General features: G+C 47.5%; 3 protein-coding genes across 7 annotated transcripts; 1 reads left to right on the top strand and 2 right to left on the bottom strand.

Annotated features, from left to right (window-relative positions):
• The first annotated feature begins 15,406 nt into the window (after positions 1–15,406).
• On the top strand, positions 15,407–37,969 carry Stat5a (signal transducer and activator of transcription 5A). The gene is made up of 19 exons (XM_036195997.1): positions 15,407–15,808; positions 16,582–16,719; positions 17,009–17,165; positions 18,316–18,405; positions 20,302–20,476; positions 27,220–27,350; positions 27,571–27,722; positions 28,148–28,303; positions 28,685–28,864; positions 30,024–30,111; positions 30,205–30,327; positions 31,702–31,794; positions 32,256–32,462; positions 32,969–33,063; positions 33,159–33,289; positions 33,966–34,121; positions 34,704–34,755; positions 35,156–35,260; positions 37,062–37,969. The coding sequence occupies exons 2-19, from the start codon at positions 16,592–16,594 to the stop codon at positions 37,222–37,224; spliced, it is 2,382 nt and encodes a 793-aa protein (XP_036051890.1). The 5' UTR covers positions 15,407–15,808; positions 16,582–16,591; the 3' UTR covers positions 37,225–37,969.
• A 1,810-nt stretch (positions 37,970–39,779) lies between these two features.
• On the bottom strand, positions 39,780–92,825 carry Stat3 (signal transducer and activator of transcription 3). 4 transcript variants are annotated; one of them, XM_036196049.1, is made up of 24 exons: positions 92,530–92,825; positions 65,882–66,032; positions 63,737–63,881; positions 63,058–63,156; positions 60,832–60,927; positions 60,606–60,687; positions 60,207–60,301; positions 59,889–60,040; positions 57,720–57,878; positions 57,536–57,628; positions 56,802–56,861; positions 50,549–50,578; positions 50,366–50,459; positions 50,147–50,194; positions 48,300–48,383; positions 47,526–47,624; positions 47,294–47,429; positions 46,615–46,667; positions 46,282–46,376; positions 46,029–46,168; positions 45,469–45,678; positions 42,780–42,822; positions 42,374–42,436; positions 39,780–41,803 (listed from the first exon to the last, which is right to left on the bottom strand). In XM_036196049.1, exons 2-23 carry the CDS (start codon positions 66,007–66,009, stop codon positions 42,412–42,414), a joined length of 2,166 nt encoding a protein of 721 aa, XP_036051942.1. In that variant the 5' UTR covers positions 66,010–66,032; positions 92,530–92,825; the 3' UTR covers positions 39,780–41,803; positions 42,374–42,411. The 4 variants fall into 4 exon arrangements, with proteins under 4 accessions (XP_036051942.1, XP_036051940.1, XP_036051941.1 ...); XM_036196047.1 differs by having other exon boundaries at positions 42,374–42,486; positions 92,530–92,824; XM_036196048.1 differs by having other exon boundaries at positions 45,466–45,678; positions 92,530–92,824.
• A 21,365-nt stretch (positions 92,826–114,190) lies between these two features.
• Cavin1 (caveolae associated protein 1) lies at positions 114,191–125,729 on the bottom strand. 2 transcript variants are annotated; one of them, XM_036195975.1, is made up of 2 exons: positions 125,086–125,729; positions 114,191–115,241 (listed from the first exon to the last, which is right to left on the bottom strand). In XM_036195975.1, exons 1-2 carry the CDS (start codon positions 125,560–125,562, stop codon positions 114,543–114,545), a joined length of 1,176 nt encoding a protein of 391 aa, XP_036051868.1. In that variant the 5' UTR covers positions 125,563–125,729; the 3' UTR covers positions 114,191–114,542. The 2 variants fall into 2 exon arrangements, with proteins under 2 accessions (XP_036051868.1, XP_036051870.1); XM_036195977.1 differs by lacking the exon at positions 114,191–115,241 and adding an exon at positions 119,348–119,641.
• Positions 125,730–142,732: the final 17,003 nt, after the last annotated feature.

Below are 142,732 nucleotides of genomic sequence, written 5' to 3' on the forward strand. Positions count from 1 at the left end.
ATTTCTTTTGGAACTGTGATCCAAAAGAAAATATAGAAGAGAGAAACTGCCTCGAAACCACAGACACACCAGCAGCCGAGTCAGTTCCAGTCTATTTAGTCATTACGCTATTTAGAAGAAAGTTTGTCAAGAGACAGGGAGACAGAAACAACGCCCTGAGTCCTCCCCACCGCTCCACATAACTCTCCAGCATTGAGATTCACACTTACCCCCGACTACGGGGGGGGGGGGGGGGGGGGGGAAGGGGGGGAGGGGGGAGGGGAGGGGTGAGGGGGGGTGTTCCGGGGATGCAGCTTAATGGGTAGGGTGTTTACTTAGCATTCTTCAAGCCCTCCAGCACTGGGTCAAACCAGGTCTGAGGGTGCAAGCTTGTTATCCTAGCACTTGGGAGGTGAATAGGAGGATCAGAAGTTCAAGGCCATCCTGGGCTACTTACAGAGTTCAAGGCCAGGCTGGTACATAAGACCCTAGAGCAGTGATACTCAACCTTCCTAAAGGAGACCCTTCAACACAGTTCTTCATGTTGTGCTGTCCCCTGTCCCCAACCATAAAATCATTTCATGCTATTTCGCAACTGTAGCTTTGCTGCTGTTATGAACGGTAGTGTAAATATCTGATATACAGGATATCTGATAAGTAACCCCTGTGAAAGGATCAAGAGCCTTCATGGGGGTCTCGACCCACGGGTTGAGAACCACTGACCTAGAGGGAGGGGCAGGGGGACAGCTGTCCCAGAGGATCAACCAAGATCTTTAAAGCTGAGGGTGATTCCTCCAGAGATCTACTGGACCTGCTTTTCCCTTAGTCCTTACTTAGTTCATCCTCCATGAAGCTGTGTGTCAGGAAAGTCTCTAGAGCTGTTGCACAAGGGTCTCCAGCTTCCACACTGGGGCAGTCACTCCTTGGGGCACCTGCATTCCACTCTAACTCATGCTGGGCCTTCCAGGCACGGGAGAGAAGAGCTGGCCACCCCCCACTTCTCCACTAACTGTGCCTCTGTTGTGGTGGCTGCTTTAAGGCTCCTTCCAAAAGTGCTCCGCCTTGAAGAGAGATGGGAAAAGATTCAAGAATGCCTTGTGTTCCCAACTGGGTCTTGGACTGAGCTCAGTGATGCTGTTCCATGAAACAGGGCACCGAGTCAAAGACAAAGCACATGACATCTGATGCTTGTCTTTGCATGTTTACAGTAAATCATGACCCCACAAGAAGTTAACATGTGGACCTAATTTTGAAAATATAAACAGGAAGCACCCCCACCCCCAATATTACCATTTAAAAGAGGGGGAAAAAAAAAGAGGAAAGCAAACCTCAAAAAATACCTTCCAAGGAAGTCATGGGTATTGACAAACTAACCAAAGTAATATAATGTCATGTAAGACACGCAGTCACCAAAGTGAGGGTCAACTAAAGATCTCACACCTGCAGTGTTCCTTTCTCTGGATGAGTAAAAAGAGCATAGATTTTGATACACCAAGTAAGTCATCTCCAACACGCCTTGGTTTTTGTTGTTTGTTTGTCTGAAGTAGTCAAGAGTTATCCTTAATAACATATCCATTGTCAATATTTTACTTCAAATAAAGCCACTATAATTGGGGACAAATTAAATTTTTAAAAAATTTCACCATGATGTTTACAATTTAAATGTACAAAAGAAGAAAAAAGAAAAGAAGAAAGAAAAAAAGAAAAAGACCTGGCTAAGCAATGGAAAGTAGATTGTTAAATCTGACTTTTTTATTCCCAGAAATAAGCACAGAACTGCTGAGTTCACACCACTCTGGAGGAAGAAGCCTCATCTGCTTTTAGAACAGTTTCATTCACAAAAATTAAAAAAAAAAAAAAAAAAGATGGAGGTAGACCTGTTGACGGGAGGCTGAGGACGGAAGAATGTCACGAATTCAAACCCAGATTAGACTACATAGTAAGACCTTGTCTCAAAAAACAAAACAAAACAAAAAACATATTTAAGAACCTGTTCCTGGGGAGGGAGGGGGGACTGGGGTTGGTATGTAAAATGAAAAAAATTTTAATAAATAAATATATTTTTTTAAAAAAGAACCTATTCCTGCTGGGTGGTGGTGGCGCATGCCTTTAATCCCAGCATTTGGGAGGCAGAGCCAGGTGGATCTCTGTGAGTTCAAGGCCAGCCTGGGCTACAGAGCAAGATCCAGGAAAGGCGCAAACCCTGTCTCGAAAAACAAAAAACAAACAAAAAACAAAAACAAAACCCTATTCCTTTAAATAGGACAGGTGTGGGAACAGTGACACTTTGAGACTGTTGGCACTGGGGATTGGATACAGAGCCACATATATATATATACTGAGCCACACACCCCTGCCCAATTCTTTTTTCTTATGTTGAGACAGGTTCTGGATTATTAGCCTAGGCTAGCCTCAAATTCTGAACCCTCCTGCCTCAGCTTCCCTAGCAACCAGAATTATAAGCATGCACCCCCCCATGCCCTGCTTTAGGGCAAACACCAAAACCAAAAACCAGAGAGGGCAAGAGGAGAAGAAGGGGAGGAAAAGAGAGGAAGACGAAGTTCCTGAGTCAAAGGACTCTGAAATGTTACTACAAAAGAACTCAGTAATTGCAAGTAACTTGGAATTATCCTCAGGTGGTTTAAAAAAAATTCTCCAATGCTCAAACGACAACATAATAACTGGGGGTTTTGTTTTGTCTTCAGTATACATGCTTTCTTTGTAGGAATTCTATGGTCATCTACACTCGGAAAGAAAGGCAAGACGTCAACAACCGAGTCCACACATCCGAGCATGGTTCTGCAGACACACGCCTTGTAGGACTCGAGAACACTGAGGCTTCCATTGAGCCCACTTCCAACTAACAGCAGATCTAAACATGTTATTAACCTCTTCTTCTTCACCTTCCTTTTGCTGTAAGGCCACATGTACCAACTGCCAACATCATCATAAGCCAAAGGAATTGCAGCAAGCAGATTGTCTGTATGAGCCTGACACAAACACAAACTAACTCTAAGATCATTGGGAGGGGACAATTAAACACGGACCAAAAAGCAATAAGTGATATTTTTAATCTTGATGAGGTCTTTGTGTATGAGAAGGAGGAGGAGGAAGAAGAGAAATCATAAGAAAATGGAGGTGAAATGAGAAGTCAGAGCCAATAGGAAGTGTTGGCCAAAATATTTATGTTGTAATACTTCGAGCATTGATAGTACCTTTTCCTCCTCCTCTATATATTGTGAAGTACACATTTAAGAGACATACCCCTCTTCAACTCAACATAACATATTCTAATAGCTTCTTGGCAGAAACAAGAAAACAGGGAAGGTAAGAATGAGGGAGAAGGAGAGACCACTGGGTCCAGCCAAGATTTCTGGAGGAATTTAGCTCTGAGCTCTGCAACCTCCAAACTGCTAAGTGACAGAAATCAACTCTTGTTTTTGTATTCTTTCTGATGTGAGGGGGAAGAAGGGAATGGGAAGGGGCAAGGGGAAGAAGAGACGTGAGAGAACTTTCCATGCCTTCACTGTATTTCAACTTGGTGCTTGAACTTACCACCCTCCACACCTACAGAAAACAGGCCAGCTTCCAGGGACACTTAGCCAGAGGTACAGTGATGTTTCAACTGGACGGACATATATCACTAAGGGCTGTGTGGTTAATTTTTTTTTCTTAAAACCACCAGCCCCTTTCCCATTTAGCACCATCAATTTTAACAAATGCATTCTTTCACAAGGATGAAAATTTTGCTGCCAAACAAACACATAAACATAGCCAGGGCCAATCAGCAGAATTCCCCCAACTAAAAAGGTTCAAAACCAATTCAGTGTTCACAAATGAAATTAGAGAAACAGGAAATAAATAATACATAAAGGAAATACATCCTATAGACAGTGAACATCAAACAACACTGAGCTAAGAGGCTAAGCCCTGGTGGGGCGGTGGTGGCACACGCTTTTAATTCCAGCACTTGGGAGGCAGAGCCAATCGGATCTCTGTGAGTTCGAGGCCAGCCTGGTCTACAGAGCGAGATCCAGGACAGGCACCAAAACTACACAGAGAAACCCTGTCTCGAAAAGCAAAACAAAACAAAAAACAAAAACAAACAAACAAACAAAAAAAGGCAAAGTCTTATATCCTAATTGAATGGTAACGAAACTATGTGAGATAATGTAGACTGAACAGCTGAAAGCTTATTGTGGCCGAGGTAGCTATCCAACCGATTTGGAAACCCAAGATACAAGCAGATGATAAATGCCACTAACTACAAGGCTGCACAAAGCTATCAGCCCAGTGACACACTAGCCTTCTCTGAGGATTGAGGATACACCAATGGTCAGCCTATAGATCCCACTTAGGCAAAGAGCTGCTTCACTGCAGGGGATGGGTCCTTGAGAGTCCCTAAACTACTAGACCTGAGCTGGCAACTAATCACACCTATCTGGGCCTCAGTTTCCTCATTGTTTTACAATAAAAGAGGGTAGTATAATCGGGCAGGGGGGGGGAGGTGGAAGCTTCCCCCAAATCTAAGATTCCATAACCCAGTTTGCTACTATTTATTTAATGCAAATTACGACCCCCAGCAAGACCAGCACAAAATGTGGGCCTAGGTCCTTGAGAAAGAGAACCGGTAACTCCTGCCTTTAAAACCCTTGTGGCTTTCATGAATCCCAGCTTCCTAAGCTCTCCCGCTTGTTTTTCTTTGCCTTTCCCATCACTGCTGGCTACAAGTGTCTGCAAACGCCTCCTGCTCCGGACAAGTTGTGTTTTTTTGTTTGTTTGTTTGTTTGTTTTTTCTGTCTTGATCACTCTGACCATCTTGCCAGATTCCTTTAGCCTCAGACCGGCTTTTGTGATAAGACAGCTCTCCTTCCGACCCCCCATATCTACCCCCCCACACACCAGGAGCACTTTTTTCCACTCCTCAACCCCTGGCCCGGGGAGGGGGGGGAGGGAGGGAGGGAGAGAGGGAGAGGGAGAGAGAGAGAGAGAGAGAGAGAGAGAGAGAGAGAGAGAGAGAGAGAGAGGAGAAACAGCCCGCATCCCACTACCACATGTACAAGCCCAGGCCTGGCAGGTCCTGACGTGGGATCCCGCAGCCCAGAGCCTTATCAAAATGTTCGTATTTGTTGTCTTGACTCCTTATAAGGCGCTATTTCTCGAAGCTTTGCTAATACCCCCCACTCCACTGGGCACCTTCGGCTCATCTCTCTTCCCAGACTCTCTGGCACCCCACTTTGTGGGTGGGTGGGTGGGAGGGATAATAATAAGAGGAAAAAACTGGGAGAGAGCCGAGACTTCAGAATTGCAACAGGAAGGTGTGAGGCGGCCGACAGCAGTCCCCCTCGCTCCCAGGGGGATCGGCTCTTGGTGGTGGTGGTGGTGGGGTGTCCCTCACACACCCACCATGACACGCACGCGCCAAACACTTTCCACGGCACCTACGGCGCCCCCCGCCGCGGCCTCCGCGCGCCCCCCTCGCGCCCCCCGCCAGCGCCCTGGGCCCCTCCGCCGCCGCCCGGCGCACGGCCCCCGCGGCCTCCCCACGGCCCCGGAGCGATGGCGGCGACGCGGCCCTGGCCAGCTTCAAGGCAGTAAGAGCACCGGGAGCCCCGCCCGGGCTCCCCGGCCCCCCCGGCCCCAAGCCGGGCGCAGCTCCTACCTCGTTCTGCCCCCCACGGGAGCCAGCGGTTCCTCCGGCCCCGCACGCTCTCTCGCGTCCACTCGCTCCCTCCCTCCCCGTGCAGGACCTCGGCGCGTCGTCGCCAGCGCTCGGTCCCCGCCCGGGGTGACGGCTTGGGCCGCCGACTCTCCTCCCGCCGGGGCCCTCGGGGGCGCGCGCGCCGCTCTCGCGCCCGGGCTCCGGGGACGCGCGCCCGCCCGTAGCCCCGAGCGCGCCCTGCTTCCTGGTTCCTCCCAGCGCGCGCTCCCCAGCCCCGAGGTCCCTTTGCGCCCCCTGCGCGGCCGCCCTGTGGGGCCCCGGAACCCTCTGCGCTCAGCGGGGCGGGGTGGCGCGCTCGGGCCGGGCCTGCGCCGCGCGCTCCCGCTGCTGGCCGAGCCCGTGCCTGGCCGCCCGGCGCACGCTGCTTTTTTTGGGTGGGGGCGACCACCGCTCCAGGGCGCGGGCGGCTGAGGTCGTGGCGATTGGACCCCCGCCTCCCCACCTCCACGGCCCGCCCACCTCCCTCCTGCCGGGAACCAGGCCCGCGTTCCCGGCCCTCTAGCTCTCAGGCCGAGGGCAGAAGTCCATAGTAACCCCGATCAATAATTATCCCAGGCTTGTTCCGCAGAGGGCGGCTTAAACCAGGGCCCTATCGCACCACTGGGACGGACACAGGCAGGACCGGGCTGACTGGATCAGTGGGCTGCCCCTGGGTGTATCTATGGGGCACAGGGGAGACGCTTTTCCTCCCTGGGAATTTTTGCCAGCTACCACTAGTCAAGGTTACGGGAGTGACAGGTTTATCCAGGGCCGTCTATGTTCACTCCAGGGGTAGAGGGTCTCCATGATCCTTTCTCCGATGGTGGGGAGGGGTTGTTGTGTGTGAGAGAAGGCAACCTGAGTCACCCACTCTCAGGCGCTCCATCTCCGGAGCTGGCCAGTGGTTTCCCTGGCAACCCTCCAAGGGCCAGCAGGGCCAGCCCGGAAGCAAGGCACATTGGAGGTACAAAAACCCCTTTCCAGCCCCACACAAACACACAGAACCCCGGTTCTCTACCATTTGTTCAGCTCAAATTTCTTCTAGCCAGGCATGATCAAGAGGCAAGCTCTCCCATGTATCCTTTCCCAGTAGTCTTCCCTTCACGTTAAGAATAATGCCAGCCACAAAGATTTGGGGGACTACAACCGATCACAAAGTCCTTCTGCTCCTGTCCCATAGGCTGAGCAACACCCGACACAGTGCTCGGCACAAAACATAGGCAGGGAGCTTGGAGCTGGAGCAAGAAGCTGGATGGAAGCAGCGGCCCAGGGTCCGGGGTCGTTGCCACCCCTCATCCCCCACCCCGCAGCCGGCTTATGATGTTTTAAAACTTCAGGCACATTCCTCCTTTCAAGCTTCCATACCTGTGTGCATGCGTGCTGTCCCCTCTTCCAGGAACACACTCCTGGCCTCTCAATGCCTACCCTTCTATGTGATGCTTGCTCTATGCCAGTGGTTCTAGACTTCCTAACGCTGCGACGCTTTAATACAGTTCCTCATGTTGTGGAGACCCCCTCCAACCATAAAATTATTTTTGTTACTACTTCATAACTGTAGTTTTCCTACTGTTATGAATCGTAATGTAAATATCTGTATTTTCTGATGGTCTTAGGCAGCCCCGTGAAAGGGTCTTTCATTCCCCAAAGGGGTCATGGCCCACAGATTGCTACTCTAAGGCATATGACTGTTATTCTCCTGTTTCTCACCACACGCTTCATGCCATGCCTTATCACCATACCTCTTGTATTGAAGAACAATTTCTGGTTAGCGTGTTTCTCCCTCAAGGGCAGACACAATATCCTGTTCACCTTTAAATCCCCCCACCCACACCCAGCCCTGTGTAGACACCCTGTAAATATGCTATACCTTGGAAAAGGAAACTACAAGGACTATGTACATATCAAGAGCACAAGGTCCAAAACCAGTTCCTACTGCTGTGAACATCTCTTTCTGACTTGATCTCTATTTTCACTACATAGTAATATCAATCCCGTCTATTTCATGGCATCCTGAGACTCAAGTAAGCTAAGAGACATGAGATACTTCAAACACTGTCAAGCACTGTATTTCTGTTAACTATTATTGTTATTAATAAGAGCTAAGATTTAAAGCACTTCCCCTAAGACTGAATAAGGTCTAGGACTCAACTCAGCTACTACTCTATTCAGGAAAACCATGACCCACCCATCTCTGTCTGCTCACTGGGTAGCCAGTTAGTCCTGCGTTTGGAGACACAAAGGATGGACTGTTTTGTGGCTACCTCAGCAAAACAGAAGGCTGTCATTCTGAGACAGGAAGAAAAGTCCAACAGCTCCCTCCCTGCTTGACAACTCAGATGAGCCAGAACATCTCTTCTTTGGATCATAGGAGTATATACTTCTTTAAGTTGTAAAGACATCAATCTTAGGACACAGAAAGTGCTAGAAGAGAATTGAATGAGAAAGTGAGACCCTGGAAGAGTCCAGAAAGATACCTGGAGGTGCAGAGATGACCACTGGGGGCAGCTCCCAGTCCACTCCAGCCTGACCAAGAGACAAAGAGACTGCCAAGAAGAGCTTCAAGGCCTGTGGCTATACATCCTTCTGGTTCTCAGGCAGGACTAACTGGAACCTCTTTTCTTCATGCTTGGGGATAACCCATGTGGCTGCCACAGAGAACAGCTCCTCCATTTCACATCCTTCCTTCATAGCCACAGGGAGATCATGAGACCATTCTCTTGAAACGTAATTGAAACCACAACCATGATCCCCTTCAGCCAGATACCCGTGTTTATGTGGCTTCCCTCTAAAGACTTCTCTGGATCCCAGGAATCAGTCTGGCCCCAGGGAACCACCTGCCACATATTAGCCAGGGAAGGGTACTCCTGGGAATTTCCCTTCTTTGATATGGAAAGAAGTCAGAGCAGGCCTGTAGAGCCAGAGAGGAGGCCAGACACTTAACAGACAGGACAACAGAGACCCCAGTGTCCTTGGGCCTGTGGAAGCTGTCATAGCCAATGCTTTGGGAGGGGCTCTGGTGGGATTCAGGGTTGCTTCAGTTCAAGGTCCTCATCTAGCTTTGCCAACGTATCAACCATGTGTCCTTGCTCCAACGGCTTAACGTCTCTGAGAGCCTCAGTATCCCCTCATTTGTAAGTCATAGTTGAGGGAGCAAAGTCAATACAATCTTTCAGGGTATATGCAAGACCCTAATAACAGTGGGTGTCCCTCCCAGATGGGACATGAAGGGCAGGAAAAGAGAATAGTTATTCTCTGTCTGTCCTTTTGGACCTTGTGCCTCTTATTCCATGAAAAAAAAAATGTCAGTTATATGGATGTTTTTGTTTTTAAAGGAAAAGGTAGGGAATGTGCCTGGGTGTGCTGAGGCAGCCCTGCAATCCCCTGAGAAACAGGGGCTGGAGGATCACTGCAAGTTTAAACCCAGCAAAAACAAAGTTGGAAAGATGGAGAGACAGACAGACAGACAGACAGACCGATGGACATGCATATGAAACCAACTAAGCATGTTGCTTGGTTTAAGGAAGGCATGCAATAAAAGCATGCTTTTTTTTATTCTCTCAGCTTAGTCCCATCCGGCTTGCTGGGTCAGGAGGGAGCAGATTTTTGCTGAGGGGAGGGGAGGAGGAGTAGGGAGGGGAGGGGAGTGATGGAGGTGCAGATCCAGGCAGGACTCACCACCTCACCACCTGGAGATTCTCACGCACTCCTATCTGGCACCTGTGTACTTCGCCAATCTGGGCACCTTTCCAGGAATAGTTAAGGGGTGGCTCTCTGGAAAGCTCTGGGGCCCCCGTGTCTCCTGGGACAGGGTCACCATGCCCTCTACACCCAGAGTCCTGGGGCGATGGTGCATTAACCAAGGGAGGGTGTGGCCGATGCAGAGGGAAGAATGGTGCCAGCCCAGCCAGTGGCTTGCCGGCTTGCAGGGCAGGTTAGGAACTCCAAAGTCAGGCCAGCACCAGGCAAAGAAGCTGCTGCTGCTGCTGCTGCTGCTGCTGCCACCATGTGCTGGAAAGCAGGTCAGTAAGATGTGAGCAGGCACAGGCCAGGACTGTGAAAGGCAGAGCCGTTGGGGGGCCTCTGGGGTGGAGAGAGTGATCCAGGAAATGCCCTGAACTTGGAGCTTCAGGAAGCCCTGAGCTGTTTTAGGAGCCTTCTTATCCAATAAATATGTATAAAGCCCCTGTTATGAATAAGCAGTAGGACACAATCCTAAAACAAAACAAAACAAAACAAATCAAAACAAAACAAAACAAAAACAAAAACCTGATTAGGGCTGGAAGAGGGAGCACACAACACACAGTGCCAGGCACTACAACTGAATGTCGACTGGCTGGTTTGCTGGGTTTTGAGACAGGATCAGCCCAGGTGGTCCTTGAATTCACTGTGCAGCCCAAGCGATTCTGTCTCAGTCTCCCCATGCTACCATTCTGGCCTTGTGGCTGAGTCTTTACAGAATTCTTGACAGATGGGTCTTGCTGTCCTCCTTTTTCAGAAGAGGCTGCTCAGCTCCGAGAGGTAGACTCGGTTGCACAAGATCACGTGGCAGAGCCAAGGATTGTATCAGGCCCGTATGACTCTAAAGACTTTGTGTTTTCTTCTAGATGACAAAGACTCTGTGAACCAATAGGGTTTCAGCAATGGACCAAAGGAACACTGGTGTTCCAGGTGGGTGGATGGGGGAGGCGGGGGTGGGGGGGAGGGGAGTAAAGGCTTAGGGTTGAAAAAGGATGTGAAGGGTCTAGGGTGGCTGAAGCCAAGGGTGAAGGGAAAGGCCGCGCTTGGGGCTGAGCTCAACAGTACATGGAGGCCAGGCCCAAAGCCAAAGCAGATGGCTGGGGCATGGGCTCAGCCTTCTTTTGATGTCATGGTCTCCATTTGCTCCTGGGACAGTGGAGCCCTAGTTTGAAGCTTGGAGCACAGGGAGCAGGCAAGGACGATGTGGGTGGGATGGAGATTTAGGACACCAGGGACAATGAGAAACAGACAGTAAGGAAGAAACCCCCTTGGAGTTCTAACAAAGGAAAGTGCCAGAACCCTGGGGGGTGGCAGGGAAGGAGCCCTCTCCCACATACCCCCAGAAGACTTGAGGTTGGGTATAGGCTGGTCAAGGCACAAAAGAGTTCTTGTTGGGCTGGAAGGAGGCTAAACTAGCTCAGCGGGAAGAGGGACCGATAGTCATCAGGCTGAGGACACAAAGCCAGGCCGGTCTGGGCTGCTCAGAACCTTGGCCGAGCCCACTCTTGCCCATTCCACTCCCCCACCATGTGTCTGGCCTATGCCTACTGTGAGCAGGGTATGCAAAGCACAGGTGTCTTCCTGCCCACCTGGCCAGAGAGGAGATGGGCACCCAGCATAGTATCTACACCCTCTTCTCTGTGTCCAGAGTACCCGGCCTGTCATCCTCTCCTCTGGGTAGGTGGGCATGGCAGCAGGGCAAAGCAAGCAAGATTCCCACCCTCTACCGCACCACCCGGGGCTAGTCCCACACCCTCCCTTCCCTCTATTCCCAGAAACAAAGTACAGTCACCATGCCTCAGGCAGGGCAGCCTTGTGTTCTCTTGTTGAGTTCTCTGTAAATTGACTTCTCTGAAGAGGGTTAGAGACCAGGGGACAGAGGTAGAAAGGGGCTTCACCCCAATCCTGAGGCCCCATTCCCTTCTCAGCATTAACAGAGAAAACACACACACACACACACACACACACACACACACACACACACACACACGGAGAGACTCCCCAACTCCTGCTGTGGCTTCATGGCCATTAACAGAACGGAGATGTGGGGTAGGTGCCGACTGCTGGTCTGTGGCCAAGGCTGGGAGCTGAAACGGTTGCAGATGGTCCAAGCAGAACTCAGATGGTGCGAAGGAGGATGTTTAAGAGCCTTAAGGGTGTCTGGTCACCCCTTCCAGCTATAGGACACAAACACTTCCTGGGACACCCTAATTTTCTTGGGAACACCCCTCTGGCTCCCAAGCAACAGAAACTCGCCTTGAAGAGGAGCCTGAGCAGAAAAAACAGTGGTGATTCTGTTCCACCTGCTTACCCCAGGCACAGTGAGGCTGAGGGAGACCTCTCCCTCTGTTCACCCCAGCAGGCATTTTGCAGGCCTTTCGGACTACCCTGGGCTCTGAGGGCAAGGCAAAATGGTCCCTTAGTATTATGTTTCCCTTCTTCGCTGTAAAGTCAAAGCCACCTTCATACAACACATGGTCACACGGCTCATTCTGTGCAACAGTGCCCTGCTCAGAGCAGTGCAGGAGTTAGTTAATACCACAGAACCATCAGGGCTAGGACAGCCAGAGGAGACCTCTTCACTCTACAAGTGTGGCCCAGGATTGGGGGTGGCACACCTAGGGATGGTCACTGAGACTCTACCCACAGGCTGTTGGTGGTGCCGACTACATACAATACCAGACACAGAGCTTCATATAGCTGTCCTTTCATGGATGAATCACTGGACTGATTCCAGTCCTGCCTTCCTTCCAAGGTTTTTGACAAGATTAGTTGAGCTACCTAACATGTTAGCACAAATGTGACATGACTCAGGTCAAGATGGAGTGGTGGCGGGGGATTTGTTTCTGTGTGATTTGAGGGTGTGTGTACATGTGTATGGTTACATATGCGTGTATGGGTGCCCATGTGTGTATGGGTACATGTGTGCGTACACACATGTGGAGGCCAGAGGTCAGCCTCAGGTGTTATCCTCAGGAGCTGTGCACCTTGTTTGTTGGAGACAGGGTCTCTCACTGAGACTTGGGATAGTTGACAATGTTAGGATATCTAGACAGTGAACCCCAGGGGTTCCCCTGTCTCCTCATCCCTCATGCTGGGATTACAAGTACACACCACCACCATATCAAGCTTTCTTTTGTGTGTGTGTGTGTGTGTGTGTATGTGTGTGTGTATGTATGTGTATGTGTGTGTGTGTGTGTGTGTGTGTGTGTGTGTATGAATTTGTTAATCCCTCCTTTCTCCATCTAATACTGCAAGCCAGAATTGGGGATGAAGCACCATCAGAGGCAAGAGGCCAGCCTTTACCTCAGGTTCCATCTGGATCCCAGGCAGTTTCTGATCTTCCAAACCCCTTCCCCCCAGGCCTCAGTTTTCTCCCCTAGAGCTTGGTCCCCTAAAACCACCAGGGTGCTTTGTGGTGGGAAATAGCAGAGACCAAACCAAGGGACCGAAAGCAAATAATAATAATAATAATAATAATAATAATAATAATAATAAAACAAAAACCCAAATTTGACACTTCAGGTAGTTGTGTTATCTGGAGTCATAACCACAGTCACCTCTGTCCCCAACCCAACTCCACACTCTTCCCTCCTCGGCTCCCATCTTGGGAAGGTTGTAGAGTTGCCCCACATCCCACTGCCCACTGTGTCTCACTGACATAACAATGCATAGAAAAAGGCAGAATTACACAGTAAAAGGCACAAGCTGAACTGGCAAAATGTCTCACTGGGTAAAATCTCCTGCTAAGCAAGCTTGGCAACCAATGTAAAGTTGACAGAGAGGCATTATTCATGATTGTTGTCCCGTCCTCAACGCAAATGCCACAGTATGCACACATAATAATGATAAAAAAGAAGAAAAGAGCTGGGCAGTGGTGGCGCATGCCTTTAGTCCCAGCACTCAGGAAGCAGAGGCAGGTGGATCTCTGTGAGTTTGAAGCCAGCCTGGTCTACAGAGTGAGTTCCCCTGTCTGGAAAAGCCAAGAAGAAGGAGAAGGAAGAGGAAGAGAAGGAGAGGGGAAGAGAAGGAGGCGGGAGAAGAAAGGAGAGAGAGACAGAGAGAAAAGAAAAGAAAGGATTACTAGGCTCAGAATGATCCAATGAGGAGATGGGCAGAGGCCAACCAGGGAGTGACCTGTGGGCCCTGGTGGGATCTGGAGACATGAGTGGTTCTGAAGACCCTTCTACTCCATTCCAGTTTTGCTCACTGGCACCCCATCCTGGCTTTTTAGGACTCAGGCCTAGTCACCTTCCCAGCAAGCCAAGCCCAACCCAGCCAGGTGTTTGGTGGGAACAGCAGGTTTCTGTGGGTCCTGGGAGAGGGATCTGGAGAAACCTGGAAGTGGGTGGACAGCTTCATACTACCGGCTCCCAGGTGTCCAGAAGGAGGGCATGACCAGCGGGGTTTTCTGCCTATAGAGTTAGCTCAGAGACCTTGGGAAACCTAATGAGTCTGAAGAATCTGCTGTCACTCACTTCCACACTTGCCTGCAGTGAAGGACTGGTGGGCACAGGTGCCAAGTGGGGTCCACCTATCATGAGACAATGGGCTTGGATCTGCCACTGACAGGCTTCAGGACTCTGGTCAAGTCACTTCCCCTCTCTGGCCTTTTATTCCCATGGGTCAAATCACCTTCATGGGCACCGCCGGCATTTGCTCCTTCATGTTCGTCTGGAGCTGCAGGGCTGACTGGCTCCTATCAAACCCATTGTACAGAGGAGAGGGGGAAGAAGGGAGGAAGGATTATGTTTCTTCCTCCAGAGACCCTTGGCCTATCTGGTCCCTGCAGAGCATCTGAAAAGCAAGGTCCCCCCCATCCTCCTCAACTCCCCCCCCCCCAGGTTTTCAATTCCTTTCCTCGTGATCCTGCCAAGTAAAGTCACTGTGACCACACACAGAGGGTGGGGAGAACCCAGACATTTCAACTTCTGCAGAAAAACTTCAGGTTTTTCCCCCTCTAAAGTAAAAAGAATAAAACTGGGGAGGTCTCAAGGGCCGGAAAGAGGGATCAGGAACTAGGAACGGAGAGAAAAGATACAAGAAGGAATTAGTGAGAAAAGAAGTCAATGAGAAAGATCCCCCAGGCGACTGGGTCTTGGCCCAGATGGGCTGTGAGTAGGCAGCCAGGCTGGCCCCTCCTTTGGCATTACCCATGCCAGCTGCCGGGCAGAGAGGAGGCCCAGAGGAGAGGGAAGCTGGGCAAAGGGGATGGCAGACTTCCAGCCTGGCCTTGTCCAACCCTTGGGCCTTGAGGGGGAACTCTTAGGAATCGGGACTCTGATCCAGGCAAAGCTCCAGGGGGCAGGTCTGCTGCCAAGGCAGATGTGAAGCTGAAAAATACCTCATCTTGGGCCTTTTGTGAAGGTAGAATCAACCTCAGATGAGCACCTTCTAGGTGAACAGAAGGAATGGAGAGTTTATGGGTCACAGTCTGCTGATGAGGCCATGATGTGACCACAGTGTGGCTCCTGGGCAGGCCCCTTCTTTGGATTGACATTTCTTACCTGCAAAGGTCGGGAAGGGGGTGGAAAGTTGAAGCATATGGTTGCCAAGGTCTTTCTTGGTCCTCCTTTAAGGGGGAGGGTCACATGATGGGAGTCATTCAAGGAGAGGTGGGGAGACCTTAGTGGTGGGCTTGGCTTCTTTGGAATCCCCACTCTTTCTAAAGTTTTGACTCTGCAGGGTCATAGAAGCCACACACACACCCCACCTGCACGCACACACGCGCGCGCGCACACACACACACGCACACACACATGCACACGCACACCATACTCTGTAAATCTACAGACAGAGGTAGGTGGCATCCACAGGTAACCTTTTTCCTTCCACCCCGTTCTCTCTCTCTCTCTCTCTCTCTCTCTCTCTCTCTCTCTCTCTCTCTCTCTCTCTCTCTCTCTCTCTCTCGTTAACAGATGATAAAACTGAGGTTCTAGTTTGGGATTTCCAGAGTTCGGGACTTCCCGGCACCCTCGGCTGCTCCAGCTCAGCTGTCCCAGGACGCTCCCCTCCTCACCCCCACCCTCGGAGCCGCAGGGGAGCACAGGCTGGGACTCCTAGGGGACCCCCGCTGTCGGGGCGGTCCCTCTGCAAGGCGCCGCCCAGCCGGGTGGTCCGTCGGGTCCCCCGGTAGCTGCAGCGCACTCTCCGGGGAGCCGGCGATCGAGGGCGGAGGCAAGGAGGGAGCGACCGCCGCTGGGAGGGGTGCTGGCGCGAGCTCGCGCGCTGTGTATGGTCTATCGGAGGCAGCTGACCTTTGAGGAGGAAATCGCTGCTCTCTGCTCCTTCCTGTAGTAACAGCCGCCGCCGCCGCCGCCGTCAAGAGCGGTCAGGAACCGTCAGGAGCCCGAGCCGGGAGCGACAGCCGCAGGCGCTCCGCTGCACCAGGTGGGTGGGTCGGCGTGGCGTCGCCCTTGGCGCGTGGATAGGGAATGTAGGCTGCAGTCTCGTCCCTGGGACCCAGCACCTTAGAGTCCCCCCCGCCCCGGCCTGACACGGGACAAGCATCCGTCTGGGCTTCGAATGGGAGCTTCAGAGGGATCAGGGACAAGGAACCCGTGCAGGTGTTAGCCAGGGGTGGACACACTCAGTGGACACTGACACTATCAGACTCCACCTAGAGCGGACAGACACTGGAGTGCAGCCCAGGGCTGCTCCAAAGACTGTCGACCTCTTAGTCCTCTCCCTGACAGTTCCAGACACGTGCCCGAAGAGACTTGGACCTCAAGTGGCCGCGCCGTCGCCTTGACCTAACTTTTGGGTTGGAACAGCTTCCCTTCCCAGAAATTGAGAGTGTGGGTCCGAGGCTGGGTGGGAAGAAATTTTGCAGTCGTTTCTAGTCGGGGGACTGTGGGCCTCTGTCTCTTAAGTTTCTCTTTCGGTTTGTAGACCCCCCCCCCCTTTCTTTTAGTCTGGGGATGTCTCGATGGGGCGAGGGGACAGGAAGAGAGGAGGGCATCTGCCTGTCCAGATCTCCACCCCCAGCTTCGAGGGTTCATTGTTGGAAGGAAAGGGTGGCCATCTCTTCCCGCACAGGAAAGCGTGCCTGGGGGGAGGGGAGGAGCCTGACCTCACCGCAGCCCTTAGGTTCTTTGGTGGCACTGGAGGGCACAGGCAGGCCAGAAACCTCTGCAGAACAAACGACTTACCTTCTCCCCTAGGTGAACAGCCATGGCGGGCTGGATTCAGGCCCAGCAGCTGCAGGGAGATGCGCTTCGCCAGATGCAAGTACTGTATGGGCAGCACTTCCCCATCGAGGTCCGGCACTACCTGGCCCAGTGGATTGAGAGCCAGCCATGGTAGGTGTCCCATGCCCGGAACCCTTCACCTTCAGGGTGGGTCCCTGCTATCCAGGCCAAGGGTCTCCCCTTTGTGGTTTGGTATGACTCTGATTCTCTCTGTCCTTGTGCGGAAGGGGTGGTGTCCCTGGGAAAGGGGAAGAGGGAAATGGGAGCTACCGAAGGGAGACTTTTCTAGACGTTGATGCACAGCCGCCAGGAGCAAGTCTTGTGGGACTGGAACACCCTGAATCACTCTTGGTGCTTCCCCTCTTTCGGTACAGTTTTTCTCTCCTTGTTCTGTCCCAAGGGATGCCATTGACTTGGACAATCCCCAGGATCGAGGCCAGGCCACCCAGCTCCTGGAGGGCCTGGTGCAGGAGCTTCAGAAGAAGGCAGAGCACCAGGTGGGGGAAGATGGGTTTTTGCTGAAGATCAAGCTGGGGCACTATGCCACGCAGCTCCAGGTGGGTGTGAGTGCCTGCCTTCTGCCCCCTTAAGCTTTCTCTTCCAGCATCAGAACCCCTGGGATTTTTACTGGCTTGGCCACTGAGTCACCATGTGACCAAAGCTTACTGTAACTTCTCTTCAATTTCCCCCACCCCCTCTTTCTAAGTCAGACCTGTCAGATTCCTTTAAAAAGCAAGAGGTGGGAGTGTGGGGGGAGGGAGAAGGGAGGTGTTTCCAGCAGGGTAGGGGGTGGAAGGGGTGAAGAAGCATTGTGGACAGATCAAGCCGTAGAGCTGGAAACAAACTGAGTCAGGTGGAGTCCTTCTCAGGAGAAAGGAAGCCTGGCAGAGTCCAGAAAGGAGGGGATAAGGCAAGCAGACATTCCCCTTGGGGCTCATTAAGAGGCAAGAGGGCTGCTGAAGAGAAGGAGCATTGCCCTGGACAAGAGTGGGATAAAAGACTTTGAATTAAAGGCTCGAAAGAAAAAGTAACCCCCCTTTCAATGGGGGGGGCAGGGATTTTATGGCAGCAGGAAAGGGGTGTGGGTGGTAGTCACTGTCAAGCATTTATTGGAACTCACTTGTATTTCTTAGAGAACCCCTCTTGCATCCAAACAGCGGGGTGCAGGGGAAATAAAAGCTCATCCTAGAAAAAGGAAGAAATAGCAGAAGCCTGAAGGGAAGCAAAATAGGAACCCAGGGCCAGGTGCCTAGTGGAAAGTACCTTGATGTTGGCATCAGATACCCCAAACCAAGTCTCTCTCTCTCTCTCTCTCTCTCTCTCTCTCTCTCTCTCTCTCTCTCACACACACACACACACACACACACACACACACACACACACACACTTGCCTCAGGACACATGCCTATCTGAACATCAATTTTCCCATCCATGACATGAGAACAGTTCTGAGTTTCTGTCGTAGGATTTCCATGCTTCGGAGAGTCCAAGTTGGTGGGAGGTTGGGTATGCTTTGTGTTTAGAATATGAGTTTCTAAGTCACTATAAACCTAGTAAGAAGTTCCGGGAGGGGAAGAAAGGCAAAGGAGAGTTGGAGGTGTCTGATAATCCTGGGACTTCCTGGGAAAAGCTGAGGCTGAGGGAGAGGGAAGGATGGGAATGGTCAGAACCAGGTGGCCATTGGTGGTTCCTGTTGTCTCCTTTCAGAACACCTATGACCGCTGCCCCATGGAGCTGGTCCGCTGCATCCGGCACATTCTGTACAATGAACAGAGGCTGGTCCGGGAGGCCAACAACGTGAGTGTCTGTAGGCATGGGAGAGATGTTGGAGAACCATCCATATGACTTCCTCTCTAGACCCTACCATGTTTATGTAACGTGGCTATGAGGAGCACACAAAGATCAAACACAGTGGCAGGTGTGAGAGACAGAATATTTCAAGCTGTGGCCAGAGTGACCCCCTGGGGCCAGTTTCCTGGCTCTCTAAGCCTCTATTTCTTCTTCTCTTTCATTCCCTTCCCTTTCTCCTCCTTTCTTAAAAATAAGACTTACCTTACTTTTAACTGTGTGTGTGCAAGTGTGCTGGTGTCCTTGGAAACCAGAGGCATCAGATGCCCTGGAGCTATAGGCAGTTGTGAATGTCTGGTGTGGGTGCTGGGATTCAAATTCAGGTTCTCTGCAAGAACAGTAGTCATGCTCAGTATACTGAGCCATCTTCAGCCTCTCTTCCTTTCATTTTCCCTTTCTTTCCTGGCTTCTAATGATGAAACCCAGGGCGCTGAACATGCTAAGCAAGGGCTCTCAAGATGCATCCCCAGCTGCCACTGTTGTAAAATGGGTATAGTAATAGAACTTGCATTATAAGATCATCATGAAAATTAAATGAAATTGTGTGCAGGCTAAGGATGGACAAGAAGAGGGAACTTTTAAACACAAACACACATAAATATTTAAAATAAAGTAAAAGTTTTGCCGGGAGTATCTTGTACCTTTACTCCCAGCTCTTGGGAGGCAGAGGCAGGTGGATCTGTGAGTTTGAGGCCAGCCTGGGCTACAGAGTTCCAGGACAGCCAGGGCTACACAGAGAAACCCTGACTTGAAGAGAAGACAGGAGGCCCCCTGGCAGGGGTGTGTCCTCAGGGGGCAGAGGGGGAAAGACGAGGGAGGACTTTTGTATCCCAAAGTAACACCAGCATAAGTTGGGATGGGAAGGGGTCGGCGATGCTTTCTAGCTGGAGCGCGGCTGGAGAGCAGAGAACCAAATGGGGAGTCCCAATAGACAAGCGCTGCATCTTCCAGCCCCATTCTGCATTCCTGAATGGTTGGAACTGCCCACACAAAAGAACTGAGCTGGGTTAAGGAACACTCATTCACAACGTGGGGTTGAAGCACTTATCTCCGGAGGATCTGCTGCTGCCAGGAATGCTCTAGGCTGACGGAAGCTTGAGCGCAAAGGCCCTGAGGCAGGCACATGCTGGGTAGAAGGAAACAGCAGACGCAGAAAGTGAGCATACCTGCTGTGCTTGGGCCACAGGGAAGCTGGGAGAATGCAGGCAGAGGCCCCGTGCCAGGCTGACTAAAGGAGTCTGGATTTTATTTTAAGAACACTTACTTGGAAAGTCCCTGACCACATGGTCCCCTCTCAACCAGATGTTCTAGGAATGGCAAGATTCAAAGAGGCATTCTTGATATCTCTCCTGTCACTTTATTTTGGGCATCTCCAGGATGCCCCTCCCACCTCCCCTGTGAGAAGTTTGCCTCCCCCCACTCCCTCCAGGTGTGAGTGAAGACACAAAGGCTACCTAAGTCCCCAGTACTTAGTACAGTCGGCGGCGTGGGTCCGTAGATGACTATGGAATGAGGAGGAGACGCCTCATCCTCAGGAGGAAGATCATCCACGTGACACCTGGCACGTGTGCAGTTCGAGTTTCTCTAAAGGAAATGTGATGGGCTCTTCCAACATTCTCAAGTGTAAAACCAGATGGGAAACAGAAATGTCTGCCTCAGAGTCCCCATTATTTGCCACATCACGTATTTCCCATCTCTCTTCCCTTTCTACCTCTCCTCTGACTCTTCTGAGCCTGGATTTGGAGTTTGGGGTGTTGGTGCTCCCCAGAAACCCAGGCTTTCTCCCCTCTTTTCTGTCTGGCGTCCTGCTCCTGTCACTTCCACTCAATCCTTTCTGGTCCCCAGTGCAGCTCCCCTGCTGGTGTCCTGGTTGACGCCATGTCCCAGAAGCACCTTCAGATCAACCAGACGTTTGAGGAGCTGCGCCTGATCACGCAGGACACGGAGAACGAGCTGAAGAAGCTGCAGCAGACCCAGGAGTACTTCATCATCCAGTATCAGGAGAGCCTGCGCATCCAAGGTGAGGCCGCATCACCGTCCAGGATGCCATGAGCAGAGGGGAGAAGCATTCTATGATCTCCAGCAGGAGAGGAAGCTCACCCTCCCCTAGGCATTTCGCCCAAACCTTCGTAAGAATCATCATGGCTTCTCGGGGCTTTGAGCCTCTGCTATGGTCTAGGTTCTAAGCTAAGCCCTTTGCAAGCATAATACAAGGCAACCTCACAAGAAACCTGCAGAGGGCATAGCTTGGTGTCCCTGCTTTTGTTTGTTTGTTTGTTTGTTTTCTCATTTTTTGAGACAGGGTTTCTCTGTGTAGTTTCGGTGCCTGTTCTGGATCTCACTCTGTAGACCAGGCTGGCCTCGAACTCACAGAGATCTGCCTGCCTCTGCCTCTGCCTCCTGAGTGCTGGGACTAAAGGCGTGCTGCTCCGCCGCCGCCGCCGCCGCCGCCGCCGCCACCACCACCACAAAAGGCGGTGTCCCTGTTTTACAAGAGAAGTTTAAAGAGAACAAATAACTTGACCAAGTTTGCCTGTAAATTGCAAAGTCAGAGCTTAACTAGAGATAGGTCATAAAGGCCCTGCATCTTCCTAAGCAAGAAACTCCCCCTAGTCTTAGGCAGTCAGTGAAATGTGAGTGAATAAAAGGACATGGACCAAGTGTACCCCAACCAGAAAGAGCACTTGGCATGGAGTCCACTCGTTGAGCGGGCTGAGGAGAGCTAGAATATCAGTTTTGCCCCTAGTTGAGGTTCTGGGGACCTGGTTCTGGGGGTGACTGTAGAATGTCTGCTATATCCTAGCTCTGTAGTTTGTCAATGGCTGCCACAATAAGGGTGTGGGGAAAGAAAAATGATCTCAGAAGGAATTAGCTCCAGGTACAATTTGAGTTGTCTGGAGATTGACTCTAGGGATAAGCTGACTCTGAGTTCCAGCGAGAACAGGCAGGGCTGTGCTGCCTTTTCCTGTGCCTTTATCCTTGTTTCTTACAGACCTAAATATCAATTTTAGTCCCTTTGTATGCATTGAGTTATATAAATGTACAATCAAAACCCAACTATATATATATACATATAAATACTTATCTACATAAAATATTATATCTGTCCCAGAAACTGAAAGAGTGATTTTTATTTTGTTGAGATAAGGTCTTGCTATGTAGCCCTGGCTGACCTAGAACTCACTCTGTAGACCAGGCTAGACTCGAACTCACAGAGATCCACCTGCCTCTGCTCCTGAGTGCTGGCATTAAAGACATGGGAAGAATAAATTTTATGCTCTCTCTATGTATATTTTTCAAAGATATAAATCTTCCTCTACAAACTGCTTTATGATACCCTGTGCTTTTGAAGACGGTGTATATTCATACTGTTCACTTTGAAATATCTCTAATCTCTCATGATTAATCCCATTACCTGTGTTTTGTTTAGAGATGCATTGTTTGATTTCCATCTGTCTACTGCATGTAGATATTGCACTTGTTTCCTGGCTTTGATGTTATCTTTTCATTGGACTCTACCGTGACTAGAGAACATGTTCTGTATGTTCCCGGAGCTTTCAAATTTATTGAGACTTCGTTATAGCCCAGTAGATGTATGCTCTGTCTTGGGGAATACATCTTGTGTGCTTGAAAAGAATGTGTCTTTTATGGCTATCTCCTTAAACAGACATAACAAATTCGATAATGTTAACATAAAAGGAAAATAAAGAAAAAATATCCTATACTATATTTTAAAGTCACGTTAGTGAGTAGAAGCAGCTTTCAGATAGTCGTGTGCTGTTCAACAGTGGAACACGGTTATGATGTTAGACACCACATAGCCTGAGTATGTGGCGAGCCAGGACATCTGCTTGTGAAGTGTTCTGATAGCCACACAATGATAAATCCCCCACTGATGCATTTTTCAGAATGTATCCACATCCTTAAGCTACTCATGACTGTATTTGCAAATATCTTTCACGTTAGCCTTGATAAAAGATAGCTGTGTGTTGCTTTCAATCTTGCGGTGATGCCGTGTAGCCTCTGGAAAATTCCACCGTACACTTGTTAGCTATCAAGAGTGAAGACTCGAGACTGGGGATGTGGCTCAGTTGGTAGAGTGCTTGCCCAGTATGATGAGGTCCTGGGTTCAATTTGTATAAATTGAACATGGTGGCCCATACCTATAAGTCCAGTAATTGGGTGATGGAGGATCAGAAGTTCAAGGTCGTCCTCATAGGAAGCTCTGGGCCAGCCTGGGCTAAATCACATCCTGTTTAAAAAACAAAAGGATAGAAGATTCAAACTTGGTGGTTCATACCCATAATCTCAGCACGGGGGGTCGGAGAAGGGCTTGAGGCAAGAGGATAAGGAGTTTAAAGTCAGCCGGGCCACATAGTGAAACCACATGCGCCACTCAAAAAACAGGACAGGGTAAATATGGCCAAAATACATTACATACATGTGTAAAATTACCAAAGAGAAAACCAAAATTATTTTAAAACAAGAAAATTAAAAGGTCATTATTACTCCCAATCACAAAGTTACCAATTAAAATCCAAGACTTATTTGCAATGATGTCCCTTAGGACATAGAACATTGATAATGTACAGTAAGGAAACTCAAAAATTTTGTGAACAAATTTTTGTTATTGTGTTGTTATATTTTCAATATGCAATTTGACAAGTTAAGAAATTTCAAACAGCCAAGTGGCCAAGTGGTGGTGGCAGCAGCGGCGGCAGCGGCAGTGGCAGTGGTGGCAGCGCATATCTTTGATCCCAGCACTTGGGAGGCAGAGGCAGGCGGATCTCTGTGAGTTTGAGGACAGCCTGGGCTACAGAGTGAGTTCCAGGAAAGGCACCAAAGCTACACAGAGAAACCCTGTATATATATATATATATATATATATATATATATATATATATATATATATATATATATAGAGAGAGAGAGAGAGAGAGAGAGAGAGAGAGAGAAATTTCATACAAAAGACAAAACAAAAACTATGGCAAGGCAAAAGTCTTATGACTTTATGAAAAATGTTTTCCCTTTGTGGGTCTTTTCTGAGAGTCTCAGGTACTCACTGGGGGTTCCTTAGATGACTCTTGGAGAACCATTGATCTCAGTTTTATTTATTACGTGTGTCCATGCATGCATATGTACACGTTTGTGGGCACATGCATATCATTGCGGTCAGAGAACTGTTTGTTGGAGCTGGCTCTCTTCTCTTATGTGGGTCCTTGGGATTGAACTCAGGTCACGGTGCTTATCAGAAAGCACTTTTACCCACGGACCACCTCACCAGGTTGATCCTTTTTTTTTTTAATCCTTTTATTTAAAAAGAAAAAAAAAATTATAGCTGATTGTTCAGTAGCTCCTAAAAGAGAGGCATCAAAATACCCTGCCATGATTATGCAATTGGCTACCTCTATAATGCTTTTTGTAGCATTTCCTTTATGAAATTGTTAGGAGGTGTAGGTAGACACATTTGTGATTAGTATGTTTTCTGGTCAATTGTCACTCATTCTGATGCTTCTGAAATGTTTTTCTTTTTTCTTTCTTTAGGCTTTTGAGACAGAATTGTGCTATGTAGCCCAGACTGGCTTTGAACTCATGATCCTTTTGCTTTAGCCTTCCAAGCACCTGGATTACAAATGTGTGTTGTCATGCCCGTTTCTTTCTTGCTTTCTTTAATATTTATTTTATTTTTATTCATGTATATGTATGTCTGTGTGAGCTGAAAGTACAGGCAGTTGTGAGCAAGGACATGGATTCTGGAAACCAAGTTGGGGTCCTCTGGAAGAACAGTAAGAGCTCTTAATTGCTGAGTATCTATCACACCTTAAAACAAACAAACAAACAAACAAACAACAAAACAGTATCTCATTATGTAGTCTTGGTTGTCCTGGAACTCGCTCTGTAGACCAGGCTGGCCTTGAACTCAGAGATCCGCCTGCCTCTGACTCCCAAGTGCTGAGATTAAAGGCCTGGGACGCCACTTCCAGTTTATCAAGCTCTTTCTTAAATCTTTTTTTTACTTCCTTCCTTCTTTTCTTCTCTGTGTGTGAGCATGTGAGCACCGGTGCCCTTGTGTTTCTCCTGTGTGTGTGAGCATGTGAGCACGGGTGCCCATGTGTGTTTCTCCTGTGTGTGTGAGCATGTGAGCACGGGTGCCCATGTGTGTTTTTCCTGTGTGTGTGAGCATGTGAGCACGGGTGCCCATGTGTGTTTCTCCTGTGTGTGTGAGCATGTGAGCATGGGTGCCCATGTGTGTTTCTCCTGTGTGTGTGAGCATGTGAGCACGGGTGCCCATGTGTGTTTCTCTATGTGGAGACCAGAGGTTGATAGCTAATGTCGTTCTTCATTTTTCTCTACTGTAATTTTGGAGCTCTGAGCTTCAGAGATCCTCCTTCTCTGCCTCCTGCATCCACCTCCCACTCAATGCAACTGGGGTTTCAGACGAGCACCCTCATTCTGGGCTTTTATTATGTCGGTGCTGGGGATGCAAACTCAAGCCCTTATGTTTGCAAGTAAACACCTGACTCACCGAGCTATTTCACTGGTCCCTTAGCCATGCTTTTAAAAAATTTATGATATATCAAGAACAGTTGTAACACAAAAAGGTTTTATAATGTAGACAGCATGGTATTGAGTGTTGCTTTGTATTTTTTCTATTTTATTTTTAAACTCAGGCAGGTCTCAGCCTCACTGACAGTGACCTTGAACTCCTAGTTCTCCTTCTTCAACCTCCCAAGTGCTAGGATTCCAGGCATGTACCATCCAGCAACTACCGACAATCCATTTTTAATTGAGCTGTTTCCATTGGCTGTGTACAGGTCTAGCTTTGGATTCTGGGTGATGTTTACATCCATGTGTATGTGGTGTCAATTTGTCCTTTTTATCCTGCTTGATTCTGTACACACAGAAGGTTGGGAATGTAGTTCAGTGAAAAAACATTTGGCTGGCTTGCATAGAGTCCCGGATTTGATCTCCAGCACTACACAAAACACAAAGTACTGATCTGTTTGCAGAAGGGGAGACCCAGTTCCTCCAGGGGAGCCAATAGTTGTCATGGATCTTTTGGCCTCTGTCCCAGAAACCTGTGCAAATGGCCAGAAGAGACCTAAATGGAACCTTGAAGGGGAAATCTGGGCCAGGTTATTGGCCCTCCTGTGTTCCGCAGTATGATCAGAATCTGGACAGTCCTCCTTCTGCCCACCACACTGCAAGAAGATGGGAACCATATCCCTAAATTATAGTTGTAGGCTTGTACTGGCTGGCTCATGTTGCTTTTGTCTGTCCCAGCTTGTGTGTCCCCGGGGCAAGGACCAGGTCAGTGTGACATGGTTCTCAGTGGCCAGCCAGGAACTTGAATAAGATGTGCCAGTTCGTACAGTTTCTTGACTAGACCCGAGGAAGGAAGGATTCAGGATGGCTCGAGGGCCACTGAAGATAGTGATAAATGCCAGCATTCAGGGTCGTTCTAATGTGGGACAAGGGAGGGTTGCTGGCAGTGGGAATAGACAGGCAGCTTCAACCCTGAATGTGTTTGCCGCTGAGCTGAGCTGAGCTGAGCTGAGCTTGTTCCCTGCATGACTCTGACCCACCCGGGATTTCTTCTCGAATGTTAAAAAGGTACTAAGCTGAGGGATGAGGATGTGGCTCGGCTGGGGGAGCACTTGCCTAACGTTCAGAAAGTCACTCAGTTCCCAGTACCACATACGATTGGATATGGTGGCCTACATCTGTGCTCCCAGCACTTTCAAAGGTAGAGTCAGAGGAATAAATGTTCAAGATTATCCCCAGCCACACAGCAACTTTGAGGCCATCCTTAGCGTTATGATCTGTGTCAACACCCACACCCTGACACAACACAACACACACACACACACACACACACACACACACTCACACACACGGGCACACGGGCACACGGGCACACACACGGGTAAGGGTATGGTGGCCTAACTCACCACCTGTTCCTGCCACTCATGGGCTTCCCAACAGCTGGTGGTGAGACACTGTCACCTCTCACCTTGTTCCTTATGAGAATCTTGCTGATGGTATCCCAGGAGACCCTGGAAATACTTGTGTCTGTCTGTCCATCTGTCTCTTCTTCCATCTTAGTTGAGTGCGCAGCTGAGCTCATGGTGACCCACCCTGGTCAGGCATCCTGGGCACCGCGCAGTCCCAGATTCATTGCTCCTGAGCAAACTGCTGAACTGAAGGGACCAATGGGTGAGATGAAAGAGCCAGGGCCTCTGATGGGGCTGAGGAGGGCTTGCCTCTGTGGCTGTCACTTCTGTCACCTAGCCACCAGTTAGGACCACACTGTATGGATCTTACATGCAACAATCACTTCTCATCATTTCTTCAGTCTCCATTATAGCCTGCTCTGTTAATGTCAGGATTCTCTCCCTTTTACAAATGGGGAAACCGAGGCACAGGAAAGCAAGGTATTTTCCTAGCTTCATCCAGCTTTTAAACATCAGGGCCACTTGTACCCATCTCCAAGCCCTGTGACAGCCGTGTGAGGCAGGCAAGGGCCACCACACCAGACCATCTTCTGCTTCATCCTGGACACCCATTCCCACTGCTCAGGAGGCTTGTGAGCAATTCTGAGGGAACATCACTGGGCACTCATGCCTGGTAGGAACCCTGACTTATCATCGATGGAATGTCTGACTCTGGAAAAGATCACTCCAGAGTATGTGAGTGCAGATCTTCTGGGGTCCCACTGGACACAAGAGATGATGGTGGTGGGTGTCCTGTCCCCTCCTCCAGCTCAGTTTGCCCAGCTGGCCCAGCTGAACCCCCAGGAGCGCATGAGCCGGGAGACAGCCCTCCAGCAGAAGCAAGTGTCCCTGGAGGCCTGGCTGCAGCGAGAGGCACAGACACTGCAGCAGTACCGTGTGGTTAGTGGGTCCTGTGTCCCTCTGCCCCTGGGAGGGAGCTCTGTCACCTGAGATTCGGGGCACCAGCTAGTGGACGGAGCCAAGATGAGAACAGACCCCCTCTTTCCTGGGGTGCATGTGAGGTGGAGCAGGTGGGGAGGGGAGGGCCAAGCCCTGGGTCCTAGGCCAGGGCCTGCGGGCTGCTCCCCAGGACCCAGAAGGCCGCTATGCCCTCCCGCAGGAGCTGGCTGAAAAGCACCAGAAGACCCTGCAGCTGCTTCGGAAACAGCAGACCATCATCCTGGACGATGAGCTGATCCAGTGGAAGCGGCGGCAGCAGCTGGCCGGGAACGGGGGTCCCCCCGAGGGCAGCCTGGACGTCCTGCAGACCTGGTGAGGGTGAGAGGTGGGCAGGGTGGGCAGGGGCGTGGGCAATGGCGCCGGCTGCCTCTTCTGCCCCTGTGTTGGCCTGAGCAGCAGATTCCTAGTCTGTGACAGTTCTCACTTTATCAGTGTCTTGGCTCCTGATGGGACTTGGCTCCTCAGTCCCGTGCCACCTCCCCTAAGGGATAGTGGTGCCTTGGAATGGACAGGGCTACTCGTGAGCTGGTTGGTTCCAAGTTGGGGCCACCCTGTCTGTCCTCCGCTTTTGGAAAATGGGACTCTGCTCTGTGTCTGTGCAGGGTAGTGGTGGCCAATGCCAGCACCTTGGCTCGGGGTGTGGCTTTGCTGGGAGGAACAGTGTCATGTGGCCTCTTCCCCTGGCCTGTGCTGGAACAGTAGCCACTGTCCCTCTGAGGGCCCTGGGCTCCTTGCAGGTGTGAGAAGCTGGCCGAGCTCATCTGGCAGAACCGGCAGCAGATCCGCAGGGCCGAGCACCTCTGCCAGCAACTGCCCATCCCAGGCCCCGTGGAGGAGATGCTAGCCGAGGTCAATGCCACCATCACAGACATCATCTCAGCCCTGGTCACCAGGTGACTGCTGCCTCCCAGCCATGCTCAGAGAGTCAGTTCCTGGGGTGGGCATGCTGAGGCCCAGGAGCTGTCCAGACCCAGAGCTGTGCCCCAGCCCTCCTCCCCCCCCCCCCCCTGCGGCTCCAGTAGCTCTGCTGCTGTGGCTGTCCTGGCCCAGTGTGTGCTGGGGACACTGCAGGAAGCACCATGGTGTCCAGCCTCCCTCGCACCTGTCTCCAACCCCCACACCCTCCCCAGGAACAGAGGCCAGGCCCCTCCTCCTCTGCCTGTCTGCCTTCTCCTAGTAGGCCCCACAGGCAGGCCCTCCCCTCCCAGCTGGCCTCCCAGCTCTCTCCCCTGAGTCAGCACCTGGTCAATGTCTGGTCACTTGTGCCCCTGCAGCACATTCATCATCGAGAAGCAACCTCCTCAGGTCCTCAAGACCCAGACCAAGTTCGCAGCCACCGTGCGCCTGCTGGTGGGTGGGAAGCTGAATGTGCACATGAACCCGCCACAGGTGAAGGCGACCATCATCAGTGAGCAGCAGGCCAAGTCCCTGCTCAAGAACGAGAACACCCGCAAGTGAGTGTGACTGTCCCTCCCTCCTGGGTTTGGGTCCTGTTTCTTCTGCGTGGGTGGGGCCTGTGTGGCGGTTTAGCCCAACCCTCACCCCTTCCAGGCATTCTTGTGACCCTGGTTCTCCGTAATCCACTCTGCCCTCTGAGTGCTTTCCCGGCCTTGCCTGTGTCTGACATCTAGTAGGGCAGCCAACACTGAACTGCATGTGGTCCAATCATTTGTGCTGAGCAGTGGGTACACCACTGTGATCCAAAGAGAACTTGCCTCTCCCCTAACCAGAGCACTGACCTGCAGAGCATACCACGCTCAATGAGCTGTGATTGCTGGTACAGCTGTGTGCCACACAGGCACACACATACAGCGGCTCATGTTGCTGGTGGTAAGAGCTGATATTTAGAGCCTGGAGTGGGTGGGTTAGCACATCCTTGTATTTCCAGTTCTTGGGAGGCGGAGGCAGGAGGATCAAGAGTTCAAAGCCATCCTCAGCTCCATAGTCAGTTTGAGGCCTGCTTGGACAAAAAGAGACTCTGTCCCCAAAAATAAATAGATAGATAGATAGATAGATAGATAGATAGATAGATAGATAGATGATAGATAGATAGACAAAAATAAATATAAACAAACAAACAAACAAATAAATAAAGACAAAAACCTATGACAGAGTCAGCCAGGCATGTTGGTGTCCACTTTGATCCCAGTCTTGGGAGGCAGAGTCAGGTAGATCTCTGTGAGTTTAAAGCCAGCCTGATCTACATAGTTTCAGGCTAGCTAGGGCTACTCTGTCTTAAAATAAAATAAAAATAAACAAACAAAAATCACCAAAGTGTCCTATCAGGGCCACAGTTGGATAGGGAGATTGCTGGCACTGGGGTTGGAGAGAAAGGTTTGTTTGTTTGTTTGTCTCTCAGGAAGAACCCACATGTTGAGCTGTAAGAGTGTACAGAGGCACATGAGGTCCTGAAAAAGCTATTCATGTAATGCTTGAATGTGTGAATAGAGTGATGTAGGAGGCTTGTCCCATCTTTGATGGTCCCATTAGAAACATGTCTCCCAGACCCAGAGATGTCAGCTTTTGACACATGCCTACCTAGTGTGCGTGCACAAAGCCCTGGGTTTAGACCATGGCACCACACTGTAGAGCTGGGCTCCCCTCTCTTTGCAGTGAGTGCAGCGGCGAGATCCTGAACAACTGCTGTGTCATGGAGTATCACCAGGCCACAGGCACCCTCAGCGCCCACTTCAGAAACATGGTAAGGCCAAGTCTGCCTTGGAGGAGAGGTCTGCCCAAGGCAGGGGCTTGGTGGCCATTTATCTCTGTCTCATACTGGTCTCCTGCTTCATAGTCACTGAAAAGAATCAAGCGTGCTGACAGGCGTGGTGCAGAGTCTGTGACGGAGGAGAAGTTCACAGTCCTGTTTGAGTCACAGTTCAGTGTTGGGAGCAATGAGCTGGTGTTCCAGGTGAAGGTGAGCCTCTGGCTACTCCATCCCTGAGGGCCAACCAGCTTCGTGAAGGGATCTGCCCAAGCTTACCTGGCTCCTGTGGGAAAGCTGCAGACTGAGCTGGGTAGAATGATATACTCCTGTAAGCCCAGGAGTTAGGAGCTAACCAGAAGAATCACAAATTCAGGGCCAGCCTGAGCTACCAAGGAAAATCATGTCCTAAAAAGCAAAAGAGCAGGGACTGGAAGGCTGGAGTAATGGCTCAGTGGTTAAGAGTGCAGGTCCAGAGGACCCAAGTTTAGTTTCCAACACCCACAGGGCATCTCACCACCATCTGTGACTCCAATTCCAGGGAATCCAGTGCCCTCTTCTGACCTCTATGGGCAGTGCATGAATGTGGAGCACATACATGCATGTAGACAAAACACCTGTACACATAAAATAATTATTTTTGAAAGGGAGCTGGATGTTTCAGCAGCACTTAGGAGCATTTGCTCTTCTTGCAGAGGACCCAGCTTCCGTCCTCAGTACCTACAGGAGACGGCTTGCAACCATCTTTTCAAAAGAAGCAAAATGTAGAGCTTCCAAGATGGTCTAGCTGGTGCAAACTCTTGCTGTACAAGCCTGACATCCTGAACTTGAGCCCTGGAACCCAGTAGATGGGGAACATAGCCTCCTGAGATAGCTGCCCTTTGATTTCCCCATACACACTCACACTTATAATCATAACAAATAATTTAGGAAGCAGACTAGAAATCTACCTCAGTTGATAAAATGTCTGCCTAGCATGCAGAAAGCCCTAGGTTTGATTCCCAGCACCATATAAAACCAGGAATAGTGGTGCACACCTGTAACTCAGAGGTATAGGCAAGAGAATCAGAAGTTCAAAGTCATCCTCAGTTACATAGGGAGTTCAAGGCCAGCCTGGGATACATGAGACCCTGTTTACAAAAGAGCACCACAACAAAAAGCATATGTAATATAATGCAGCACAAAATACCACAGGGCTCGGAGTCCTCGAGGCCTCTTGCAATGCCCTGAGAACCCACGTTGATTCTGCAGGCACCCGTTTGCTGTATTCATCACCATATTACTTGGGCAATAGGCTAAGAAGAAATTTATCCTCCGGGTTCTCTGTTTTTGTTTTAGAGCAAAGTCTTGTTCTGTAGCCTAGATTAGCCTTGACTTCTCAGTCAAGACGCCTCCATCTTCCAAGCACTGGGATTCAGGCGTGAGCCAGCAAGCCTAGCTCATGTAGCTGGGGTTTTGCTTACACTTAGGACTGTTGGGAAGGGCTTGTGGCTGAATGGTGGGTGTATGAGAAGGGTTCGGAGTCTTGCTTGTGCAGAGGGCATACTGTGTTGAAACCCTCCAGCTCTTCCTCTGTGACTTCTACAGACCCTCTCCCTCCCTGTGGTTGTCATTGTTCATGGCAGCCAGGACCACAATGCCACTGCCACTGTGCTGTGGGACAACGCCTTTGCTGAGCCGGTGAGTTCTCCCCCTTGGCCCTCAGGCCCTACAACTGTCCTTAGGTTAGTCCAACTCCATAGGCCCCAGAGCTGAGCTGACGGTGAGGTGTCTGCTGGTCTGGACTAAGGCCCTGGCTAGTTTCAGGACTTGGCATTGACTTTTCTCCAAGGAATGGTGCTGGGTGCTGGGCCTGGTCTTTGCTTTCCTTTTGCCCTGTGGATGGGGTTACACAGTCTGGACCTTTACTTCTGCTGGACCCCACTACCTACCCCTTCCTTCTGCCTTTCTTTCCCTTTTGTGTTTGTTTATTCTTTCTGGATGATTCTCAGCCCTTTCTGTCTTAGTCTCTGCATATCTCATGCAAGTGTGTGAGTGTGTGTGTGTGTGTGTGTGTGTGTGTGTGTGTGTGTGTGTGTGTGTTTATATGTGGACATTTTCTGGCCTCCTCAGCCTGCCTTTTCTTCTTCTCTCCCTCTCAGGGCAGGGTGCCATTTGCCGTGCCTGACAAGGTGCTGTGGCCGCAGCTGTGCGAAGCGCTCAACATGAAATTCAAGGCCGAAGTGCAGAGCAACCGCGGCCTGACCAAGGAGAACCTGGTGTTCCTGGCCCAGAAACTGTTCAACAGCAGCAGCAGCCACCTGGAGGACTACAACAGCATGTCGGTGTCCTGGTCCCAGTTCAACCGGGTGAGCCGCTGGCTGCCAGCTACCTGCCGGAGACCATCAGGGTCCTGTGGCACTTTCTTTTATCTTGAAGTCAGGCTACCACCCTCTGAGGCTAGCATCTACCCCGACCGCACTCACTCTAATCAGGAGAGGTTGGCTCTCAGACCACAAGAATGCAAGCAGGGGCCACAAGGCATCATGTCCAGTCATGGGAGCCCAGGAAGGACAAGAGGACCCCCGAGCGGGGACCCACTCGTGGGCTGTCACTTATTTTTAGGCCTTGTCTGTTCTTTGTACTTCAGTCTCTTCATCTAGCCGTCAAAAGACAGGGCAAGGATGACCTTGACAGGTCTTTCCAGTTTAGACAAGTCTTGGTATCCTCTGTCCCCAATCACAGGATTGCCTTGTGTGTTATGAGACTTGAGTAGGGGGGTGTCAGTGCACAGCCTGCTGAGGAACAGGCATGGTGGGAGCTGAGGGCACCGACTCCTGTGCTACTGTGACTTGGGGTGTCCTGGGGCTCACAGGAGAACTTGCCAGGCTGGAACTACACTTTCTGGCAGTGGTTTGACGGTGTGATGGAGGTCCTGAAGAAACACCATAAGCCCCACTGGAATGATGGGTGAGGAGCAGGGCCCTGGGGCCAGCAGGCGGTGGAGGGCTCTGGGAATGGTGTCATCTTACCCAGCAATGCCACCAAATGTACCACACACCCAGGGCCATCTTGGGTTTCGTGAACAAGCAACAGGCCCATGATCTACTCATCAACAAGCCAGATGGGACCTTCCTGCTGAGATTCAGCGATTCCGAAATTGGAGGCATCACCATTGCCTGGAAGTTTGACTCTCGTGAGTTCCCATCTCCTCACCCCACACCCAACCTCATGAGCTCTGTCTTGCATTTCCTCACTCCCATATCCATGAGGCCCCTGTCCTTATCAGTCACCCACTTTCAGGAGAGGCAAGACCTGAGCTCAAGGTATGGGGGTCATGGGAAGGGAAATAGCACCTCTTCCCATAACTTTGGTCTCCAAGAACCTAAAACCACTGACTCCACAGACATCAGACACCTGGTAAGTTCCTGCAGCTTCTCGTCACTCACACCTCTTCCACGTGCAGTTTGCTGAGTAGAATGTTCCAGATGAGCTGCCCTGCACGGAGGAGCAGGAAGGCTAAGGTTGCAGTGCATGCTGGGAAAGGCTCTGCTCCTTCACAGCAATCCTTCCTTTTATTATTATTATTATTATTATTATTATTATTTATTTGTTTATTTATTTATTATGGATACCAATGCTCTGTATGCATGTGTCCCTGCGTGCCAGAAGAGGGCACCAGATCTCATTACAGATGGTTGTGAGCCACCATGTGGTTGCTGGGAATTGAACTCAGGACCTCTGGAAGAGCAGTCGGTGCTCTTAACCACTGAGCCATCTCTCCAGCCCCCTCACAGCAATCCTTCCTTAAAACCCCACAACCACGATCCTCTTGTGAGGGCAGCTTGTGGAATGACTTGTCCCTTTCACAGCGGACAGAAACCTCTGGAATCTGAAGCCATTCACCACCAGAGATTTCTCCATACGGTCCCTGGCTGACCGGCTGGGGGACCTGAGCTACCTCATCTATGTGTTCCCAGACCGACCCAAGGATGAGGTCTTTGCCAAGTACTACACTCCTGTACTTGGTGAGTCCTGCTGCCAGGAGGGCCGGGCAGGGGCATCTCCTGTGTGGGCTTTGGGCCTTGGCATGGAGGATTTCAAGGCTCACACCTGAGGAGAGAAAGTGAAATCTGCCCCCAGCTTGTTACTCTGCTGAGTAGGAAGTTAAGTTCTCAGTTCTACATCGGCAGAAAAGAGCCAGAATTGTTGAGGGAGAAGCGGTGGGTCATTCCTCTCTAGTCAGCAGCAGCTCCCACCACTTCCCACCCCCCCCCCCCCGCCCCCGCCCCGCCCCGCCCCCCCACAACCCACCCGAGTTAAATAGAGGAGCAAGATGGAGGGTTCTCCTTTCCTATCTGTCCGGTCCGTTGGTGGGGCTTGCATCTTGCTTGTGCCTTTTCCTTGGCAGGCATGCAAATGGCCAGGAAAGAAACCAGGAGAGGGTGGGGATAGGATGGAAGGCAAGGGTCTCAGTGGCCCTGGCTGGATCCATCAGTGGGAGTTTATCAGAAGTCCTCAGGAACTCTCATCCCTGGGAAAGCTCCAGGGCAGTGTGGGCAGGGCCTGATGGCATGTTGTTCTCTGTTCCCCTGGCCCCACCCCTGCAGCAAAAGCAGTTGACGGGTATGTGAAGCCGCAGATCAAGCAAGTGGTCCCTGAGTAAGTGCTGGGGTCCAGCTCTGGGTCTCCTATTGCCTTTTTTTTTGAGACAGGGTTTCTCTGTGTAGTTTAGTTCCTGTCCTGGAACTCACTCTGTAGACCAGGCTGGCCTCGAACTCACAGAGATCCGCCTGGCTCTGCCTCCCGAGTGCTGGGATTAAAGGCGTGAGCCACCGCCTGACCTCCTATAGCCTCTTTATCCTCCGTGTGCTCTTCCTCTGGTACTAGGAAATGTGGCTTAGCCCCTGAGAAGGAAAGACTCACTGTACTGGAATGGTACCCAGGACTCCATAGACAGCCTGAGTCCCAGAGACCAGTGGGGACACTTTGACCAGAAGCGCTTCTCTTGGTGTCCTCGGTCTCTCTGGCCACTGAGGCTGTGTTCTGCTTCCTTTCACAGGTTTATCAATGCATCTGCAGATGCTGGAGCCAGCGCCACCTACATGGACCAGGCCCCTTCCCCAGTAGTGTGCCCCCCGGCTCATTACAACATGTACCCACAGAAGTAGGTTCTGTTTTCACGGGGGTCCATGGGGAGGAATTGGGGCTTGGCCTCAGGCTGGACCCCTGGAGGACGGAGGGACAAAGGAATCCGGAGGTCCCCTGGATTTGACTCCATCTAGCCTAGGTCCAGGGTCTAGCCCGGCCCAAGTAAAAGGAAAGTCAGCCAGGAAAACACACAGAGCATTTTGAAGCTAAACAACCAGGGTCCTGTCCTCATTCTGGTGCAGTCTATGTGATCCTGAGAAATTTTTCATGGATGCACGGTTCTCTGGTGTGTAAACTAGAGGTGACAAGTGTTCCTGCCCCACGGAATTGAGAGGAGATGAGATGGCACCATAAAATTTTTCCGTATACAGTTGTCAGAGGGCTTGAGGCAGTGTCACTACTCTTGGGGTGGTTGTAAGGTGAAGCAGAATGCAGTGTTGAGTCCTCTCTAAGCTGCAGCAGCCGAGGCTGGATGGCTGGAATTAGGGAGGCAGCATGCTACAGTTGGACCACCACACATGTGGAAATCACAGATTCTTTGAGTTTTAAAGTGGTGTGTGTGTGTGTGTGTGTGTGTGTGTGTGTGTGTGTGTGTGTGTGTCTGTAGGGGCATCAGACTTCCTGCAGCTGGAATGAGAGGCAATTGTGAACTGCCTGTATTTTTAAGTTTTAAAGATATATATGGGGGTGGGGTGGGTGGTAACTTGTGTGAATCAGTTCTCTCCTTCCACCATGTGGGTTCCGGGATTGAACTCAAATCACCTGGATTGATTTGGTGACAAGTGCCACTGAGCTGTATCACCAGCTTCTGGGTTTTGTTTTGTTGTTGTTGTTATTATTTATGTATAGGGTATAGATCTATGTGTTTATGTGGCTCTATACATATGTCCTTGTGTGAGCGCACGTATGTGGAGGCCAGAGGTCCACATCCAATAGGTTTCTCAATTACTTTCCACCTTCTTTTCTCGTTCTGTCTTTCTGTGAGCCTGAAGCTTGCTGGCCCAGGGGTTCCAAAGACCCTCCTGTCTCTGTCTGCCCCCCCCCACCCCCCCACCCCCCACCCCCGGGCTGGGGTTACAGACACGCACTGCCACACCCAGCTTTTTATGTGGGCGCTGCAGATCTTAACTCGGGTCCTCATGCTTGCAAAGCAGTCTGCTAACTAAGCCAGCCTCCTTTTGAAAGTTCTTCCTAGCAACGTGCAGGGTGTGAAATGCTGTTACACGATGGCATTGGCTCTGACGCCTTTTTCTTTTATCTTAAAGACAGGGTCTATGTAGCCCTGGCTGGTCTGGAACTCACTATGTAGTCCAGGCTGGAACTCACAGAGATCCACCTGCCTCTGCCTTACAAGTGAATGCCTGCACCTCTACACCCAGCCAAGACCTAGATTCTGATTCTAGCTTCAGATGGCCCAGAACAAGCTTCCTTATTCCTAATGCTCACCTTAAGGTGGGCTGAGGATTACTAATAAGTAGCCAAACACTACCACAGTGGGTTGGTGGACGGTGTGGTAGTATATGTAAGTGAAGGATGTCACAGGTGAATGGTAGAACCCGCTGGCCAATCACCTTGTCTTACAGAAGAGTACAGGTGAGGGAAAAAGAACTCCTTGAGATCATAGAGATACTAGTGGTGGTAGGCTATCTTCCCAGGAGCCAGTGACTACTGTCCAGCCTGGTGGGAGTTCCCGGCAGAGTGCTGCGGGTCCTGTCCTTATGAGACTCCGGTCTGTGTGAGGAGCAGACTGAGGACTCTCTTTGGGGGTTTAGAGCCATGAGACCTACCAGTTTCCCCAACACCCCTCTTTTTGCTAGCCCCGACCCTGGCCTCGACCAAGATGGAGAATTTGACCTGGATGAGTCCATGGATGTTGCCAGACACGTGGAGGAACTTTTACGCCGGCCCATCGACAGTCTCGACCCCCGCCTCTCTCCACCTGCTGGCCTCTTCACATCTGCCAGAGGCTCCCTGTCCTGAACGCTGGGACGCCACGCTTCTCTTGGAAAACTACCTTCAATGTGAAGAGCCTGTGGCAGTGTGACTGTAGTATCTTTGTATATACCGACAGCTTTGCACGTGTGCGTGTGTTGGTGTCATGAGCAGTGGCAATGCTACCTTGCCCACACAGTTTTGGGTCTGTAGCTAACACAGCGGTGGCCTTTTTGTTCAGGCCTCACGACCCCCCTGGGTCTATCACGAAAGAGCTGGACCTATCATTCCAGACAAACTTATTTCTCCTGTGTCCTTTATCAGTTCAATGGCTATTTAAGTCAAATAATTCTAGAAAAGGAAGGGAGGCCGGTTTAGGCAACTAAGTTGGAGTTTTACTCCTGAGCTAGAGACTTCATCTATGTTGGTGTGTACCTGTTCATGCATGTGGGAGCCTACTTGGTAATCTCCATCCAGAGGGAGATTGGGGTTCACTTCTAGTGACACATTATACTTGAGTGACTATGGGCTACAGACTTTGTGAATCTTCAGTGTGCCTAGGCTGCAGCCATGAACACAGCAGCCCTGGGTTAATTTGAGTCAGGGCTACAGAGCTGAGTATGTTGGTTCTTGGGCTCTTATCTTTGAGCCAGGGTGGACATGGGCTTCAAGTCTCATGGCCTTGTCCACATTCCCAACATCCCTTTTTCCCATCTAATATCCTCATCCTTCCATGTGGACTCAGCTTGCTTGCTTTTGGTTTTTGTTGTATTTGTTTTGTGAGACAGGGTCTCCCCATGTAGCCCAGGCTGCCAATGAATGATCCTCCTGCCTCAGCTTCTGGAATGCTAGGATTACAGGCATGCACGACCACACCTGGCTTCAGCCTTTTTGTTTTTCCTGTTTGCAACCTTGCTTATTATCAGAAAGGAGAGGAATACTAAATGTTGGGGAATAGGAGACCTGGGGAGAAAAACCTGCGGCCTATGAAAAGCAACAGTCACTTAGTCAGGCAACATAGTCTGCAGGGTCAGGCAGAAGTGCCCAGTCTGGTCCTTTCTGCTGGGAGGTGGAACCTGGAACAGGCTTTGCACTGTTGCATCATGGGTTGTGGTCTAGGAAGGCCTCTCACCAGCTCCTCTCTCTGAGGCTCACACAAGGCAGCCAGAGCTGGCTGAGTCCCTGGTTTTAGCCTCTCTGAAGGAAGCGGAGGATGAGCAGAGGGATTCTTTTTATACTTTGTACATACATCTCACATTTATGTAAACAGTGTTTTTGAATAAAGTTTTTGTTTTGTTCTGTTTTTTTGGTAAGTTTACCAGTCTGCCTCCTGTGTTCCTGGGTTAGCTTGGAGTTCTCACTACTCTATTCGCTGTGATCTCAAGAGTGCTGCTGCCCTGGAATAGTGTCAGAAAGCTAAAGATGTGTGTGTGTGTGTGTGTGTGTGTGTGTGTGGTGTGTGCTCGGGGATGCATGCCAAGGAGAGCAGGGGCTCAAGGGCTTAAGGAAAGAAGCTTCGAGAATCACCGGGGGAGGGACCCATGGGAAGAGCAAAGCTATATATAGCCCAGGCTGCACTAAAGCATCACTGAGGACAGTGTCAAAGCCACTGCCAACTTGCCTGTGGCCAGGGGCAGCAGAGAGCCTGGACAAAAGCCCATCCTCCCTTGGCCTCTTCCCAGAGCCCAGCAGGTGGCACCATCCAACTGCTGTGGTGACCAGGACAGAAAGGCCTAGCTAGCCCTAACTGGATCTCTGGGCTCAGAGGCACACTCTCTTGGGTTGAGAGTTGAGGCACAAGGAACTGTAAGACAGGTTACCTCAGAGCTCAAAGCAAAGTTGGGGGCAGGAGTTCAGTTCACAGCCTGCCCCAGTAAGGCCCCAGGGCTCAGGGTGGCTGGGGGTGGGAAGCAGGGTCTGCCCCGCCTCAGCCAGCCGCACTAAACACTAATCTCTGCTTCCATCTCTGCAGGGGGAGTGCCTGGTATCTCTCACAGAGGCACTATGGGCTGGGCTCCAAGGTACTGAGTGGTGAGGGGTGTAGGTGGGGAGATGCTGTGAGCAGGCACCTCGCCTCTGGCCTTTCCCTGAATTATCACTGCTGACTGCCCAGGGGCCCTGCAGCCACAGCCAGGGAAGTGTCTGCAAGTTGTCCCCACTGATGGAACTGAATAGAAGGTGATAATGGCCCAACTGTGGAAGGAGAGGCCTGGGTCTACACCCCAGCCCGCCCTCCATTAGGCAGCTTATCTGACTGCAGAACAAACACAGCAGCTTTGGGAGGGCAGAGGGAGGAGGCCACTCTGACATGCTCTTGCCACTGGACTATGACCCTTGGCTCCTGGGTTGCCTCCTCTGGAAGATGGCAGCTGATCTAAGATGGGGGTGGGGGCGCTGCATAGCTTCAGCAGAACTTCAGCCCCAGAACTGGGCTGCTATCCCCCTGATACTCATGTGCTCCTAGCATGGCTCCACCGAGAGGAAGGCCTCTGCAGACAGAGCACAAGCCAGGCAAAGGCAGTCCCACCAGCCAGCCAGCCCCCACAGCCACCAGACAGTTCCTATATAATCTTTATTTCTGGAATTTAAAGTAGTTACAGCAATATACAAAAAACAAACAAACAACAACAACAACAACAACAAAACAACCCACAATAATATAAATTTTTACACTAGAAAGTATACATTGGAACTTGAATGCAGTGGCCAGGATAGAATACAAACCACTGTACAGAGAGGCTAAGCAATCCGCAGGCGTGTTTGGGCTAGGCTGGGGACAGACAGGGCAAAGGGAAGGAAAGTGGGCGGGCGGTTCTGAGGACTCCACAGGGCCCGTTTCTGTTCTCCTTGTAGCTGTCACTACAGGTGGTTAGCCCAGGCTACCCAGGTAACTCCCCACAGCCAGGAACTTCACAAGCCGAGCCCTTGCTCCCTGGGTCCCCAGGATTTAAAGCTGTCAGTACGCCCAAGCCTTGCCTTTCTAAATACCCTTTCAGTTTATGAGTTCAGCTTTTTGTCTACTAAAGAATGTTGCTGGGGAAGGGCGAGCAATAACTGTCTCAAAGCGGAAGGCCAGGGGCGGCCAAGACAAGTAGTTTGTCTTGGAGACAATGTCCTCACCCCTTAATTCAGACACTGGTTAATTTGAGTGAAACAAACAGAATTCCAGACACTGGTCTCTGAGTCACTGAATGTAGCCATGCCCCTGTGTCAGAGCAGGTTTGCCTTGAACCACTAAGTGTTCAAGCGAGCTGAGTGGCTGAGGCAAGCGGGTGACATGAAGGCCATGGTAGGGTGCAGGCACCCTGTTCCACCTCACCTGGAGGACCCGATGGGGAGCAGACAATTGCCAGTCTTAGGGGAGGCCAAGAGTACAGCCCTCATATGAGGGGCAGACAGACCTGGAGTTTATCAGTCAGCTTTTGCCCTCTGGTTACAGGTACCCCTGGGAACCAAGCAAGTAGAATAAGGACCATAATCCCTGAGCTTTGCTGAGGACCCGTAGTCTAAATCAATTCAAACCTGTAACTCAATCTCTCTGATCGCAAGGTCCTGAGACCAGGTTTCCCAATGCAAGCAGGTCAGGAAGGAGCCTTTGGACATGGGAAGAAGACATACCACTAGCAAGGTCAAGTGGGAAAGGAAGCCAGGTTGATCCTAGGCCCAGTAAGGCACCCACAGGACAGACTGACCCTGAAACAGGGTCCGGAGTCTTGGGGGAGGGAGGGCGACAGAGGTTTTCAGTGCCCTTGGCCTAGCCTCACCCCTCCCACAGGCGAGCATACTCTTGGGTAAATAAAACCCAGTTTATGAAGAGTCTGGGATATCTAGGTTCTCTCTAACCTTGGTGTTCAAACCAGAGCCCAAGCCACAGCCTCAGATGTCTTTTAAAGATTTCATCTGAAACCATTTCAGGGTTCATATGCTTTTTAAGCACCAAAGAGGCTGTGAGCTAAAGTTTTCCTTGATACAGAAAGGCTATGCTGTCTCAGTGTGATTTGCCCTTTAATTCTTATTACTTTATTATTATTATTTTTTTTTAATTTAAAAAGAAACCTATGGGCTTAATCCTATCTTCTATTTGGACATTAGCAAGGTTAAAAGTGCAATGTCAAGAGGCCTCAGCTGCAGGCAGCCCGGGGTATCAGCTCACAGAAATGGGCAAAGGATGCCATGGGCACCAGGAGGCACTTGTCTAACAACAAACATCGCTGCTGCTGCTGCCGCTGCCCAGACGAGCTGCTGAGAAAGGAGGGCAGGGAACAGAACACAAGGCATTTCCTTTTTCTCCCTCCAGCCTCTCGCTCTCACATCCCCCATCACAGACTCAGAGAATCCTCTCTTCTTTACATAAAAGCACATCACCCACACTCACTCGTTTCTCTATTTTAAAAAGTGCCCAGATTGCTCAAAGATAGCAGAAGTAGAGATTAAAAAAAAAAAAAAAAAAAAAAAAAAAAAAGTCTGGAACCACAAAGTTAGGAGTTTCAGATGATCTGGGGTTTGACTGCTTAAGGGTGGAACTCGGGGCAGGTGCCCCAGTCATCTCTGCAGCTCCCATTGGCGGCTCCTCACATGGGGGAGGTAGCGCACTCCGAAGTCAGATCCATGTCAAACGTGAGCGACTCTGCAGGGACAGAGAGACAATGCCAGTTCAGCCACCTGACTGCAGCCAGCTTCTCACAATTCCCATCCCTGTGCCAGGGGCTCAGGCACTACTGTTAACCAGTCTCCTGTCCCTTCAGGCCTGGGCAAGGTCAGAAAAGGCAGACTTCCTTGCTGCTTACAGGGCCTTGCCCTGGAGAAGAGCTCAGTCACCACTTCAACCCTGACTCTCTGTTTCAAAGATCTCAGGCTGCCCTGGTAGTGGTGGCCTTAACAGCACGAAGCCACTGAGCACCCAGAACTAGTCTTAATCAAGGTGTCAAAGACTCAGGAGGAAAGGGAAGAGGGAGAAATAGTTTGAGACTTCTCCTCAGATGTTAATGTGATAGTGTGCTGCTTACATAAGGCATTAATGTCACTTGCCACTTTGCACTGTTTTGACTGTGGCTACTGGAAAATTACACACGTGTGCCATCCGTTTCCTAGGACACCGTGGCTCTAAAACTGACTCCAACCAGCATGGCAGGCCGGCTCTGGCTCTGGCTGTACAGGCAGGCATGGGACAAGGGGGCCTGACTCTCTAAACACTCACCAAACTGCCCTCCTGCCGAGGGCTCAGCACCTTCACCGTTATTTCCAAACTGCATCAATGAATCTAAAGTGCGGGGGGACATCGGCAGGTCAATGGTATTGCTGCAGGTCGTTCTGTAGGAAGGGGGGGCGGCAGGAGGGGGAAGGGCCGGGTTGACAAGACACAATGGAGGGAAAAAAAAAGAACAAAACACACACACACAAGCCATCAAACTCTGGTCTCCAACAGAAAAAAATAAAAAATAAAAACTCAAGCTTTTTAAACACACAAGGTCGGTCACTCTGAGCACTAACCAGCCCAGGAGCATCCAGCCCTTCACAGTGGTTCTGACCCCTCGTCCTCCCTAGTCCTGGGGACAACTGAGGACAGTAGAAAGGAATGCAAACTGGGAAGGGAAGCCACTTACGGGGTCACACAGATGAACTTGGTCTTCAGGTAAGGGGCAGCACCTGCAGAGAGGAAACCCAGGCTTTAACTGATTGCAAGCTGCTTTGAGAATAGTGCAAGAGGATACCTGGCTCTCCAGATGGCTGGAGCTAACCTCACTCAGAGACTGTCCAGAGTCCACCTCTTAGGGCTGTCCTCCCTCGACATGTGCTACTTGACATACAAGGTACTCGGAGTCTGAAGTTTTATGCTTTCTTTCCACAGCTTCAGGACTTCTGGGTACACCTGCCTACCTGTACCTACACCTGGCCTGCCACCAACTTTGTGCTTCCTTCCCACCCTGCCTGAGTGTTCGATACCTTTGTGTGGTGTTAGGCTGCGACTGTGACCTGGCCACGCTTGTGAATTGACCAGGTGACCAGCCCGGACACCAACAGGCCTGAAGGTTTAAGAGGACAAAGATGGCTAATGCAGGAGGCGCCAAAGCCACTTGCAAGCTCGCAAACACACCCCAGCCACCAGGAGGACAGGACAGCCAGGCCTGAGTCCATGTGCAAGGCGCCTTCTCTCTCATGTGTGGGAGGAGAGGAAGAGGCAGGTCTGGTTGTCTTCCATCTCTGCTGTTTATGTTGGAAATGTGAGGACTGAAATGTTAGGCAAAGCCCTGGAGGCACTGGCCTGAAATCTTGGGAGTTCAGTTGAACAAAGCATGTGGCAGGCCTGGAGCAGTGTGGGTAGGCTGAGGAAAGCTGAGACATAACCCCGGGGCCTATAAGCAGCAAGTAGAACACATGGCAGCCACCTGAGAGAAGCCACTGAAAAGCAGCCATAGTGAAATCCAGGTTCATTTTTGGCCAAGAAACAGGTTAACTCAGCACAGAGCCAAAGGAATTCCTGAGGCAATTGTGTGTCTACAAATCCAACTGTCCTGGTCCAGAGAGCTCTCTAGGATGAGAACTCTCTCCCCTAGAGAGACAGAGAGGTAAGATAAGACAGTTAAGTGGATAGCAAAGTGCTACCTGAGGACCTGAGTTCAACCTCAGGATCTACATGACGGAAGGAAAGAGCTGGATTTCCACACACAATAAATGAGAGAGAGAGAATTTCACTCTCCGATGATCAAGAGAGCCAAGAAGTCCACTTTGGGCCTGAGGTGGGAGTGTGGACCACAGAACTAAGAGAAGAGAGAAGAAGAAAGAGGAAGAGAGAGAAGAAATGGCTGATTCCTGATTCCTGTCTGGGTCTGGACAAACTATGACTGAACTTACTCAAAACCCCTCCAGAGGAGGGCAAGGAAGACCTGAGAAGAGGCTGAGTGATGTCTATCCCATAATACTCTTGCAGTAGAACCAGAGGAAGTGGTCCTCACAGCTCGCCTCTCTGAGGGGCTCATCTGAACCTCCTACCCTTCATCGGGCTCCCAAGCCCTCAGGACACCCTCCTTATGCTCAGAGGCAAGCCCGGCAGGTAATGGACTCCTTTCTCATGCTCAGTGCCTTGCCCCTGAGGAACGTCTCTAGGCAGCTACAGCGGGGATGGGGATGGCAGCCTCAGACCAAGGGCCTGGATCTTGAAAGCAAATTAGTCAAAAGGATCAGCACATGGACTTCAAAGTCCTCTGTGAAAAGAACAAAGAGGAGTGTGAGAAGCGCTGATAAACAGATCTCCCAACTGAAGGCAAGGTGGAGGCCGAGATAAGGGACAGACAGGAAGTGAGAGCTAAACTCCTCCACAGAATGAAGAGAACTCAACACCAGAACAAAGGGAAGGAAAGGAACCGTCGACAAGCCTGACTCCTCCAGCCTGAGAACTGGACATTCCGCGGAGAACGCTGAGGACAGAGCCGGCAAGAGTTGGCGCACTTGTGCACAGGTGCTCCGTGGACAAAGGCAGCCAGAGCCAGGAGGCCAACTCACACATCTCATTACGGAGCTCAGCATGGTACGACGATTAAGAACAGTCACAGAAAACACAAACGAACACAGCAGCCTCCTCACCAGCATGCAGACAGGAGACAGTCAGTGCAGCAAGCACCACATGACCTCAGACCAGACGGCCCTGACTCTTCAGGCTGGGGCAGCCCCAAGGACCACAGATTTAACTCAACACAACCTCTGTTTTTGTATAATGTATACAGTCACACGCACTCCCACATCGTAAAATGCATCTTGTTTCAACAGCTGTACATTCTAAATGCCAACTCCGCATCCTCTCCAGTTGTCATCTCCTGCAACCTCAACACTCCCCACTCTGCTGTGAACTCTACCCCAGGCTGCTAACAGCCACTGTCCCAGAAGCCTTTCTTCAGACTCTCTGACACTGCTAACACATGGAAGCAAAGCATACTGGACTCAAGTCTGTCTCAAGTCTTCTGGACTCCACCGTGTAAGAGGCATCGGAGAACTGTCCTCATTTTCTCTTCCTGGCTTTTGAGGGTGGTGTGTGTGTGTGTGTGTGTGTGTGTGTGTGTGTGTGTGTGTGTGTGTTTATTTTCATCTCCAGACTGACAACTCCTATGAGGCCTGATTCTGTTCTTCTCTTGAATCCTGTCAGTCACCCTGTCAAAGTACTCAATAAACAGCTCTTTCCATAAGCAGGACTCACCAACCCCCTAAGATACCAGTCATGTCCTTGTCTCTCCTCCAAGGATCTGTACTGTCCCGCTTTCCCTAACAGTGAAGCCAGAACCATGGAAAATCAACAACTACCTGGGTCAGCTTCAGGATGCTCCTGACTCTCTGGTCGACAATACTTCCCAAATGCCTCCTCCTTAGGAATGTCAGGGTAGAGATAGACCAATGGGGACACCAGGATGTTGGTAGCATCCATGATCTTATAGCCCATGATGATTTCAGCAAATGACATGTTGTTCAGCTGCTGCTTGGTGTACGGCTCTACAGACTGGATCTGGGTCTTGCCTGGCACGGGGCATGGGAAGGAAAGATTATGCTTAGAACTGTGGCAGTGTCCAGGCTGTCTATAGAGAAGCTGCCAAGCTGGATCACAGGCCAAACACTTGCCTCAGGTGTATTAACAAGGTAGGTAGAAAAGAGAATGTGGAAATAAGATTCAAATCACACTTTTCTACACAAATATTAGCCAATGGAGCAAACATGACAAATGGGCAGGCCAGCCCTTCAGGAGGCGGCACGGGCCCTCTCTGCCCTCCAGAGGGCAGTAGTAGTACACAGAACAGGGAGCAGCCAGGTGTTGGCAGTGGCCACCAGGTGGAGCAAGGGAGACAGAAGGTGCAGGTGCAAGGTCTTACCACTGATGTCCTTTTCCACCCAAGTGAAAGTGACCCCTCCTTCTTTGCTGCTCTCACTGAATCTCAGCAGGAAGGTGCCCGGGGGCTTCGTGCTCAGGATCGCCCGCTCCCGCTCCTTGCTGATGAAACCCATGATGTACCTGGAGCCAAGAAAAACCAATGTTGTTTGGGCTACAAAGGTTGTTCCTGTCATGGGCTTGCTGGAAGCAGGTTACTTGGTCACACAGTACAGCCAAGTTTCATTCAGCCTTACCCTTCATTCCAAAGGGCCAAGATATACTTTTTCACAAGGTCAATGATATTGTCTAGCCACACCCAGAAGGAGAAGCCCTTGCCAGCCATGTTTTCCTGGAGAAAGAATAATGGGAGAGCCAAGTCCACCACCATCCATCCATTCCAGCCCTATCATGCCTAAACCTCTGCCAATGTCCTCAGGCTCCTCTATCCTCAGGCAGCTCCTACTAACTGCTGGAAAAAAGGGTCTGAGGCTTTCAGTATCCATGCCCCTCCCCAGAACCACCTTACAAATGAACATTCCAGACCTGCCTCCTAGAAGGCAACCATAGGAATCAACAAAATCACTTACTTTGCAAAATTTAGCCCATGTGATCTGACACCCAGAGTAGTTGACACCAGGTCCTACAGGAGGGAAAAGACGGACAGGAGTTCTGGCCTTGGTTAGGGATTGTATTCTCAAGGATGATTTGCAAACATCTGCCCCATTATTTGCTTCCATGTACTTGCAGAGTGCCACAGTTCTATGTGCATGTGTGTATGTGTGTGTCCATATGCACAAACATGCCCACACACATCTGACCCCAGCATCTGACCCTGGAGTAGCCCAGCACTGATGCCCCACTGGGCTCCTGCTCTTCCTTGCCTCGTGTGTCACACTAACAAGCTAACAGTTGGGGTTAGAAGGTTGTATTTGGTGGTACCATGGGTCAAAGCTACTTTTAGACCAATTTTTTTAAAGGAAAGAAAAAATTTTAAACTATCATCTATGGCTTCTTAAAGAAATGGGCAGTGGATACCAAGTTCTTACCCATCTTCTAACACACACTAAAATGTCTCCTCAGGTTAGTCAGAGCAGTGCCTGGGAAGGCAATCAAGAAAAAAAGCCCTCCCGATCCCTGCCACATATCCTAAAAATGAATACCAGGATATATCTGGCACAGTGCCTGGCCCTGGGTAGACACGGGGAAACCTTGCCCGAGTGACCACCCGCCCGGACCAGACCCTCATCTAGGTTGTCAGACACCCACCTAAGAGCTTCTCGGCCAGCGTAGTCAGCTGCTCAATGCTCAACCCTCGCTTTGTGGTAGATGAGAATTGCCAGCTAAGCACCTCAGCCACTTGGTCCCAGGTTCCAATCGGTGGCTTGGTGAAGAAGTTCACGTTCTATTGAGAAGGTAAGACAGTGATGCCGATGACTCGCACCAGGGGCTGAGAAGGCGCAAGGGTTCAGGGTTTCAGAGAGGGTGTTCCGGGACTCACCTTGGGGTTGTTGGTCAGCATATTATACCACAGGATTGATGCCCAAGCATTTGGCATCTGACAGATGTTGGAGATCACCACAACTGGCAAAGAGTGGGTCTGTAGAGTATGGGGGACAGGTGGAGAATGACTTAGCAAGACAGCTGGGCTCTCACAGCTCCAAAAACCTCTTCACTTGCACCTCCACGGGCTAGAATTAAAAGTCATGCCACACCAGATGCCAGCTCTGAGCAGGAGCATGACTGAAGCAGCTCAACTCCAGAGGGGCAGAATGACTAGCCTGGACATCAGGACTCGCTGATGTCTGACTATAGCCAGTTACTTAGGAAATCTAACTGGCTCAAAGCTAGTCCCCTGGCCCTGACTTTCCAGAGACCTGGAAGGTAATCTCTAAAATGCAAAGTATCTATCTATATCTTTCCATGAACCTGAGGTGCTAGAAATCAAACATGAGGATTCCTGCTTTTCCAGGTCTAATTTAATAAGATCAAGGCTGGAAAACAAGATCTAAATGCCATGACTTTCTACCTACTGAAATGGTGTCTACTAAGATTTACTTGCCCAAACTTTATCAAATCAATTCTAAGCAGTCACTAAAGACAGATTTCCAGTTCATGTGCTCAAGCAACACTTTCTTCTCAGTGGGTGGCTATCAAGGACTTTTCAGAGATAGATAGTGAAAATTAAACACAGGCTTAGCAAATAGTCACATGCCACCAGACATGTTGTCCTGTTGCCCTGCACATGCACTGCCTGGCTCTGTGAAGAACTCACCTCTAGGTCAATCTTGAGGCCTTGGTGGTACACCTCAGTCTCGAAGGTGATCAGATGCAGCTCCTCAGTCACTATCAAGGAGGCCTGCAACAGCAAAGTCACTTCTTTAGAGAATGGCCGAGCTCTCAGCAGGAACAACAGAGGACAGCGATATGCTATGGCCTCCCTACACTAATAAGGTGGCTGTGGACAGAGTGTTAGGGACACAGCTCTGTACCATCTCTCTTCAACACAAAGATCCTCAAGGGTAGGATCCTCAAAGCTGATCTTTTAGTATGTATTACATAATAAATAATCATATTTTATAATATTCAGATTCAAGGCACAAAGAACAACAAAGCAATGGATATCCAAGGATACACCACCCTGCTTATTTACCATTTGGGAACCAGCAAGATGGCTCAGTGGGCAAGGGCATTTGCCTGATAACCTGAGTTTAATCCCTGAGACCCACTCAGTAAAAGGAAAAAAAGTCCTGCAAGTAGTCCTTTGACCTCCACATGCACACCATGGCACATGGGTGTCCATATACAAACACAGAGAGGAAGGGAGGGAGGGAGAGAGGGAGAGGGGGAGGGAGGGAGGGAGGGAGGGAGGCAAGTTTATACCACAGTATTGATTTGAATTTCTTCTCTTCCTCCTTTTCTTTCTCCCTCCTTTCTTCCATCCATACTAGGGGGCAAACTCAGTGTCTCATGTATGCTAAGCACACCCCACCACTGAGCCACAGCCTACATCACCATCCAGTTCAAGGACAAGCCATTACCACTGAAATTCCCCAGGTGATCTCTTCCCCTTCCTCTTACAGTACTGCTGTGTCTTAGGCTCTATTGTTTCCTAGCTTCTCCTAACCATGTTCATGGCTGTTTCTCCGAGCATGTGCATTTTACACGGGGTGTCTGTGAACCCCACACATATGCAGTCCTACTGGTAGTTTGTTCCAGCTGTTGGCCCCCATCTCCAGTGTGAGGTGGGGTCTGTGGTCACATGCAGGTCCCACTTCTATCACAGCTGTAGAGTGTTCCGCTGTGACTACACCACACTCCTGTCTCCCTAAGGGCTCCCTGATGTGGGCTGTTTGGAGAGTACTCGGTGGCTGTGATCATGTACTTGTCCTTGGTGCACATATGCAAAGGTTTCTCTAGTGATAAATCCTGGGACCGGGACTCCTGGTTCACAGGGGTGCTCATTTTATAATGCCGAGCTGCTTTCCAAAGTGACTGTAGCAACCTTCACTGCCACGGGCAGGCAGTGCAGTGCAGCCTCTCGCTTTGTACAGGAACTACTAAGGAATTCTCAGGAATGAAATTCTAGTTCCTCTACGTGTGTGCTGAAGGACAGAATAATCTCAAACTCATGATCCCTCTGCCTCAGCTCCTGAGTGCTCTGTGTGTGTGTGTGTGTGTGTGTGTGTGTGTGTACACACGTGCGTGCGTGCGTGCGGGTGCACTGTTTTCTTAAGTTTAACTCTGACTTGCTGACTTGCCTTCCTCTCATGAAGGCTCTGAAAATGGAGCCAGCTGGCAGGTGGTGGCAAGGGACTTTGGGAAGCCCCAGGCAAGGTGGAAACTTTTCTACCAAATGGGTGTGGGTAACAGCTCGACAAGGGACTTCCCACGGCTGAAAGGGGGGGGGGACAACTCCCCAACTCTCAGGGAAATGCTCCTCTTCGAGAACTCCACGGCACCTGTGACTTCTGAGCATGTCACACTGGCCCAGAGCGACATTTCTAAGTCAGCAGCTGAACTAGCAGGTTAAGGTCTTTAATTCTGGGCCGGATAGAGAGCTTTCTCTCTTTTCCTCAAAGAAAACACTCCCCGACAGTTTTTAGCCTGAACAAAACTTACATCACAATTGGCACGGCCCCCATTCCCACATCTCTGCTCCCTCAGGGTCTAGAAGAAAGGAAAAAAGCCAAGTGTCATGTGTGGCTGTCCCCAGCTCTTGCTCTGCCGTTGCTCTCTGTACAGGGGAGCACCCTTCCTGGGAGCACCCCCCACGACCCACCAAGTGCTTGACCTCCTCTGTGCAGGGGAGCACCCCCCAGGAGCACTCCCACAACCCACCAAGTGCTTGAACTCCGCAGACAGGCTGCCGTTGTTGGACTCCTCCATGTTCATCACCTTCGTGTTTGTGCCCAGAATGTTAAATTTCCGAGATCTGAATCATGGGAGAAAAACCAACAAATGAGTGACTGAGCAGCCAGAGGATAAAGCTGGATGAAACAGAACAAAGGAGGCAAGACTCACCCTCTGAGAGCAGCAACATCCCCAGAATCTCTGTCAAGAACACAGATGAAGGTTAACAAAATGGAAGTCATCAACCCTGTTTCCTTCTAGAACCTACTTTAATGGGAAATGCCTTTCTTTAGCTGTCCAGTTATGTTTTAGGAGTGAAATAAAACTCTGTATGTACTTAAGCAGTAGCCTCAGTTGGGTATCTAGCCCACAGCTTCTTTACCTTTCCTAAGAACTCTCCATTCTGCTCAGCATGGGATGTCAGAGCCCATCTCTACCTCCAGGGAACCCTGATCACTACATTCATCAGAACGGAGGAAGCACAGAGCAGTGAGGCCACAGTCCGCCTTGTCTCAATCAGACCAAGGAGGGAATGGTATTGGAGGCTGTTCTGCTCCACAGATGTATGTGAGAAGGCGGATAGCCTTTGTTAACTGCTACTAGAAGCCACAGAGCAGCGTGGAAGGGAACCCCAGTTTACAGGTGTACACCTGCTGGGACGGAGGATTCTGGGTTCCTGAAGACACCTGTGAGTCACTGACCTCATCTCAGGTCCTTGCCCCAACTGCATTTCCAGTTACACAGGTTGCAAGTTTCCTCATTATCCAAACCACGCTGGATTTTCTGTAAAGGTCTGTTGTTACCGACAACTCTCAACACCTCCCATGACGCGGCTGGAAATGCTGTCCCCATGTAACCACTGCTACCTCTGTCCCTACAATGCCACCTTTTTATATTATGATATCTCTGTTTTTAATCTTTGTAGAGTACTATTTTAAAAGTTCTTCTCAGTCAGGCATGGTGGTGCCCACCTTTAAGCCCAGCACTCAGAAGTCAGAGGATCTCTGTGAGTTCAAGGCCAGCCTAGTCTACAGCACTAGTTCCAGAACAGCGAGGGCTACACAGAGAAACCTTATCTCAAAAAACAAACAAACAAGCAAACAAACAAACAAATAAATAAAACTGCTTCTCCATTGCTATATATTTACCTACACATAGAACCTTCTTGTGGGTTTGTAGAATAAATTGATCAGCATTAAAACATTCTGTCTTTCCAGGTACAACATTTTTAAGCCAGTTATCAGCTCTCCTTCATGTCTGAATCATCTCTCTTTTTTATATACCCTTTTTGTATTAGTTTTTATTTATAATTCATAACCAATACATTGCACAATCTAAAATGTACAACTTATGGGGCTGGTTTATAAATGCTACACATACCTATGGAACCATCAGCATAATCCAGAACATATCCACCACCCCAAGTGTCCCTACACTCATTTGTAATATACCCCAACCCCATACTCCACCCCACCCTGACCCCAGAACATTATTGCGTTTCCTATCACTACAGATGTATTTGCATTTTTAGAAATATATCCATGTAAACATAAAATATTCACTCTTTTGGGAGGAGACCTGGTTTCCTTCGCTCAACATAATTACTTTGAAGATTTCTTCATGTTTTACAACTATCAATAGTTCCTTTCATGGGGCTGGAGAGATAGTTCAAACGTTAAAAGCACTGGCTGCTCTTCCAGAGAACTCAGGATCAATTCCCAGCATCCACATGGCAATTCACAACTGTCTGTAACTCCAGCTCCAGGGGATCCAACACCCTTACACAGATATACATGCACCAAAACACTAATGTACATAAAATTAAAAAAATAAATAACTAAAAAAAATAGTTCCCTTTGCTTTGACAGTGAACAGTACTCCATTGCATGGCAGAGTGTAAACTGTCCGTTCATTCCTGTTAGTGGACACACACGTGCATTTCTCATCTCTCTGTGTTAACACCTGTGAGTGAAATGGCTGTGTTATAGGGAGGTCCATGGTTTACTTTTTTTTTTTTTTTAAAGATTTATTTATTTATTATGTATACAGAAGAGGGCGCCAGATCTCATTACAGATGGTTGAGAGCCACCATGTGGTTGCTGGGAATTGAACTCAGGACCTCTGGAAGAGCAGCCAGTGCTCTTAACCTCTGAGCTGTCTCTCCAGCCCCATGGTTTATTTTTTAGAACACCATCAGAATTTCTTTTGAAAAGGTGGTGTCACTTTCCTGTGCCACTGTGACATTAAGCATTTGTGTTCTATGGGGGCTTTTGCTAACATGTAAGTATAGTAAATATGCCTGGGGTTTATGCTAATGGTCCATAAAAGAAAAACCCTCCCTTTTCACTCCAACCTACAGGAAGCTGTCCCACTACCACTCTGAGTACCCTGCCCTCTCTACCTCATAACACCCTTTTAACATGTACTGACCTCTTATATTAACCTCAAGTCTATTTCTAGACTTCAGATTGTGTTACAATGATCAATCAACACCATTCTTGTCCTAGTAACACATCCATTTAACAACTGGAACTCTAATGTGTTTTAATACCTGGCAAGGCAGCTCCCTAAACCTATGCCTCCTATTATTTTTATTTATATAAAAAGCTCTTTTGGAAATAAATAGTGAGTGTCAGATACTAAAGGAAAGGAGAGTAGCTGTTCTGGACAACACTTCAGGTTTGCAAAGTGACTGCATTCTGGAGACCTGCTACTTAGCAGTGTGACTGTCCGATGCTACTGAACTGTACACTTAGGAATGGATACAGGGATGGGGAGATGGCTCAATGGCAGAGTGCTTGTTGCATGGCATGAGAACCCTAGTTTGGATCCTCAGCATTACATAAAATCTGGGTGCAGCAGTGTCTGTAGCCCCAGTGCTGGGGGCTCCATGACAGGCTTGCTGACCAGTCAGCTTAGCCAGTGAGTAAGCTCCAAGTCCAGTGAGGGATCCTGTCTCAAAAAGACAGGTGAACAGTGATACAGGAAGACACTTCATGTCTACTTCTGCTCTACGCACATGCACGGAGAAAACGAAATTATCTTACTGTCTTCACTTACTTTTGTCAATGGTGATATAACTTGGCAAGTATGATTTATTCATTTACAACCTTCTTTTTCTTTTTTCCCTTTGGTTTTTCAAGATAGGGTTACTCTCTGTAGTCCTGGCTAACCTCAAACTCACAGAGATCCACCTGCCTCTGCCTCCTGAGTGTTGAAATTAAAGGTGTGCCCCATCACGTCTAGACTACGTCTTTATTTTGCAGGATTGGGGGGGGGGTTTGAACCAAGGGCCTTGTACATGCTAGGAAAGTGCTCTAATACTGTATACACTTCCAAGTCTTTTTTATTTTCACATTTGAGGCAAATTGATGAGTCTCTGAAAGGTTTTTGAACATAATCGTTTACAAAACAAAGATCCCTGAATGGAGACATCTCTGGAGTCAAATGTCTGTCAAAGTTCCTGTTTTTCTAGCCCTCATGTGCAAATAAGAGCTATGTTTAAGAACATTTACTTGTCATGGCAGCCTACAGAATGAGGAAAGATTTTTACCAACTACACAGTTGATAGAGGGCTAATAGCTATAATATATGAAGAACTCAAGAAACTAGATATCAAGAAAACAAATAACCCAATTTAAAAAATGGGGTATAGATCCAAGCAAAGAATTCTCAATAGAGGAAATTCAAATGGCTGAGAAACACTTAAAGAAATGTTCACCATCCTTGTCCATCAGGGAAATGCAAATCAAAACTGCTTTGAGATTCCATCTCACACCTGTCAGAATGACTAAGATCAACACAGCAAGTGACAGATAGCTCAGGCTGGTGAGGTAAGAAGAACACTCCTCCACTGCTGTAGGAGTGCAAACTCACAGACACTACAGAAATCAGTGCGGCAGTTCCTCAGGAAGATGAGAATCAATCTACCCCAAGATCCAGCTTTACCATTCTTGGGCATACACCCAAAGATGCTTCATCCTACCACAGAGACTCTTGCTCAACCACGTTCATTGCTGCTCCCTTTATAACAACAAGAAATGAGAAATAACCTAGATGTCGCTCAACAGAAGAATGGATAAGGAAAATACAGTGTATTTACATAATGGACTATTACTCAGTCATTTAAAAAGAAAATGACATGAGGGGTTGAGGATGTAGCCCAGTGGTAGAGCGCTTGCCTAGCAAGCACAAGGCCCTGGGTTCCATCCTCAGCTCTGGCAAAAAAAAAAAAAAAAAAAGACATGGTGAAATTTGCAGACAAATGGATGGAACTAGGAAAAAAAAAAATCATCCTGAGTGAGGTATCCCAGAACCAGAAAGACAAATATGGTGTGTATTCACTTACATGTAGATATTAGCTATTAAATCAATGATAAACACGCTACAATCCCTAGAGCCACAGAGTATAGGTACAGAGTAAGGGGCTGGAGGGGACAGACAGATCTCATTAGGAAAGGGAAATGAGCTGGCTGGTGATGGCATGCACCTTTAATCCCAGCACTCAGGAGGCAGAGGCAAGAGGATTTCTGTGAGTTCAAGGCCAGCCTGGTCTATAGAGTGAGTTCCAGGACAGCCAGGGCTACACAGAGAAACCCTGTCTCAAAACAAAACAAAACAAAACAAAATAAACCAAACATCAAAAGAGGGGAGATAGAATAAATAGAATAGATATTTATGGATGGGGAGGGTCTATAAGGGAGGATCAGGGAGGGGAAGGGAATAGTGGATGAAAGGGAATATGGGGAGAGACAGCTAAACTTAAGGGACATTTGTGGGGTAACATGGAAATCTAATATAGTAGAAACCTCCTAATATATACGCATATATGAAGGCAACCTCAATGAAATCTCTAAATAATGGAAAAGACAGTCCCATCTGCCCATCTCTTGTCACCAAATGAAGCTTCCAGTACTGGGATTGGGTTACATCTAATTGAGTTGTTGGCCAAAGGGACCTCATGGGAATCCCAAACAACCCAGGCTGCTGCCGAGGACTACAGGCTGCTCTCTACAAACTGACAGCAAGGCCCCATTGCTGAAGACAGCACCTACAGAACTCATTGAACCTGGAGCTGTCGATCTGGTGCTCACATAGAGCCTTCACCCCTACCTGCCAGGTCTCTGTTAGAGGAAAGTACTCTGCACGCTGCCAAAAGAGAAATGTGAATATCAACCCAGCCACAAACCCTTTATCTACAATGGTGTCCTGCCTGTAAGATGATATGCTAGGGCAATGGTGGCACAAAGCCTGTGGGAGTAACCAGTCAATAACTGATCTGACTTAAGGCCTACTCCATGAGATAGAACCCATACTCAACAACACTTGGGTGACCAAGAACCTGATAGCCCAAGAATTATATAGCCCAAGAACCTAGGGCAAAACCAAATAAAAGTCTAAAAACAGTCTTAAAAAAAAAAAAAAAAAGCTGGGCGGTGGTGGTGTGCGCCTTTGATCCCAGCATGCAGGTGGCAGAAACAGGCAGATCTCTGTGAGTTTGATGCCAGCCTGGGCTACAGAGTGAGTTCCAAGAAAGGCACCAAAGCTACTCAGAGAAACCCTGTCTTGAAAAACCAAAAAGAAAGGGAAAAAGAAAAAAAAATGTAGTGATAAAATGACTCCTACTACATTCATAGATCAGTGCCTTGTTCAACCATCATCAGAGAAATTTCCTCCTACAGCACATGGGAACAAATACAGAGACCCACAGCCAGACATCACACACAGTGTGAAAGACCTTGGAACACTCAGCCCTAAACAGGATGGCACCATCACATCCCTCCCCTCAGAGCTCAGGGAACACCATGGAAGAGGAGGCGGAAAGAGTGTGAGAGCCAGAGGGGATGGAGGACACCAAGGAAACAAGGCCTTCTAAACAACACAAGCAAAGCTCCTAGGAGCTCACAGAGACTGCAGCAGCATGCACAGGGCCTGCAGCAGCATGCACAGGGCCTGCAGGGCCGGCACCAGGTTAGTGTTTTTAAGGGATTCCTGAGTGTTGGAACAAGTGGCTCTCTGACTCTTATGCTTTCTCTTGGGCTCCTTTCCTTCTGCTGATTTGTCCAACTCCCATGTGATGGTTTGTTTTATCCTGTTACATGGTTTTCATCTGCCCTGTCCAACTCCGATGTGAAGGGTTTTGTTTTATTTTGTTACATTTTTGGTCTGTGCTGCCCAACTTCGATGTGATGGTTTTATCTTGTTTTGATGTGATGGTTTTATCTTGTTACATGGTTTGGTTTGCTTTGTTTCTTTTGAGGTGTTGCTGTACTTTGTATTGTGGGCTTTGGCGGTGGGGGTTTGCTTTTTTGAGAAAGAACTTAAAAGTTGGGTGGGTAGGGAGGAGGAGCGGTTCTGGATATACTTGGGGGAGGGGAAGAATTTGATCAAAATATATTGTTTTAAAATAATAAAGGATACTTACTTGTCAATGCACACTTTAATTTTAAGCTGATAATTCAACTCGGGAAATTTGACCAGCAACCTATTAAAAACATATAGTCAAGGAAAGTTAGTAGGCTTCCTACCATGACCTCTAGTTTAGAAAAATATAAAACCCCCTAATACTTCAATTCCTAAGAAGTAAATATATTGCTGGTGCATGCCTTTGATCCCAACACTCACGAGGCAGAGGCAAGTGGATCTGAGTTCAAGGCCAGCCTAGACTACAAAGTGAATTCTAGGACAATAAGTTCTAGGTTACACAAAGAAACCCTGTCTAGACTTAACCAATCAATCAATCAATCAATCAATGTATTTACAAGCCCAAATTCTAGCTCCATCCAGAGTCATCTTCAGCACTAAAGCTGAATGTTGACCCTCCAACAAAGTAGTACTGAAAATGCCTAAGAATGTGAACCAAGCTGTAAGACTCACAGAAGGATAATGAAAAGCATTTAATGAGAAACATTGCACGAACATGCTCTCTCTGCAGCTGGCATTCCTTCCGTTAAGTACAAAACCCAACACAGCTCTCTTTCTAGAGGAGATTTCACAGTGCAGAACAACCCTCTGCATTTGTTGATTCAAGGTGAGGAGTGGGCTTCACCTCCCCCTCAGCTCTCCTATCACTGAGCCTTACTGATCCCCTTGAAATGCTCAAGGAAGAGGACTGGACATCAATAAAAGCTCCACCAAAGTATAAAGACTGTGGCCCACCTGACTTTAGTAGTGAACTGGACACCGGTCTTGATGACCAAGGGCCGGTCAGGGTGCATCGGCATGCAGGGCTGTCGCTCCACCACGAAGGCACTAGAAAGGGAAAGGACAGCCCGTCATCACCTGCTGTGGTGACCGTGCTTCTCCTGTTCCTTGCTTCTGAACCTCAGCTTCTTAAGGTTACCTTTTCATTAGGTTTCTGAACAGCTCCACGATCCTTTCCTCCAGCATTGGCCGGTGCTGCACAATCGGGTCCCCCTTGTAGGACACTTTTTGCTGCAACTCCTCCAGTTTCTTAATTTGTTGGCGGGTCTGAAGTTGAGATTCTGCTAGTGAAGTTATCCTGCCAATGATGAAAGGCAGTTCCCAGTTACCTCTGCTGCCCAGCTGTAACCCCAGCACTCAGGAGACTGAAGAAAAGGGCCCTTGAGCCTGGGCTGCACAGTGACTTCAAGGCCAGTCTGAGCTATGCAGTGAGACCTGTCTAGGGAGAAAAGGCCCTAAAATAATGAAAGGGAATACACAGGGCATACGATTGGACACTTCAACAATTTGAAACATACAGTTAAGTGGGAGAAGGGTTAAGGCTTACCTCACTAGGAGGCATTATTGGAGTTGTCACTGGATTGTGAATGAATTTAAGACCAAATATGAAGAACACTTGTGCTCACTTCCCCCATCCTAGGCTGTCTAGGTATGAAAATATGACACTGGAGGGCAGAGGACACTAAGTGGGCTTGAACCAGCACTGCCATTCACAATCTGCATAAGCATGGCCAGGTCCCTCCACCATGGTGGGCCTTAGTGCTCCTTGAAAGAGAAGACAAGGAGTCGCCTCATCAAAAACCCATGCAATGTTCTTCTCCAATGAGTCATAGAGATATACCATGGTATGTCAAAATTAAAAAAGTCAATTAGAAAAGTCAGACATGGTGGTACCTGCCTTTAATCCCAGCAGCTGGGAGGCAGAAGCAAGCAGATTTCTGTGAGTTTGAGGCCAGCCTGGGCTACAGAGTAAATGAGTTCCAGGACAGCCAGGGTTATATTAAAAAAAAAAAATTATAAAGGTAGAAAAAGTAGGCAGAAAGAGAGACAAAGCTGATTAATTCGGCCTCCAAGAATAGGGAATATTAGTATCTCTCTTTCTTTTAACATCTAATGTCTCTCCTTTATGGTTTATCACTAGTTTAATAAAAGGCAGAAGGTGAACAGTGGGCAGCTGCAGGGATCTGAGCTCCTGACCCGTCCTTTCTGGCATCTCCCAGAACTTAACTTCTTGGAGCCAGCACCGATCAGGAAGCTGTACAAACTACTTTCAGGGAATGAGCAGCACTCAGTGTCAGTGACGACACAGACGGCCTGTCATGTGGACTTTTCACACTCCATGGAGCGGGCTTCCCTATCCCGCCAAGCTTCTTCTAGTTTAAGGTGGTGGGGCATGCTTGCTATGGGCCCGGCTCACCACGCTAGACAGACAGTGTTAGAAAAAGAGCACATGAGAGCAAACTGGGGCATGGGGAGGGCTCAGGAGCTGAGCACTCGCCTGGGGTGCACAAGACCATGTGAGCCATCCTTCCCACTGCAGCAACGGAAGGCAGGAAAGAGCAGCTGCTACCTGAAACTGGATTTCTAGATCACATGTATATTCACGACAGATGTCTACAGAAATGATTGTCACAAAGTCTGGTGACTTGCTGGTACCACTCAATGGATTTGAATTGTTTCTTTCATTTTATTAATTTCATATACTTCAACTTTTTCCTCCTTTACAAAGAATATATAATGTTTTAAATTATTAAAGTAACTAAAATAGAGAATTTAGTGTTAAATATAACTAAAAGTCTTATTTAAATTTAAAAATCAAATATATTTAAAATTAGTGACATAAGCATTTTTTAATTAAAAATTTGCTAAAATTAGTTAACAGTTTTAACTCTTGGACTAAATTTGAGTGTATAAAAGAAGCTACCTTATGGCAGGAATGGTGATTCATGCCTAAAATCCCAGATACTTAAGAAGCTGAGGCAGGAAGATTGCAAATTCAAGGTGAGCCTGGCTATATAGTGGGTTTGAGGCCGGCCTATGAAGTCAGTGAGATTCTTTCTCAAAGTGAAAGAAGAAGAAGCAAGTGCCCGTCTTAACAATAGAGTATCCAGGGCTAGGAGTGTAGTGTAGTTCAATGGTTCTGGAACATTTGTCTAGCACATGTCCAAGGGATGGGTTCCCCCCTGCCGACCACCCCCCAGCAATAAAAAGGAAAAAACGAATGTATGAGCAAGGGAGCCCCACTCTGAAGGCCTATGACTGAACCCAGCTCTTTAGAAGGAAAACAAGCCTGCCTTCCAAGTCTTACCAGTTTTCCAGGCGATCCAGGCAGATGTTAGGAGGGCCTCCAATGCACGCGATCTGCTGCCGCCTCTTCCAGTCAGCCAGTTCCTCGTCTGTGAGTGTTTTCTGCACGTACTCCATTGCCGACAAAAGCCCGGCCAGCTCACTCACAATGCTCTGTTTGGAAATCAAAACAAAGAAGTCAAAAGGCATTTCCCCAGACCACGTCTAGCCATGTTCTCTAGTCAGTTCCAGAAAGGGAACCCATCAGAACCCAGTCAAGTCTTCCCACGGTAGGTGTGTGGTCCTGGGGAAGCTCAGGAGAGCTGCCCAGAAAGCTTACTCTCCGCATCTGGTCCAGCGCTGTGAGCATCTGTTCCAGCTGCTGCATCTTCTGCCTGGTCACAGACTGGTTGTTTCCATTCAGATCCTGCATGTCTGATGGGGAAGGAAAGATGTCTTGACAGGGGAATGCTCACAGCCTTCTCAGTGAGGCTCCAAACCCTGTATGCACATGCAGTTCCTGCTACTTGGAGAGCTGAGATAAGATGGCAGCAGGCTCAAGGGCCATCCTGCGCTACATGGTCAAATCCCATCTCAAGGACAAACAAAAGGTTGTCCCACTAAGCGCCAGAAGCTCCCGCTTCTCCTGCTGTGCAGTCACATGAGAGAGGTCAGGTCCTGAAACTCAAAGACACAGCCTAGCTCTCAGCAGATTTTAACGTCTCTAAGGTTCACTTGCCTCCTTGACTCTTGAGGGTTTTATAGTTGAAATCAAAGTCATCCTGGAGATTCTCTACCACTTTCATTTTCTGTTCTAGATCCTGTTTAAACAAACAAACCAAAAACAGAAGTAAAAAAGAGGTTCCCTTCAGGAGAAGGAAAGAAAATTTTGAAGATAATGAAAATGTGCATGCAGGACCACACTCCACGGCCCGAGTGAGGCTCCCTGGGTGAGGCCTGCTCACCTGCACACGCTTCCGGACATCCTGAAGATGCTGCTCCAGCATCTGCTGCTTCTCTGTCACCACAGCAGCTGTTGGGTGGTTGGCCTGGCCTCCTTGCTGCCAAAAAGGATTAACACACACATGAATTCATGAAAATCTGTCATCTGATTACCATCCCTTCCTATTACCTGTCCTGTTGGGAAATGGGCAGTGATGCAAGAGGGGAGGGTGCTGGGAAAAACCCTTGTGTTGTTCAATCTGTGTCCTGGCTTTTACCCACAGGAAACACTGCAAACCCATTCTCTGCATTAAACTAGGAGCCCACATGTTGAATTAAGACAGTGTCCCATTCTTCAAACAACTCATGGGTAAATTGTCAAAAAAAAATTAATTATAAAAAAGTAATCCAGAAAGAATTTGGGGTACAGCTCAGTAGTAGAGATTATGCTAGTTAATAAATAAATAAATTCAGAATAGCTGATGACAGCACAGTGCAATATATCGCCATGAAAAAAAAATCATTTCCCAAGGGTTTTCAAAATCGTGTTTCCACAGCTTCTGCCATGGAGGAGAGGCTGCTGCCCTGAGAAAGTCAGTTAGGACATGAAACGTAAAACGACAGACTTTGCAAGGAACCGAAAGAGGCATCTGATGACAGAAATGACAAGTAAAAGCTACAAACACAAGACAGCACTTTTGACAGTGGCCCAGGGGTAAAGATAGCAATCGTGGAGAAAGCAGAGCCAGGAGAGACGTTATCCACCCAGTTTTCCAAGCTAGAAATGCTTATGCCTTGAGTCCACACTCTAGTGGCTCACATCCATCACACCTGTCAGGCTCAAATCAGGCTGTAACTGCTGATTTTTACTTCTTCTATTTTATTTTGTTTCCTGTTCTTTACATTTATTTACTTATTTTATGTGTATGAGTGATTTGCCAGCATGTATGTACATGCACCTCATGTGTGCCCAGTGCCTACAGAAGTCTGAAATGGGTGTTGGATTCCCTGGAACTGGAGTTATGGATGGTTGTGAGCCACCTTGTGAGTGCTAGAAACTAAACCCAGGTCTGCTTCAAAAGCAGAAAGTGTTCTTAACCACCAAGCCAGCTCTCCAGCCCCGTTATTTGCTTCTAAGATCTCTCACTTCCAGTCTGTTCTCTCCACTACTACCACAAGTCTCCAAAGTAGGACTGAACAGGCCAATTTTAGAGAGATATTTTCCCCATTTCTCCTGGCTACTCAAAACATAGAATACAAACCACTTAGAAGACTTAGGGAAACAGCCCAGCCCCCACATTTCTCTCCATTACGGGAACACCTCCCAGCCCCAAAGCTGAGCCTCTCCCCTATCCTATTTCCTAAACTTGCCTGGGGCAGGAATGAACGCCGAGTCTCTAGAAGCAATTCTAGAAGCCAGCAGTGGTCTAGGGTCTCTCAAGCTCCATACCAATGGCTAGGGAGGTGTGCTCTGTAGACTCCTCAGTTCTAATTCAGGGGTTAGGCATTAGGAAGTCCCTGTGGGCCAGGCATGGTGGTTCACATATTGAATACCAGCACTTGGGAGGCTGAGGCAGGAGGATCTAGAGTTTACCACACTGGGCACACAAGCAGAGCATGAGGCCCAAGCTTGAAATCTCAGCATCTAGGGAAACTGAAGCAGAACTGCCTTGAGTCTGAGCCAGCCCAGCTCACATAGTGAGTTCTAGGCCAGCATGGGCTACAGAGTGTGACTCCGTCTGAAAATGAAAACAAGAGAAAGGCGTGTGGGAAGTGTGGTGGCATCCACCAGAAATGCCAGCACCTGGGTGGCTGAGACACGAAGACTATCCCAAACAGGAAGTCAGCTGTTCTACACAGCAAGACTCTGACTGAACGGCAACGGAACGCCAGGGCTGGGGACACACTTCCAGGGCCGGTCTGACATGCACAGAGCCCTGCTTCTGCCCCTAGCACCACATACACAGGAAATGGTGTGTGCATCATTAATCCCAGCACTCAGGAGGAGACAGGAGAATCAGAGTTCAAGTGCACCCTTGGTTATAGCAGCACTGTTGGTTGGGGGTGGGATGGAGGAACTTGTGTGATTTTTTTGTTGTTGTTGTTGTCATTTTCAATGTATAGTTAAGGCTTTGATCTAGTCCCATGTTTCCTCTTCAGCCATATTAAACCACTACGGTTTCACTGCACTGCACAGTTGCTTGCTTCCCGAGGTTCCCACTCTGCACTTGGTTTCTTCTCGGTCTCACCTGGGCTGCAGTGGCTGCTGTCTGGAGGAGGCGAGACTCTTCCCACAGGCATCGGGCCACGATCCGGGCAATTTCCATCGGCTTCTCAAGATACCTGCTCTGTAAGTAAGACAGACAGAGAGTGGAACGCCAGCTAAGGAGGAATGGACTGAACCTGGCTAACTTAAAACTCACTTCTGCAGAGCCTCCATGAAACAAGAGACTTCAGAATCTGACTGAAATCCTAGGGAAGGAAATGGGGAGAATGGTGGCCACAGTGGCAGCAGAACCACAGGAGTCCATCCGGAGATAGGAGTCCATCCGGAGACAGTATGTCATCTGGTCTCATAGGAAGTGGTTGACTTTATCCAGGAGTACTCAATTAATTGCCAAACTTTTAACATTTAAACTAAGAGTCGTGTGCCTGTGATGAGTAGGCACTGTTAGTGTGCTATTATAACACAGAATAACATTAAGCCTTTGCTTTATTGCTTCGACCGTAACATGAGAAGTGAATTTCTGGGACTGGCACCCAGGGGCCAGTGTACAGAGAACTGAGAAGGAGCCAATTACTTCTCTGATTGAGAGTACAGGTCAGGATCTCATCATTTAGCCAAGTGAGGAAAGCAATACTTCTGGGAGAGAACACTAACGCTCCACTCTGTGGGGCCAGTATCTCCTGCTCAGTTTCCCATCGCACCTGTAGGAATTGCTTGATTCTTCGCAGGTTGTGCTGATAGAGGACATTGGATTCTTGCAGGAATCGGCTATACTGCTGGTCAATCTCACCCAAGAGATTATGAAACACCAACGTGGCATGTGACTCTTTGCTGGCTGCATATGCCCTAGGAAAAGGAAGTGTATGCCATGAGTAATTTGGAGAGCCTGGTGTGATAGTACATAGCTGGAGCCATGGCTCTTTAGGGAGGTGGAGGCAGGAAAATCAAGAGTTCAAGGCCAGCCTTCCCTACCTAGGGAGTTTCAAGTCAGCCTGGGTAGCCTTGTCTCAAGATCAGGAATAACAGTAATTTAAAATACAGACATGCAGAAAGCCACCATCAAAGGGTGGCAGAGAGGACATGACAAGCTCATGCTAAAACCTATTCATCATTTTCCATTCCTTGTGTTCAGCAACACCATCAAGTGGTGGTATAGTTCAATGACACAGACTTGCCTAGTGTGCTCAATCCCCAGCACATAAAAAAAGAGATGTTAATATGAGAGTGATTCCAGATATTATTCATTCTTATAGTCTATATGACTAAAACATTTGAGCAAAATGGACAGTTGTAAATCTAGTGTGGTGTAATATCTGTAATCTGGAAATTACTTGAAAGGCTGAGGCAGGAAAATTGCAAGTTGGAGACCAGTCTGGGCTTCATAGTGAGTTCTAGGCCAGCCTGAGCTATAGAGCAAAACTTTGCCTCAAAAACAAAATGAAAACAGACCTTGGTATGGTAGCACACATCTACAACCCTAATACTTGGGAGGTAGAGGTAGAAGGATAAGTAGTTCGAGGATATCCTCAGCTAAATATAGCAAGCTCCAGGGTATCCCTGACTACATGAGACCTTGTCTTAAAACGAAAACAAGCTGGGCAGTGATGGCGCACACCTTTGATCCCAGCACTCGGGAGGCAGAGGCAGGCTGATCTCTGTGAGTTCGAGGTCAGCCTAGGCTACAGAGTGAGATCCAGGACAGGCTCCAAAGCTACACAGAGAAACCCTGTCTCAAAAAAACTAAATAAAACAAAATAAGCCTCCCACCCCCAGCTCCTTTTCTTCTGTTGGTTTGTTTGTTTCATCTTATTCCAGTTTGTTTTGGTTTGTCTCATTTTATTTTATTACTGTTTTTTAGTGCCTTGTTTGTGTTCTAGTGAGAGAGATAAAGGGTGTGGATTGGGGTGGGAGGGGAATTGGGGAAGATCTGAGAAGAATTGGAGGAGGGGAAACTGTAGTCAAAATATATTGTATTTAAAAAAAAATGTATTTTCAAAAAAAAAAAAAAGCTAGACATGATAGCACATGCTTGTAATTCCAGCATTGGGGAGACCAAGACAGAAGGATCCCTGAGGATCTGCCCTAATTGGTGAGCTCTAATCCAGTGAGAGACCCTGTCTCAAAAGACTCAGAAGGCATTCCTAAAAATAAAACTTGAGGTTGTCCTCTGGCCTACACCACATGCACACACATGCACACACACACATCTATACAAACATGTACATTACATACACATGAATTTAAAGCAACAGATAAGGTTGTTTTGCCTTAAATTCTCAGTGAAGCCCATGGTCAGATTAGTATATATAAGTGTATATATATATATATATGGCTTATTAGCATAACCAGCACTGCCCGGCTGGGGTGCTCTGTGTCACATCCCTGGCCCTTCACTAATCAGGGTTATGTATTCTGGAAAAGGGAGATCACATCAATAAAAGCCTGACTACAATAGAGAGAGGCAAATAGCTGGCATCATTTCCCCTGTGACTCTATTTCTCTTACATATCTCCCCTTTAATAGAGGAAGCCACGTGTGTGGTGGACCCCAACTCCTAACTGAGACAGAATTCTCAGACTTCAAAAAAAAAAATCTTTATCTCACTGCTAGAGTCAAAATGCGGAGATCTCATCAAGGCACTGAGACACAGACCTGACTTCAGCTGTTTCAATTGCCAAGAGCCGTTACCCCAAGGGACTAAATACCCTCTGCTCTCCTGATCTTCCCTAGCACCTGCACTCATGTCTTTGATGAAAGGGTTAGTACAGTGTGAAGCTAGAAAAGGCTGTATACCCCAAGTCAACCCCAAACCTCCCAATTCAGGGAGTTTCTCAAAGAGGACTCACCAATCTTGGCTCTCAATCCAAGGTGCCAGGAATTGCCGCAACTCCATGGGGAAGCTGTCACTGTACAGCTGGTGGAGCTGCTCCAGGTACCGTGTGTCTAACTGCTGCAGCTGGTTCCATTGGGCCATCCTGCCGCAATCAGGGGGCGTAACTGTAAATCAAAATGTACGGATGCTCACCACAAGCCCTTGTGGAGGATAACGAATCTGGAAATATCCCGGTAGCTTTGAGAAGGATCTTGTGGTTTTGGTAGTTTTTTGAATATGCGCACATTCACAATTCCTACCCCGGCCCCCTGATGCTGAGGATTGAACCCAGGGCCTCCACCACTGAGTAAATCCCCAGACCACGGATTTGTTGAAACAGAGTCTCAGGCTAGCCTTGTTATCTCCTACCTCCACCTTCTAACTGCTTAGATTTCAGGCATGAGCTGCCATACACAATTTCTTTTAAATTGCAATTAGGCATGATTCCAAGTTCTAGAATCCACTCTCAAGCCAAGTACAGTGGCTCCTGCCTGTAATTACAGCACTCCAAGGATATTCTGATGGAGAGTTCAAGGCTAACCTGAGTTCTATGTACCTACTCTCAAAAAAAAAAAAAAAAAAAAAAAAATTAGAGGGGCAGAGAGGTGGCTCAGCAGTATAGTACCCTTGTTACTCTCGCAGAGGGCCCACACCACATGGCAGCACATGTTATCCATAATCCCAGTTCCAGGGGTTCAGAGCTGACACACTCTTCTGGCTCTGAGGGCACTAGACAGGTACACAGTACACATACATACATCTGGGGGAAACACTCATATATATATAAAATAAAACTAAAACTTTTTAAAAACTGACCAAACAACAACAGACATGTTATCTACCAGAGGCAAGCGAGGTGAACAGACTGGTATGTGGAGCTGAATGGTTTCTTTCTTCTGGGTTTCCATTTCCTCATCTATAAAATGCAGATCATTACTCCCACCCCTCAGGGCCACTGAAGTAATATTTCTAAAGCCTTCAACTAAGAGCACAGCACCCAACAGATGTTCGACACATGTCAGTTCCCTTCCACACCACCCTGCAGTCAGGCCATCTGTGAGGCTCTACAAAGTAAACCCGCACGAAAGTCAAATGCAGGCTGGCGCTGAGGAAGGACAGAGAGCGGCAGGTTTACAAGGGTGAGTGGCAGGTACCTGGAATTTGCCCACTCAATGAAAGGAATTAAAAAAAAAAAAAAAAGATTCTAAATCTGGGGTGACAAAGTAGGAGAGCTAAACATGATGTAAAAAAGTTGATCCTGGGATGGGGCGTAGCCTACTGAAATGTTCAGCTCTAAGAAACCAATGCAGCAGCTAACCACTCATGAAAATGTCTCTCCAGAACAAGTAGTCTTAAGATCTAAAAATAGCCATGAGTAAGAGCCGAGATTAGGGAGTGGTATGAGTATAGCCGGAATGAAAGCATGCCTGCCGTAGCGCATGTCCAGCCTAGCACGGTGACTCTCTGGGGGTGTACCTAGTAAGAAACAAGAAGCTGTTAGGACCCTTTTCCACACAGGCCAACTCAGAATCAACCTCCTCATGGCTTAAAAGCATTACTGTTGTCCTGTGTTCTCAGGACCCGATTTGTCTATACAGTCAGTGCCAATTTGGAACTGGGAAGGTGGCTTAGTTGGTAATGTGCTTGCCTCACAAGTGCTGAGGAGCTGAGTTTGGGTTCTCAGAACTCACCTGTTAATAAAAAGCTGGATGTGGTGGTGTGCGCCCATAATCCCAGGGATGGCAAGATAGGAGGTAGAGACCCGTGGAACCCTGGAAGTTCAATGGCCAGCTACTCTAGCCTACTTGGCAAAGTTTCAGGCAAATGAGAGACAAATGACCTCCACAGTTGACCTCTGACCTCCACACACACCTACATACGCATGAGCATACACACAAAGAAAACAAAATAAAATCTATATGCCAATTATGTAAACATCACTACACAGGATTGCATTGAAACCCAAGACTCCATTGTTCAGCATGGGAGATACCAACCACATATGGCACTGAGCAACGGAAATGTGGATGATTTATACCCATACATGCTGCATTGGAAAACAGTAAGAGAAAAAAATGTGCAAATCTCAATGTTGAAATATTATTTTGAAAATGTTGGGATAAATACATTATTAAAATTATTCTGCCCATTTCTTTTTACTTTTGCCTCTGTTTTCTTTTCTTTTTTTTTTTTTTTGAGCTGAGGACCGAACCCAGGGCCTTGTGCTTGCTAGGCAAGCACTCTACCACTGAGCTAAATCCCCAACCCTTCTTTTTACTTTTAATGCAGCTACTAGAAAATTTAATAGGCTGGACGTGCTAGCGCATGTCTTTAATCCTAGTATTTGGGAGGCAGAGGCAGTCATATCTCTGAGTTCGAGAACAGCCTAGTCTATATAGTGAGTTCCAGTCAGAGCTACTAGAGATCCCATCTCCAAAAAAAAAAAAAAAGAAGAAAAAAAAAGACCTGACTTCTATTATTTAAAAACAAGGAAATAAGGATCCTGTTGCTCTGGGCCCACATTATGAAAAAAGGCTGTGGTCCCAGGTCATCTGCTTGAAACAGTAAATTCCAGTGCTATAAATTAACTATAAAAACAGACTGGTTTGTGGTTTATCTTGGACACAAATGCAGAGCCAGTTCCAAGATAAAAACCATAAAGCTGCACCCACTCCATGTCACAGATGGATGCTCCAGTCAGGTGCACATTTCAGACTAATAAAAAAATACTGTCACCCACAGCTGACTTATTTCTAGTCTGTAACTCAGAGGCTTGTTCCATTGTTGATATTTGAGTGTTTTTAGCTAGTGTGGTATAATAAGTGGGCTTTTTCTTACACTTGAAACGGGCTTGTGCCTTTTTCCATAAAATTGAAGTGTCAAGAATGACTAACTTTGCTGGGTGGTGGTGGCACACACCTTTTATCCCAGCACTCAGGAGGCAGAGTCAGGTGGATCTCTGTGAGTTCGAGGCCAGCCTGGTCTACAGAGTGAGTTCCAGGACAGGTGTAAAGCTACACCGAGAAACCCTGTCTCAAAAAACAACAAACAAACCAACAAATAAATAAATACATCACTTGAGGCCTGTACTTTAATAACCTCTTCACCGAGTGCCAGAACACACAAAGTGATCTGCCCAACAGTTTGAATGCCAAGTACCACCCTGGGTGCCAGAAGAGAAATCACAGCACTGCTACAGTGGCTAGATTAGAACACGACACAGGCTTACTGCTCTGCTGGCGAAAGAGGCTGTGGTGAGGGGATCATCCATGTGAATATACAAAGGAAAGTGCGTGATGGCTGGAATGAGAACGGCTCCCACAGGCGGGATGTCTAGATGCTGGTTATCAGTTAGTGGAACTGCTTGGGAAGGATTAGGAGGTGTGGCCCTGTTGGAGAAGCTGGTCACTGGAAGGGGGCTTTGAGGTTTCAAAAACCCACATCAGGACCAATCTCTCATGATGTAAAGCTCTCAGCTACTGCTCCAGCACCATGCCTGTCTACTTCCTACCATGATGATCACTGGCCAACCCCCTAAAACTGGAAGCAAGCCCCCCCAATTAAGTGCTTTTTTTAATAAGAGTTGTTTTGGTCATGGTATCTCTTCACAGCAATAGAACAGTAAGACAGTGTGATCCTATTTTCTTTTTCTTTTTTTAAAGATTTATTTTTATTTTATGTAGATGAGAATTTTGCTTGCACGTTATGTGTTACACTGTGTGTGTGTGTCAGCAGAGGCCAGACATGAGTGTTGAATTCCCTGGAACTAGAGTTATAGATGGTTGATGAAATGGTCATGTGGGTACTAGAAACTGTATCTGCAAGAACAATAATTGCTCTTAACTGCTTAGCCATCTCCCTAGTCCCTGATGATCCTAGTTCTATAGCAAAAGAGAAAAGGAAAAGGAAACAGCAAGTCACCAAAGACTTTCTAGACTTCTCAAAACAGGAATTTCTTAGCCCCTTGGGGATAACCTACCAACAGTAAGTCATAAGGAAAATAACTCAAGTCTAATGAGGAACTTCTTACCAGAAAGATTACCATTAAAGGAACAGTTCTCATTTGTACAGTTCAGTCGGAAGAAACCAAGGGAACCATAGGGGATCACACACGAAAGGGTTTATCTCACAGCCTGGTAAACTTTCTGAGCTAAGGCATGTATTCCCCATTGTAATAGAAGAGATGGAAGATGAAGAGAGGAACAAAATTCAAATGTACACAAAACCCATAAGAGAAATCGATACAAAGTCACTTCTGAAGGTGGCTGCAATACAAAGTCACTTCTGAAGGTGGCTGTAATGGGACTTGCCTGTAATCCCAACACTGGGAAGGCAAAACAGGAGGCTCAGGAGTTTAAGGCCCGCTTCAGCTACACAGTGAGTTCAGTGCCAGCCCAAGCTATATGGGACCCTATCTTTTAAAAGAAAGACAATTCCTGTTTCATTTTGCAATGTGTGAAAAAAATCTTCTTTAGGGGCCATGTATGTAGCCCTGGCAGGCCTCAACCCCACAAAGACTTGCCTGCCTGTGCTTCCTGGGTGCCAAGACTAAAGGTGTGAGTCATCATGCCCAGCATGCTAAAGGGAAAAAAACAAAAACTGGTGTGTTATCCATAGTTGGCGTGGGATATGCACTATATTTGATCTAAAATATTCCAGATTAAAGGAGCAAGAGCTAGCAAACCAGACATGCTCTGTCAACCACTAAGTGCACAGTTTATGTTCAGAGATGCCTAGGAGTCTGAGCTCTGGATAAAAAGTAACAAGAGACTAAATTTGTACAGAAGGTCACCTCCGCAGGTTGTAATTCTTCTAGTCCCCCAAGCAGACATGTGCCCTCCAATCTATGCGGTAAGAGGCAAAAGGACCAGAGGCTTGGGTGCAACACTGCCTACCATGTACATCACGCAACTTGACTGCAACTTGACCTCTGAACAGCCTCCTCCTCAGCAGACCAAGGACTGTCTGCCATGGAAGGATGGGTCTAAATTTAAGTGACATCCCAGGTGAACAGGAGCCATCTTACAAAGCCAGGTGCACAGTGTTCCTGTGCTGTTCCTTCACTTCTACAGCCCTGTCAGCAGCACTTAACATGATGCTTTCTCAGTGCCTCAGGAGGCCCAGAAACCTGCCTCTGTTCATCCAATTAGCAAGATGTTTCCTGAGATAATTACAGAGTTTTCCCTGATGCAGGAAAGCATGTGCACTGTACTAGACCCTTTTGTCATACCCTGAGGGAGGGATTAGTATCTGGGGACCACATCTGAGGACAGGAGAGTTGGGTAATCAAATCTCTCCACAGATACTTTGCACAGGATAGTTCTAGGCCCTAAAACACGCTAAAGATGAAAAGTGCATGCCTTCAATCCCAATCCTTGGAGCGTAGATGCAGGAAGACTAGTTAGTCATCCTCTACTAACTGTTGATTTGAAGCCAGCCTGGGCTACATGAGACCCTATCTCACAATAACAACCACCACTAATCACAATGGAAAAACTCACTACTATTCAAAATCAAAAGCAGAACCTTGCTTGGTTAAAGAACAATCCAAAAGCTGGAACTGTAGCTGAGCTGCTGAAGTGATTGCCTAGCATACATGAGACACTGGTTCCATTTGCAACACCGCAAAGAACCAGGCAAGGAGGCACACGCAAACACTCGGGAGGTGGAGGCAGAGGGATCAGAAGCACAAGGTCAAAATATTATGCAGAGAATTTTAGGACAGCCCGGGTCACATGGAAAGGAAGAAAGAAAAGAAGAGCTAAATATTATATACTACTTTCTACCATTTGCTGGGCATTGTCTTGAGCATTTGACATATACTTACTAATTCATCTCATCTTGTGCTACTCCTATAAGATAGTGTTATTTGTTTTATTATTATTATGGTTTTATTATTATTATGATTATTACTACTACTATTACGTGTGTGTGTGTGTGTGTGTGTGTGTGTGTGCGCGTGCATTTGTGTGTATATGTGTGTGTGTGTGTGGTCAGAAGACAATCTTCAGGGAGTCGGTTCTCTCCTTACACTATGTGGGTGGTGGGGATCAGACACAGCCTGTCAGGCTCAGCAGCAAGCACCTTTACCCACTGGGCCATTCACTGCTCACGATGGTATTTTATCTTCATTTTACAGAGGAGCAGGGGAGGCATAGTTTCACACAATCTATCCAAGGTCCTCACAGGCCGCAATGGCATGGTGTAGCACCCTCACACAGTGTGCTAGCAGCAGGGCTGCTCCTAACCTCCTCGGGGCTGGAGACAGGGATTTCCTAAGGAAGCCTTGGGCTGAGCACAGTGCTAAACCAGAGCACTTCTCTAGTGTCCCAACAGACACATGGTGCCTAAGCTAAAGGGTCTACTAGTCTTGCTGTGCCTGGCCCCATCTGGGAGGCCACTGTAACGGTGCAGACCACAAGTTAAATGGAATTCTAAACCTAGGGGTGATGGCTTATGCCCTTAATCCCAGCACTCAGGAGGCAGAGGCAGGTAGATCTCTGAGTTTGAAGCCAGCCTAATCTACAGAATGAGATCCAGGACAGCCAGAGCTACATAGTGAGACCCTACCTTAAAAAAAAAAAACAAAAAAAAAACCCAGACAAATAAATGGGGTTCCAAAAGAGCAAACACACAAGGGAGGCGGTCAGTGGGTGAAACTTACAAGTCTTTGGACAAGAGTGGTCAACAGTGAGTGCATTAGGAGAAAAAAATAAGCCACATCAGAGTAGCTCTTCAAATACTTAGCCATCTCTACACAAAGATTAACTCCAAAGCCTTAACATCAACTTCCCAGTTCTGCTCCTTGGAATAATTCTTTCAAAAACAGAGGTCCCCACCTAGCTGCAGATTAGAATTAGGACATGGACAGGACATGGAAGTCATGGACTGGAAGGACAGGGCAGCACAGGACAGGGGGAAAAAAGAAAGAGAAGAGGAAAGAGGAGGTGCTGGGGGACTGAGTCAGATAGGCCAATCTGAATGTGAGGGTGGGAATCTGGTTTCCAGTAGGAAAGTTCCTCAGAGTAAATGAAGTGAGCAGCTGAGATGAAAACCTGGGAGCCCAGCAGAGACCTGGGGCTCAGCACTGAATACACAGAACCGCCCGAGGCAGATTGGTGGGTAAGAGTGCTGCCAAGCAAGCATGAGACGGATAGCTGGGGCTTACTGGACTGCCAGTCTACAGTAAACACAGTGGTGAGCTCCAGGTTCAGTGACAGTCCCTGTCTCAAAGTAATAAGAAGGGGAGAGTCACGTGCTGGTGCTTACCCCATATCTAGAATAGGATCCAGGCAGATGTCATGAAGCAGAACAGAAACTATGACATGAGATGGGGTTTCTAAAAGATTCAGAAAGCCATACTGAGAAACAGGGATGGAGAAGATTGGACGGTAGTACATGTAAGTGACAATGTGATTCATCTTACAGAAGGTCCCCCAGGCATAACCACAGTGGGAGATGGCATGAATGTTTTGAGGTGAGCATCTACAGATGATGTAGGGGAATCCAAGCTTGGAGACTGAACAGCAAAGGTGACAGAAAATGGGAGCATTAAGGGACAACCCCTTAGTTCCTGTTGCATTAGACACTGAGAAGGAGATGACCTTCCTGAGATGCATGGCAGTCACAAAGCAGACTTGGGGAGGGCAAGGGGCTGTGTGGCTTCTAAAGCTTATTCAACTCTACTCCCTCAAGACACTGAGATTGCTGCAGCTCAATAATAGAGAAAGCAGGTTGACGTTTAACCAAAAAGGGTCAGAATTTGCACTCCAGTTGACAGGAACTCCAATGTCCCCAGGGAGAGTCACACTGAAAGAAAAGTCAACCAGAAATCTGGAATTTCTAAAACACTCCTGGGCTTTTACACACAGGAGCTCAGCTGTTTCCCCACATCTGCCTGCATCCCTCCAGGCTCTCTAAAGACCTGCTATGGGTCTCCTTAAAGGCCCACTCACCACTTTTTATTCTGAGACTAAAAACCATGAACTATGAAAGCAAGAGATCGTAGATCCTGAGTCCCCCTCCAAGATGGACTCCAGTTATCTAGCCTCCCCAAGCCTCTATTTCTCGATACATAATGATGGAAGATAGCTGTACTCACTGCCAGGGCCACCATCGGACTTGACTCAAAGCACACAAAGCTATTAGGATACATCAAGCATGTATGGCAAGTATCTGTGAGTATTACTAATGTGATCAATAGCCTAGGTGACCCTGTTCCTGTCTCGGCTACCACCTGATTGCTGGCTAAGCTCCCAACACTCACTTGGCTATTCTTGCTCCTGAATGTCATCCAGCTCCTTCCTTTACCAGCCCTCATGCATGCACGCCTTCCAGTATCATATGGACCCATGCCTTGAACTTCTGTACTTGAAGGTCCATGATGACAAGAAGAGCCTTGGCTTTGGCTCACTAATGTGTCCTCCTCCCCAGCATCCAGCACAATGTCCAGTTCATAACAGATGAACAAAAAGTACTTGTAGTAGAATGGATGAACTAGAATAAATTATTCTGCATTATGGGAACCAGATTCTCCCAGATTAGGCCAAGCTCCCAGAAAAAAAAAAAAAGTATTCTTTGAGGAATCCATCTCTTCCTGATTTGTTGTTTGGAAAACTCAAGAATGATCCTATGATAGTTTGAATCAGAATGGCCACAGAGACTCACGTGTTTGGCCATGGCTTGGTCCTAGGGAGTGGCACTATTAGGATGTATGGCCTTGTTGGATTAAGTGTGGCCTTGTTGGAGGAAGTGTGTCACTAGGGGTAGGCTTTGAGGTCTAAAATGTTCAAACCAGGCCCAGTGTATCAGTCTCTTCCTGCTGCCTAAAGAGCCAGATGTAGACTCTCAGCTACCTCTCCAGCACCATGTCAGCCTGCACGCTGCCATGCTTCCTGTCATGATGATGATAATGGACTAAACCTCTGAAAGTATAAGCCAGCCTCAAGGTTTTTCTTTATAAGAGTTGCGTGGTCATGGTGTCTCTTCACAGCAATAGACAGACCTCTTAGGGATCTTTCAACAAGAGAAAAGTTACCCAATCCAGAAGCAACATTTCAGGGCTGGGGAGGTGACTCAGTAATGGGCTTGCCACACAAGCCTAAACCTCTGTGTGCATCCCAGCACCCACAGTGCAGGTCTATGAGCCAGTGCTTGGGAGGTAGAGATATAGAATCTGAAACAAAGCTGATAAAGAAAACACAAATTTTGGAATTTCAAAGTTACAAGCCTATGATACAGCCCAATGCTTACTAGAGAGAAAGCAACTTCCCAAATTTATTCAAGTCACTTTCCCTTTAAATGACCCTAAGGAAGTCCTAGTCACTCAGCACAGGCCAATGTGAGCTGAGAATCCATATGCTCACACCTGTAGTATCAGCACTCAGGAGGCTGAGGTAGGAGAATGGCCATGAGTTCAAGGCCAGCCTGGATTACAAGGTAAAATCCTGTCTCAAAAAGGAGGAGGAAAGGAAGGAAGAAAGGAAAGGAGGGAGGAGGGAGGAGGGGGGAGGGAGGAAGGGTTCCTTCTTTGGATGTGTACGGTAGCAGACACCTGCAATCCCAGTTCTCAAGAAGCTAAAGAAACGTGAGTTCAAGGCAAAATCTTGTCTCCCACCTGCAAAAATCAACAACAAAACTCAACTCTTTTCCCTTAGAGTCACCATGGATTTGCAGTAGAGCCTCACATCCAAGGATCTTTGTGGCGGATGAACAACCTGTCCCCTTCCCCTGAACGTGGCTAAAACCATCCTAGCTCAGCATCACAGTGCCGAAGGTGTTGAAATCACTGTTCCATCTGTGGTGCTGAGGAGTAAACCTAGAGCCCTGGCATGCTAGGGAAGAGCTCTTCCACTGAGTTAAATCCCACCCCCACCCCACCCCTTCGGTTTATGAAACAGTCTCACTAAATTTATCCAGGCTGGTCTTGAAATCACTCTGTAGCCCAAGCAGGCCTTGAATTTGAAGTCCTCCTGCCTCGGTCTCCCAAGTAGCTAGGATTTCAGCCCTATGCCATCAGGCCAGGCTTGACATGAAATTGCCAATGCCTCTGTCAGATTCTCCTGAAAGGAGAAGGGTTCTGCAGAACTCAGCCACCATTCTGCAAGCAATCCAAGGCAGGCAGGTAGGCCACATGCAGCCACTTGATCTGCGGTCCCAGAGGCTGTCACCCGAGGCCAGCCCCTGGCGAGGAAATGGAGAAAAGCACAGCTTTCCAAGGCTTCTCAGCTGATTCCCAGATATCTAATAAGAGAGACGAGCCCCTCTGCTGTGCCTACCTAAATTCCTGCCCACAGAACCAGTGGACACAATAAAACATTTGTCCCTTAAGCCACTAAATCTGAGGTGGTTCCTTGCATGTGTTGATTCCCGTGACATTTCTGCCAACTGAATGACTGAACATGATCTTTACAGAGAAAGTATTTCACAATTTTACAGGAACAGGCTTTGCTGTGAAAACTCTCTAATATAAACCTTGTTTTCTCTGCAACTCACTTTCTGACTCATCCAGTCTCACTCCTTCAGAACATACTCTGTATGCCGGTAGTGTCTTGCTTCTCACCCTAGCGCCATCCCCTCTCATGACCACCAGACTCAGGTCCAGCTGCCTCCTCAACACCTCCACTTAGATGACTAAGACTCCATGAGTCTGAGTAGCTGCTCAGAGGCTATCTCAGAAAAGGAAAACTAAAACAGAGAGTATAGAGTGAAATGCAAAATGCATACTTTTCTTTGCAGCTTCACGACTGATCTATGGATTTAGACCAGGAGTAAAAGGTCTCCACTGGCTTGGTGAACATTTCAGTGACTCTTTACCAAGTGCCTTGCTAAGCCCAGAGAGACATAGGTAAAGAGCATCCAGAACCCCACTAGGACAAAAGCCCAGAGAAACATAGGTAAAGCATCTAGAAGCCCCACTAGAACAAGAACAAATGCCTGAGAGGCAGCTTCATGTAGCATCTAATAAGGCAGTGTGTTTCCCCAAGGGGTATGCAACCTGCTCCCTACTGTCTAAGACAGTGAACAGTGTTTTGATGGAAAGGCAACCCTATGAACCAGAGAGCTACCTGAAAATGGATCCAGGGCTACCCTAGAAAGCCTATTTCACAAAGATAGCAGGACTCCAAGAGAAATGGTCGTTCTGGAGAGGAAGCGGCAGCCAGCAGGTCTAAGCAGAGGGAACGGCATGTGCAGACAAGCAATGACACGTATCTTCTGGGTGATCATGACCCAAAAGCCCACTAACACAGCACATGGACAAAGAATGAGAAATAAGGTGACAGTGGATAAAAGTGAGGGATCAATAGAATTCTAGAATCTAGAAAGTTCAGGGATGGTAACTGAGCTAAGGAAAAAAAAAAGGATATGCCTGCACATCTCCTGTCAGATAAGAAGTATGGTATACAACCTCAAACAGCTCAAAGCTGGAGCTAGAAGGTATAATAGATGGCAGGGTCAAAAATGGGGAAAATTCACTGAAAAGTCTATATAACTGGGTGTGATAACACACCTGTAATCCCAGCACTTGGGAGATTAATGCAGGAGAATGGTGAGTTCAAGGCCAGCCTGGACTATGGGCTACACAGTGAAACCAAGTCAAGGTGTGGGGGAGGGGGATGAAAGGAGGGGGCAACTCCTGAGGCCTAGCATGACGGCCCATGCCTATAATCCAGCACTTAGAAACCTGAGGCAGGATTACAAGGCTGAAGCATGGTCAATGTGTCAAGACAGGGAAGGAAGGAGGGAAAGAAGGAGAAAGGAAGAGGGGGGAGGGAAGAGGGTAGGAGGAGGGAGACAAGACAGGAGGGAGATGGAAGGAGGAAGGTAAAGGCATTTTTAGGGCTGTGATGGAGAAGCAGTACTTAGAAGTGGGGTGGCATGAGACACCATCTCCGCCACTCTAGGCTAGCTTCTGGTCTTCCTTTTGAGGAGACTGCTTTTGCATCTGAAGGTTTCTCTTTTTACCTGAGAGCTCCATTTATCCGGAAGTTCTAGAAGTTTGTACAGGAGCAATTTTAGCATCTGCACCCCAGAAGAGACACGACAATCAAGGGAGTTGAGAAACACGAGAGACAGAACCAAGCCTCACTGATGGTCTGCATGGGAGCACAGCATGAGGGAAGAGATGAATCAAGGGCAGCTGCTAGATTCCTGGCTTGCAGAGTGTGGTGGTTTGCATGAGAATGGCCTTCACAGACTCAAATGTTTGAACACTTGGCCCCCAATTGGTAGACCGGTTTGGGAAGGTTTGGGAGGTGTGGCCTCGTTGGAAGAAGAACATCACAGAGGGGACAGGCTTTGAGGTTTCAAAAGACTAGCACCATTTCCCATTGTATGTGTCTGTCTCTGTCTGTCTGTCTCTCTCTCTTTCTCTCTCTCTCAAGATGTGAGCTGTCAGCTGCTCCTTTAGTGCCATGCCTGCTTGCCTGCCTCATGCTCCCTGCCATGATGGTCTCTAGCCCTCTGAAACCATAAGCCCCAAACTAAATGTTTTCTTTTATAAGTTCCCTTGGTCATGGTGTTTAATCACAGCAATGGAACAGCAATTAAGACAGTAGAGCAAGATCTACCATTTATTTCAATGTTGGACTAAAAGAGAGGCACAGGCTTTCAGAGAGAAAGCTATAGAGTTAAGGTTCGACAGGATGACCAGGAGGCAAGTACCCAAGGTACCCATGGGGAAATGTCAGGAAAACAGCAGAAGGCAGGTACGAGGAGCCCTCCGGTGTGGAGGTTGGGGATGCCCGCCTGGCAGTCATCATCAGAATCGTGGCCAAAGCGATGGCTAAGTGAGCAGGGAGAGCTTGCCTCCCATGCGGAATGCCCTGGGTTTGCTCCCAGCACTACAGCAAACATATACATACATCTTCAAAGTGGGGCTGGATAATCTACGGAGAGAACAGAGAAAGAGAAGAGAAGAGAAGCCAACACAGAGGCCAAAGCACTTCAGTGACTGAGTTCAGGGGGAGGAGGACAAAAGGAGGAACACCAGGAAAGGTCTGTAAGACTCAAGGAAAGGGCTGGAGGGATGATGGCTCAGCAGTTAAGAGCCCTGGCTGCTCTTCCAGAGAACCTGCGTTTAATTCCCAGCACCTACCCAGCGGTAGCTCAGTGGTTATCTGTAGCTCCAGTTTCAGGGAATCCAGCATCCTTTTCTGGCCTCTGTGAACTGCATGCACAAGATGCAGACATACATGTAGGCAAAATACCCATATATACGAAATAATTTCATATGTAAAAATAATTTCAAATGTTTTAATTAAAAAAAAAACCTGGACACCTTCTTACTTCTCTCCTTTAATCTACCCTCTGCCCTCTGCAACCAGCAGGCCAAAAAAAAAAAAAAAAAAAGAAGGGGGGGTTGGGATTTAGCTCAATGGTAGAGCACTTGCCTAGCAAACGCAAAGCACAAGGCCCTGGGTTCAGTCTTCAGCTCAGAGGGGGGCGGGGAGAAAAAAAACCAAACCAAAACAAACAAACAAACAAACAACAGGGATTAAAAGGGCCCCCGAGAGGGCCAACAAAATGGCCCAGCAGGTAAGGGTGCTTGTTGTATAAGCCTGGTGACTGAATTGAACCCTGGAACTCATATAAAATGGAGAGAGAACAAACTCCTCAAAGTTGACCTCTGACCTCTACACATACACAAGTACCTGCATCCCCCCAACATATACATCATGCACATACACAGTAATAATAAGTTTTTTTAAGCTAAAATAAAAAGCAGAGCCCAAGAAGAACTCTAGAAATGGGGATTCTTCTCTCTCAAAGTTTGGAGGTTGGGCTTATGACTTACTGTCGAATACTTGCCCAAGGTTACCTCCTTGGTACCAATTCAAGGCTAGTTTGTTTGACATAGCTAGTTAGAAGATACACAACAAAGTCCTGTTTTAAAAACAAAACAAGGTCCGGGCGATGGTGGTGCACGCCTTTAATCCCAGCACTTGGGAGGCAGAGCCAGGAGGATCTCTGTGAGTTCGAAGCCAGCCTGGGCTACAGAGTGAGTTCCAGGACAGGCGCAAAGCTACACAGAGAAACCCTGTCTTGAAAAACCAAAAACAAAACAAAACAAAAAACCCACAAAACAAAACAAACACTGCCACAGAGACAGAGGATTGCTGCAAGTTTGAGGCCAGCCTGGTCTACATACTGAGTTCCAGGCCAGTAAGGGCTACACAGAGAACCCTATAAATCAGGACAAAATGACAACGAAAGTAAAAGCTGGGTAGGATCCAAGTCAGCAAGGCTCAGCGAGGATTGGCTCCAAGGGAGGAGGCGATCATGATCCAGGGGACAGGTCTAAGAGCAGACAGACACCATCTAAACAGAAGTGTGAGCATCTAAGTGCACAGTCTGGACTAAAGCCTTATGCCCAGCCTTATCTAAACACAAGGGAGCTAAAGGTTAAAGTTGTAATTACCAGCATTGGGTGGTGAGATACACATATTTCACTTCCTCATCTCCAGTTCACTAATTGCAAGCTCCCCAGCATTAGTGTCTACAGGAGACTGAAGTCTAGAACAAGGAAAACAAAAAACTGTATAAAATGTTCTAAGAAGAAGGGCTGGGGGCACAGCTCAGCCTAACACGTGTAAGACCTTGAGTTTCATGGACAAAAAATTAAATACATCCAAGGAGTGCTGTGGATATAAGTCAGTGTTGGCACTTGCTTTGTGTGTTGTAGCCTTAGCACCAAAAAATAAGTATACGTATGCTTAGATATCCAAAATATACTGAGAACACTTTTTAAACTCTCAACAATTAAAAAAAAAAAAAACACATTTCAATTTAAAGTTGGGTGAGAGATGGGCTTGGTAGAGCAAGCCTGTAAGCCCAGCTACTGGGGAAACTGAGGCAGGTGCTTCTCAAGGTCATGTCCTGCCTGAGCTACAATGATACTTGCTAGCCTGGCCAACTCAGTGAGACCCTGGTCTCAAAAAGAATTTTGAAAAAGGAGTAGGGGTGCATCTCAGTGGTAGAGAGTATGTGAGACCCTAAATTCTTTTTTGTTTGTTTATTTGTTTGCTTGCTTTTTGAGATGAGTTTTTCCGTGTAGCCCTGGCTATCCTGGAACTCACTGTGTAGACCAGGCTGGCCTCAAGCTCACAGAGATCCATCTGCCTCCACCTCCCAAGTGCTGGGATTAAAGGCATGTGCCACCACACCCAGCTGTGGAACCCTAAATTCAATCCCCTTTGTATATCAAAAAGAAGCTAAACAACTTGGAGAAAATCTGAACAGATAGCGCATCAAAGAGAACACACAGATGGCCAAACATATGAAAAGAAGCATATCAGATGTCACTAGATTGCAAATCAAAACAGTAACAAGTAGCTGTACTCATAACAGCCCAAACTAGGAAGCAAGCAAGATGCTGTTACGGTAAACTGGTTCATATATCCTAAGGGAAGGGCCATACAAGACAGTGTTACTTAGCAATGAAGAGAAATGGGCACCAAGCCACCAAAGACAAGGAGGAAACTGAATCTACACTGCTAAGTGAAAGAAGGCAAACTGGAGAGGCCACTCACTACCATCTAAAATGTTTACTGTTTACACTATGACAGTCATATGGATATTCTGGAAGACCGAACTAAAAAGGATGAACAAATGGCAGAGACTGCAGGAGGGGTGGATAGGTAGAGTATTTGACATGGAGACAGTGTCTACTTTAAGAAGTGGATACACAGCACATGTTTGTGATAATCCACTAAGTGGCCAGGCACAGAGGTGCACACCTGTAATGCCCAGACTCAGGAATCTGAGCTGGATAGATCCTAAGTTTATGGTCACAACTGAAACTATGTCTCCAACATTAACATCGGGAACAGAGTAACCTGTGATGGAAACTGTGCTCCTTGTAAATAGCAACATATAGCTGTTATTATCAGTTGCAACAAATGTATCGCACTAATGCAAGATGTTAACAATGGAGAAACTGAAGAGGGAAAGTAGGAGGTATTTTCTACCTCATGTGTCTGCCAACCTACCTGTATCCTAGCACTCAAGGAGCAGGGACAGGACATTGAGTAACAGGCCCACTAGAGTTTAATAACAAGACACTGCCTCAAACAAATTCGTGTGTGTGTGTGTGTGTGTGTGTTTGAAATGTATTAATTTAATTTTATGGAAAGCTTTAAAAAAAAAAAAAAAAGCAAAAATAACCAAGCCTAGAGCTTAGGATATAGCTCAATTAGTAGAGTGTTTACCTAGCACACAAGAGGCCCTGAATTCGGTCTCTAGCACCACATAAACCAGATGTGGTGGCATATGCTGTAATCCTAGCACTTGACAAGTAGAGTTAGGCAGATCTATGAGTTCAAGGCCAGCCTGGTCTACAGAGCAAATTCCAGCTCAACAAGGACCACACAATGAGACCTTGTCTCACAAAAAATCAAAAAGATAGAAACAAAAATCAAGGTCATCCTCAGCTATACAATGAGACGGTCTGGGATAAAGACCCTATCTCTAACAACAACAACAAAACCCAGCATATCAGTCTAACCCCAGAAATGTTAACTACACAAGCTTTTCTGTTTCATCTTATTAACGTTAATTACCACACTGAGGAATAGGTGAGAGCAGCTGGCCTCACCCATCAGCTCCATGCAGAAGGTGAAAACACTGTGAAATCAGGTTCAGCTCGATGGCTCCTCAGCAGGAAAGGTACTGCTGCCAACCTGAACACCTAAGTTCCATCCCTGGGACCCACATGAGGGCAAGAAGAGGCAAGAACTGACTCCTGAAAGCTGTCCTCTGACCTCCACATGGGGACACATACACTCTAAATTACTTTAATAATAATAATAATAATAACCAGTTTTTTTGTTTGTTTTTAGGAAAGGAATGGCAAAACTAGAAGGAAACACTGTTCAGGTTTCTGGGAGAGCTTGTAACCTAAAGTCTAAAACTCACACCCACAGAGAATGGCCGGAAGCAAGAATTCACATGGGATCTCCCAGCCAATCACTCAGCCCAAGGGAACCCTGAGGGGGCCAAGATAACATCAGCATGCTCCAGTGAAAGTCCTTCCCATTTTAAAGAGAGGAACAGCAAAGTGAACACAACAGATAAAGGAGGAGAGACTAGAGCAGATAAGATTAACCAGTATCTTGGGGAACTTGTACAATCACGAGAAGGCAACAATGAGAAGTTAGCTTTACTATGTATCTGACTTAAGTCAATATTTCTTACAAAACTGAACTGCCAGAATTATCTTTAAAAATTATAGCTGGGTGTAGCGGTGCACGCCTTTAATCCCAACACTCAGGAGGCAGAAGCGGATGTATCTCCGAGTTTGAGGACAGCCTGGTCTACAGAGTGAGTTCCAGGACAGCCAGGGCTACACAGAGAGACCCTGTCTCGAAATAACACACAAAAAAAGGAAAGAAATCAGCCAAGAGCTCAGAAGCTGTAAGAAAATGCCCTGAATACCTGTTAGCAAACCCCAGACTAAACCCTGATCTGGTGACGTATGGTTCTATCAGTCAAGATTCATTCTCAGGGAAGTAAACACCATGAAAAATCAAGAAGATAAAAACAAATCTCCAAGCATTTTATCTTCAAAACAGTAATTTCTAAACCCCAGGACATGACATCACTAATTCGAAGAATTTATGGCCCTTGTTAAAGTGTTTCTCAAACTAAGGACCAGTCTGTACAGTAATGCAGGGCAGAGGGGTTGAAATGGCCCTAGGTCAACTTAATCAGAGTCATAGAATCACTATCTTCCCCTACCTCACGTCCTCAAATAACACAAGAATTCTTTTAACAGTTCTCAAATACATTGTTCTTAGGACTCTCTATGATCTCAAAATTTGAGGACAATGTTTTGTTTACAGAGACCAAATTTATTAGACATGTAAGAACATACTTATAATCCCAGCACTAAGGAAGCTGAGGCAGGAGGATTACCACAAATTTGAAACCTAAGATATGTGAGTTCAAGGGTACCTGGGGATACAAGACCTTGACTCAAAATACTAAAAAGGAAAAAACAAAACAAAAAACTACTAGATATAATCTATCAATAGAAATTAAATGTATATGCCAGACAAAGACATCTGTAATCCCAGCACTCTGGAAGCTCCCTAAATTTAAGGCCAGCCTAGATTACATCGGAAAACATTGTTTCAAACAAAACAAAACAAAATTCATTTGAACAATTAACTCAATGCACATTAACATAAGTAACAGTATGTCTTATGAAACGTAACCACATTTTCCGAAGGGGCAGAAATTAGTGGAAAAAGTGGTATCACTGAAAGTTTCTCAAATCTAGGGCTGGAGAGAGGGCTCAGCAGGGAAAGGTGCTTGCTGCACATGTCTGGTAACCCAAGTTCCATCCCCAGAACCTGCAGAACAGCCTGCACAAAATTGCTCTCTGATCTCCACACACATGCCTACATAGATATATCACACACACACACACACACACACACACACACACACACACACAGAGAGAGAGAATCATAATAAATAATGCATTTATTTCAAAAGAAAGTTTTAGAAATCTAATTTCAATATTAAAGTTAAGGCTGAATGTGCTACCTCAAGCCTGTGATCCCAACACTTGAGAGGTAGAGGCAGAAAAATTAGGTGTTCAAGGCTAACCTGGGCTAGTACACAGCAAGCAAGTGTGAAGCCAGCCTAAGATACATGAGATCCAAGATAGGAGAGAGCTCTTGGAGTCTCATAACTGCTTGCACACATGTTGTTTTGGTGAAGTACTCCAGTGAAAGCCGGCTTCACCGAGATACGGCAAATAGCAAAGACAAGATTCTTTTATACAATCTTTCAAGGTAATTTGGAGTCTTTAATGCTACTCAAAAAATTGGCAGGTGAAAGTTCCTAAAAGGTCAGGCAGGTGTGGACTCTGGGGTCATTTGCAGCTACATTAATATCCACTCCATCTTGTATTTTCCATAGAATGTCCCCCTATGTGTTTTTGTAATATACACTAGTCACTTAGAAAACATTGGTTTTAAGATTTACAGACCTTCCAAATGCTGGTACATTTTATTCTCCATCATGCAAAAAAAAAAAATCTCATTTGTTGACACTGAAGAGTTATTACATTCATTAATATCTAAGGAAGCTATCAAAAGAGGTGAGTTTTCTCAATTTTAATTTTTACTCCTAAGCTCAATTTTTCCCCCTTTTTTAAAGTTCAAATTTTACAAATTGCAAAAACATTATCAGTTTTTTTCCCTTAGACAAATAACTTCTCTCATTTTTGAGACAGTGTCTACCACACCCCAGCTGTCATCCTTTTAGGGCTTTGCCCAGCTTAGGCATGTGCTGGACCAGGCTGTACCCCCAAGCCCTACAGAACACTTCTGATCCAGAGCACCCAGACACTTCTGCAGAAAAAGCAATCACTTCTTTAATGAACGAGCTTTGCTTTGACAGCAGCTCTTTAAAAAGAATATAGAGGGCTTGACCTTTATTCATTTACTCCCAGCTGGCCTTTTGAGATAGGCTCTCATTCTGCAGCCCTGGCTAGCTGGTCCTTGTTCTGCAGCCCAGACACTCAAATTCACCAAGATCCTCCTGTTTCTGCCCCCCAAGTACAAGGATTACAGCTGTGGCCCACCACAGTTAGCTTTTAGAACAGCTTTAGTTCACAGCATTCCCAATCCCTCCTGGCCTGGCACACGTGCAGTGTCCCCTCTATAGACACTCTGAACCACAGTTCATGTGAGAAAGGAATCTCCTGATGGCTCTATGACCCTGAGTCTCTTCAGAACAGTCATTAGGGCTTGAAAGCATCCCACAATGAGAACACTGCCCATCAGTATCCTATCCAGAGCCTGCCCTGATGAAGGAAGTCACACTGGGTATTTTTCCCATGTAATTAGGAATACACATTAAAGAGGCTGAGGTAGGGATGCTGAGAGTTCTATAGGCTAGAGTGAAACTTATTAAAACAAAATTGACATACACAATATATATTTATATAGATGTATGCTGCAGAATGCTTTAGTCATCTCACCCCTTTTTATGCATGAGTTCATTTTGATTAATGTGAAAGAATTTGTTTTTCCTAAACACCTTGACAAAAAGAAGACCACAGCAAAACTGATTTGCCAAGGAAAGTCAGCCTTACATTAAATATTTATTGTGTCTAAACCCCAAGCAGGAAAAAAAAAAAATTCAAAGGCTAACTATTTTAATGATAACTCACATTGTTTGGTTTACAGGAAAGGTACTCACACAGCTTGCACTTGGGTTTTGAGGTTTTTTGGGATTTCGTGGAGGTGGGAGGGGAAGAAAAAGGAAAAATTTAATGCATTTAGATTGGGGGGCAGGGGAAGAGCTTGCTAAAAGCAACAAAATTAGCATTAGATAAGATGTGGGAAAACACGCATTTTAGGAAGCTTCACCTAAGCTGGTGCTGGGTCCAGACTCTCATACTGAGAACAGGAGGTTGGGACACCACAAACTAATCAAATCAATCAACCATGGGGAAAGCAGGTGATACACAGACGGGGGCAGGGTTTTGCTTCCCTAATCCCAATCAGTTTTCAGAAATGGTGTCTACAAAAACTACCCAAACATCCCCCTAGTAATTTGCACCCCTCCTCCACAATAGGGAAGCCATTATTTACGAGAAGTTTTACTTTCTCTTTCAAGTGTGGATGGCTTCTTCCTGCCCCACATGGGGCCGATGGGTTGGATGGTCTGCGGGTTCTTTCCTGTCTTCTCCAAACCCAAAATTAAAGGGGTGAATGAATTTGTTTCATACACACAGAAGCCAAGTCTTATCTGTAACACCATTCTAAACACCACTTAGCATTCAAAGAAAAGTTACAGGAATAGAAAAGTAAAACTTTACATGTCTGGCCAAGGACATCTGTGAACACCTGCACATCCATACACACACCCTCACACACGCTTGTCCACACGTGCACAGATGTAAAGGGAGGAGTACCAGCTCCAGAGCACACAGCAAATCAGCTTCACGAGGGTCATTCATGACGGTATTTACCTGGATGCCTCCTCCCATTTCCCTCCCCCCAAACCAAGTTCTGCACTGTAGTGCCAGCTACTCAGGAGGCTAAAACAGGATCTTCATATCTTTCTAAAATACAAATATAAAAGAAAATGTAAAAGCTGACCCATTTTCCTTAAATTCAAAACAGGACTCCTCCTGTTAGCTTTTCCTAAACAATTCAACCCTAATAATCCCCTCTACCCTTCAACTATTCAATAGGGAGGCAGAGGTGGGCAGACCTCTGTGAGTTTGATGCCAGGTTGGTCTACAGAGTGAGTTCCAGGCCTGCCACCACCAGAGCTACATACTGAAATCCTGTCTCCAAATAAGTAAATTAAAACAAAATAAATTCAAATTTTCAAATTTTGTATGGTACTGGAGACTGACTCCAGAGCTCTGTACATGGCAAGCATGTACTCTACCACTGAGCTATCTCTGGCCTTTTTTCAAACATCTGAGACAGAATGGCAGCATATTCCAGGCTGGTCTCAAACACTCAGTCTTCCAGCCTCAGCCTTCAGCATTGCTGGGGTCACAGGAGTGTGTACGTGTGTGCACTCACACATCATGTTGCAGATATGGACTTCAGGGGACAGCTTGTGGCTCATTTCTCAACTTCCACCACATAGGTTCTAGGAATCAAACTCAGGTGGTCAGGCGTGGTAGCGCCTTTACCCACTGAACCATACCACCAGCAACACTCACCCACCACCACCCATTTCTCAAGACAGTGTGTCATACAGCCCAGGCTGGCCTCACACTCCCACTGTAGTCCAAGATGACCTTCAACTCTGCTGACCTTGTCTCCACTTCCCAAGTGCTGGGATTTTATAGGACATGCCACTATGTCAGATTTGCACAGTCCTGGGATGGAAGCCATGGCTTTATTCTACCAGCTCAGCCACATTCCCAGCCTATGGCTGTACTTCTGATGGCATGAAAAACTTCAAGGGACTATTACTGAGGGGCGATCAACTTTTAATGTGTTGACTATTACTTAAAACAAATGGACTGTAATCCTAGGTCTTTGAAGATGCAAAGAGGCTTACCATCAGGACCTCTGTGTAACAGGAGTTTACAGTTTGCCATGTCTAATCTTTATGTGAAAACCTCTGTCTCCTCTACCACAGTGTAAATCCCCCGTCCCTATTCATTTATTTTTTTCACAGTAGGTCAAAATCTCCCAATTACTCTTTCTTTCCTTTGGGTCACTAATGGTACCATGAATCATAACTTGCCTGACTTTGTAGCAAGAGACTGCAGATTTTAATAATAATAATTAATAGTATTTGAATATTAGGTATGTTCTAGGCACTATGCAAAACACCTTATAACAAAGTATCTCTTTCAGCCTTCACAACTACTCTGTGAGTGGGCCTAGTGGGCAGTTTGTGGACAAAGAAATTGAAACTAGAGAAGTTAAAGCAAGCAGCCTAAGGACAAAGAGGGAGCCTGGACTCAAAGCAATTCTTTAAAACGCCACCCCAACTATACCTCGGAACCCTCAAGCACATTACCCAAGCGCTTGACATTGCGATGGTTACCTCAGGAGAGCTCAAAATGTGGGTTTCTTGACTGAGGCAATTAAAAGGTCAAAGGTCAGGCAAATTGTTCAGCGGTTAGTAAAGTCATTCATTACCATAGACAGAGGTAGCAGGAAGGAAAACCAAAGTCTGAACATCATTTCTCCTGGGGGTAGACTTGCCTTCTAGATTATTCTGTTGAGCTGTTAAAATGATTTTTAATAAATAGATCCAAGATAAACAGGTAAACTAAGAAAGTGTCTGGAGAAACAGACGTTACACTATTAAACAGGAAAACGAGTGTAGCTTCTTACAACAGCATCTATTACTTTTACGAAAAGAATACAACTTATTTGACGGCAATTACGAACAGAAGCAAACGAATAAGAGATGCGGCTCTGCGGCCTCCTTCCTCTGGTTCCTTCTCCTAAATTAGGAGTTTCCACTTATAGCCCCTGAACACACGGTGCTGTCTTCAGCTCTCCACAGCCATGCTCCTTCCACCTTGAACACAACTGTTTACTGCTCCCACAGTAACTGTTTATTCATCCCGCAGGCGCTCAGGTGTTCCCAGGAACAAGCCCTCCTGTACCCTCTCACCCCTGAAGAGAACGAACCTCTCTTTTCTTGGACCTTTACTAAGACCTTACATACACAGACGCTTGCTATGGACCAGCATGCTGTAAACAGCTTAATGAATTTGCTTCATTTTGAGACAGTCTCCCTGGATAGCTCAAGCTGACCCTGGACTCAAGATGCTCTTGCCTCAGCCTCCTAACTGCTGGGATTATAGGCATGTGCCACCTTATTTTTTTTTTTTTTTAACAGATAGAAAACGGAGGCTCAGCTTCTATGCCTCTGCAGCTTTAGTCTTGACCTTCAGCCCCCCCCCTCCCGTCCCTCCCACCCCCTCCCCCCAGTCTAAGCACACGCCCTGATCCTGATCTCCACGGGGGCAAAAAAAAAACTATTACCTTCCACGTCAGTGGCATAAAAACTGGGGTGAGATTTTGAATATTCATTCTCCTTGGGTCTTGCCCAGATTTGGCTTTTTGCTACTGTTGTTTTGACTTGCTTTGGTTCATTGACACCAGGTTCTCTACACAGCCCTGGCTGTTCTGGAACTCAATATGTAGACCCGGCTAGCCTCAAACTTGCTGCATTCCTTCTGCCTCTGAGGGAGTGTTTTTTCTTCAAACAGGGTTTCTTGAAAAGAATTTGCCACCAAATACACCTATCGGGTCATCTCAACTATCCGCACCACAGCAAGCCAAAGCTCCCAAGCAGGACATTTTCACCACCAAAGACAGCAAGGCAGTGTCATCTTATGGTATCTCATAGGAGCTCATCCACAACACCTGGAATCCTTCAAGATTTGGGGTTGTCCCTCAAGCACTCTTTAGATGAGTTTTTTTAAAAAGACCCTAAAGTTTGCCTAGAACTTTAAAATACAAATGACATAAAAGTGTGTTCTGTGGTTAGAGCACTTGCTTAGCAAGATAGGTTCCATCCCAACAGAAAGGCAGAGAAGGGAAGGGAGGGGGAGGGAAAGGCAGGGAGTGTGTGATGTCTTACTCTCTTTAATGACACTAACTGGCTGTATTAGATGATAAAGCATTCATCAAGTCGCCCCAGTAGACTGCAGATTCTACAAACAAGACATAGCCTACTTTCCTTGAGAGTTTCCACAAAGAGAGTACATATCCACTGAGTTGTACGCCATCTCTCAGAAAACATCCGTAAAAAGCTGCTGGGTTGGGCATCTAAAATGGTGTTCACTACCTCTGCCCTTCTCACATTTGAACATCAAGACATACAGAAGCCAAAAAAAAAAAAAAAAAAAGACTTACAGAAGCCAAAAGAAAAGGAACTTTCTGCAGACAGAAATGGCTACTGACCACACAAGGCTCTCTGGCTTAACTGACACTGAGGTCACAGCTACCCTTTACCTAAAATTTTCCTAAACATCTTCATTAATGAATAGCTGAAGTTTGATAGTAAATTATCCTAACCAGAACAAAAAAATTACTTCCCAAGTAAGACACAGAACAGGGCCAGGTGGTAGTGGTGCAGTCCTTTAATCCCAGCACTCTGAAGACAGAGGCAGGTAGATCTCTGAGTTTAAGGCCAGCCTGGTCTACAAAGCAAGTTCCAGGACAGCCAGAGCTACACAGAGAAAGCCTGTCTCAAAAAAAAAAAAAAAAAAAAAAAAAAGACACAGACCAGTAAGTTTGCTGGCAGTCACTAAGCATGTCCACTATGACACACTATGCCTTAGGCAAGTGTCTTGTCCTTTTGGCCTCAATTTCCTTATCTACAAAATGAGGTTAACATTCTGTGAACAACCTACCTCACAGGCCCTTTGAAGGTCCTCACGGCTGTGGATTATTTCTAAGTGGTTATTCGTCCCCAATGAACTACAGATAAAATAAAAGATTCATGAATCTGCTGATGGTTCTTTGTGGTGAGTGTGCTAACAGACGAAGAACAAGCCACTCCAACTTTTTCATTATTATTATTCCAGATTTCCTTTCCAATGGCTCTTCCAAAAGCCCTGGGTTTGACTCCCAGAACCCATATGCTGTCATCTATCTGTACCTGTAGTTCCAGAGGAGTCAATGGCCTCTTCTGGCCTCCTTAGGCACTGGATACACATGGTGCCCAGACATACATACAGGCAAAACACCCATACACATAAAATAAAGATAAATAAAATCTAAAAAAAAAAAATTCTGCTAGTGTTCTGGTCTGGCACATACAATAATGAAACAAACATGTTGCCTCAAAGAATATGGACATTACTTAATATAAAAAGAAAAAAATGGCTGGCTCAAGACCTACAGTCTAGTTCCACATAGGTGGAGATGATTTATTGTTTTGATAAATCAAATCAATGCTTTACCTGCCAGCCCCACATTTACAATGCATACATGGAATAAATAAGCCTTTCAATATAGAAAACAGCAGGTATAAACTATAGACATTTTAAATAAGAAAAAAATGACTAACCACTGACTGTATCAGCACACATAGCAATTGATATAACAGAGTGATGTGAACTAGGTATGAAAAAAAGTGACTTAGTGACTGTCTGAACTTGCTAACTTACTAACTTACAGCCACACACCCCAACAGGTAAAGTTTACACAGAGCTCAGTCAAGGCCAACCAGTCTTTGTTTCCCTATCTTCTGCATTTACCCAAGAGCTTGGCTCTGAGACAGAAAACTCCCACTCTTGATTGGCCCATTCTGTCCTGTGCAATTAAGCAACACCACAATCCAGTAAACGCAATGGCTCAATTATTTATTGTCTAGTCGAGTTTACCAGGTGTTTATGAGAGAACAATGTCAAAGAGGAAAGGGGTTTGTTGCTCTTTAGAGCTGGTTTGACCAGGGATTTATTTTGAATTAAAAAAAAAAATGTTTTTAACAAGGTGAGGGGAAGCATAGTTTAACATAAAAAGTGGTGGGTAAGAATTTAGAAAGCACACGTTTGTCAATTTCCTATAGGAAACATGATTCTTATGAAAAAATCGTGCCCACAACTAGCCAGCCCAAGAGGCTGTTGGGGGGGACACCAGTTCCCACCTCCTAAAGGGTACAGCTGGCGACTGAAGGAACAGAAGCAGGCAAGGCTTTGAAGAAAGTGGCTCAGCACCCAGCCGCCAGGCCCAGCACGGGGGCGGGAAGGAGGCTCTTTCCAACTCCCCCACCCCAGTGATCACCGCCGGGCCGGCGTGACAGCCGCTCTGGTGGCCCGAACGTCCCCAGCCTCCGGGAGCAGGCATTGGAGGGCCGTAGTTCACCTCTGCCACCCTCCGCCTAGAATGCCCTCGCTCCAGGGTTCTACCCCCGGAACTCCTCACTCTCCCTCCGCATCGCCCCCTCGAAACTTCCAGCGCCCCTTCCCTTCCCAGGCCGGCTCCTGTCATCTGCGGAGCAGTCCCTCCCGGGCGACCCTCCGTGTCTCCTCCTAGCCTCCCGCCTCACTTAAGTGTCCATTCGCAGCTCTAAGCACCCCTAAAGCCGCAACCGCGCGACGCCCCGCCGTGTCCCCAGCTGGCATGCCGTCGGGGAGGTGGCCCCACCCTGCACCCCCTTCACCTGTCTCCCGGGCTGAGGCCCGACTGGCCGGGCTGCGCTGGCTCCAGGTGCGAGCAGCTGGGCTCCCGAGGGCCGCCTGGCCTCTCCTAGCCGACGCGGTCAGGCGACACCGAGCCGGGTTGTGCCTCAGCGATCCGGTTAGGGCTCGTTCCCTCCGTCGCGACGTCGGAACCCCAGGCTCCCCCTCCCAGTCTACACTGCAGCTCCGGAAACCGCTGAATTACAGCCCCTCCAGCCAATCCCCACCCAGCTCCCAACTGGCCAAGACACGCCTCCGTGCATAATTAAAGAACGGCCAGCTGGCTAGGCCACCCTGAGGCCTCGGGGCGAGAGCGCTACTCCCGAAGCCCCACCCACCGACCAATGAGAAGCGCCTCTAGGAGAGAAGGCGGAGTCGAGAGGCGTCTAGGCACGCCCCCTGTGCAGGCTGTTCCGAGAGTTTCGTGCCCCTCCCTCCGCGATCAAGGGACGAGCGGAGGCCTAGCTCATAAAAAGTCCGGGGGGAGGGAGGAGACATTAGTGGAATGTCCTGCTGAAAACTCAGCTGAGTTCCTGGCAGTGCGTGACGTCAAGACACTTTAAATGCCCTGATACGGCTGGCTTCTGCCCGCTCTCCCTTTTCCCGGCCCTTGGCACCACGTGGGGGCGAGACTGTGGGCCTCTTACCACGTGGGAATCAGCCAGTTAGGCGGTCTCCGGGTATCACTCCACATATGCATTTGGGTTTCTGGGGACATCAAAAAGAACATGGGCGACTCTTGACTGTTCTGAACTTCAATTTCTGCGTGAGTCTGGACATACACCCGGAAATATGACGTGGAAATAAAGTGATTACTAGATTGCGTGGGGGAGAATAGTGGTTATAACCCAGTGCTGTGTTCCATCGCTTCAAGCATGTAACTCAACAGCAAGGCTTATTGGTCTGTTCACAGAAATGCAGAAAGTGTACACATGACAGCTGACAGGAATACACAGGATTGGCCATTTCCACGTGTCTTGAGTTTTGTGCTGGTTTTTTTTTTTTTCATTACTTTGTTATACTGGCTCTAAAAATTCTGTAATAGAGTTTTGATCAATTTGTTTCCATTAAAAGATACTGATTGTAGGGGCTGGAGGGATTCCTCAGCAGTTTGGAGCACTGGCTGGTCTTGGTGGATTCAGATTCAAGTCCCAGGACCCACATGGTGGCTCTCAACCATCTGTAACTCCAGTTCCAGGGTATCTGATGCCCTCTTCAGACCACTGCCGGCACCAGGGAGACACATGGTGCACAACATGCATGCAGACAAAACACCCATACACATTAAATAATTTTTAAATGAGGTACAGATTTTTAAAACTAACACACACACACAGAGAAGACCTATAAAATATTCTCCTTTCCTTCTGATGGTTTTACGATTCACTGTTATCATTAATTAGTCTTTTGCCATTAAGCTTAGAAGTGCAATTGAGGCAAATAGTTCTGAGACATTCTTCCACCGCTGCTTAAGAAAGGAAGGATAATACTCATTCTTTTCTGAGTTCTTGAAGTTCTTGAAATTATCTGACTTTTTTCCTATCTTGTCTGTTGAGTGTGCAGATTTTACCGAGTTGAAACTGGCAGTGCGTGGTATGTGTGTATGCTTTGCTTTATGTAACAGAGGATGAACTGTGCATAGTGCAGTGATTTGGATGTGCATGCGATGATGCAGATTTACAAGTATACCAATCGTGTTTGTATTGCTTGTGTTTATCACAAAGATCAATAAAGATAAAATCAAAACAGGCTGTTATCTCACCACACAGATAACCCCAATGACATTTTTTTTTTTAAACACAGCTAATACATACCCAAACAGTTCAGGAAGCTTGACATTTTTGTTTTCTTTATTATTATCATCACTTGGTTTCTTGAGACAGGCTCTCAGAGATTTTTCAGCCTCTAGCTCTGAGTGCGCTGAGATTTCAGACATTCCCCACCACACCACACTAGGTTGAAATTTATGGATAAAAATCTTCTCTCTCCCCATCAGTCCTTTTCCCTAAAGATAGATATTGTTATTAATTTCTGGTGAGGAAAAATATCAGGGACTCTTAACCTTTCCTGGGTCGCGGATCATTCTGCAAGACTGATACTGACTATGGATTGTAGGTCTCAGGAAATAGACAGGCCAAGCTTTTACTCACATCTACTAATGGCTTCCCAGATGCCTGAAACCCTTCCAAAACCTCCAGATTGGGACTTCAGGTACCAGCTGAGATCCATCTTTATGAATGTGTGGGAATAGAACCCAGGGCTTCGAACATGTTATAAAGTACATGTTCTACCACTGAGCTGGATCCTCAGTCAATACCTATTTTCAAAGCAAGAAGAGAGTGCCTCTGGGTAGGGTCACTAATGATGGACTTAAGTCTCCCACTGCCCAGGAGATCCACTCCAGTGTGGAAACTGTTATAGTTACGTAGGGAAGTGTAGAGAGGGAGAGTACAAACATTCATCTTCACTGCAGGGTATCCCACACATCACCTAATTCTCTCTGCGCTTGGTAGCCCATGCAGTTGACTAGCTCCCTGATAATGTAGTTTAGTATTTGTCTAATGATTTCCTGCTGATAAAACACATATATTCATTGCCCTTTTGTTGTTGTTGTTTGTTTTAGTCAGGGTCCCTCTGTGTAACCCAGGCTGGCCTACAGCTACAATCCTGACTCTGCTTCCCAAATGTTAGGATGACTGACAAGTAGGTGCCACCTTGCCCATGTCATTGACTCTTTTCTTTCTTCCACCAATCACTTAGCAAATAAGAGAGGCCATATTATCCACTAAGCACACTAAGGTAGGAAGATAAGCACTGTGGCTCAAGCTTAGAAATCCAGCTGGGGGCCCAGGAGATAGCTCAGTCGGAAAAGTGCCTGCCATGCAAGCCTAAAGACCTGAACCCAGGTCCCTGGCACTCATGGAAAAAAGCCAAGTGTGATCCAGCACGGGTGGGGCGGAGACAGATGGATTCCCCAGAGCTTGCTGGCCAGCCAGCCTAGCCAGTCAGTGAGTCCTATGTCCAGTTAGGGGCCACTTGAAAAGATAAGGGAAGGGGGGGCTTTCTAAATGGCTCAGCAGGTAAAGACACTTGTCACCAAGCCTGACAACCTGAGTTCAAATACCCAGGATCCCCCATGATTGAAGGAGCAGACTGACTCCTCCAAGCCTTTCTCTGACCTTCCCACATGTGCTATGATAGACAGGCATATTATTTTTTTTCCAAAAAAGGTGGAAGCCAGATGTTGTATTGCACACCTTTAATGTAGTGATCTGAGGCAGAGGCAAGTAGATGTCTGTGAGTTCAAAGCCAGCTTGCTCTTTATAATGAGTTCCAAGATAGTGATACCCTGTCTCAAAAAATATATGTTAGAAATTGATAATGAAGACACTTGAAGTCAACCTCTAGACATACACATACATTAAAGAAAGAAAACTAAAGTTCAGACAGATGTGATAGGAAATGCCTCAAATCCCACCTGCTCAGGAGGCTAAGGTGGAAGAATTGGGAGCTTTAGGTAAGCTGGGCTACACAGCAAGACCTCCTCTTGAAAACACACACACACACACACACACACACACACACACACACACACACAAGCTTGGAGTTGGAAATGATAGTGAATGCTTACAGTACTTGAGAGGGTGAAACAGGATTCCTACAAGTCTGATATCATCTTGATCTAATAGTGAGCTCCAAGCCTGTCAAGGTTACGAAATGAGATCCTGTCTCAAAACAAAGGGGGGAAGGGGAGGAAAAATAGCCAAAACAAAGTGCTGGGCATGGTGACTCACATCTATAACCCCAGCACTCAAGAAGATATAGCTTTAGAGAATGACTTTGAGCTTTTTTTGTTTGTTTGTTTTTGTTTTTTTGAGACGGGATTTCTCTGTGTAGCCCTGACTGTCCTGGATCTCGCTCTGTAGACCAGGCTGGCCTCAAACTCACAGAGATCTGCCTGCCTCTGAGTTTGAACTTTGAAAGTGTGATGGCACACACTTTTAGTCCCAGCACTAAGGCAGGTATAGGTATCTGCGAGTTCAAGGCCATCCTGGTTTACATAGAGAGTTCCAGCACAGCCAGGGCTACATAGTGAAGATCCTATCTAAAAAAAAAAAAAAAAAAAAAAGCTGTGTGTGTGTGTGTGTGTGTGTGTGTGTGTGTGTGTGTGTGTGGCTGGCGGCGGCGGCACACGCCTGTGATCCCAGCACTTGGGAGGCAGAGGCAGGTGGATCTCTGTGAGTTCAAGACCAGCCTGGTCTACAGAGCTAGTCCAGGACAGGCTCCAAAGCTATAGAGAAACGCTGTCTCAGAAAAAAAAAAGAAAGAAAGAAAGAAAGAAAAGAAAAGAAGAAAAAAATGGGAGGGAGGAAGGTTTAGCTTAGTGTAGAGTACTTGAGTTTGGCCTTCAGCACTGGGACACACGAACACATATACACACAGAGTGGGGGCACACAGAACACTCAACTCAAAATAGCCTGACTCAGCAGTATGCCAACTGCCCCAATTTTGAATCCTGCAGCCCAGCTTTGTCAACCACTCCAGCCCTGCCTTCCTAGAGTAGACCTTCATCACCTCACAACCTTACATGAACCCATCTGCTCCATCTTTCTGGCACTATTCAAGCCCAGCATGGTGGTCGATATATGGCTATATTCTCAACACTTGTAAGCTGAGGCAGGAGAATTGTTTGATACTAGCCTAGTCTATTTGGCTCATCTCATTTAAAAAAAAAAAAAATCCCTGTTCAGACCTGCCACTGCTGTCCTTCACTCCTCCATGAAAGTCTCTGGTCTAAAGGCACTAGTTTCTCTCACTGCAGGACTTGGTCACAAGACTATTCTCTCCTCACTCTAGCCTATCCTCTCCTGCTGCCATGGACTTCACCCTAAAAGTTAAATAAACTAACATTCAATATGTCACTGCCAGCTTAAAAGGTTCTCCCATCCTCTAATATGGTTACAGAAAAACAAAAACAAACACAAACAAACAAACAAACAAACAAACAAAAAACGGACTTCAGCTCTCTGGGCTTGGACCTACATCACAGAGACATACATGGCTAAACACACATAAAGGCCAACATGGTCATTAAATGCCAGGCCCACTTTAGTGACCTCCCTCCAGAAAACAGTGAAGAAAATTGAAATCCACCAGCACACCAAATATACTTGTTCTTCTGTAGCAAAACCAAGCTGTAGAGATGGGCTGTGGGTGCTGTGGTTCCTCTGTAAAAACAGTGGTTGGCAGGATCTGCACCCACAGCACCTCTTCTACTGTCATAGTCCTGTCGGCCATCAGAACTAAACAAAAGGCCAGCAGAAATGCTCCCATCCCTGTGTAGTAGAATATTTTAAGGTATGTTCTTTTTGTTTACACTGTATTTGTTTAACTCTGTGAAGCTGTATTACTGTGCCTATGTAAAACACCTGATGGTCTAGTAAAGAACTGGCCAATAGCAAGGCAGGAGAAAGGATAGGCGGAGCTGGTAGGCAGGGAAAATATCTAGAAGAAGGAATCTGGGAGAAGGGGATCTAAGATCTAGCAGCCAGAGGAGGAGGACAACTCCAGGGGCCAGCCACCCAGCTACACAGCAAGCCATGGAGTAATAGTAAGGTTTACAGAAGTAAGAAAAAAGTAAAAGCCCAAAGGTAAAAGGTAGTCGGGATAATTTAAGTTAAGGAAAGCTGGCTAGAAACTAAGCCAAGCTAAGGCTGGACATTCATAATTAAAAATAAGCCTCTGTATATGATTTATTTGGGAGCTGGGTGGCAGGTCCCCCAAAAAAGACTAAACAACAATCAACAAAATCCCTGTCTTGCAGTAAAGGGCTAATCTCTGCAACTAACAAAAATCAGAGTTAAATATAAATTAATGACCACCCCACACAGAGCCAGGTGTACGTACATTAGGACTTCAATCTATGACCCTTCTTTCCTCTTGATTTGACTCCAAAAATCCGGTCTGATCTGTACTCCAGCCTCTTTCCACACAGCTGAAGTTCCCACACTGAATGTATCTCCTTCCTCTTGAATGGCTCAGGTCCTCTGTAACTTCGTGTCTTTATGGTTATCCATTCTTCCAGCTGGAGTACCTTGTCTCATGCTCTATGAGAAAATGATGATTCTTCTAAGAATCACCTCTTCTGGGTTTTCCTAGATATTCCAGCAAAGTTAATCTCTTCTGCTAGACTGCCTCAACTGGTCTCTCCCCATCTAGAATAACATTCATCACCTTGAACTGCAATGAATCCATTTGTTAGCCTACTTCCTTATAAGTAAAATTAATGATTAACATTTATTAAGTAATTTTTGTGTTCCAAAAATTATACTGGGCAGCTAAGCCAGTGAGGCAGATATTATAATTCTCATCTTGGAGCTAGGTGTGAGACAAGGTCTTGCTATGTAACTGGCTAGCTTAAAATAAATTACGTAGTCCAGGCTGGCCTCAAACTTGCAATGGTCCTCTTTCCTCTGCCTCCCATGTTCTGGGATTAGAGGTATGAGCTGCAATGCCCAGATTTTTTTTCCTTCTGAGATAGTGTCTCATATAGCCCAGGCTTGCCTCCAATTTATTTGCAGTTGAGGCTGGTCTTAAACTCCTGATTCTCCTACCTCTACCTCAAGTAGCAGGATTACAGGCATAGTTCTCATTTTACAGCAGAGAAAGCTAAGATTTAGGAAGAAAAAGACTGCTCTAGTGTGGTGAAGCATACCTATAGCCCTGCCACTTGGGGGGTGTCACAACAGCAACCACAAAAAGGCAAAAAATTAGCATATACGACATTGCACACCTGTAACCTATCACTCTTAACCAGCGCTCAGAGATGGAGGCTAGCAGGAGGATAGTAGTAGTACATAGAAAGTTCAAGGCCAGCCTGGTCTACATGAGACTTTTATTTCTTCAAACTCCTACAATTCTCCGATCTGTAAGTAGTCTACATAACTAATGTAATCCCACTCTCTGAAGGACTTGCTTTTTTAAAAAAAAAAATAATTTATTTTTATCTTATGTGCATTGGTATTTTGCCTGCATATATGTCTGTGTGAGGGTGTCAGAGCTTGGAGTTATAGACAGGAGTGAGCTGCCACGTAAGTGCTGGGAATTGAACCTAGGTCCTCTGGAAGATTAGCCAGTGCTCTGAACCACTGAGCCATCTCTCCAGCCCCAGGACTTGCTCCATTTTTTTCTAGTTCTCTGAGACAGGGTCAGCCTTGACCTCAAGTTCCTGATCCTCCCATTCCCCATCTCCTGAGTGTTGTGATTGCAGGCATACACCACCACACCCGGTAGCATACCTCACTTCTCCCAAATGCAATGAGACGGAAATGAGGTTGTGTATCTTCTGAGGTTATGCAGCTTCCACCTGACTCTGGCTTGAACATTCACCCTTGGAAACCAGCCACCATGCTGTGTGGAAAGAAGCTCAGGCTCCCTGAGGAAGCACTGTGAAAGTGTTCTGACTGGAAACCTAACTGAAGCTCGGTGGAAAGCAAGCTGACCTGGGGTGTCAGCCAGTCTCTGGTAAGCCCACACCCCAGCTTTATGCCATCCTAATAGAGACCATAGAGACAAAGATGATCAGTTTATGCTCAGACTTACATAGACAGTAATTCATGAGCAAAATTAACCGCCATTGCTTTGAATGACCAAATTTAGGAATGGGGGTTGGAGAGATGGATGAGTAGTTAAGAGCACTCAGTGTGAATCTGGACACATACCATCAATCCCAGTACTTAGATGCAAGGTAGATCTTTGTGAATTCAAGGCCAGCCTGATTTACACAGCAAGTTCCAGACCAGCCAGAGCTACATAGTGAAACACTGTCCCCAAAAGCAACAACAACAAAATCACTTGGGTCCACTTGCAGAGAACCCAAGTTGGATTCTTAACATCCAGGTCAAATCCAGCTCAAAGAGATCTGACACCCTCTTCTGGCCTCTGCAAGTACCTGCACTCGTGTGCACATATTCACACAGAGACACATGTATGTACCTAATCAAAAATTAACGCCAAAGAGATGGCTCAGCAGGTAAAGGTGCTTGCTGTGAAAGCAGAGAGATATGAACTTGATCCCCACAACCCACAGGACAGTGGCAAGAACCAACACCACCAAGTTGTCCTCTGCCTCTTGTACCATGGCAAGTTAGTTTTCCCACGTAACAATTTGTGTGTAAAATTTATAAAATAATGAATAAATTTTAAAAAATTAACAAGAGGTTCTGAGTTCAGTTCCTAGCATCCACATGGTGGCTCACAAACACCTGTAACTCCCATTCCAGAAGATCCAACATTCCTCTTCTGGCCTCCTTCAGGTCACTGCATAAACCTGATGCACATAAATACATTCAGGCAGAACACTCATATGCATGAAGTAAAAATAAATAAATCTTTAAAAATATTTGTGGGTGTGTGGGTGTGTGTATTTGGGAAACAAATAGGTTTTTCTGGGGATAGCCAGTGTTTACAATCCCTGAGCCATCTTTCCAGCCCATTTTTTTTTAACTTTTAAAAAACAGTAATTGTGGAGCTGGAGAGGATGGCTCAGGAGTTAGGAGCACTGGCTGCTCTTCCAGAATACCTGGGTTCAATTTCCAGCACCTACATGGCATCTCACAACTGTCTATAACTCTAATTCCAGGAGATCTGACACCTTCATACCAATGCACATAAAATAAAGTTAAATATATTATTTTTTTAAAAACACTCAGTAGGGCTGGAGAGATGGCTCAGAGGTTAAGAACACTGACTGATCTTCCAGAGATCCTGAGTTCAATTCCCAGCAACCACATGGTGGCTCACAACCATCTGTAATGAGATCTGGTACCCTCTTCTGGCCTGCAGTCACACATGCTGTATATATAATAAATAAATAAATCTTTAAATTAAAAAAAAACAAAACACTCAGTAACTGTTGGTTTTTATTCCTTTGGGCTCTTTGGTCTTTTGGGGGGCCTGCCACCCAGCTCCCAAATGAGTCACAAATGGAGGTTTATTCTTAATTATAAATGTTTGGCTTTAGCTTGGCTTGTTGCTAGCCAGCCTTCCTTAACTTTAAATTATCTATCTTTGGTCTCTGGGCTTTCCCAGCTACATAACCAGCAACAGAGTAAGGAAGGAAGGAATGCAAAATTAGAGAAAGGTAAAAGCCTAGAGGCAAAAATCAGACAGGTTAATTTAAAGTTAAGAAAAGCACGAAACAAGGCAAGCTAAGGCCAGGCATTCATAACAAAGAATAAACCTCCGTGTGTTATTTATTTGGGAGCTGAGTGGCAGGCCCCCCAAAAGAGTAAAAAGTAACAACAGCAAGTAATACATTTAGGGATGGTTCATCACAGGGTTTTCCATTTGTTACCTGAAAGATTCAGGAACTGTAGGCTAGCTCAAGAACTGAGATTGATCCAACTTTGTAAGGTTCTAGAAACATTTTATTTACTCTCTGTTCCATTCCCTGGAGGGGGCCTTCTTGATCCCTAAGTAAAAAGAATGCATGGATTTGGAGGAGTGTCTTGAAGATGGTAAGTGGGTGGGTGGTAAGTTGCTGTACTGATCAAATAGTACAAGAAGCTACTATGTAGATGCTGGGGTTCTCATGTGTCTCAGGCACAGAAGGACTCGGCAGGACTTATCCTCAGTGTCACAGAAATCAGCAAGTCTATTTATTGAGAACATCTCAGATTCTTCTGCAAAACAGTTCTCAGGCACCCACATTCGAATATCTCTCTTTTCTCCTGTCTAGAGAATGGTCCTCTCCATTCAGTACCAAGGCCAAGGTTTTTTTCCTCTATTGCTTAAAACATTATTCATGCCCTGTCATTCTGTTCCTGCAGTGACTTCCTGGCGGGCCCTAAGATAGAAAGAGTTCTTTATCTCACCTTTCAAAGCCTTGCTTGCTGCCAGCCCTCTTCTGCCCACTGGGTTCCAGCCAGGCCATTTCCCAGTTCAGAAGCTCTTCCTGTCCCTTCCCTGGCTTTGGCATAGCTAGTTCCTTCTCACACTTTCTGTCTTACTCAGACAGGTTTTATTTAAAGTTACTTCCCACCTCTTCTTCTCTTTCTCTCTGTCCTGATTCCTGTGAACTCCTCACAATTGTATCTGTGTTATCTGTGTCTTATCTGTGTCTTCATCATACTGGTAGTTCCAGGAAAGTGGATGTCTGTTCCTTTGTCTCCCTAGTGCCTAGCACGATGCACATCGTATGTTTTGTGCTTGATAACTAGTGAGTGAGGGCTAGGGAGGTAGCTCAGTTGGTAAAATGCTTGCCTTAGTATGCACGAAGACCTAGGTTTGATCCTCAGCGTCACATAAAACTGGTGTGGTGGCACACATCTGTTATTCCTAGTGTTTAAGGGGCAGCGTCAGGAGGATCTTCAGTTCAAGGTCATCCTTGGCTACTTGGTGAGTTCAAAGCTAGCCCAGGATATGTAAGACCCTATCCAAAAAAAAAAAGTGAGAGGCTAGAGAAATGGTTCAGTGGCTAAGAGAGCACCATACTGCTCTTGCAGAGGACCCAAGTTGGATTCCTAACCTCTAGGACCGTCATAGCATAACTCCAGCTCCAAGAGATCTGACACCCTCTTCTGGCCTCTGCAAGGTACCTGCACTCGTGAGCACATATTCACACAGAGACATATACATGTACATAATTAAAAACTAATAAAATAAATATGTCAATGAACGAATGGACATGGTGGTGCTTGCCTTTAATCCTGGCACAGATCACTGTGCATTTGAAGCCAGCCTGTACTATGTACAGAGTTCCAGGCCAGCTAGAGCTGCATACTGAGACCCTGTCCTCCTCCCCCGACCCCTTCAAGAAAGAATGAAAAGCTAGATGAGCTGCTGGTCTCAGTCCTCATCTCTCTCCTGACTTCCTCTTGTTCCCTCCCGTCTGTCTTTGAAGATGCTTTCTTTCTTCTGTCTTGGACCCTGATGCTTCGTCAAGTTGCCTCCCTTCCATCATTACTCCCATGTCCTTACCACACTTGCTTCAAGCACCTTCTGCCTTCTTCTAGCTATAGGACGGGCCCCTTGCAGGCACTGGGAGCCTCGCTATCAGAGCTGATGTCTTTTCCCCAGAATTTGATTTTGCTGTAGAGTCCCATACTGTTAGTCATCTACATTTTCTCTCTGAGACATTCTCTCATCCCTTGACCAGCACAGCGGTCAGTAGAAGCAGTTGCATGAACTTGAATGTCGATGTGAGAGAGACAGACTAGGTTCGAATCTAGACTCTGGTGACACACAATACGCTGAGTTTTGACTCCCTCATCAGAAAAGAGAGAATATAGTGAACTCTTCCCTTCGTTAACTTGTATTATGTTTCTGTTGCTGACATAAGACACTATTTCTCTGTTGGTAGAGTGTTTACCTAGCAGACCTAAGTTTGATCCTCAGCATCACATAAACCAAGACCCTACATTCTTAGGTTCTATTCCCACCACCACATAAACCAGGTGTGGTGGCACTCGTTAATAATCTTAGCACTTGGGGCTGGAGAGATGGCTCAGAGGTTAAGAGCACCGGCTGCTCTTCCAGAGATCCTGAGTTCAATTCCCAGCAACCACATGGTGGTTCACAACCATCTCTAATGAGATCTGGTGCCTTTTTCTGGTGTGCAAGCATGCTTCCAGAGAGAACACTATACATAATAAATAAATCTTCTAAAATAAAATAATCTTAGCACTTAGGAGTTAGAGGCAGAAAGATCAAGAGTTCAAGATCATTCTTGTCTATATATCAAGTTCAAGGCCAGCCTTGGGTATAGGAGATCCTATCTCAAACAAAACACACAAAAAGCATATGTTTTTAAAGGAGGGCTTTGAATGACAGAGCTCCCCCAAAACACATAGACTGTCTAACAAACCCCAACACCAAGCATGAGAAGCCCTCTTATTGGTTGGGAGAATACAAAAGACTCCCAAACATTCTAGGCTGTTGCTGTTGTCCTTGATCCTCTCCCAGAGGTTGAGAGTAAGTCCCTATGGCTGAAGCTACCATGGACTTCAGATAGACCTGGAGGATCTGAGATGGATCTGGTCTGAAAGCCTCCACCCTGAAACTATCCTTCATGGTACCAGAAGTTGCCAGGAAAGCTTCCAAGGGAGGGAAGCAACCAATAGCCCTACCTAGATATGATACCCATCAACCACCAGCCTGACACCATAACCTAAAAGTGTAATAGTGATACTCATATCTTGGTGGTAACCAACAGCCATCTTATTAGACTTAAGGCCCACTCAACAAGAAAGAAAGAAATAACTTCTGGAACCTCACCAAATATCCTGCATTCTAAATATTTATCCTTATATTCACAGATAAGTATTGTGCTTACCCTCCACAAAGACACTTCTTGTTGCAACAGAGACCATTACAGAAAGCCACAACCAACCAAAATGTAGAGAACACATGATAATATAGCGCCCAGCCCCAACTGATCCACCTATAACGGGAACATCCCAGAAGCGAGGACAGAAACATCGTGAGAGTCAGAGAAATGATGTCTGCTGTGAGACTGAGGCTCCTAGAAATTCAGGGAAGCTGTTCCTGTGAAGTTTCAACCACATGGCTGCCTACACAAGACCTGAACAAGGATAACACTAACATGCTAACATGGAGGGGAGATTTCACAGGGCCCCAACAAATAACCACAAGCAACTAAGGAAAGCTGAGAGTGGGGAAACTGTCTTCCCCAGAGAAGAGCCCCCCAACTGGTTATCCCAATGCCAAGGAGTCAGCCCCGGAATCATAAATCTACAGGTAACATGTTACAGACTGAGCAGGTTGTATGTATATATTTAGAGAATATACATCTATGTGTGTATATGTCAAATACTGTCATATATATGACAAAGAAGAAGAGGTCATGAGTTTGAGAGAGGGCAGGGGTACATGGGAGGGATCATTAGAGAGAGGAAAGTGGAAAATGATGTAATTATATTTTGGTTTTTAAAAAAAAGTTTAAAGGAAGGAAGGAGGGTGGAAACTGAAATTGGGCAGCCATACCTTGGGAAAGGCAATTCCAGGAATAGGAGGAGTTGGTGGAGTGTCACACGGAAGTCCTGCCCTATTCTTATCATGACTTGCCTGAAAATAGGATGCAGTTCTATGACTGCCCACTCCAAACTGTCAGAGCCTGGAAGTTCATTGACTCAGACATCCATCCCAGACTTGACATCCATCCTTAACAGAGCTGCTGAGGACAGGGACACAGACACGAAGTCCTAGAGGGGAGGAGCAGGGCATTTCTAAGCAAGGGACACTACATATACACCAGAATGGCCCAAAGTGATGTGGATGAGCGTCCTGCACCAGCAGGAAGGCTCCTCAGTTTTCTATTGCTGTGAAGAGACACCATGACCAAGGCAATTTACAAAATAAAGCATTTAGTCGGAAGGCTTGATTACAGTTTCAGGAGGTGAGTCCACTATCATCATGGTAGGAAGTATGGCAACAGGCAGGCAGGTATGGTACTAGAGCAGAGCTGAAAGAGAGCTTTACATCCTGATCTGAAAGTTGGAGGCAGAGAATGGAGATAAGGCCTGGCTTGAAACCTCAAAGCCCACCTCCAGTGACACACCTTCTCCAACAAGGCCACACCTCCTAATCTTTCCCCACTCAAAATTCCACCAACTATGTGTCCTAGCATTCAAATATTTGAGCCTATGAGTGCCGTTTTCATCCCCCACAGCAGATGGCCTTCTGTTTCTGATCATACCATGGGCTATTTGCTTTTGAGACCCCTCATCTCCTAAAGGAGAGCTGGCCTGTATTGTTTAGTTACTTGACTGATTGTTTGCTATGCTGGGGAAGAACCTAGAACCTCCACCACTGAGCTACACTCCCAGACCCTGTCTCTAATTCTACATTTTAACCTATTTATTTATTTATTTATTTATCTATCTATCTATCTATCTATCTATCTATTTATTTGGTGGTTTTGAGACAGGGTTTCTTGGTGTAGCAGCTCTGGCTGTCCTGGAACTCACTTTGTAGACCAGGCTGGCCTCGAATTCACCCAGATCCGCCTACCTCTGCCTCCTGAGTGCTGGTATTAAAGGGGTGCACCACCACTGACTAGCCAAGAACAGCTTTTCATTGACCTCTCTTGTGCTAAGTTTCATTCAGTACAGAGAAATGACTTTCTTCCCTGGGTTTGTAGCATTTCCATAAAATGTACCATACTGTCTCCTCTTCCACAAAACAACATCTCCACTGGCTGTGGTGGCATATGTCTGTAATCTCAGCACTTGGGAGGTGGAGGCAGGAGGCATTTATTGGTCCCCCTCAGCTACATAGTGAGTTTGAAAACAGTCTTGGCTATATGAAATCCTGGCTCAAAAAAATAAAAATAAAAACAAACACTGGGCATGGTGGTGAACTTGGGAGCCAGAGACACTCAGACCTCTGTGAGTTCAAGGTCAGATTGGTCTACAGAAATAAAGATGACTTTATACTAACTTCCTGTCGTTCTGATACCTTTTACCCACTGCTTGTTTTGCCTGGGGGGGACCATCCTGCCTCATCTCACTGTAATTAACTGTTTTCATGTGGTCAACATTTGTGTATTGGTAGCATGCACACCATACACACACACACACACACACACACACACACACACACACACACACACAATTAAAAAAACAAAACAAGATAGCCAGCATCCCTCAGGAATGACACCAGAGGTTTTCTTCTGTCCTATACACACAAGCAGATGCACACATCTGCACCTAAACACAGGAACATTCACACACAGACACAGATCCTATCCTCCTGGCCATAGATGATTAAGTCCAGGGTGAACATCAGTGTTAACTGGTTTAATCAGATTCTCTCCACAGCAGTGTGGAACTTGAAACTGAGACAAAGAACCTGAGAGCCCTTAAGCTGAGTTCCATTAATGTCAGCACGTCAGAGAAGGCTGTCCATCAACCACATCTGTTAGAGTCCCTGGAGACGCCTTACTCCTGTTCTTCCTAGCCTGTGCTCAGAGAGTCTTTGGAGACCAATGACTATCTTGGCTGCTGTCCAACATGAACTATCCTTTTTCCCTTTAAGCCATCCAATGTCCTTTCTCTTACAGCCATGAGCCACACACCAGCCTTTCAGTCGGTGATGGATTGCATGCACTCCAGTGGTCCCCTAAGAGTCTTACCTTCTGGTGATGCCTGAGCCTCTTGGTTTGTGTAAGTTCTCTATGTGATGTTTGCATAACGTGAAAATTGCCTGCAGACTTCAGCAATGCACGGTTGTACTTTCAACCAAAAAACTCATGCAATTGTGCTAACGACATTTTTCGGTGTGGTGACCTGAAAATCAGACAAAATGCTACTACTGCATTCCAGCAACGCTGAAATGCTACCTGTGTTTAGAACAGCAGTTCAAAAGACCCTTCCTCCTTCAGGTTTTCCATACTCCCCCTGAGGACCACAGAGCATCGAGCTTTGTCTTCATCCTTTGTGGTATAGCAGCTCTTTCTGGCTTTTGGAGCTATTTTGAACATCTGCCTCCACCACTAATTGCAAAAACCCTTTCAAATCAGGGACAGAAGCTTGTTGTTGTTTTAGATGATGCCTCTTAGCACAGAGCCACAAACATTATTTAGAAAGAGCACTTGCTTTGAGTGTCCTCCTCTTCCATTCTGTTGATATCACTGACTCAGTTTCTCTTTTTCCATTTTTAGACAACTCTCCTTCACCCTTTTTCTTTTTTTCTTATTTTTCTCCTCCTCCTTTTTCTCCCCCTTTTCTGTAAGTCTTCCATTCCCTTGTCCGTGTGTGTGTGTGTGTGTGTGTGTGTGTGTGTGTGTGTGTGTGTGTGTGTTGTGGTCTTTGTTGTTTTTGTTGCTTTCTGGGTTTTGTTGTTGTTGTTGTTTAGTTTTTTTTTTTTTTTTTTTTTTTGGTTTTTCCAGACAGGGTTTCTCTGTGTAGCTTTGGAGGCTGTAGACTAGGCTGGCCTTGAACTCACAGAGATCCTCCTGGCTCTGCCTCCCGAGTGCACCTTGAACTCTTGATCTCCCTTCCAAGTGCTGGGATTACAGATGATCCTCCCTTCTCTCTCTCTCTCTCTCTCTCTCTCTCTCTCTCTCTCTCTCTCTCTCTGTGTGTGTGTGTGTGTGTGTGTGTGTGTGTGTGTGTTGATTTTAGCATACTGAACTGGCATTGAATACAGGGCCTTTCTTACTCATTCAAGACAACACATACCTCTGAGCTTTATACCCCAGTATTTTATTTTATTTTTTAAGAATGATTCTCAGCTGGGTTGCACATGCCTTGGAAGACAGAGGCAGAATCTCTGAGTTCCAGGCCAGCCTAGTCTACAAAGCGTTCCAGGACAGCCAGGGCTACACAGAGAAACACTCTCTTGAAAGACAAAAAAAAGAAAAAGAAAAAGAAAGAGAGGTTCTCCTTAAGTTGTTTAGGCTGGCCTTGAACTTCTTATGTTGCCCAGGCAAGGATTTAACTTGAGATCCTCCTGCCTCAGTTTGCAGAGTGCTGAGATTACAGTCATGTGCCACCACACCTAGGTCCTTCAGGCTTCGGCCTTTGTTTCAGGTTGGGAGGAAGGGGATCTAGAAATGATGACATGCTCACTATTTCTTCAGAAACACGGAAAGCCCAAAGGGGCCAGCAAGCATCCTGTCTAACACTCTAGCTAAAAGGATCCGGAAAGCAAACCCCCATCCCTGGGGATTCTCAGTTGCTGGCCAGCAGCTAGACCAGCTGCTGCCGCTGGTCACCTACACCACCACATGGGAAGCATGTGGTTTATTTACATATAATGCATTGTAACACAGGAAAGAATACAAGAAAGCTATATTTCTGGTTGTATTTTATCAGAACCTGGTATATTATCAGTCACATCTGGACTTATCTGAGGCAAGTTTTTTACCCTAGAGATTTATTTACTTATTCATCTTATTTTATTTCATTTTAATTTTTATGCGTATGGGTATTTTGCCTGCAGGTATGTATGTCTGTGCACCACATGCATCCCTGGTGCCCTCAGAGGCCAGAAAAGGGCATCAGATCCCCTGAAACTGGAGTCACAAATGGCTATGAGCTGCCATACAAGGGCTGGGAATTGAACCCAGGTTCTCTGGAGCAGCAACAAGTTATTGGTTTTTATTATGTAATGTGTGTGTGTTTGGGTATGGGCATATGTATATGAGAGCAAGTGCCCTAGGAGTCTAGAGGCCCCACTGCAGCTAAAGTCAGAGGCAGACGTGAGACACCCAACATAGATGCTAGGAACCAAACCCAAGTCCTCTGCAAGAGCAGTATGCTCTCCTAACTGCTGAGCCAGTTTGCAGTCTGGGAGTTTTCTATTACAGAAATCCCTCTGGGTCTATTTTCAACTTTAGTGTTTTGTCTGTTTCCAGATGTGAGAGTTTACAACACTTGCAAGACAAAGAAGTTTGAAGTTCATCTACCCACTAAGTGTTTACTAAAACAAAGTTCTAAGGGCTGTCTGAGTTGATGGAGCTGGGGAAGAGATCAGAAGTTGGTTTAAGAAAAGGCTGGTTCAGTGGTTAAGCATGCTTGCTGCTCTTGCAGATAACCTGGGTTCAATTTCCAGCACTGACACAGCAGCTCACAACCATCTATAACTCCAGTTCCAGGGAAGCTGACATCCTCTTCTAGCCTCAGGGGCTCTTGCATGCAGATGCTGCATATAAACTCTTTTTCCCCCTCCAAGACAGGGTTTCTTTGTGTAGCCTTGACTGTTCTGGAACTCGCTCTGTAGACCAGACTGGCTTTGAACTCAGAGATCCATCTGCCTCTGACTCCCTCCCCAGTGCTGGGATTAAAAGTGTGTGTGCCACCACTGCTCGGCTGTGCATATAAGCTCTTAAAAGCTTACACACATACACAGTATTTTTTTAAAAACTCTTTTAAAAGGAGGTTGAGATGAAAGGAAATAGAAGGGAGTGTCAGAGTGTAGTTCAGTGTCAGAGCACTCACCTAGCATATGTGAGGTTCTGAGTTCCACTCCCAGTGCTACCAAAAAAAAAAAAAAAAAGAGGGAAGGGAGCAAGCAGTGGGTTATGGTGCATGCCTTTAATCCCAGCACTCAGGAGGCAGAAGCAGGCAGATCTGAGTTAGAGGTCACCATAGTCTACAGAGCTAGTTCCAGGACAGCCAAGGCTATACAGAGAAACTGTCTGGAAGAAAGAGAGAAAAAGGGAAGGAGGGAGGGAGGGGGAGAAAGAGGAGGGAGGAAGGAATGGAGATGCCATCCCAGAGATGGTGAATATCCCCAGCAGAGTCCCACAGACCTGAAAGTGGTTCATCTTAGCCAGCAGACTCCTCAATATGTTGAGAAGCAACAAAAATGGAGGCAGCTTTTTAGGGAGTATTATCAGCTGTGGCTAGGAGTATAACCCACTAGTCTCACAGGTGTGTGTGTGTGTGTGTGTGTGTGTGTGTGTGTGTGCGCGCGCGCGCGCATATGTGCATGCGCAAGCATTAAAAAAAAAGAAAAGGACTTGGAAAGTGTCATAGGGAAACATAGCAACTCCATTTGAGACTTCAAAGGAACTTCCTAGGTCCACGATGACAATTTCCCTACTCCATTGTCTCAGTGTAACCACTGGAACTAATGCCTGTGAGGACAGCAGCTTTATAACCAGCTGGTGGAAGATACCAAGTATGTACCTCAGAGTACCATCAATTCCCACTAGTAAGCATAGAATGCTTAATCCAATGCCTATAACCAGGTCTCCCTGTCTCACTGTGGTGCAAAGGAGTCTTTCTGGTTCTGGAAGTGCTTTGGGACACTGGGGGTTAAATAAGGAATGCCATAGGGTGTCATGGGGTCAGAGAATCAGCAGTACTCTTCACAAAGGGAATGGCCAGAATGGAAGTGGGCAAGAGTGGTACCATCGAGGGACTAGCGTAAAGAGAAGGGCTAAGGGGAGACAAATGAAAAGCAGGTGAGTGAGCAAACTAAGAATGGCTGGGTGTCTCAGGGGATAGCCAGTCGTACTTGGGCTCCTGGCATCATTCCCTGCTCCAGCTGCTTGTGTTCTTCCGGCAGACGGGAACATTAATGGCCTGGAGGCTCTGAATTGTCACTGCCAGTGTCCATTTCTTTTGGTGGGAAGCCAACCCTTTATGTAAGACTTAGAACTCTAGGCCCTGGAATCTGCTGCTGGAGGCAGGCACAGAGGAATGTGCGCACACGAGGACTCGGAACCTGTTGGAGCTAGTAGCATGAGGATGGGGTATAGCCCCAGAAATGGCATTTCTTTTATAAGGGACATCTTTCCCGAGATCCTGAGACAGGAGGAACCCAAGATGACAAAAGCCATTGTTTCAGGAAATTCATAACCTGGGGGTAGGGTATGCTCGCTCCAAGCAGAGGTTGTCAAACAGCAAAAGAGGTGCTCTCTCGGGGTCGCTGGAGAATGTAAAATGCTGGGTGGGTACAGCTGGCACGTAGATGCACTCCTGTTTTTTCTATGACATGCAGTCCTCTGAAGCAGCCTCTCCTTCCCCATCATCCTCCAGGCCTATAATTGGGGTTGGGGAATATCAGGAGGATAAAGACCCTGGCCACTGGGAAGTAGATCCAGACAGGACCCAGATCACAGACTGGAACCCTTAAACAGCTGGTGGAGCCAGATAGTTTTGCTACCTGCCTGCTGTGTGACCTCAAACGGGTCATTGTTTCTTCAGCTCTAAAAGGGGGAATAGCAATGACAGAACCTACCTCAAAGGGGTGCTGCCCCTTTAAATAATTGCACGCCCAAATGCTAAGTGTCCTAGCAGAGCACAGCTCAATACATTGGCTAGTGTTATTGACCTCTGCCACTCCAGCCCACTCTAGGAGGCCAGGCAAATACATACCAGAAGTACTCCCCCCTCCTCCCCTCCCTCCTCAACTTCCCTCCCTCCCTTCTTCCCTCAGTACTTTCCCCTCTTCTTTCCCACTTTTCACTCCTGGTTCCTTTTAGTCCTTCAGCACCCTCAGCAACTGCTCTGGACAACATAAGCCCACACAAATCCTTTAGAAAAGCAGGTTTATTGGTCCGGCTGCTCACCAGAACACAGCAACATCAGGGGCTCCCCTAGAGCCCACAGGAAACTGCATCTGCCCACGACTTAGGCCCCTTCAGCCCACCAGCACCAAGGGACCTCATCCTACATTTCCTGCCCTCCAGAGCTGTGCGTCTTCAATCATCCGGAGGAGGGAAGGGAACCAAGAAAAAAAAAGGAAAATTAAAAATAAAAATAAAAAAAACAAAAAAAAAAACCCGCAAAGCTTCTTCATATTGTATAAAAGGTTTGTGATTTCCACCCCCCCCCTTGCAACACACACCCCCCAAATATCAATGAGCTGCAATTCTAAAAAGCACAGCAGGGAAGCTAGGTAGCTAGGAAGAAGGAAGCTGCCTCTAGCCATCATTTGGGGGGGGGGGGGGGGGGGGGGGGGTGGGGAGGTTGTCTTTGCTCCTGACTAGCCTTTAATGGTAGGGAAACAGGGGAGCCACCGTGTCCTCAGGAGAAAACCTGGTCAATGACTATAGAAATGAAACCTCCAACAAGAAGCAGCAACCCCCGCCAAACTTTCAGGTAAGGCGCCCCCAAAGGTAAGGAACTTAGGGAGGTCTTGGCAAGTTCTGCATCTTTACTAAGGAAAGGTCCACACTCGAAGCTGCTGGAAGGGAACTGGGGTAGGCAAGTCAGCAAGCCCTGCTTCCCCAGCTCCCCTAGGAATCTCTGCTCTGGCCTGCCCCACTTCCCACCCCACTAAGCACCTTGCTCGCTCTCTCTTTCCACACAGCTTGCTGCTGCCCCCTGCTGGAATCCTAATTTTCTGGGCTTGGAAAACTAGGCTTCCCGGAAGGCAGTTCCCAGACCCTGGCTTACCTCTCTTTGGAACACACTTTCTAGAACTGACTGCCCTCCTGTTCCTGAAACCATCCTTCGTCCTGAGACCCTACCAAAGTGGGATTCTTGCTTCAGTTTCTTTGTGTTGCTAATGAGGGCATTTCTTTCTTATTCCATTTCAACTTTCTATTGTCCCCTTCCCAAAGCCATACTCATGTGCTCCTGTGTGCATATTTTGTAGACTTGTACATGTGCCCCCGCGCCCCCCCCCCCCCATCCCATCCTTTCCTGGGCTCTGCTTGCCTCCTCCTTCTTACTTTGGTAGGAACTTTATCCGGGGTCAAGGCACACTCTGCCTCTACCCCACCCTACTGCCTTAGGTTCCCCCAAAGGCCCCCGCGTCTTCCAGTGGGCTGCCTCCCATGGAAGCAAAGGTCCCCCTACACATTCTCTCTCTTGGTGGTATTTTGAATTGCTCCCACCATCTTCGAAGCATGGGCTCTCTCACTGATACACCCCAGCCATCTCTTCTTATTTTGAAACAGGGTCTCATTGAATTACTCGGGCTGGCTTTGAACTCACTCTATAGCCCAGACAGGCCTTGAATTTTCAGTTCTTCCCGCCTCAGCCTCCCAGGTAGCTGGGACAGTAAGCTGGCACTAAAAGGCTGTCCCTAAAAGGGTTGTCTTTAGGATTCACTCTTTCATCTTGCAGAAATTTTGGCTTTAGCGTCTTCTGGGATGCGGATAAGGTAAAACAGCTCAGGAAAGCGGGAATAGTGCCGCTGAGGATGAAGCTGTGGTGGAAAGGCCGAGTGGGAGGCAGATACCCCGACGGGACCCAACTAAGAGAGCTAAGAAAAAGCGTCCCAGACCAGGACAGCCAGGACATGGGCCATTCTTCCTACTTCCAACCCAGACTGTGTCCAAAGTGAGGCTGCCCATGGCGGGAGACCACCTCCCTTTGGCCTAAGGCTTGTGCTCTGAAGGGGTGCTCTTCCAAGGGATGTGTTTTCAGCTTAGAAAAAGCTCAACCAGACTGGGGCTGAGGAGAATGCGAAATAGAAAGTTTGAAAAGAGAAAGGAGGTGGGCAGGGGTGGGGGTCAGGGAGCGGCAGGGTCAGGCGCCGGCCTCCAGGGCAGAGCCCCTGAGAGTCCTGCTCAGTCGCTGTCGCTCTTGTCCACCAGGACGGCGTCTGACTCTTCGGTGATCTCCAGCAGCGTGTGCACGTCGGGGCTGCTCCCGCGCAGCAGGTCGGTGGCCTCGCCGCGCTCCGCGCCAACCTCGTCGTCATCAGGACCCACCTCCACCATCTCGGTGGCCTTCAGCACCTCCACCTCGCCCTCGCGGATCTTCTTGACGTGGAAGGTGAAGGGCGGCACCTTGTAGACGGCGGTCTTGGAGCGCGCGTACACCACGTGGTCGGGCGTGAAGGACTTGCGCAGCTTGTCGCGCGACGTCTTCAGCTTCTCGCGTCGCTCCACGGGCACCAGGCGCGTGCCCAGCTTGTTCATGCGCTTCTCGAGCGTGTGCCGCGTCTTCTCCAGGTTCTCCTTGGTCTTCAGGCGCGTCTTCTCCAGGTTCTCGCGCGTGCGCACCTTGGTCTTCTCCATCTTCTCCTTGGAGAAGGCCTTCTTGAAGTCGTCCACGCGCCGCAGGCCACTGCGCTTGATGCGCTCGGCGCGGGACTCCTCGATCACCTCCTCCACTTCCACCGCCTCGTCGGAGGACAGCTCGATCGCCGCGTCCTCCTCGGGCCGCTCGCCCTCGCCCAGCTCGTCACCCTCCTTCTCTGGCAGCGCCTCCGACTCTTTCAGCGACTTGCTGACGCTCAGTTTGGCGGGCAGCTTGACTTCATCCTAAGAGGAGAATAGAGCCGAGATGAGAGATGCCATGGGAGCAGGCGGAGCGAGGGCTGAGGGATGGGACCCCGGGGCGAAACCGAGTCGGGTAGTGGCGATTCTGGAGAGGGCGTGGGAACCTCTGTTGTGAGGGTGAAGTCCACCCAACTTGTTCAGTCTTGAACACCCCAGTGCCCTGTACAGGACTGGTCACACACAACCTGTGCGTTGAATGGTCGATGTACAGACAGAGGAGGGGAGAGCAGAGGTTCGGGTCAGACACTGGTCGGCATTATGATTCTACTTCAGCTAAATATTCCCAGGGACCCTCAAGCCCTTGCACCCCTGGGACTACCGCTACCCCTATGATTGCTGTAAGCCATTGTGACTTTGGGAAGTACAGCTTAACTTTGTAAATAGCAGAGCGCCCTCTGGTGCCCTGATTTACTCTCTGCCCTAAAGGAGACAAAGTTGGGTTGGGAGAGTTCAGAAGTTGGAAAGCTCTAGGGGTGAGCTCAAGGCAATGCCAGGTGGTCTCCAAGTAGGGTAGCTTTAAGCTAAAGTAAAGGAAGTGCGTTCTTAGCATTTGAACCAGTCTTGGGAGAGGGGAGCTCTGCCTGCAGCCCCGTTTCCATCCTTGACTTCTCACGCTATTAGGCTCCACCAGCGAGCATCCCTACCCCCACATATAAGTTAATTGAGGAAAGGGAAGACGCTGGCTGAACGCCAAGGAACTGTTTTCTCCCTGGTCTGGACATTTCTTCTGGTTCTGCGTTCCCTGCCCTGGAACAGAGGGGAGGACGGCTTTTATGGTCTTGCTTTGTTTCCAGGCCAGAGCTTAAAGAGCCAGGAGTGGAGGAGGTGATCGGGACTGCCTATAATTCCAGATCTCAACGCTAGCTCTTAGCCTTCCTCTCCCAATAACCTGGCTTGGGATAGACACTTCTTCGTTTTAGGATCCCCCAACACACCACCACCACCAAAGCGTAGACGTGGGTGAGACCACAGAATGGGAAAGGGTCTGGCCCAGATAGTAAACGGGGGCTCCTTTAGAGGCTCAGACTCTTTCCAAGTACTGAAGTCCAAGGAGTGAGGGGGAAGGGTGCATTTTTTTTTTTTTTGAGCTGAGGATCGAACCCAGGGCCTTGCACTTGCTAGGCAAGCACTCTAAAACTGAGCTAAATCCCCAACCCGTGCATATTTTTTTTTCTAAAATGTTTTCTCAAGGTCATTTTCCAGAATTATACAATAATCCCATCTCCTGAGAAAAATGAGGCAACATAAATTGGTTCTTCACACAGAAAGATACACACAAAAAGAAAAATGGGGAAAAAAGAATACACACACACACACACACACACACACACACACACACACACACCTATTCGTAGGCTACATGAAATCTTTATACCACCTGCTACAGAAATCCCTTCCCCACGCCCAATCCCTTTCCTATCCCCTCCCATTCACATCCCCCAGGGTTTCCTGGTTTACATTAGAAACTTGGAACACCTCCTCCCAACTTCCTTCCCTCCTTGTCAATAACATTAGCAGGAACAAAGAGGGAATGCTGTCTCCACCTCGTCTCCCAACTGGGCACCAGCTCTGCTGGGCACCAGCTCTGTTGGGTACCAAGCCACCTCAAGCTATCTATTACATTACTACACCTCCCAGCAGGCAAGGTAGCCTGAGCACAAGGCATGCTGGGATTTGTAGTCTCCACCTGCCACAAGTGGGGCTTAGTATTGTCACTGGAATCCTAGGGCATATGCCGTCCCTCTGCCTCTTATTCACTGAGGCATTGAAGGAATGGTTTCCTTGTACTGAGTGTAGGAAGGTCCCACCCTCTCCTAGCACTCTTTCTGACTTTGAGTCTCTTGCAATCATCCTGCCTGCATCTAGAGACTGACATCATTAGGGTTTACATGACATCTTAGGACTCCCTAGGATTAAACTCTCTGCCACCTCTTCCATGCATCTCAACCCAGATTCACCTGTAACACCAGTATCAAAAAAAAAAAAAAAAAAAGCTAGGCAGTGGTAGTACTCCAGAGGCAGAAGCAAGTGGATCTTTGTGAGTTGACTCCCCCCTGTCCAATCCCACTGTCCAATCCCACACCAGAAGATGGAGCTAGCTGGTCTCTCTGACCTTTAGCTTTCTAGACAAAGGTCTTTGCCAGCTGAGCTCAGAAAATGACAGGTTTTTCCATGCTGAGGTGTAGGGGAGGAATCTCAGGGAGGAGAAGTGTATGCCGGGACTTTTCAGGAAAGGTGCCCAGGAAACGTAACCCCCTTCATGGTGGGCTTCCCCTGGAGTGATGGCTTTTATGGGAGACATCATCTTCTGGGTGGAAGGTTGGGGGTGGGGTAGGAAAAACAACTTGGCCTGAGTCCCCGTACAGTGTCCTGTAGGCTGGTTCTGAACATCACCATTAGCCTTTTCCCCTCCACTAATGGATTTCTCTTTTCCACCCCCATTCCCAAGTCAGGCTTCCCTCATGACTCACAGCCTTGGAGTGCTGCCTTGGGCCCACCCAGTCTGCCTGTTGCTACAACAGTCACCAACACAATTCAAAGGTACCTCCCCTTACGCTGGGCACCCAGGCCAGGTTACCTTTGTCTCACTGGTATTACCCTGGCAGAGTGATCAGGGCCATGGAGGGGCCTCGTGGAGAGCAAGAAGGGAGGGTTCTACTTGTTCCGTTTCCCCGTTTGTATTAAACAAAACCACCACTCCCAACAGGCTTGGATTCCAGAGTTACTTTTAATGACCAGGTCCGAACAAAAGCATGCACAGCTTCCCCAGCCCCTGCCAAACACACACAGCTCCCCAAGCCAGGAAGGCACCAGTCCAGGATGGATGTAGAGAGGCCCCCAAGGAGGTTCCTACCTCTTACTCTTCACTTCCCAACCCTGCTGCAGAAAAGTAAGACGTGATGGCTGAGAAAGATCATTTTATGGTTATTACCCCACTGAGCATCCATTGGGCCCTCGGCATTTCGTATTTGCTAGAGAGAAGGGACAGGCACTACCCAGAGGTGGGTAGGAGCCTCTCTTCATTTAGTGCTAACCAGTTCTGTCTACAGCTGGTGCTGAGAAAAAAAAAGTGGAGATGATTCCAAGACCCAAGACCTGCCTAAAAAAATGTATTAGAACAGGCTGCATTGTGGGGCAGAAGATGCATTATGAAGGAGAAATGAAGAGGGAGCCCTAAAATCCCAAGACCTCTGCTTTGGGTTACCAAGACAAGGGGATGAGACATCAGAGGCGGGAAGGGACTTTCTTCTACTACAGCATCCTTTCTTGGCAGGGACGACATTCTTCCTAAGAGGATAAAAATTGACTCTCAGGAGGCGGCAGGGCCTTGAATATTAGGATGGTTTGCGGTGCTCCGAAAAAACCCCATACATAAACAACCATATATCATATCTATAGTATTCAATTTTCATGAGGGAGATAGATGGGAAAAACAAGCCCTTAGAGGAAGGGATAATCATGGAGAAAGAAACCTTGTGCACTGGAGTCAGCTAGAATATTCTCCCTTTGGGCCTCTCTGAGCTGGCAGCTTTTGGGTGCCCCACCCAAGGCAGGATCTGGCAAACATAAGAGATCCTTTTGCAAAACATTTTCTAAAAGAAAATGAAAAAAAAAAAAAAGTAAGTGTAAATGTTTTCCTCAGCTACAGAGAGTGGGTGAAGAGGGCACGGAACAGCTCCCAGGCCTGGGCCTCGTGAAGGCCCCCCTCCAAAGAGGCTTTGAGCCAAATTGGCCTGTCCCCGAGGGGTAGGGTGGGAGGGGGTGGAAGAAAAAAACCAGAAGACACGCCCAGTTTCATGCAGCTTCATGCAAGGCAGGCTTTGGGTGCAGCTACAATTTAAAAAGACATCAAGAGATGCAGCTCTGTGGTTGAGCATTTGCTTAACATGCATGAGGTTCTGGGGTGCATCCCCAGCACTGGGATGGAACAAAACACCACCACCACCCAAGGAGGGGAGGATCCTCCTCTCTACCTCCCACCCCTACTGCACACACCACATTTGCCGGAGCGCACAATGCAAGCATTTGTCTAAAACCCATTGCCAGCCCATAATAGACAACAGCTTGAAAGGACGGACTGGCCATCAAGGAACTGACTTCCAACAAGTAATGGGTGGATGGAAGCCAGGAAGGACACCCTGTGCCCACTGGCCCTAGGGTCCCAGGAGATCCTACATACTCCCACCAGCTGTTGGCTCCTCTGGGGTGGATCGGGTCCCAGGCTCTGGGTAATTGGGCAGTGGGCTGGGTATCTGCTCAAAGGCTGGGCGCTCAGGCACTGTTTCAGGCTTCAGGTGAAAGGACTCAGTCTCAGGCAGAAGGTCAAGAGGCACCATCTTGGGTGTGGTCAGGCCAAAGGGTGCTTTCAGCTTCTTCTTGGGCTAAGATGAGGAAAAGGGGTTTAAATGGCACTTGGGATGGGGGCGGGGGGGGGGGGGGGTGTTGACAGAAAGAGGCCTCTGTGGCATGCAGAGCTGGGTCCGGTTGAAGAGGGAGAGGCTCTGGAATGGATCGGGGTGGGCCGAAACCACATTTGAAAGGCTTCTGTGGGAGAGCCCTGGGGTGGGATGAACCCAAGCCCATGAATTAATAAACATAGCTTCAACTGAACCCCTTCCACCTCCCTCCTGTCCTCTAGCATATTCCTTGGACTGCTCCTTGGGCTTCCACCTTCTACCCTTGGATGTCACTGTCATGCGTGAGATGACTATGGTTACTAAGCGGGGAAAGAGGCTGCCAAGGAACGGAGATGGAATGTTTTGAGACCAACTGGTAAATTCTAACAGGGAGGCTCCAATGAAGACACACACACACACACACACACACACACACACACACACACACGCCTTTCTTTCTTGTTATTCCCTGAGGCAGGGTGGGTATGCATGGGTGCCGCCCCGGATAAGAAAAGGGACATGTAGAGAAGAGGGACACTGGCTGCTTGACCATGTTTCTACTTCCTGCCTCCCTATCTATCCAGGGCTTAGAATATCAGACTCAGGGAGAAATCAGAATGTAAAAACAAGCTATCTTCAGGACAGGTGGGCCTGTGGGGTTCCCAGGGGTGGCTTCTGACCCTCTCAAGAGCTGAGCTCACACTCTTGCTTTGGGTGAGAACTCGGGAGAGGGATAATTAGAGGGAACAGCAGACTTAGACAATAGCGATGTTCAGGAAGGCATGTATTCATAAAACCCCAAAGCAGCAACAGGTCCCAACCTGCCAAGTACGGGAAGGAGCAGAAACAGCAGGGAGATGGGGAGATGGGAAGTGGAAAATGGCTCTCCCCTAGAAAGGGAGCCTAAGCGAGGAATACCCACGGCTGGCCTGGAGTTTAATCCTTACACTGGGCACCTTCCTTCCCACTGCATGGCACTGGACAACCATTCTTTGCTTTTGCTTCAGCACTCAGGAGCTTGAGCAGCTAATGGCCATCAATATCCCACTGCTGGCCACTTGTAGCCAACATAGTACATGTGTCTGCACACGTACACATGTACACATGCGTATCATAGAGCATCCAGGTGAGGAGCAACATTCCAGGGTTCTTACCCAATTTCCTTCTGGTTGAATCAGTGTCTCATGTAGCTCAGGTTGGCCTCAACCAGGCTAGGTAGCTGAGAGTGGCCTTGAACTCTTAATCCTCCTGCCTCTACTGCCTGAGTACTGAAATTACCACCCAGCCAGTTTATGTGGTACTAGAGATGGAACCCAAGGCTTTATGCATGCTAAGCAAGCCCTCTACCAACAAAGCCAGCTTCCTAGTCCCTGTATGGGGTGTTGGTGGTTGTTTTGAGAGGGTCTCCCTAAGTAGCACCTGAAACTCACAATTCTGCTTCCATCTCCTGTAGAGAGTTTGGGGTCCAGCTGTGCACCATCACATTCATGTGAAATAAGTGACAATAAGCAAGTAATTTCCCCAGTCTGGGCCCCAGCTTCCTCAGACACACCATGGAGAGGAGGAAGCTGGTTATCTTCTAGTTCAGAGGGCTATAAGGACAGAATGATGAAATATTCACATTGACGCGATTCCAAACACTGCACAAGCGCCCCCCTCATCTCTGAGGTTGTCGCTCACTATAATCTTCTGTCCCCTCCCTGCCACCAGTTACCTGCTTTATGCCTTTGTCTCACCTAACTTTGGCTTTTACAGCAGTCGGATTTGACTTTTAAAAAGGAGGTGGGTGGGTAGATGGTAAGATTGCCTTCAGTCCTGGGAATGCCCCCCTAAAAGTACCCTGTCTGCTCTGGATTCCATGACCAAGAAAAACAGCCCAAAGTCATCTGTTAGAAAGAGTGACCTGGTAGACGCTCCAGCAGTGAGACTTAGGGGGAAAGGGACCAGAGCAACAAGCTTCGAGTATTTTTAGATAAAGGTTTAGGGTTCTTCCAGAGAAAGGTATCTGTGATTCACTGGAGTACAGGAAGGAAGGTATTAAAGGCTGGGTGAAGATTTGAGAAGAAGAAGCCAGCACACCCTCATTCCAACCATACTGCCCTCCCCTTTAATGCCGTGAGTAACCTAATCTCTCCAATGCCTCTGAGTCCTATCCCCAAGCCCTTGGAGCAGATCTAATGGGCATCAACTTTGCCTCATCCAAACTAATCCACAGTTTGGGGATTCGGGGCAACCCTAAACCACTTGCCTAGCATTGGCTGGGAAAACTACAACTTCCAGAAAGCACTTTTTTCCACTCTATCTCCCCTTCTGGATTCTAATACAGCTCTGAAAGGATCTGAACCACCACTTGTACAGGTGGCTGTGTGGATTTCAACTCTCCTGAATTGCATGGTATTTTGGAGCAACTGCTTCCACCCGAACAATGTAACCCAGACTTCCCAGAAGCCCTCGCTCTACCTCCACTAGTAAAATTCACTTCTCCTCTTCACTAGCTGTTCCCCAGCTAAGTGTCGTTCCACAGCACAGAGTGAGATGCCAAACTGCCAGCTTTTGTTTATAGCCACACAAGGGACCCCCCACCCGGATCCCACTACTGGGATCTCTAGACCCTTGGGTACCTTCTTCTACAGGTGACTCCTTTGCCACATCATGACCTCCCACAACTATACGGGGAAGGCAGAACCTCATTTCCTCTTTCCCTCTAAAAAACTCATATACTGGGAGCCCCTTTCCAGTCGCCTGCCCCCGCTTGCTCTCTTGCTCTCTCTGCCTGGCCATCTCCTTATCCTGAGTTTCCCATAAATGCTGCTGCCCCTGGTCTTCCCTATTAGGCCTGCCAAGACACATGGCTATTTTTACCCCATTCTTTTCTCAGACTGTGGACCTCTGCAGACCCGGGATGAGAGCAAGCTGCTTTCCTCCAACCCCCACCCCTTCACCACCACCACCACCCCAACCCACCCCTGGAACATCTGTGGGGCAGCTCAAGGAAGTTCTGCAAGGAGCCCTACCCCATGTAGTAGGAGTTAGTCCTTACCTCTGAGCTTGTCCCAGGGCTAGGGACCACATTAGTACTTAGTTAGCTCTTTCCCCTGCGGGTTGGTGGCTCAACTTAAGCAACACTTTCTTTCTTTTCAGATTGTGTGTGTGTGTGCGTGTGCGTGTGTGTGTGTGTGTGTGTGTGTGGTGGGTGTTTTGCCTGTATGCATGTCTGTATGTCTGTGCATCACATGTGTGTCTGTGCATCACATGTGTGCATCAGATGTGTGCAGTGTCCCTGCAGAGGCAGAAGAGGGTGTCAGACTCCCTGGAGCTGTAGTTGGATTGTTGTTAGCCATCATTTGGGTGTGGGCAACCAAAGCCTGGTTCTCTGGAGGAGCCGCCAGTGCTGGTTACGACCTGGCCATCTTTCTAGCCTCAAGCCACTCTGTCCCAACTCTCTGCCCTCCTCACCCACTGGCCTGGTTCACATGGAGTCAGAGCCATCTAGTGAGTGCCCCACCTCCACCCCGCTATCCAGATAATGATGACTGCCAAATGTTGGAGATGGAAGGAACAGAGCAGAGAGGACACGGACCTCAGCAGGGAAGTCCCCCATTCACCCAATACCAGCCCTTTCTCTCAGAATCCCCCTCTTTAGCACAGGAGGGTTTACCTCCAGGCTGAGAGTGTCCCCAAGTTGCACAACCTGGGACATTTAAAATGAGAAAGTCCCTTATCCAAGTTCTTGGTGACAAGCACAGGTTCTGAAGGAGAAAGCTGCTTCCTGTCTCAGACCCTGTTCTCTTCCCCTAGATGTCACCTGCAAGGGCCACACAGGTCCCCAAAAACAACTCGCAGAGCCTCACAGTCCCAAACCTCCTGCCTCTAACCAGTTAGATTGCATGAAAATGGCTCTAATTACTTTCCCCTACCAAGCGGGTGCTATAAAGGGAGAAGCAAAGCTTTCTTGTCTTTAGACAGGGCTGTGTTCCATGTCCCAAACTGCCTTGGCCTCTGGAATGATAGGGCCACAGGTATGCATCAGCAAGGCAAAACTTTGTACAGGTCCCTTGAAAGAGTCCCTCAGCAGTCATAGAGGCAGGAGCTGGAAGCGGTCCTGTTCCCTGCTCTCTCCTATCACCAAAGACCCCGAGCATGTCATAATAGGCTCAGTTCTCCCCCAGACACTGTCCCCATCTGCACTGCTCTCCATTCCCCTTAAAGAAACCAAGCTAAGGACCTCATCTCACACCACGTAGTTACTCTGAAGCAACATAATCAAGCAAGGGTCAGAGTAGTAACCACAGCCCCCTGATACGGACTCTGTGGGGCATGTGGGAAATGTACTCCTTTTCTTTCCATTGCCATCAGGAGCATAAATAAACCAAGCCCTACAGCCTTCAGTCTAAGGAGTGGGAGTGAGCATCAACCAGGCCCAACCAGGAGGAGGCAGGGCTCAGCACATTCCCTCCAGTGAAAGAGCCCAATTTCTCGCTGGGCTCAGACTTACTCTTAGAGGGGTCAGAGATGGGGCGTGCGGGTTCAAATCAACATTGAGATTCCCAGCTGCTACAAGGGGTTAGGATACATTTGTATCCAGGCAGGGGAAACACAGAAAGATGCAAAGAAAGCAAAGGGTGGAGCCCGAGTGTGTCAGCCTCCACCTAGCACCTTCACCGCTCCGGACACCGCCCCCGCAGTTAAGGGAGGGGGGCGTGATTCACCACGCCCTAGCTGCCACCCCCACCAGCCCCACTTGCTCTTCTAACGCCCACCCCTACCCGCCCCACCCGCTCCCAGCACCATGAGACAGGGTGTCCCCAAGGACCTGAAAGTGCCTGGAGGCCAGGGGCAGATCGTAGCAAGGGGACACGCGTGGGCAGCAGAGGCTGGTGCGGGGGCGCGGGGTAGGATGAGGGGGGCTGACGATCGTGTCCCTTGCATGGCGCCCCCGCCGGTGCGTGCCTGAGCCCTGAATCACCCGCTATATCGGGCCCACAGCACCGGAGGCCCCAGCCCCAGGCCCAGGGCCCTACAGTCAGTGTCCACTTACAGAGGGTCCTTAAAAGACCACCAGGGACCTCGGGTATTCCCCTCCCAAAACTTCCTCCAAGTGGGAAGACCTCTGACAGAGCCAAGCTGAGAGCATTCAGCACTCCCAAGTACAACCCACTAACTTTCCGGCTAGGAGTTACAGACCGCAGGGAGGAGCCTGGGCCCCGGGGAGGCGCGGGGTGAGCCCTTCTATGCGCCCCAAGAGTCTGCCACTCCCCGAGCCCCACTCCAGCTGGGTTTGCAAGAAGGAGGGAGGAGCTCCTGACCGCCTCCACGGGGCCAGGTTGGCGGAGAGACGATCCTCAGGCCGGTGTCCCCACCCAGGTCTCAGGCCGGGGCCGCGGGCGGGGTACCCCCGACTCTGGGCGCAGTCCTCCCCGCGGGCTCACCTGGTAGATCATGACTTTAAAGTTGCGGCGCCGCAGCAGCTCCGCCTCGTTGACCTCCAGCTTCTTTATCTGGCCGGCCTGGCGCTCCAGGCTGCCGCGCACCGTCTTCACGTTGACGCTGACCTTGCGCACCTTCTCCAGCAGCTTGCTCACCGTGTTGCTCGTGGTGGCGTGAGCCTTGCCCAGCTTGCTCAGCTCGCCCTGGATGCTCTGCACGGCACCCTCCATCTCCGCCTGTCGCTCCTCCAGCTGGGCTTGGGTCAGCTGGATCTGGTCAACGGCACCGATGATTTTATCCAGAAGGCTCAGGACTAGTACACCGTTTACCTGGTCGGACTTGATCAGCTCGTCAGAGCCAGTCCCCGACGGCTCCTCCGTGGCCGGTGCCTCCCCTGGGATAGCCTCCGGGCCCTCCGGGGAGGCATCGGGAAATCCGGAATACGGCCGCTCGACGATATGGAGCGTGACATCCTCCATGGCTTCCCGAAGCCGTGCGGGGTCGGCCGGGTAGAGTTGGAGCGGGAGACTCGGAGAGAAGGAGGAGCGAGAGAGGGGAGAGCGAGCAAGAGCCCAGAACGGAGGAAACTCGAGCCACGTCCGTGCGCACCGGGACGCTGGCCAGAACTGTGGGGCGGGGAATCCGCGAGCTGCCCGGCTCCCAGGCCAAACTCGGAGTCTCGACGGCCATTGGCTGGCCCCACCCCAGAAAGGGAGGAACCGGGGCAGAAGGGGAGACCAGCCCGGGAGCGGCACGGAGGGGGACCCGAGGGCCAAACGCCCCACCCTGTTCAGGATGGTTGGAATAGTTGGAGCGGGAATCTAGGGCCCCCTTGGCAGTGGAGGCTGCCGCAGCGGGATTGGGGCGGAGGAATGTGAGCTGGGGGAAGGAATCAGGTCCTCCAAGTGTGCTCTACTTTTTCTCTCTTTCCTTGAGTTGTTTTTTTCTTTTTCTTTCTTTTTTTTTTCTCATCCACAAACCCACTCCAGACTTTTAAGATCAAGCTGAGATCCAGATGGAGCGTGAATTAGGTATAAAAAAATATTTTTGTCTATGCCCAGTGTCCCTGTAGGATCCTTACCCTGTACAATCTTTTTCAAAGGGATGTGGGGGTCCACCCCACCATCTATACTCTGTGTTACCACTGTCCCCAAAGCTTGTGGCGCTGTTAGTGAGAGAAGCCGGAGAGGAAAGACGTTAAAGTTACAGAAGGGATGACGTACAAGGGGCCTCTAGGTTTCTCTTAGAATCGTTAGGACGGGTCAGGATTAAGGTGAGAAATAAAACATGAAGGCTTTCAGTCATCTCTCTAAATCATCTCTCCCTGTGTACCCCCCAGCGGAAATCTAGCTGACTCTGCCCTCAGAGAGTGTGGCATCGGACTTGTTCTTTTCTCGGGTTCCCAGAGATTAGGTGAGCATTTGGGGAGATCATGGAACCCCATCCCCTTATCTAGCAGAGAAAGGAAGGCCAAGAGAAGGCAGGTGGCTCGCCAGGGTTCATTCCAGGTTACTGTGGCACTTGCTCTTAGCCTCAGGTCTCTGGACTCCACAGGTACTCGGAATCCTTCGTTTGGGGCAGGAAGCGGGGCAACTATGGCGATACTCCCTAATGGGGAAGCAAACCGTTTTCTTCCTAGGGGACACCAAGGAGCTGGCTGTTCTGAGCAGGCGCAGAAGATTCCTTAGCACAAGGTCCAGAGACACAGGCTGCCCTACTCCCACATCTGGCTCTCACCAGTCCCTGGAGCCACCCCAATTCCCTTTCCCACAGAGATACTGAAAACCTTTTCCCTGCTTAGGAAATCGGGCTTGGGGTTCCCTGGAGGGGCTCGGCAAAAGGTCACTTGTAGTCTGGTATCCACCATCACTAAGAAGAGTGAATTGCTGCTTTGTGGTGACTCAAGTGTCATCAGTCTAGGCAGAGAACCTTTAGACCAGGAGATTGCCCTATAGGATACAGAACTTTAGGGACCAAGAATAAAGCACCCCCCCCAACACTCCAATCTGCTTCTTCAGAAACAAGTGGCTTTCTCACTTGAGGTTAAAGGAGTGACCCTCAGCTGGATAGAGGTGGCGTTCACCTTTAATCCCAGCACTCAGGAGGCAGAGGCAGGCAGATCTCTGTGAGTTCGAGGCCAACCTCATCTACAAAGCTAGTTCCAGGAGAGCTAGGGCTCCACAGAGAAACCCTGTCTCTGAAAAACAAAACAAAATAAAAAAAAAAAAAAAAAGAACTGGTAAAACTTTGAGAAAAAAGAGCAACAGAAGAAGCCTTACTGGACCTACACCTACACTTTAAGAATTCGGGCACGCTGAAGAGCTGGCTCTTGGGTTCAGCGCATGGTTGTTCTCTCAGAAGACCAGGTTTGGCTCTCCTCATCCACATGGTGGCTCATGACCATCCATAACTCCAGTTCCAAAGGGTCCGATGCCTTCTTCTGACCTCTGCGAGCACTAGGCAAACACATGGTACACATATATACATGCAAGGACACTCATACACATTAAATAAATGAATAAATCTTTTTAAAAAATTAAAAGAATTAGTTACATAATATTAGGTAGGTAGGTGTGTGTGTGTGTGTGTGTGCGCGCGCAGCCATGCATCTGCAGAGGTCAGAGGACAACTTTTGGGAGTCACTTCTCTCTTTCTACTGAGAATGTCTGGGATCAAACTCAGACCATCAGGCTTGCTGGCAAGCACTTTTACCTACGCACCATCTTGGCAGCAGCTCCTAACTATGTTATTTAACAGGCAAGGTACAGATTGCAAACAGTACAAAAAGTAATGCTGTGGAACGAAGTGACTTTATTTGTTGTTTTCTTTGGGATTATAGGCATGTGCCAACATGCCCAGCTATTTTTATTCCTTGAGACAGAGTCTTGCTAGCTCCAGCTAGCCTCGCACTCATGGTGATTCTCCTGCCTCAGCCTCCAGGGTACTCAGATTATAGACATGCTCCACCATACCCAGCTGAGGAAATTGTACTTCCTTTCCTATCCCAGTAATTAGTTTTCCTCCATCCCAGGAAACCACTGTTAGTGTTTTCCTGCAGAGTTTTCTACACTTGATCTTAGCCAAAAGGCCAAGAAGCAATTCCTGTAGAATTTTCTATAGCATATTTCTATACACACAAGTTAGGTGTAATCGGGTATACCCATAATCCTGGCCCTTGAGAATCTGAAGTAGGATGATTATGAGTTGGAGGCCAACCTGAGCTACAATAGCAAGGCCCTATTTTTTTCTTTCTTTTTTTTTTAAAAATTTTTATTTTACATGCATTGGTGTTTTGCCTATATATACTCTGTGTAAGGAGGTCAGATCCCTGGAACTGGAATCACAGACAGTTGTGAGCTGCCATGTGGGTCCTGGAAATTGAACCCAGGTCCTCTAATAAGAGCAGCCAGTGATCTTAACCACTGAGCTATCTCTCCACCACCACCACCACCCCCCATTTTATTTAAAATTTTTTTAAAAAGCTGAGCACGGTGACATACACTTGTAATCCCAGCACTTAGGAGGCAGAGGCAGAGAGATCTCTATAAATGTGAAGCCATCCTAGTCTATATGTCTATATAGAGTTCTGGGCCAGCAACACTGCCCTGTTTCAAAAGAAAAAAAGGCAGAAGAAAAGAAAGATATTTTGTGCACATAGGATCATATTGCATATATATATATATATATATAGTTATAGTTATAGTTATAGTTATAGTTATAGTTATTTTTCTTTTTTGAGTTGCTTATATTTCCTAAGATTTTTTTCCATGCCAAACCACCTTAATTTCCAATGTACGCATGTACTATAACTTATTCAACCAGTTCCTCATCAATGGACATTTACAGATTACATATTAAAAAGGAGGTTCTGTGGAGTTTTTGGTTTTTGGGGTTTTTTTTTGTAGCTACATGCTTGCTAGAGCAATCATTAAGTCGATGTGGTTTCAGCTTTCCCTCCAGGAAAATATTTGCAGTCCACTTCTTCAAAAGGAATGTCAGTATTTGTGGATGAGTCAAGTTATGTCCCCGGGGGTAGCCCCATGAATACAGACCTGACTCATCTCATGCCTCCCTTCTTCCCAGAGAATTTTTGCAAGAGGGGCCCTACCCCTGCAAAGCTATGTTGCAAAAAATGTCTACCCCAGCAAGCTTTTCTCAAGGTCCTTACTAAATGCCAACTAATTCCCATGGGGTGGGGGCGGGGGACCCTGACACAGACCTGGAGCCCAGCAATCCTTTCCAGAGACTTTCACTCCATTTCAGTGGAAATCAGCAGTTTCTTTTCCCTTGCAATTGTGCTCCACCTGCCATTGCCGACTTTCAGATTGCTTTCAGTTTGCCATTGCTCAGTGCACATGCTGAAATGTGTGCTGTTCCGTTGTGTGCTTCAGCTGCTGAGGAGTCCACAAATTGGGTAGTGAGGTTAAAACAAATGTTTCCTTTGGTGCAGGAAACACACACACGCACACACACACACACACACACACACACACACACACACACGTCAGCAGCTAGACTCTTCCGGTGCTCTATCACACCTACAACCATGCTTCTGTTCAATAAACAGCAAGAATTCACCGTGAGCCAGCTTCTGGGGAAGTGGGAGAGGGCTGCCAGGATAGAGGGGTGTCTATAAGGGAAGGGACCTTCACTACCCTGGAAATAGCGGAAGTTATGAAAGCGGATGGTAAGATAGCCAAGCACTGTCCATCCCATTGTGGTTCTGTCCTTAGTTTTCCTAGTTTACTTTTAAGGAAATGCAACCAAAGTTGTATAATCCGTTCCACTCAGCTTCGGATCCCAGCTGGGACAGATCCCAGGGAGACAGTATGTTTTGTGAGCCATAAACAGTTGGGATGGATGATGTGTCCTTACATCAGAGAAACCATGGCCAGCCCCTCAGCAGCTGGCTCACAGCTGCCACAAACAGCAGGCATCCCTGCACTAGCTTTAGCGTCACAACTGATGTATATAAAAGGGGCTTTAGACTGTTTGTATGTTTCTCCTCATCAAAAATTCCTTCTATTTAAAAAAAAAAAATTGATACGTTGGCAGCTAGGTGCAATGCCACAAGTAACTTCAGCATTTGGGAGACCGAGGCAAGAGAGCAGGAGGTCCAGGTCCTCAGGTACATGAGTTTGAAGCCACTCTGGCTACATGAGACCCTGTCTCAGGCAAATGAACAAACGACAGAATAGGTATTGGGCTGGGACCTATGTTAGTGGAGTCACATATCTAGAGTACGTAAGGCCCTGTCTTGGGTTCTATCCCCAGAATTGCAATAAACGAATCAATCAATAACTTTTTTTTTCAAGACAGGGTCTCACTATGTAGCTCTGGCTTCCTTGGAACTTGCTATATAGATCAGACTGTCCTTGAACTCAGATCCACCTGCTACTGCCTCCAGAATGCTAGGACTGGCAGTGTGTGCCTCTAGGTCCTGCTTAATTTTTGTTGTACATTTTGTTTTGTTTTGTTTTTTCAGGCAGGGTCTCACTATGTGGCTGCCCTGGAGCCCTCTGTGTAGCCCAGGCTGGCCTTGAACCCATAGAGATCCACCTGTCTCTGCCTCCTGAGTGTTGGCACTAAAGACCTGTACCACCATGCCGGCTTATTTCGGTATTCTCAATAATTAGCCTTGGACTCTGATCGATTTCCCAAATGCAAGTCCCCCTTCGCCCATTCCTCACAACCTACTTGGGTACCCCACGTCATCCAAACTCAACTGAACAGCTGTCCTGCACTAGGAGAGTGAACTTATTTGTTGAGGGTACCATTGTCCTCTCAAGTCACGGTGCACCCCAACCTTGGAATGTCTTTGAACTTCTTTCTTGCCCACTCTCTAAAATGAAACTCTGTGGTCTGCCAGTTCTTCCTCTGTGACTGCTGCCCAGTCAGTTCCATCCCTGGAGTCACACTACTGTATATTGCTGTGTCCTTCAAAAAGATTTTATTTGTATTATTCCAAAGATTTTTAAAATGTATTTGTGTGTGTGTGTGTGTGTGTGTGTGTGTGTGTGTGTGTGTGTGTGTGTATGCATAGGTGTATGGATTCCTTAGGAATCCAGAAAGGGGAATCTGATCCCCTAAAACTGGAGTTTCAAAGAGCCACCTGTGTTGAGAATCACACTCTGGTCCTCTGCAAGAGCAACAAGTGGTTTTTTTGTTTGTTTGTTTGTTTGTCTATTTGGTTGTTTGGTTGGTTGGTTTTCGAGACAGGGTTTCTCTGTGTAACAGCTCTAGCCATCCTGGAACTCGATTTGTAGACCAGGCTGGCCTCAAACTCACTGAGATTCTCCTGCCTCTGCTTTCTGAGTGCTGGGATTAAAGGCGTGCGCGGCCCCGGCACCACCTGGCCAGCAAGTGTTTTTAACTGAGCCATCTTTTCAGAATCTTATTGTTTTATTTTTAGTTATAGGTGAACACTTGTGTCTGTGTGTGGGTATGCATGCATGGGAGCAGGTGCTTGCAGAGGCCAGAAGAGGGCATGGAGGGAGAGCTCAGCTGAGAACACTGGCTGCTCGTGTGGAAAGACTCAGGTTTGGTTCCCAGCATCCACGTGGCAGCTAACCACCATCTCTAACTCCTATAACATGGGTGCTGGGAATTGAATGTGGGTCCTTTGTGAGAGCAAAATCCAGTCTTATCATTTGTTTACCATAAGCCAGTTTCTGGGGGTAGTGGCAGGCCATCTCTCCAGCCCCTGTCTGTGCCATTAACCTCTTTTCTTCAATTCACACTGCAGGCTCAGCACAACTTAATTTCCCTGACATGTTGCCGTGTACGTCAGCTCCCTTTGGAGGGGAGGTACCTTCTGTGGCTCTGCCTTACTGGAGATGGTGAAGTCATGAGGCTTTGCTGCTGGGTTTTGTCAGACATCTAGCCTTAAATACAGACTAATGCTTCTTATTAATTTCTCCTGTTTTTACATCGGCCTCTTGCTAGTCTCTTGCTAGTCCGGTTTGCCCGATCGATCCTATTCCAAAGACAAGCCGTACCCATCACCTCTTTTGGCATCACCGTCACTTGCCATGGCTCCTGTCTATGTGTGTTTGCTCTCCCCAGTTAGACCAGGACCTCTCCAATGCCTGTCCAGTGGGAACACAGATAGATTTCAAAGAAGCTGAGGATGGTGGGACACACCTGTAATCTCAACACTTGGGAATCAAGGAGGGAAGCCTTCTAAAACTACCGTGTGTGTGTGTGTGTGTGTGTGTGTGTGTGTGTGTGTGTGTGCGCACATGTATGTATGTACTGGCAGAGGCCAGAAAAGACTGTTACATCCCCTGGAGCTGGAGTTACAGGTGATTATGAGACACCTGACTGTGGGAGACCATTTTCAGGTTCCTCATGGCTTTACCCAGCAGGTCCGCATAGAGAAGATGATCAGGACCATGGGCCTGAGTGCAGGTGTCTGAGATGGTCTGCACTTGGCTGTGCTGGGGGGAGATCTTTTGCGCCACCCCTTGGTGTCTCTATAAATATCCTGGGGCAGAGACAGTTGGGGCTCATTGGAAAAGGTTCCAGGCCCTCTGGAGGCTATCCTTTATTTTTTTTTTCTGTTTATCTCCACAATCTAAATCCTTCTATCTAATATTTCCTGCTGCTCTCACTCAAGAAAACTCTGGGGAGCTGTGGGGTTGGTGGGTAAATGCCCCGCACCTAACATGGTTGCTTAGAACTAAACTCAGGTTTAGTTCTCTGCAAGAACGGAGAGCACTCTGAACTGCTAGGCCATCTATCTCTCCAGCCACCGAAAGAGGATCTTGAGTTTTTCAAAGCCAGCTGGACTTCGTAGCAACATAAGAAAGACTGCTTGAAAAGACATGCTCCATCACAGCTTACATATCCAGCTCCAAGAAATAATATTTTACAAGTAATTCAGCTTTGGGAATTGTAGCTCAGTTAGTAGATTGCTGACTTACCATACACAAATCTCGGTTCAACCCCCAGCACCACAGAAACCAGGTGTGATGGTGTAATCTGTTATCCCAGCACTCCAGACATGGAGGACAAGAGGACCAGGAGTTCAAGGCTGTTCTCTGCAAGTTTAAGGCCAATTTGGGCCACACGAGAACTGGCCTCAAACAACATCCTAAAATTAAACTTTGTTATTTCTTATTTGTATACAGCCACTCTTGAAAATGTTTCTTGGTTTAATTAGATTCAATCATTCTGTGATAAACAAACTAGTCAACTATTTGTATTTATCCCACGATTATGTATCATAAATTTTCTCTATGAAAAGGAGGTAGGGAAGGGCCGGCAAGATGGCTTAGTGGATAAAGGTGCTTGCCCCCAAGCTGACATTCTGAGTTCGATCCTAGGACCTTCAGGGTGGAAAGAGAGAACTGATTCCCTCAAATTGTTCCCTGACCTCCACACATGTATACTCAATACTTATGCATGTATTGCATCACACACAATAAATGTGATTAAAAAAAATGTAAGGAGTTGGGTTTGGAAGACAGCTTAGGAGGGCTGGAGAGATGGCTCGGCTGGCAAAGGCTGACAACCAAACCATAACAGGGTAGCTAGGAGATGTACTAGCCAGGAGGCGGGTCCTGGAGATGGAAAGACGTGGTTTGGGGCTTACAGAGTTTACAGTCAGTTCTGGGAGCTACACCTGCACCCAAATGTACCCCAGCAAGTACAATGTAATGGAAAAAAAATCACCAAACAAAACATATAAGAATAGACCTTAAGCTGGGCGGTGGTGGTGCACGCCTGTAATCCCAGCATTGGGAGGCAGAGGCAGGTGGATCTCTGTGAGTTCAAGGTCAGCCTGGTCTACAAAGCTAGTCCAGGACAGGCTCCAAAGCTACAGAGAAACCCTGTCTCGAAAAAACAACAACAACAACAACAACAACAAAAAAAAATAGGCCTTCAAATTGTGCAAACAGAAAAATTGTATACTGTGTGAATTATCTGTCAATAAAGATCTTATTTAAAAAAAAAAACCATGAGAATAGGCCTGCCAGGCGGGGATGGTGCACTCCTTTAATCCAGCACTCGGGAGGCAGATCTCTGTGAGTTCCAGGCCACCCTGGCCTACAGGACAGCCGGGGCTACACAGAGAAACCCTGTCTTGAAAAACAAACAAGACAAGGCAAAAGCCTAGGCCTGGTGGTGCCTGCCTGTAATGCCAGCATGTGGGAGGTGCAGGCAAGATGGCCAGGAGTTCAAGGTCATACTAAGCTACATAGACAGTTCCAGGCCACCAAGGGGACACAGTGAGGCCTTATCTCACAAGAACAACAGGGCTGGAGAGAGGGTTCAGCAGTTCAGAACACTGGCTGTTCTCCCAGAGGACCCAGGTTCAATTCCCAGCATCCACGCGGCTCACAACTGTCTGTAACTCCATAGGAGATCCAATACCCTCTTCTGGCCTCCTCAGGCACCAGGCACACCCTGCTGCACAGACACACATGCTGGAAAAACACCCATACATATAATTTTTGGTTTTGGTTTATTTTTGAGACAAGGTTTCTCTGTGTAGCTTTGTGCCTGTCCTGGAACTCACTCAGTAGCCCAGGCTGGCCTCGAACTCACAGAGATCCACCTGCCTCTGCCTCTCCAATGGTCGGATTAAAAGGCATGTGCCACCACCGCCCGGCCATAATTTTTTAAATTAAAATAACAGCAATACTAACTAGGGTTGTTGTAAGGCTGAAGTTTGTTCATATCCATGAGGGACACGTAAGAACAGCTGACATGCGTATGTGGCAAGCAACCTGCATGGCCCTTTTCAAGAGCAAAGTTCTAGAGTGTTCCTGACAAGCCAATGCTATATGCGAGCTGAGCCCCCTTTCTTTTCAACTGTCTGTTTGGAACCAACACCCAACTTTCCAAACAAGCGGATCTCTACAAACAGAGGCATTTAGCAGCTGTGCCCATTTCAGCAACCTTCTTGTCTTCGGTGGAATTTGGCCCTTTTCCCAGGAAACAGTGTTTCCATTTCACAATGTAACAACAGGAAAAGTGTGAACTACGCTCAGGATAGAGACTCCTGTGCTGCCTCTGATTTCCACATCTCCATTGTGCTGGGCTTGGGAGAGTCCAGCTGTGCGTTGGCGGAGTGACTCATGTTTCCCTCAAGACACATATTCCTGAGTCCCAGGGGCTCTGACTAGTGTGGAAGGGCAATCAGCCCAGACTCTGCTCCTGGATGTGACCTCCAAGATACAATGGTTTCCCCGTTAGGCTGAGAGAGGCCACTGAGCTATACAGATAATAATGCACCAAACCTTGTAGCAGTTGCAAGAGATTGAGCGACTATGTGACAACCAGAAAGGTCCCCAACAGAAGCAGGTTCTGTACCCTTGGAGTGCCTAATAGTCTCTTTAAGGAAATAATACACAAAAAATAAAAGCTGGGGTTTTTTGTTTTGTTTTGTTTGTTCTTTTTTGTTTTGGTTTGCTTTGGTTTGGTGTTTCCAGACAGGGTCTCTCCACTTATGCATGTATTGCATCACACACAATCCCTGGCTGTCCTGGAACTCAATCTGTAGACCAGGCTGGCCTCAAACTCAGAGACTGCTATGCCTCAAATGCTGGGATTAAAGGTGTGTACCACCACCACCTGACAAAAGTTTTAAATTAGATATGGTGACTCATGCTTGTGATGGCAGTTCTCAGGAGGCTGTGACAGGAGGATTTCTACAAGTTTGTGGCCAGCCTGGGCTGCATAGTGAGTTTCAGGCCTGCCTAGGTTTTATATATAACTATATGGAGAGAGAGAGAGAGAGAGATTATTGGGACTGGAGACATGGCTCAGCAGTTAAAAACACTGACTGCTCTTCCAGAGAACCTGGCTCACTTCACAGCCCACACATGGCAGCTCACAACTGTAACTCCAGGTCCAGGGGACCCGACACCCTCACAAAGGTATGCATGCAGGCAAAACACCAATGCAGATAAAAATAAATGAGTATTTTTAAAAGAGAGAGAGAGACTGTCTAGATAACAAACAAGCTAAGAAAAAGTAGATGTTTCAGGGCTGGAGATATGGCTCAGAGGTTAAGAGCATTGACCTTTGTTTCAGTGGTCCTGAGTTCAATTCCCAGCAACCACATGGTAGCTCATAACCATCTATAATGAGGTCTGATGCCCTCTTCTGGCCTGCATGCAAACATGCAGACAGAACACTGTATCCATAATAAATAAATAAATCGTTAAAAAAAAAAAGAAAAGAAAAGAAAAAGTAGATGTTTCAAATAGGTGAGTGCTATACAGCATAAACAAGTATGTAATAGATTAGTCAATGTTTAGGATCTCCAAAATAAAAGGAAGAGACTGTCTTCCTTTTATTTAAAAAAAAATAAGTGTTTGTTTTGTTTTGGAGACAGGGGCTCATGTAGCTCTCAGGCTGGCCTCAAATTCAGTATGACCGTGAGGATGACCTTGAGCTCTTAACCCTCCACAGAAGTGCTGAGGTCACAGGCTGGTCCCACCATATCAAACTAAAAGTTTTCATTTTTAAAATGTTTTAATTTTCAGGAAAAAAATTTTTGAGTCAGGGTCTCACTATGTAGTCCTGGCTAGCCTGGAACTAGCTGCATAGACCAGGTTTGGCCCCAAACTCATAGAGAACCACCTGCCTCAGCTTCCTCAGTGCTGGAAGTTCAGGTGTGAACTATACATTCAGTTTATAACTAAACCCAAGACCTTTTTGGTGCTAACTAAGCACTCTAGCACCTGAGCTGTACCCCCTTAGCTGTCTCTTTAAAGGCTCCTCCCTTCAGCTGTGGGAATAGCTCTTCATCTGGGAATAGCTCCTCATCTGCCCTCCACTTTGATAACTTAGACCTTCTGAAGGTTACAGGATACTTACTCTGCAAATATTGCCCATGTTTCCTAGAGATTAGGCTTAGGGGATTTATCAGTAGTGGGGATGGTATAAAGAGGGAAGCTGCATTCCTTTTGCATCTTATCAGGTGGATGAAAAATTTGATTTGCCTATTACTATGGCAGGTAACCTTGCTCACATAAGGGTCAAGGATGTCATCTGCCAGTCAGATTTTCCAATAGGAAATTACTCTTTATCTCCTTATAAACAGCAATTTTTTATTTGTTTGTTTTTCTTTGATACAGGGTTTCTCTATGTAACAGCCATGGCTGTCCTGGAACTCTCTTTGTAGACCAGGCTGGCCTCAAACTCACAGAGATCCACCTGCCTCTGCCTCCTGAATGCTGGGATTAGAGGTGTGAACCACCATGCCTGGCATCAGTAAATATTTTTATAGACCAATATTTTGAGTCCAGTTTAATACTTCAAGTCTCAACAAAGTTTTGCTCATTAGTTTAAGGATGCATTGAAAGGCCAGGCAGTGGTAGCACGTGCCTTTAATCCCAGCACTTGGGATTCAGAGCCAGATGGATCTCTGTGAGTTCGAAGCCAGCCTGATCTACAGAGTGAGATCCAGGGCAGGCACCTGCCCCCCAAAAAACAAACAGAATGCATTGAAGTTTCCTGAGTTAATGATTTCTATAATATCTCTTGAATGATAATTTTTTAAATTTTAGGTTTATTTTACTTCATGCATATGAATGTTTTGACTGCCTGCATATATGTGCACCATGTATATGCCTGGATCCCACTGGAACTGTTTGTAAGCTGCTAAATGGGTGCTGGGAATTGAACCCAGGTCCTCTACAAGAGCAATAAGTGCTCTTAACCACTGAGCCATCATCTCTCCAGCCCAAGAACGTAACTTTCTAATTCCATTATTTCTTCTCTACTCAACACTGATGTTCTACAAAGGAATCTCTCTCTCTCTCTCTCTCTCTCTCTCTCTCTTTCTCTTTCATTTATTTAACTTATTTTATGTGCATTGATGTCAGATCTCCTGGAACTGGAGTTACAGACAGTTGTGAGCTGCCTTGTGGGTGCTGGGAATTGAACCAGGGTCCTCTGGAAGAGCAGCCAATGATCCTAACCACTGAACCATCTCTCCAGTTCCAGGATCTCTCTCTCTCTCTCTTCTATTTTGCTTATATACATATAGACTCGGATTACTATTTTATTTAATGGTGTATTTTTTTTTTTTTACTCATTATTTTTGTTTGTTTGTTTCAACTAGGTCTCACATGTAACCTAGGCTGGACTTGAACTCCTCATCCTCCTCCTCTACCAATTACAGGCCTGCTTCATGAGAATGGACCCTCATCAATTTGATGCTCAAGTTATCCCAGATTTGGAAGTAGAAGGTCCTTCAAGCTAGTTTGCCGTGTGCACATAATTCTTGAACCCTCTCATATTGTCTAGTTCAGGATGCTCAATGTGAACTCTACCAGATGCTCCCTGACACTGACAGCCAGACACACAGCTTTTCAGCCCGCCCAACAGACTCTGCTCGCTCGTCCACCTGCAGTACCTGCTGCCACACTGCTCTAGGCTGAGGTGATTAGTACACACTGCTCTAGGCTGAGGTGATTAGTAATGGTCCCGTCTAGAAAGGAAGGAAGGAGAGGAAGGAAGGGCGGGCAGAAGAGGGAGACTTGGAACTAAAACTCAGTTTGGGCGCATTTGCTTGGAACTCTTGAGGTCCTAAAGTCATTCCATGTGCCCGCCCCCCACCTCGCCTGTTCCCTCCGCCCTCCCCCGTTTTTACCCTCCTGTACAGCAAAACAAGACTCGCTACCTCGTAGTCTAAAGTCATACAGAACAATTAAGTTTTCGTGTGTGTGATTTTAAGACAGGGTGGGTTTAAATTTCTGATTCCCTTGTCTCTCCTTTCTTAGTGCTGGGTTTACAGGTGTGCACCACCCCATCGTGTTAACCCTTTGCAGGGGATCCGTTGGTGCATGGTAGGCCAGCACTCTTCCAAATGAGCTGTATCTCCAGCCCTAAGAGCCATGAACCATGGCTTAAAATGTCTTACCAAGAGAACACTGTGGTCAGGAGTCCCCAAGCAGTCAAGGAAGCCAAGGGGGGATGAATCCCGCCGGCTCCTCCTCTGCTCCTGGGAGAGTTGAAACCTCAGCACCGAGGTGTCCAACGACAATTATCAATAGCACAGCCTGGACCCCGCCTTACAGGAGAGTGAGGGTCTCCCCTTGGGGCCCAGCTGGAGGCGCGGGCCAGCTTCCGTTTCAGCTCTAATTTATCCCACCAGGGGGCGCTCTGGTGCAGCAGAAAATGTGTCACCGCGGGGACAGAGATGCTGCGCTGCCTGGAGCTCCTCTCTCTGCGCCCCCTTTCCTAGCCCCTCCATTGGGAACCAAACCCTGGGTAAAGTTCTGGCACAGCTGCATCTTGGGGGCGATTGGGATAGACATAATCACCTGTTTATGGTGTATTTTTCAGAAAAGCAGGCTTTGTATGTCTTGAAAGGTTGATGAGCCTATGTTCTATACCAAAAGGACCTTGACAGCGTATTTGGGGTCCTAAGAGGGGAGCGCAGCCACTCCTCAACCCTTGACCTAAGAACAGTCTTCCTTGATCCCGGCAGAAGGGTCTTTCTCGCCCAGTCCTACTTCTGGAGGGACAGGCCTGGAGCCCTGAGGACAGGAACGCTCTTCTAGCCAGCCAGATCACCCTCGTATTTTATCATGTTTTTAAAAATATAGTAATATGACCAGCATCCCCAAGAAAACTTCTGCGTGTCCTTTACTGTATTACACACTGAAAATGAACCAGTTGGTTCTGTGTGCTGCACAGTCTTTCCCAACTTTGCAAATGGCCTTTTATTAATGGTGATTTGAGGAGTCCTATAATTAAAAATATATATTTTGTTATTTTTCATGTTAAGATAAGTTTTAAGTCAGGCGGTGGTAGCGCACACCTTTAATCCCAGCACTCGGGAGGCAGAGCCAGGCAGATCTCTGTGAGTTCGAGGCCAGCCTGGGCTACAGAGTGAGTTCCAGGACAGGCACCAAAACTACACAGAGAAATCCTGTCTCGAAAAACAACAATAGAAAATAAATTTTAACAAATATTTTTAAAGCTGCAAAGTCTCTGGGCAATACTCTAAAACACAATAAAAGCTAGCAGGAGTGTTGGTTACATACCTCACTGGCACTTAGTTCTCTAGAAGTTCCCACATAATTTTACACTGTGTGCCCCTGGTTTTAGAAATCACTACTGAAGAATTTTTTTTTTTCTTGTAACAGAAAACTTCTAAGGATTTGTCCATCCCATCCAAATGTTTAATTTACTGGTTATAAATTTTTTCATTATATTCTTTTGTCACCTTTACCGAGTCTGAAGTTTCTTTTTGTTTTTATTTGTTTTTTTGAGACAGGGTTTCTCTGTGTAGCCCTGGCTGTCCTGGAAATCACTTTGTAGACCAGGCTGGCCTTAAACTTGGAGATCCACCTGCCTCTGCCTTCCAAGTGCTGTGGAGAAGGGTGTGCTCGCCAAAGCTTGGCTTTTAAGATTTATTTGTATGAAGGCTCTGTCTGCATGTACATCTGAATGCCAGTAGAAGGCATCATATCCCCACTATAAATAGTTGTGAGCTACCATGTGGATGCCAGGAATTGAACTCAAGAGACCTCTGGAAGAGCAGCCAGTGCTTTTAACCCATGAGCCATCTCTCCAGCCCCCTATTTTCTATTAGAAATATTCACCACTTTCTTCCTCTCTAGTCTATTTTGCATTTTCAGTTTCCTGATATGAATTTTTAGTTCATGAATATTTAGCCTTTATTCTTTTCTAATATATTCATTAGAGCTATAAATCTCTCTCCCACCCCAGTGTGTGTGTGTGTGTGTGTGTGTGTGTGTGTGTGTGTGTGTATGTGTGTGTATGTATGTGTGTGTAGTCCAGGATGGCCTCAAATTCTCAAATTCCGGATCCTCCTGCCTCAGCCATCTGAATGCTGGTACCACCACATCTAGCCTTGCAAACATTTTATTATAAAATAAATGTGGGCTGGGCAGTAGCAGCACACACCTTTAATCCCAGGACTCAACAGATAGAGGCAGGCAGATCTCTGTGTGTTTGAGGTCAGCCTGGTCTACAAAGCAAGTTCCAGGACAGCCAGAGCTATTACAGAGAAAATTTATCTCAAAAAACAAATAAATAAGCCAGGCGGTGGTGCCTCATGCCTTTAATCCCAGCACTCAGGAGGCAGAGCCAGATGGATCTCTGTGAGTTCGAGGCCAGCCTGGTCTACAGAGTGAGATCCAGGACAGGCACCTGAACTACACAGAGAAACCCTGTCTCGGAAAACAACAAACAAAAAGAAAACCTAATAGATAGATAAATAAATAAATAAATAAATAAATAAATAAATGTGAGTTTACAGAACGGTTACAAGAAAGCAAACACGTGCTTTTCACCCTGAAAAGCAGATGTCCCAGGTAGTCATCTTAACACATTGCTTTATCATTCTCTGCTCCCCATCTTTATGTCACCCACCTCTTCCATTGATCCTTCAGTGTACACACACCACAGGAGAGTTGTAGACACTATATCCTTTACCTCAAATACTACAGTGCTATTTCCTAATGATAAGAACACAGCCTCTTATGTAACCACAGTACAACTGTTAAAATGAGGAAATTCAACACAGATGTGATACTATCTAATCCCTCACAAAATCTCATCAACGGTCCAATAATGACATTTGTGAGTTTTTCTCTAGTACAGAATTCAGTTCAGGTCCACATATTGCAATAAATTGTCAAGTCTTGCTAATTTCATTTTTTTAGATTTATCTTATTTTATATGTATGATTTTGCCTGCATTTTTGTATGTACACCATGTATATGCCCAGTGCCCAAGGAAGTCAGAAGAAGGCATTGACTCCCCTAAAACTGGAGTTATGGGTGGTTGTACACCCTCGTATGGGTGTTGAGAACCAAACCAAGGTCCTCTGTAAGTTCACCAAGTACTCTTAACCACTAACTCATCTCTCTAGCCTCTTGTTTGTTCATTTTAGAGCAGACGTTCATTGCTAAAGCCCTCCAGACCTTAGCACAACTGACTCCAGGATGAAAATACCATCAGGATGTAAAATTCAGCATGCAGACAGCATCCCCTGCCAAAACTAAAACAAAGACCTAATCTGTTGTGGAATATTATTTTAAGGTGTGTTACTTTTATTTATGTTGCATTTGTTTAACTCTGTGAAGCTGTGTTACTTTGCCTATCTAAAACACCTAATGGTCAAATAAAGAACTGAACAGCCAATAGCAAGGCAGGAGAAAGGATAGGTGGGGCAAGCAGGCAGAGAGAATATATAGAAGGAGATCTGGAGGAAAAAAAGAAGAAGAAGAAGAAGAAGAAGAAGAAGAAGAAGAAGAAGAAGAAGAAGAAGAAGAAGAAGTAGCCAGAGAAGGAGGAGGATATCAGGGATCAGCCACCCAGCTACACAGCAAGCCACGGAGTAAGAAGTAATGAAAGGTACACAGAAACAGAAAAAGATAAAAGCCCAAAGGCAAAAGATAAAGGAGATAATTTAAGTAAAGCTGGCTAGCAACACGCCAAGCTAAGGCCCAGCATTTATAATTACGAATAAGCCTCCAGCCACCCAGCCTGTGCACTCAGGAGGCAGAGCCAGGTTGATCTCAGTGCGTTTGAGGCCAGCCTGGTCTACAGAGCGAGATCCAGGACAGGCACCAAAACTACACAGAGAAACCCTGTCTCAAAAAACAAAAACAAAAAAACAAAAAAACAAAAAATTAAAACACAAATATAATT

This window comes from Onychomys torridus, chromosome 8, assembly GCF_903995425.1.
Source record: "Onychomys torridus chromosome 8, mOncTor1.1, whole genome shotgun sequence".
In the NCBI taxonomy this organism is placed as follows: Eukaryota; Metazoa; Chordata; class Mammalia; order Rodentia; family Cricetidae; genus Onychomys; species Onychomys torridus.

Bases quoted from the DNA above. Each gene is read 5' to 3' on its own strand.
- Stat5a (XM_036195997.1), top strand. From the start codon at position 16,592: ATGGCGGGCTGGATTCAGGCCCAGCAGCTGCAGGGAGATGCGCTTCGC. The intron at 17,166-18,315 runs GTGGGTGTGAGT...GTCTCCTTTCAG, and splicing joins ACTATGCCACGCAGCTCCAG to AACACCTATGACCGCTGCCC. The intron at 18,406-20,301 runs GTGAGTGTCTGT...TCTGGTCCCCAG, and splicing joins TGGTCCGGGAGGCCAACAAC to TGCAGCTCCCCTGCTGGTGT.
- Stat3 (XM_036196046.1), bottom strand. From the start codon at position 66,009: ATGGCCCAATGGAACCAGCTGCAGCAGTTAGACACACGGTACCTGGAG. The intron at 47,625-48,299 runs GTGAGTTCTTCA...CATACTCTACAG, and splicing joins GCCTCAAGATTGACCTAGAG to ACCCACTCTTTGCCAGTTGT. The intron at 45,679-46,028 runs GTAAGACCTTGC...GCCCCGTGCCAG, and splicing joins GGTGGAAAAGGACATCAGTG to GCAAGACCCAGATCCAGTCT.
- Cavin1 (XM_036195975.1), bottom strand. From the start codon at position 125,562: ATGGAGGATGTCACGCTCCATATCGTCGAGCGGCCGTATTCCGGATTT. The intron at 115,242-125,085 runs GTGAGCCCGCGG...TTCTCCTCTTAG, and splicing joins TTAAAGTCATGATCTACCAG to GATGAAGTCAAGCTGCCCGC.